At 31.1% G+C, this 139924-nt stretch overlaps 2 protein-coding genes and 1 long non-coding RNA gene across 10 annotated transcripts; 1 reads left to right on the top strand and 2 right to left on the bottom strand.

Annotated features, from left to right (window-relative positions):
* Positions 1-415: 415 nt before the first annotated feature.
* LOC134715980 (immunoglobulin superfamily DCC subclass member 3-like) lies at positions 416-42618 on the bottom strand. Of its 8 annotated transcripts, XM_063578605.1 has the most exons (11): positions 42597-42618; positions 39990-40165; positions 27221-27428; positions 14783-14907; positions 10205-10415; positions 8963-8989; positions 6757-6780; positions 5924-5974; positions 3699-3998; positions 3091-3114; positions 416-795 (listed from the first exon to the last, which is right to left on the bottom strand). In XM_063578605.1, exons 3-11 carry the CDS (start codon positions 27294-27296, stop codon positions 653-655), a joined length of 981 nt encoding a protein of 326 aa, XP_063434675.1. In that variant the 5' UTR covers positions 27297-27428; positions 39990-40165; positions 42597-42618; the 3' UTR covers positions 416-652. The 8 variants fall into 8 exon arrangements, with proteins under 8 accessions (XP_063434675.1, XP_063434677.1, XP_063434674.1 ...); XM_063578607.1 differs by lacking the exons at positions 39990-40165; positions 42597-42618 and adding an exon at positions 35440-35575; XM_063578604.1 differs by lacking the exons at positions 39990-40165; positions 42597-42618 and adding an exon at positions 28490-28898.
* A 41909-nt stretch (positions 42619-84527) lies between these two features.
* LOC134715982 (uncharacterized) lies at positions 84528-130164 on the top strand. Its single transcript, XR_010106822.1, has 3 exons — positions 84528-84607; positions 127820-127994; positions 130023-130164. It is a non-coding gene; the product is annotated as an uncharacterized LOC134715982 (long non-coding RNA).
* Positions 130165-136337: 6173 nt separating this feature from the next.
* On the bottom strand, positions 136338-139456 carry LOC134714189 (uncharacterized). Its single transcript, XM_063575429.1, has 3 exons — positions 138924-139456; positions 137907-138066; positions 136338-136520 (listed from the first exon to the last, which is right to left on the bottom strand). Exons 1-3 carry the CDS (start codon positions 139297-139299, stop codon positions 136397-136399), a joined length of 660 nt encoding a protein of 219 aa, XP_063431499.1. The 5' UTR covers positions 139300-139456; the 3' UTR covers positions 136338-136396.
* Between the last annotated feature and the right edge of the window lie 468 nt (positions 139457-139924).

Here is a 139924-nt window from a genome sequence, read left to right as displayed (position 1 = left end):
ACCAGAAATAATAGTGGAAAGTTCGAAGATTAAATTATGGTTTCAAGATCAAAGTACAATAGAACTGTTGCAAATTACTACCTGAGTTCACCGTTTTAGACAGTAACCATCATATTTCTTAAGTATACGAATTCGATACAAAAGACAGTTATTAAGATTATTAAAAATTTCGATTGCTTTTTTCTTACATTTGAATAGATTGAAATATTAACCCACTTTAAAAGCACTTTCGTTATAAAATAGAACAGGGTATCTAAGTAAAAAAATAAGAAAGCATAGATCTGTGGAGTAGTAAACATAATAAACCCTTAGCGTTTGTTATTATATATTTTTGTACATGTGCGACCATCTATGTATGAATGAACTGATATGATTGGTACTATCTTTCAATTATTCATCTTGTCAAAACATGTCCATCTTCTTTATCTGTTTGAACACACACTTTGGAAACTCTCATTTTATTACCTAAGTCTCTCCGTTCCCGTACCGAACTACAAACTTTAAAACATACAATTTTATAAAGCGATGAATAAGAATTTTACTATATACATCTTACAAAGACAAACGTCTCAATCGTAAAAACACTATTTTGATAAATTATATTACATATCACACTGGATTAAAACCTATGTATAGAAGTACCCGTAAAGTGCTACCGGTTATGTGCGAGTATTGTCACTAATAATAATAAACAGTTTGACATTAAATAGTGTACACGTCTGTTCACACTTGACGCGCTGTTACCCGGGTTATCCAAATGAGATGAATTCACAACAGTCTTTTTATCTTGAAAACCTGAAAAATAATATCTTTTTAAAGTTTAAGAATGTATACTAACATTAAAAAAGTAATATAAACTGATGATATAGATTTTATATAATTTATACTTGTTATACCTTCTGTTCTATCCTCATATATTTTCTTTCCACATTTTGACGAGGCGTTCAGATGCCGGAATACGGTTACTCATATCATTCCATTTTGAGTTTCACTTATTATTGCAGTCCGAGCAGAAACCTTTAATTGTTGACTTCTGTGTCATTTGTTCTCTTGTGGGAAGTTGTCTGATTGACAATCAAACCACAATTCTTATTGTCAAATTAGCTTAAACATACTTGGTATGATTCTGATCATGATTATCCATGACATAAACTTTGAATGATAAAATTATAATGGCGAATAATAGTTTTCTGTCATGTTTTGTTTCCGTTTAGTGTTTGCCATAAGTCAGGTCTTAAATTGTTCTTTTGGATTATGTGATATTTTAACTTAATGGTAATAGTTATCAAAGGTACCAGAATTATAATTTAGTACGCCAAACGCGCGTTTCGTCTTCAAAAGACTCATCAGTGACGCTCATTTCAAAACAATGTAAAGCCAAACATGTTTTTACATAAATAAGGTCTTATCGAGGCATTTTAAAGCTGACTATGCGGTATGGGCTTTGCTCATTGTTGAAGGCCGTACGGTGACCTATAGTTGTTAATGTTTGTGTCATTTTGGTCTTTTGTGGATAGTTGTCTCTTTGGCAATCATACCACATCTACAAAGTTAGAGAGCATTGAGGATAAAAAAAAATCATAAAAAGTTGCGCCAAAAACGGCTAAGCTAATTATAATCTATTCCTGGGATAAGAAAATCATTAATTTTTCTTAAGTTTTGTAAACAGGAAATTTATATAAATGACCACATAATTGATATTTATCTCAACAGCGAAGTGCTGACTAAATATGAAAATAAGGAGTTATGATTGTTCAACATTGCAATCTGAACAGTGACCTGTCACTGCTTATATCTTTTGAATGCTTATAGTCGTCTCATGGGCTACCATAATTTATTTTCATAACTGAATATCACATTTAAATAGACGATAATACCGTGTTTACATTTTTCATAATCAAATTATTTTTCAGTTTCTAAATGGGGAAAAAAATATTGTCTGAAGCTAGAAATAATAGACCATAATAGAGTCGTTAGGTTTTAGCTACCACATGATCGTACTATTTGCGAATATTATTTTCTTTTAAATTATGCATCACTATAGTGCCTAACAAGATTTTGTGAGGTAGACGAAATTGACTTTAAAACGATCGTATTGACTTTTGATGTGCAGAAATAGGCAGATCGGACATATTTTGACTTTAACTACTTACTTCTTAAGTTTGGGATTAATTGTAATCAACAAATTCCAATGAGACTGAAAAATGCTTTTTTTTATTATAATAAATAATAATTTTACCTGCCGTAGTCGTGCGTAAAATATATTTCGGTATTTCTCTTACGAAAATGACTTGTTTAATGAAAAACGTATTATTTGTAAACTTTCTCTTTACTCTTCGCAATAGGCTTTTAAAAAATAATCTTTCAACTGTTTATTCCGAAAATTTTGTGGAAATCGAATAAGTGGTAATTCTTACCTTTCATACCTGAACTTGCATTGATAAAACATAATATTGACTCGTCCAGTGTCCAATTTGAAGGTCATTTTAGTTACCGTACACATTCATGCACGTTCTAATTAATCAATAGTCATGTATGAAAAGCATAAACAAGTTTGAAGGTAAACTAATAACAACTTAATCCAATCAAATTGCCTACGATTCAAAAACAATGACCAGTCCACATCATAAAAATGTATAGGGGTAAACTGGGTAGGAAGAAAATGTCAGATATTTTAAGTTCATTATTTTGCAATAACGAGTAAAAATTTGCTAACCAATAGATTTGTTATAATTTCATAAACATGTCGTTATGTATTGGTATAGTTTTTGGATCTTTCATTAGCGTATTTAAGGCTGTAGAAAGTTTGGCCTTCAAAAGTCAACATAATCATTAACTTTATACAGAAAATTCGCCTTTTTAAAACATTGAATGCTTCACAAATAATACGCGACAACAAAGCAAAATCATTTCTTAAAACACTGCAAAAGAAATAATTCTGATTGATGCAGTGGTATTGTCATAAATTGCACTGGAGTGAACAGTGGTACATCAAACGTCGAATTCCCTCACACAATGTTATCACACACTATAACAAGTTCACAAAATACGTTTTACTTTCTTGATAAGTACGAGTCAAAAGATACTCACCACGTTTGTCATGACTTGAATCAGCTGAAATAATAATAAAATGTTATGTAAGATACAAACATATGTATTTAAATGATCTAAAATAATATACCAGACGCATCCCATATGTATGTTCTACAACTACGTAAGTCGCGTGAAAAGTTACAGTTAATTTTCGCCATCTTTTCCCCCTACAATGTTTCTAGAAAAATGTGTGTGTACACATATAGTACACATATTCAAATGTTATAACGGAACAATCATAATTAAGAATGAAGACTAGTCTTAACCCTTTCGATAAAGTCAAGAGCAAATATTACAGGCTTTTATATCATAAGCATTTAGATCTACATTATGTCCAATGCTTTAAGTTTAAGGATGAACTACAAGCATGTAACTTTCAAATATCATTCATGAAATGGTGATACAAAATAACTAGGCCTTCTTATTTCTATTAGAATTAATGTCATTGTTATCAAACACTTTGTAGTACATTGTTGTTGAGCACTTTTTGTGGCATAAATTATAAACTTGCCTGCTGTATTACTATACTATTAAATGTTACAAACATACTGTAAGGTCAATCAAAATCTAAATATTAAACTTTTTCAAGTATAACATTTACTTACTTAACTTACCATTTAGGACGACAACATGGTGACTATCAACATCTTTTTTCGAACTCCGACAGATATATACTCCAGTGTCCTTCATCGAACTCTTAGCTATTTCTAACACACTATAAAGTTTTTTTGTTTCACTGTGTCTAAATTCTGTAATGAGTACACCAGCATCTATGTTTTGCTGTAATTTTAATCCATTATGAAACCAATCCATATGCTCTGGAGTCATTGAATCACCAGTTGCATTACATGTTATGCGGATAGGTTCACCTTTCTCAGTGAAATTTGGCCCTGATATATGTATTGCTGAAAGAAAGAATAAGTTAATTAATCAGGGAACCAAAGATTTAACTTGCAGATATTTATTGTAGAAGTAATATTGTTCATTGGGCCATACGTGCATGTTTCTGATGGTCATTTCTTTAAAAAAAAGCCTTAATGGAGCAAAAACAAATTATTATATTGCTTTTTAGATCTTTATAATTCTTGTGGCTGTACATTATGAATTTGATTTGTTTTCCTTCTTCTCATTTATTTTCTATTTGATATTTTCGTGTTTTTAAAGGGATGATTATTTTATAAGTTTTAACAATATCAAAAGTACAAAGGAATTATTCAAGAAAAAATTATATATATATGCAACAAACGTGCTTAGTGGTTTATGTGATTAAAAATTTGAATGCAAATGCGTTTTCTTAAAACACTCATCGTGTTAGAATGAGAAGATGAGATTAAAGACACAAGGGTGCCACTTTATTAAAGAAACGCACAAGCCACAATACATGTTCAAATCACATAGCATTTTACTTAAAGCTGTTTAGTTTTGTGTATGATTGCTTGTGTGTTTGTGTGTAAGTTTGTTTTAAACGTTAGAAACTTAAAACAAACACATTTGATTACGGACTTTTGTTTTGGACTGTTTTAGGAGTTCGTTATTTTTTTCATTCCTTTTTCGACTAGCCTCAAAACCAGCGTTTAACCCACCATTTTTCTAAAAATGTCCTGAAACTAAGCCGAAACAATTGCAGTTGTTATCTAATAGTTCGTTTCTGTGTGTGTTGCATTGTCGTTTGTTTTTTGTTCACTTCAGTGTTTCTATGGTTTTGTTTTTTTTCTCTTATGTTGATGTTTTCCCCCGGTTTTAGTTTGTAGCTGTGGTTTGTTTTCTCTCCATCGATTTATGATTTTCCATCAGCGGTAAACTACTATTGCCTTTATTTGATACTATAACAAAACTAGTTCGGATTCAACTCGTATGACTTTAAATCTAAACCTAATGGTTTGTGTTTTGTGTATAGCAATACTTCCCATGCAGTGAAATCAGTTAACAATTACGACATGCTGTTAATATTGCAAAAAGACAGACAAACATGAAAGTTATGTGCAAGCTTATTGACCTTTATAATCTTAATACTAGTATTATTCATAATTAAATTGGAATAAGTTGCCTCTAAATTTCCGTTTCATAAATTAACTTATTATACCACAACATGGTACCTAATTTGAAGAAAGCTAACATTTGAAATTAGTTCTTGTTTTTTTTAATAATTAAATATAGGGTTAGTCTAGTACCAAGCCGCTATTTGACAAAATTCAGAAGGACTTTTAATGTCCATTATGTAAGTAGATTTTAATTCGTTTACATTGTTTTCCAAGCGAGGGATTAACAATGGACATATCATTAAATAAAACTCGGTTAAGGCTTCTCTGCACTAAATAGCATGTCAATAATTACATTGTAAGATCTCTTATAAAGAGGAAACAGGGGTATTTTCGAAAACTATGTTGAATTTAAATATACATTACAAGTTTTCATTCTGAATGTGTATTTAAATCTTATACCGCTACCCTGAAAGTGCGATAAACAAGCTTCAATCAATTTTTTTTATAGTACAGACTGTGTCAAAGAGACAACAACCCGAACATAGAACAGACAACAGCAAAAGGTCACCAACAGTTCTACTATAGATTCCGATATCTAACAGAATTATGCCCCATAAAGAAATGGAAGAATTTTTTTTACTTATTTATTATACATGTTTATGTTATTTCGAAGGGGCAAAATATATGGACTTTTTAACTTTCTTTTTTACCATTAAGGCTTCAAGATCACCATGTAATACTAGTTGCTATTGTGTTTCATTTAACAATATAAAAAAGAAAGAAAAAATTGCAGTAAAATAACAAGTGTCACATTAAATTTAAAAACAAGATACATGGTTTAACTATACCCGATTGATTCCGTGGGCTTTTAGTAAAACTGCTATTTGGAAAAACAGTAGCTGCATAAAATATAAAAAGATACGTTTACGGCTTGAACAAGAATTATTGATTTAAAAAGTTGATGTCTGTGGAAGACATATCCAGTCTATGTTTATAACGATTGTTGATTTGTGTGACAGAATATCTGGGGAAAGTTTATATAACAATCTATATTAATGATAAAGAATAATTGCTACTTGATTTTTATTTCTTGTCTTTTTTTATTGGCTTCTTAAAGTAAGAAAAGTAACCTTGATAACGCAACGATACTGATTCACAAATTAAAAACATTTCAGATTAGATGATAGATATAACAAATGCACCAGTGTAAGTATTTTTTATTGTATAATTACAATAGCGTCTCCAAGTGAAATGGGCTTCTTAAAAACCTGTTTTGTCCGTTTGCCCACACATGATACCTGCATTTCCTCTTTAACCATAAATTATTGATTTAAGAAAACTTTTGGAAGACATAATATAAACAATAGCAATTTGCACATCCTATAAAATTTGGTCAATTTGAATGATATTTGGAGTTGCACATAATAATGAATATACTTTGCCATTATAATACTGATAAAAAAGCGAGTAAACAAATGTTTACAGAAAAGCTTTGCATATACATGTAGCTATTCTATTTTCTATTTTCTATTAGACTATCATGGTTAGAAGTGCTTCTGTTTTGAGTTAAGAGTTAAGAAGGTAAATACTTCAGTGGTACATATATGAGCGAAAATTCACGCCAAAGATGTTTGCAAAGTTAGTAAATATAAATGTTTTCGATAAGTAAGTGAGTGTGTACCTGGACGAAATATTGTCTTCTTCTCTGAAATAAATATGTATATTTATTGTATCATTTGCGGGTTAAAGTTTTAACTACTAGTAGCGCTAAATTATAAAGGCACTACCATTAACAGTGACATAAAGAAAATGCATATTGTTGTCACGTTACACGAAGGAATATTAACTAGGTCACAATATAATAATGTTGCACGATTTTATCAGTGTAATATGATATGATGTATACAGCAACAACATTTCTTCTCATTTTGCGCAAAATCTTTGGAGGTAGTTCTTTCCATTCATTTTATGTGTTTGAGCTTTTGATTTTTTTTTAATATTGTCTTTTTGATAAGAAAATCGTAATGTACAAACAATGCAATATACTTAAGTTCACAATAGTTTAACTTTGTACCATGCCATTTGTAAGCTTTATCATATAGACAAGTCGTTAAACTCTTCAAAAAAATTAACAGATAAAAAGAATACAATAATGATAAAATTAGTTTGAGATATGCTGGCGCAACACTTTAAAATAAACTAGGAAACAAATCCACAAAGAATCACTTCAAACATTTCTTAAAGTGATGCGACTCTTCCTGCCTTCAATTTTATAGCTTGATTTGACATATCTATTTAGCTTGACAGTAATTTGATTTTATTCAACTTACTACGATTTAAAATGGCTGTTACTTTAAAATTTGATAAAAAAAAATCAACGACATAAATTTAACTGCACCAGATGTGCTTATTGTTTTTAGTTTGATGCATAAAAACATATGGAACTGAATCTCTCGTGTTGCCATGTTTTTTTCTATTTTTAATAAATACAAAACCTATTTACAGTTTACCCGACAACGAGGGCAAAGTAGATTGTGCAAATATAAATAAGTATGTAATATTTGATTATTGATTTAAAAATACTCATTTGGAAGGTATTCTCCCCAAGAATGACAAGTTAAAATAATTTTAATTTTGATTGTACAAGACAACCAGAGGAATATTTAGTTATTTATATGTGTTAAAAGTATATTTTCTGTACTTAAAAAGAATAAAAAAGTAAAATTTGAATTTTCCCAAACGCAACGAAAGAAAATGGCAATAAGGTGTTTTCAAAATAATAAGGCGGTTTTATTTATTTCAAATCATCAATTTAGTTAGTTTTTATGGAATTTTCCTCGAGTGCCTTGTGTACATAACCACCCAGTATATTGGACACATTTGAAAGTTAATGTATTTTCATGAGAGAGTAAAGATAACTAAAAATGCAAATTATTTGACTGATTAAAGGATTTATCTTAAACCAAAGGTTATATAAAATTCTATCATATACTTTAAAAGTGGTCTTAAAATACTAACAGTATAATCAAATCAGTTAATGTTATATTTAAATAAGGTTAACTTTAATACTACATTTGAAACGGGGCTGTCTTTCTCTTTAACATATGTTTGTATTTGATAGCAAAATTAATAGTCAACTCTTTTTATTGTACCTAGATTTGACCTAATCCTACATGTAAGGTTTGAAATTTACTATTTACGCACTAAATATGTAAAAATGTAATGATGAATTGTACAAATGTAAACATACGTAATGTAAAAAGGCATAAAAACAATAGTTAAATCAGTTTTCAAATTTTGATTGAAAATGTGTATAATATAGATGACATTAGAATTGATGTTCTTTTGGTGTCAATCATATAATATATTGATTATATTTTTTATGGTGTATCATATGTCATTTTATAATTGACAATAATATTCCAGCACTATAATGCATTGATCTCAGTTTTTCTTAAACCAGACATTCAACGTTTCAAAAAACCAACCTGCGGTCATTAAAATGTAGACATACGAATTCAGTTAATCAATAGGTTAAGTTAGAAATAAAATTAACGGTAACAATTTTCTTGCACCAGATGCGCATTTTGACAATACATGTCTCTTCAGTGATGCTCGTGGCCAAAACATTTGAAATCCAAAGTTTATATAAAAGATGAAGAGCTATAATCCAAAAGGTCCAAAGAAAGATATACCAATGTTCATTACATTTATATATTTGTAATGCATTGATACATGCACTTGAAATACAGAGCTGTCTTACTAAAAGCATCATACATGTAGATATGCAGGTTTGTATTAAATGAGAATCTGTTTTAACATACAAACTAAACAAGCCTTTTATTCACGACAATTAACATCGAATTAAAAAAGACATATTAAATTACCTTTTGTTTCTTCCACTGGAGGAGGATCTGAAAATAAAAGTTTTTTAAGATGAATTATAAATTATATATCACACGAGTTATAGGCCTAATCTTTACGGTAGCACCGACCAACTAAAACACTTAACATGTTCTATTAATGCCAAAATAAAAGTGAGTTTTAGAAATAAAATATTTTTGTAAAGGATTTTAGCAGTTCTGGTTAAAAGAAGTTGTTTTATGTAGTTGTTTGCTAATGTTGATTTATATTTAGGTGTCTTGGAGATTTATGTTAAGTATATGCAGAAAACTTTTCTTGTATTGACTCTTAGATACATTTAGCAACACACGGTCTTAATAAAATTGTTCTGTTTATCATGAACATTTTTATTAACAGATTTTGACAAAAGCAGCAAAAATAGTTTGCTTTGGTTAAATATGTACACCAATGCAAAATGATTTATGAGAAGAAGAATTCATATAACTACTTAACATTATATCATCCCCCCTTTCATCAAAAGGAAGACATAAATATAACCGCAGGGAATGTTTGCAGCTATCCAGAAAACCAGCTAAAAGTACTTATGTGCTAATATAAAAACAACACGTACTTCACGTCTGACGTACTAAATTATAATCTTGGTACCTTTGATTACTATTTATAACCACTGGGTCGATGCCACTGCTGGTGGACGTTTCGTCGCCGAGGGTATCATCAACCCAGTAGTCAACATTTCGGTGTTGACATGAATATCAATAATGTGGTCATTTTATAATTTTGCTGTTTACAAAACTTTGTAATTTTCGAAAAACTAAGGATTTTCTTATCGCAGGCAAAGATTACCTTAGTCGTATTTGGCACAACTTTTTGGATCTTCATTGCTCTTCAACCTTGTACTTGTTTGGCTTTATAAATATTTTGATATGAGTGTCGTCACTGATGAGTCTTATGTAGACGAAACGCGCGTCTTGCGTACTAAATTACAATCCTGGTACCTTTGATAAATATCTACATGCTTTCCTTGGTACTGTATTCCGGAGTAGATTACATACCGAAAGTCCGAAATTTGAAAGCAACACAAAATACTGTACCAAGGAGAGGATGTATTAACTAGCCGTAGTTTTTGTCCCCCTTTAATTAACTGGCTCAAATTTCAAATGAGTGTTCATGCATTACCAAAAGATATTTGTTTCACTGGGCATTAAAAACAAGATAGGTTGTAAAAGTAACTGTTCAAACGAGAATAATCATAAGTAAATTATTACCTGTGACAGAAAGCCTTATTCTTCTCACCAAGTCTTCTTTTGTGCTAATTTGACAATCGTACAGACCGGCGTGTGCTTTAGTGACATCTTTGATAACCAAATTCCATTTATAACCTTTGTCAGAATGGTCTACACTGTGTCGTTCGTCAGTTGTAAACACAAACTCGCCTATGGTTAAAGCATGCTTTTGGTCAACTCTCTTCCAGATAACCTATAAGCAATACAAGTTGTTTTTTTCATGAGAATCAAACAGTATATGCATTTTTATTTAATTCTCTTTATTCTGAAATTTATATCATTTTTAATATTTTTTTAAATAAAAGTTTAATCGTTGGTAATATCGGTAGAAGATCTCATGTTTGGTGATGATCCTATTAAACGCGCACGCCTGTTTTAAATTCTATCAAACGATTCATAAATTGATATGTTCAAATCAGTATTTGGTTAAGGAAAAAGAACGAAAATATAGAATATTCGAAACTTGATGCAGACTCGATATAAATATATAAATGAGGAATCATGGAGATCGATACCACGCCATTAAAACCAGCCAGATGATAAAAGGCCATCAAATAAAGACACCAATAGTATACCGCTGTTTAATAGGCTAAGCAAAACCAAATACAAACTTAAACCGAGGGAAACACATCAGCTTTAAAAGAAAAACAACGGAACGAGAACAAACACCGTAACTACAACACAAACAAACGGTAACACACATAGACACAGACTGTTTGATACAACTGGCATGTTCCAAGCAGCTTAGTTCAGGACCTTAAATTGATTAGATCCAATAATAAAAAGCCATGCAAAGTTGAAAATACCTTATAAGGTTCATTATTAAAAGACTAACAAGAATATGGAAAACAACACCATTTAATTGATGGGATCCAAAAACAAAAAGACAAGCGAGATGGAAAATGGACATTAAATTGACGGGACCTAATGATAAAAAAGATCATCAAGATTTGAAAGAACCATTAAATGGATAGGATTCAATAATTTAAAAAAAACCAGCAAGCTGGGAAAGACCATGCAATGGATGGGATTCAAAAGTAAAGATCGGGAATAATAACAAAATGCCATTAAATGGTTAATATTCAAAAATAAAACGACCAGGAAGATAGCAAAAGCCGTGCTATTGCCGGGTCCAATAATTAAAAGAACCAGCTGGATTGGAAAAGGTCACCAAGTCTAACCAAGACATGAATAATTAGGGAAATTAAACTGTGACATCCCGTAACGGTTTAAACGTTCAATATGTTTATTTTAATATACCATACCGTTTCCGTGTTATTCAAAAGATATAAGTGCATGATGAATGTCACCCAATAGTACTTTAAATTTTCTTCTAAATAACAATATTAATCAAACCTAGATTTCACCAATTTTCATAAATCGACCTCAACATTTGTCATCTATTAATAAATTGATATGAAGGAGACCGCTAATTATTCAAAATATTTATTTTTAATAAATATTTGAAAGTACATACAACTTTTTCAAACTGATTTGTGACAAAATTTTGTGTTCATAAAAACTATCAACTAAACAGCACTGCATGTGTATGGTGAAAGTTAGTTAGTATTAGGTAGGAAACATAAGCATATTTAACATAAATATGTTCAAATCTTTAAAATTTATGTTTGGGGAAATAATCAAACATCAGTGTCCCGGGCTAAATTAGTCAGAGTATATTTTTTTTGGTTTAAAATATATAAACAGTATTTCTACTTTTACAGATAAGTATTCTAAGAGTATCGTTAGCTTAGACGTCAACTGACATGATTTTGTAACATTTTGTTCTTAAACTCTTCAGTGATGTATTATGAATTGGATTCAAAACAGAGGATCCAACAACCTCAAGCAAGTTGGCATATATTTAAGTTCTTTTTATGTTCTTTTTATTCAGGTAGCTCTTCGCGTGTTTCAGTATTTATACATTCATGGCTTTCAATCTTTTTGGTTTTAGCCTTTCTGATGAAGATAACATTGCATATTGGTTTCAGTTGTTATTCCCGATTATCTGGCAGCAATATTTCTATAATTTAGTTCTGACAACAATACTGCATAGTTATCGCAACTTCTAGATTTTGTAAGAGTTCATATGTTCATAGCTTTTCATATTTGCATTACCATGAAAAAGTATGTCGCAACGATAATCTTCAATTTATCTTACAAATACAAATTTCGAAAATATGTTTGACCTCAAACTACAAAATGAAAAGGATTAAATAGTTGAATAGGATAAAGTAACAGATTCAGTCATTTATTTAACAAACTTACACTGTTATGTTTGAAACAACTGGCGTTTGTGTTTTGCAACATATTTGTCAGACACTGATACTGATAGATGACCTATGTAAACAAGCTATTCTCTATCAGACGTCACATCGCATTCAATACAACAAACAATCTATTATTTGGACAATATGCAATTAGACAAAAGTAATCAGATGATGTTTACATAGGTAAATACACCATATGTAAATGATTTTCGTAGTTCAACATTGATTGTCATATGTTATCACTACAATATTTCTGATTCTGTACACGTCCCTTCTTTCTCGTTGTTTACTTTCGGTTTATGAAAACCGTATGCAGTCAATTTACAAATACAAAATGATGGTAGTCGCTTTAGGTAACCACCTCGGTCGGCATAAAGGACAATCAAGATTGTATAAATATAAGCAACAGTGCACTTTACCGATGTTCGTATCTCATAAATCGGTGCAGAAGACAAAGCAAGACAACAGACAAAACTAAGGGAATCTTATGATCTCAAAAGGGAACAAGACCAGGGTGAACGACTTCCGCAATGCATGTATGGCTTATATCAGAAGGTAACAATTTATTTCCTACATCCATAAGCTATTAATAAAAAAACCTTTCATATGGTCAGAATTTCAAGTTCGGTTTACAAACATGCGTTCCAAATTAAATTATACCTTATCGATACAAAGTAACATTACGAATATTACTGCAACAAACGACTGACTGATATTCTGACTCCGTGTGGACCTGTCTTCGTTCTTACTTCTTAAATCTACATGCTTAGTAAAGACGCAGTAAATACCAACTGTAAAGTCTTTGACCTCGATATGGAACGAATCCACGACTTCGGCCACATCCGAGGCTTGCACGCTACAATCATCGAGGCGTTTGGATTAAACTTATACCTTAATAATAAGCCAAATATAAGGTATAGAAAAGTTATGTGAGTGTCTAAAATCAAGTCTTTCCCACTAACTTGCTTTATAATGTGTAATTTCTCTTGCTTGATTAATGAGAATTTTCAACTAGATGATCTAAAAGTTCTACTTAAAACTCTTGCAATTGATAAGTTGAAGAAATATATAGTCATGTAATGAATTGTTATTGCAAGCTCTTCGGATATTTTTTTTCGATTTATCTCAATAATTCTATTTCTTATCCAGGTTTATGTTGTAAGATAAGGTCAGAGATTTAATAAGCTGGTTAAGACGGCATATTGATTGTAATAAAATTCTTGAAGATTTTCACATCTTACATGATTTCTGAGGCAATTGATCAAGTGTATACATTATATTTATTTTATAGAAAATTTCAGCTCTGTATGAAAACAGAGGGAGACGATACCAAAAACAATTATAAAACTTAAGCCAAAGGAAAGCAGACAGTAGTACCAGTAATCATTAAACAGAAAATACAAGGTTGATAGAATAAGTGATAAATTGTCTGCGCAGCTTCTAGCAACCACTTGCGACATTGCACTGTACGTCGCGACCTACTTATGTCATAACCTTACTTAACATCAGAAGTGTCATATGTTCATGTAAATAACGAAGAAGTACAAGGTAGGTATATGGATCTACAACTATTAATTAAGCAAAAACTATAACATGATATAATGACAGGATGTCAAAGCATATCCACAAGGAACCGTAACACAACTGTAACGTACTGGTGTCGGTTTTACTACAGCCAACGGAAACTATTAATTAGCTTAAAAATAATATTTAACGAACGTATTAATGCATTTATCTAAATACCAGACGTAATGAGAATGATTGAAATGTACCGCAGACCATCAAGGAAAATAAACTATTAACTTGCATTTACATAAGACCAATTACATTTCGACACATTAAAACTGAAGCAGTCATAGTCATGTGACAGTTAAAATATGTGCATACATGCGTTATTACAATATACCATGCAAACAATGTTGTCAATAATCTATGTCTTTGTACGTTGATGGAGAAATGGGAACAATTACTCATAACATTATTCGTGCATTTAGCATATGCCAAATCATAACTGATGATAACCATTCCAATGTTTCTCTTGCGATGCATACATGTACATAGCTAATTGGATTGCTGTTTGGTCAAGATATGTAATAATTACATTAGAATATGTACCGACTGTTTGGGTAATCAATTACAGTGGTATGCCAGGAATACAACATTTGATTCTCCCACGATAATTGGATCTATTCAGCAAGATACATATTTTATATAGGTATCATCATATCTACTAATGATGGCATACATGTGTAATTTTTATCTTTAGTGCAATTAAATGCAAAATACCAACCTTTTTAGTTCCGAGATTAACAATTGAACACGGTAACACAGCTGTTTTACCAACGTAAACAGTTATATTTGTCCTGGTTTCTTTAAATGAAGGTAATATATAACCATTCCATCCAGCAGCCGAAACTGAAATAAAATTACGAAAAGTGAAAACAAAATGGAAACGCAAAATATTATTTACAAGACAAATATTACAGATACCAGGGTTAAATTTTGTACACTAGACGCGCGTTTCGTCAACAGGAAACTCGTCAGTGATGTTCGAATAAAAAACTCCAACAGAGCCAAATAAAGTACAAAGATGAAGAGCATCGAAGACCAAATATTTCAAAAAGGCAATGAGACAACTATTCACCAAGACGATGAAATCAAATAAGACAAAATTATAATCGAAATTGACAAATGGCTAATAGCTTTTGAATAAAAAAAAAGAACCCGGTGAAGGTATATCTAGGTAGATTAATAACTGAAAGTACCCGTATGAGGTCACCATAATTACATTTTGAAAACGTTCAAATGTAACACAATATTATCTCACTGCATACGAACGCTTCTTTCAACGAATCTGCAAGGTACATGAATTTCCTTTTTGTATTTACTTGGAAGTCTGACTTTAAAAGGGTAAGTGACATGTTTTACCAAAGAAAGGTGCAGATGATCATGTGTACATCAGGATAAGCTCCAGATTTGTTATACAATAGAAAAGATGCAATCTCGTTGAAGGGGGAGTACAGTTATTTATTTGTCTGATCAATCGGTCCAATAACCGACTTTGAATTATACTGAGAGTTAACATATGTACAGTAATGAATACCCTTTAAACAGAATTTCAAGATACTGATAAACGCTTACTTATATTTATAGGGTTTGTGTTTATATGATCTGTTATCAAACCCCCATCTCCTAGATATTGCCTTTGTCGCCCATTTTATACCATAAGTTATGTTTATAATAAAATCCCCAAACATGAAATCAAAACTGTTTGTCCCAGTTTCAAACGTTTCAGTTATTATTTTTTTCGCTACAAGCAGTTACTAGTAATCATCAATATTCACAACTGTCTTTATTAACGTTATTTCAGACCACTGATGCCATGTGTTCTAGAAATCTTTGTGGTCTCTTTTAAAAGACATATCAATAGACATCAGCTAGGGACGCCAGTTTAATGGGGTATTGCATTAAAGCAGATAAGAAAGAATAGTGAAATTATACCTGTTTTCAATATAAACGCGGTATCATTAATTGTAATCAAATGGTTTCTTCCAATCTATTTTGATACTTCATTTATTTTCTCGATAATTAAGAGAAGGATTTTCCATAAACTTATAGATTGATCTGCAAATGAACTGCATATCTGAATAACAGTCATCTATAACCTCCATAAAGACATTTTTATTACTCAAAAGAGCTTTTTTTTTCTTTTTAATATGAAATTATATAATCATTAACTCAGTTACAGGTCGCCGTTAGATTAATGTTGGGAAAGAATAGCATACTTCCGTTGTATAGGAATAGGATGACAAACTCGGACATGACAGATGGGAATTATTCTCATGACTAATACAAAAATGGAAAAATGTTGTAGAACAATAATTATTAAATCTAATAATTGCGTAATGATATATTTCTTAATTGAAAACGGTTTCGCTGCAGACACTGCAAGTGCCTGTTTAGCTAGGTGACACGATTCATAAAGACATTATTACACGCTAATACATGTTGCATGATAATCGGATCTAAACAAATGATACGGCGTTTTCAGTGCTATTTCTATAGCATGCAATGTTTTAATAGCTGAATTAAAGTAGATATGGTATAACCGTTGACGAAATAGTATTTCAGTTTTCCAAAACTAATTATTCTCGTTGAATTTCCGACCATATGTTGGACCAAAGGTTTTAATGAAAAACAAATGCTTTAAAATTTCTTTTTTTTTCTTCTCCAAAACACACGGCAAAAAAACCCATCTCGAAATCAACAAGTGGTCTTCAACAAAAGACATGTCTATATGGATTTCACATATACGTCAAAAGATTGCGATTATTTCAGAATTCCAAAAATAACAAAACAAATATATGTAAAATAATTACACAAAGACAGCTTCATATGAGGTTTCTGACTTGGACAGGCTCATAAACTCTTTAAGGGGATTAAACCAGAGTTGTACCTTTCACCCTCCTAATAGTGAGTATATATATGGGAATAAAACTACATGCATGCAAAGAAATTTTGAGGCATGAGTTTTTTATGTATAGTAGTGATTTGGTTCAGTTTGAAAAGGAAAAAAGTTTGTATGTCTGAAGCTGTGAAACTGAATTATAGAACCCTATAACATAAAACTCCATATTTAAAGTGAGTGACGATAGACTTTCTATAATGTTGGTATAATTTTCCAAAAAGTAGTACACTAACCTGTAAAATTCTTTTTTCTTATATCATACATGTGTAGGAGCGATTTTTTTAATTTGCGTTTTTTGTCGAAAACAAATGCACTATGAAATAACTGTGTTCTCGGGTCTATTTCGGAAACAAAATCTATTTGCCACTTTATATTTACAGCATAGTATCCTCCAAAACTAATTGTTCTACATGTAGTTGAATTTGCGACCGATGTTAGACCAAAGTTTTAAATGAAAGACGAATACTTTGAATTTTCTGGTTTTTTCTCTCAAATAAATCCGTCCTTAAAAAGATTCGAAAACCAAAGAAACTTTTACGTACCGGAAAAGTCAGACATTGAAAAGGTTAAGAGCATCAGGTAACCTTACCAATTGACATCTACCGAGAAAGTTATCACATTTTATCTATGCTACGGTAAAATATTATGCCCTATCAATCTGTTTTGATTTTTTAATAGTTAGAAGATATTTGAAGTAGAACATCTTATTTTTTTATATTTAGATGAAATGTCTTGATAAAAAATGAAAGCGATTAATGATATACGCGTCGTATATTGAAGAAATGCAATCTTTGATGATGGTTCCAGATATATTTGAAAGTAAATCTTTTTGTATTTCCAAGCTGATGTTAACTAAGTGCAAAGAATGAACGATAATGTATCTGTCTGTGTGCAATTTATCAATAGGAGTACGCATTTGTGTCATAATGGGAGTATATAAGAATATGTTTCATTTTAAAGCGATATCTGAAAATAATCAAATCTAAAATAAGTTTCTTTAAATTACCTCCGTGATCCCATAAATATAAAATTCCCCAGCTGCATGCTTGTAACTTTAAGTTCTAACAAACATAAGACTGAGAATTTGAAGGTTCAAACTGCTTTTAAAGACCTTTCCGATAAGTTGTACTTTTTTATTTCTACGCCTTGACAGATTTCACCATTATTAGTTGTTCAAAGACACTAAATTAAAGTTCCATTTAAAAACCAGATAGACTAATCATCGTAAGTGTGTCGATTTTTATAGGCAAAATACAAAACCTAGCATGCGTTTAATGGCTCTTATATATATAGCATAATTATACTCGTTCTAAATATGAATGAAATAAGTGCCACTGGATTCTAAATATGAATGAAATAAGAGCCACTGGATTCTAAATATGAATGAAATAAGTGCCACTGGATTCTATATATGAATGAAATAAGTGCCACTGGACTTTGAGTATTGTAAATAAACACAATCGGAATCGCAAAAACAATAAATGCTTCGTCGACAGTGTAAAATAGAAGTAAAAGATACCAGCGGTAAGTTCAAACTCATAAGTCGACAATAAGGTGACAACGCCTTGGCTAAAAGGAAAGAGATAAACAATAGTACTGTACACAACACACAACATAGAAAAAACTAAAAAAATGGACAACCAAAACCCCATGAACAACTTGGGATGATCTCAGGTGCTCTGGAAGGGCAACGTCACGTACTCAACATGTACTTGTCCTGCGACTCCGACGTTATAATCGGTACAGCGAGTCACAGCGATGAATAAGATCTAGACATCTTTGTGTATATTACCATAAATATGTCAAATGTATAAAAGCGATCTCAACTTTGTGGGATCTATCAAAAAGTTAAAATGTTTTGTGTAAAACAAAATGTCATCAAGAGTATAAATATCGTAACTTTATCTAAAAGACAATAAAACAACAAAGTTTTAAACAAGAATGTGTCCATTATCGTCCATAGTAAACTATAATTTTCTATGTTCAGTGGACAGTGAAAATGAGGTAAAACCTCTAATTTAGCATTTAAATTAGAAAGATCATAGCATAGGGAACATATTTACTGGATTGGACACTAACTTAATCAAAAACGACCTCGACAAAAACTTAAACCTGAAGCGGGACAGAAAGACAGACAGATGGACGGACGGACGGACGAACGGTACGACGGACGAATGGACGGTACGACGAGTGGACGTAAAGACGAACGGACGCAAAGACCAGAAAACGTATAATGCCCATGAATGGGTCATAAAAATCCTCGTAAATTGTTATTACTTTTGAAGAAATACATACATCACTAGAAATGGTTGAGAATTTTTTTTTTTTAATTTCCCGAAAAGAAATAAAATACACAAATTGCAGAGATTAATGTGGTTCTTAAAAAGCACCATCACGCTATATTTCAATCGGTCTAATGGTCATATCGACTTATATAGTCTTAATTTTATTCGTAATAATTTATAATCAATATCCGGCGAAAACAGAATAGCAACTTTCAGATATTGTAATTTGTTACTGTCAAAACTAATTTTGCCATCTATTATGATTCATTTTCAAATGAGCTTAATTTTGTTAATAAATCGAATTTAGATAAATCAGGTTCAAACTCTGGACCTCTTCTATCAATAATTTCATAGCCGATTACATTGTTGATCAAAAATGTTCACTTTATTGCAGCCAATTACCCAAAATATCAAAGTAACGGAACACTAAAACATACAATAATATTTGTCTTGTAGATGGAACAGCTGCATCGCAATCTCATTTATCATACGGAACAGTTCAAAATAGGGCTGTATATCAAATTAATAATATTATATTGGCATATAAGGGTGTAAATAAAATGAAAATTGACAGGTTTGATATCATTCTTCAGCTGTCATTTCGGTATGTGCTTCCATCGCAATCTTTGATTTCCATTAAGGATATGAAAACATACGTTAAAGATATTGGAAGAAACGGATTGACGATGAAATGTATTCATAAGAAACTGACATTTCCAAATACATTTCAATAATGTGTTTCTTAATTAGTTTCTTGAAACATAGGCTTGAAATGCAATCGTCAAAATTAAACTGCTGCAGGCAACATTATATCGAAAAAATCTCATAACTTTTTCTTTCAGAGAGGATGTAAAATTCTAAAGTATAATTCAAACAATGATTAGTATGAAATTAGAAAATGATTTAGCCACAGGGTTCATAGTTATTCTATTGAACAATATTAAAAACAAAGACGTAATATGCGTTTCATATATGGAAGTGTTTAACGACCTTGACTGGCCTTTCAGCCCTCGCACGGTCGGTACATGCGTTTCATCTGAGAGGACTTGTCTTTTTAAATAAAGATAAGAACCGCAATATCTTTTTTCATCTATGGTAAGAATCAGAAGCTGCTGATTTCTTATGGTAGAAATAATTCACAAATTACACTTTTAAGAGATAGGGTAAATGAGATGTGTCGCACTTACGCCTACATCAAAGGTTAGTAGAAGTAGCATCTAATCTGTACATTTAGTAGTTCCATGTCTTTTACAGTACTAATTAGCACTTCAAACGCCTGTCTTGTCAACTTACGCCAATCTGACAAGATATATGTCACTCATGTCGTTATCTTAGTATGTCAATTTCGGGACAAATCATCTCAAGTACATTTTAGATTTGTACCTTTAGAAATAGGATAGTAAATACCAAAGGTCTATCGTATAGTAAGTACAGGTGACGCGGAAGTAATATTCTTTGATCTTTTTTGTCTATTCTAGACCGTCAAAAACAGGGAAAAAAACTTCTCATGGATTATCTACCAGGCTTCTTGGTTCAAGCAAGTGACAGAAAGGCTATCGTCGTGATTAATCTTCTGGTCGATGTCAAAAAAAGTTATGGAATAGTTTATAATCTTGTAACTTGCCAAAACATATTGATAAATAAAACTCCCGGGTATATGTAAGCGCTCGATGGTGTATTTCATAGTAAGCACTTTTGATAAATTGTCATTGTTTAACGTCAAGTGGCTAATTTTTCATGTATGTTCATGCCGAGGATACATATAAAATATATATAATAGGTAGGTAGTGTGGAATGTTTGACTGTCGGTGGACTAACGGGATATGGATATGATGGGTAAGGGCATGATACTCTTCTTGTGCGATATCAGATTTATTGTCGCCATTCGAAACGGAAGTTGCATGGTGTCAGTTTATATCACGTAATGTCAAACTGACGCATTTTACACGAGATTCGTACCCATACAACTATAGATGTAGATTGGGGTGGCTTTACACATCTATACTTAGATCATGGAAGTATGATATTGTCAATATAAAACTTCCATGCTTAGACAGAGAAAAAACGATAAATTTCATTAATTTGTTATTTCACATTGTTGACTTAGAGCCTTCAAATGTGTCACTGTATTCTCTTTTTCTTGCATGGAAAGGGTATAATTATTATATTCAATATAATTATTTTTTCAATAAATATTTTCATTGAGTTAACGTTCTTCATTGACAACTTTGTTTTTATCGAAACTGTACAGTATATATAAACTACGATGAATCTCATTTGTAAAAGTTCAGTTAAACGATTTGGTTGCATAGATTTTTTGCATGAAGTACTAAGTATTTTTTATTGATGGTTTTTATCATGAAATGTTTAAATATCGTTATTGTTTTATAACACGATGAAATCATATTTACATATTGAAGTACATGTAATCATGTATTGTGTGAATGACTTGAACATCGATCTAATATTTGAAGGCTCCTATTGTGATGTTATCTAATCTTTTGAAACAACTATCCTCTTTAAGTACATGCTGTTTACTTTTGCATTTATAGAACTTTGACATCTCCGACGGTTTCTAATTTCATCGCCCTAGATCTATCGATTATTTCAAAATTGACTTATTCTTCAATTACAGTCACAGTAGGAAACCTCTAGAGAGCGGTTTACAGATGATGTTCGGGAAACCCCAATTCATAGCTAAATGTTTAGATTACAAAAATATTTAATAAATTAAAGTAAAGTTTTATTGGTTCAGTGATAAAGACAAAATAGGGTGATTGATCTTATTACGTGTGGACATCCAGTCATCCCACCTGGTTTGGTTAGATGATAAGAGATGACAGACTGATAATCTGCAACATGAGCCCTCCACCTAGTCAAATATTGGTATTTAATACATATCATTAATGCTTTATTTGCTTGTTAAAATGGATTAAGTCGAACTTTATGTGCTTAATGACTTTTGAAATTACAGTAAAGTATTTTGTAAAAGGTTGAGCTTATATTAAATTATTTTCGAATTATGGTAGTTATTTTAAATGATATGGTATTATGTTTTTATGGCTGATTATGGTTTGTCATTCTTTGTCGTGTGACTAACCGTTTGGTCTGAATCATTTCAACTCCAGATATTAAGAACAAATAGTTTAATGTTTGATATTAATCAAAGTCTTAGGTGCACATTTTTTTCTGAAATTAATACTGTCAGTGGTATTTACGTAGTAAACATTTTTTTTTAAGGTTGCACAATCACTGACTTAATCAAAACCTCTGAACTTCCTTTTTTTTTTTTAATCACTTCTGAAAAAACATAAACAAACAACAAACACGCATGCTTTGTGATAATAGTATGTAAAATTCAAACAATGTGCAAAAAGTTTAATGTTTTTATTAAATATATCATTCAATCATTATAATGTCAACTTCAGACCAATAAATCATTTCTTTAATTCAAATTGAAAGTTATTACGCACATAATTTGAAAAGACAGTGGAAATTTATTTTCTTTACATATGTACAAAGGTATATTAGAGATATAATTTAACAGTAACGACAACGATATTTGCATGTTTCAAAAATGTATAGGTGTGTCCTCTTTGTTGACAACAACTGAGAAAGAGAACTAAAATGTTGAATCAGGCGCATGTATATTTCACAACAATTATCTATCAATCAACTGTTGTTTTACATTTTCTGGTAATCACGTTTTATTTTGAATTATTTGTCATACTAGTAAATCTGTCTGAAGTTTATAGAGATATACATCAAAGCGCAGTCTGTATGATACACTGAAAGCAGTTTTGACCAACAGAACTGAGGGTACTAAGATAGCCCCTATAGAATCTAGAAAACTATTCTTATAGAAACTACTCTTATAGAATCTAGAAAACTACTCTTATAGAATCTAGAAATCAGGCATTGTCAAAGTTTTCAAAGGATTTTGTATTGTGACAACCGCGAAAGTTTCGGACTTGAGTAAAACAAAATATTTAATGGCAGTGAGCGAAAAAAAAAGACTTGTATGCTACATTTTTTTTAATTGATATAGACTAAATATTTATTCAATTGTTTCCTGCCTATTCGAACAAAAAAACACAACGTAGGTTGGTATGTAAAAATTATTTAATATTCCACATAGATTACAGAAAAATGATTTAGATTTTAAATGTGCTTAACCAAAATGTCCATAAGCATGACTGTGTAAAGTGGACTTGTAACTTTATAGTGGGTAGGAGAGAAAAACCAACAGTATATTTTACCTCTGGCCTATAATAACTTCGGGAACTGACAACTTTCACAGATGTAACCGTCTCCAATAAAGTGACTAGCTATAAACTTATATAAATCCGACAAAGATAGATGTCCAGCTATAGATGTAAATGGATTAGGAAGTCTCTAAGTAATAATGATAAATAGTAGTTGTCATCACCTATTATAGTCTCTATAAGTCAATTGATTTGTCCACCATCCACTCTATTAAATTAACACCTAGATAGATTTACTGTAGTACTTACTTATTTTATATCCAGAGTACGCTATAGATTTACTGTAGTGCTTACTTATTTTATATCTAGAGTACGCTATAGATTTACTGTAGTACTTACTTATTTTATATCTAGAGTACGCTATATATTTACTGTAGAACTTACTTATTTTATATCTAGAGTACGCTTGACTTTTTTTTACGTGTGGTCGGAATAATATTATTTTGCTATATAACCAAAGTAGTATCGAATATTTGATAATGAAGTGAAAGAACGCGTCAACAAAACTCTTTCCTGGCAGAAGATATAATCAGCTAAATTATACTTAAGTCGTGTCAGTCATAAATATTCAGTTTTATCGATGTTTGCTTTGCTTTTATCAACAACTAAAAACATAATTTCTTCAAAAAAATATATAACTTATCACATGTGGGAATAATGATAAATCTATCTACAGATTCGTATATCAATATTCATATTTCGTCAGTCCGTTGGTACTTGATCATATAAGTTCTCGAACACCTCTTGAAAGATAAAGATATTAACAGATTAACTGAATTTAAGGATTATTGTAATCTTTCAGATTATCCTGCTATATACAATTGATATTAGCAAGAAGGTTATATGAGATAACCTCCTTGGTATTAATATATCGAAGAAATATCGAGTCAAAATCAAAATATTTAATACTTCCATGATACAAGTATATAAGGCATATCAACATGTACAATGTTTTTGAAAGAAAGCTAGATTTAGTTTTGATAAGTTAACGCCTTTTCCTCAATATTTTTTATTTGAATTGATAAATATTGAATTGGCAGTGGATTGAACTATATAAAACATAATTTATGTCTTAATTAAAAATCAACAGCATTAAGCTTATATAGTCCTTAAACGGACATGGTAAACAAATAGCCATTATTTATGTATAAAATATTACAGTTAAAATAGTTAATCCTATTTTGTAAGAATAAGGTCATGCTATTACAATCGATTATTACAAAAATAAGGAGATTTGATCATGTTGATATGATTGCCAATGCGACCAATAGCCACCAAAGTTTTACATTATGTTGTTTATTTTATCGCGTTTTTTTTTCAATATTGAAGGTCGTATACTATCATGTATACATGTAGGTGACCCATATTTCTATGTCATTTGGTCTCTTGTGGTGATTTGTTTTATTGACAATCAAACCACATCTTCTCATTTTTATAAAAATAAACAATAATATCCTTTATTATAAAAAAAAAAAACATCTTAAAATATTGATAAAAAAAAATATTTTTTTTACAAATGGAATATTTTAATCTGTTTGCTTTCCTATTTATGATTGAAAGTCGTTTACTTTTTGTCCATGACAGTGGTTATTGTTTCTTTCACCCTCAAGATGTAAACTTGCGTACAATGAATTGGTGTGTTCGAAAGAAGACCAGTCAGATAAAGAAGAGGCAGTTTGACTGCATGCGGGTGGAAAATCACGGAACTTTTAGTTAGACCAGAATTTTGGCCTCGCGTCATTCAACCTATAACTTCCACTCTTTGGATATTTAAGCCAGTATTTTGTCATGCAGTCAAAGACATAATGATATATTAAAACAAATCTGTCGTTTGGTCTTTCGGTCTATGCATGGAAGTAATATTGAATATAATACTTCCATGGTCTATGGTATTCCTTATTTTATATATTTAGTGACTGTTTTGTTCTGATTATATATTTGAAGTTTTGGTTTTTAATGGAAGATTATTTACGACATACGGCTGCAGTTGAAAGAGATTTAAAATATTAAAAGACTTTCATCGAATTCGTGTATTATAAATATATACATATATTATGATATATGATACATTAACATGTACATGTACATGAAAATAATGAAAAGGATATCTTTTTAACACAATAAGTTTATAGAATAAAGGCTTCGTCATTAAAACGTTCATCTCTGTACGTATAAAAGATAATTAGGATAATGGTTCTGTTACCATTTTATTGTTAAGGATGAAAATAATTTTGTCGTTAAAAGTAATTGTATTGAAAATGTTTTATCTTCTTGCGTCAGGCGAATTCGGATGGAAACTTTGGTATTTAGATAGAACCAAAGATACCGTTTTGATTATTGATGCCGAGAAAAAGAATTAGAAAAATATCGATACGTACAGCGTTGTTGAAAAATATGCCAAATGGCTTTTTTAATGAATAATGATGCGGTCAATGAAGTTAATAAAAATGAATAATAGGAGATGTAGTTTAAACGCCAATAAAAAATCAAAGCACAAATAGACCACTGCAGAGGTCGACAAACTTCTTTTATTGATGGACAAGGGTACCTCCAATATATCAACTCTAAATGGCCCTTAGTCTAGACAAGCTGTAAATGACAAATACAAAGACTACGTAGAATCATGGTAGAATCAAGTCTGACAACGTCATAAAATTTCTTCGTAGTTAAAACAACTTCTGGAAACGAAGGTAATCCCTAACATGGTATTATATGGATATAATCTAAAAAAATCTGTCGTTACCATCTAAATCCGCAGACTATTTATCCAAGTATAAAAATGGTTCCAAAAAAAAATTCGGTATTACACACCACAAAATTTTACAACACTATACCGTATCGGCATAGAAAGCTTACATTTACTGAAAACAACTATTCTTTATATGGTAATATAGAAAATACACCGTATTACATGCTCTCTTACAGTTTCGAATAGTGTAAAATAAGACGATCCTTTTGTTTTGTTCTTCATCCCCTGGATAAGTTAAACAATTCTCCCCTAGGCGTTTGCTCTTTCGCCATGACGTTAGGAAAAGTGTACATGTATGGAGTATGAAAAATCTAAATGGCTTATGTAATTGTGAACGAAATTCAAGCAAACACATTCTAAGCAAAAATTAACTATAATCAATACTTTTAAGTATTAATAAATAGTTTTCTTGTATACATGTATGCAGTCAAGTCAGTGAAACCCAATGCCCGAACATCTTTTTTTCGTGGACAATAAACTTTCGTTTACGTTATCGGCACTCATTGTATTTGTCTAAAAGGATATGCCAATACCAGTCTTGAGAATGAATTTCCCTCGCTATACGGCTCGCGAAATTTAACATTCTCTCGACTGGAATTTTTCGCAAATATCCCTCCTTACCATGTTATATCTGTTTATAATAGTTTGCTGTCGTCAGAATTACATTTAAAAATAAAAAGTTTAAAACTTGATGTAAATTGTATGTTACTCCTATACCTTTTTCAGTATTCATTGAGTTTTATTTACACATTTAATGCAATGTAGATAATTAAGCGGATATTTCGCTAAACATATATGCTTTCGTAAGTATGTTCTATACCAAACAACTTTCCAAGTAGATTAAAGTCTAAATAATCGCTTAAGACTTTTATGCAAAGATTGTCGAGGAAGAGATAATAATTACTCAACTCTTTAAGATTCAATTCATGATTTCGACAAATTATGTAATATTTATACTTACCAGAGAAAACAAATGTAAACAATATCGACAGGAGGTAGTTCTTTATCCAACTCTTATATTCAACACGTTTCTTCATTTTTTTAAATCACATTTTGTAAAATGTTTGAATCGTATTTTGTGTCATTTCACTTAAAACTAATTTCCATGTTTAGTAATCCTTTGGAATATCACAGAAAACAGTTTAGCACCGACTCTCTAGAGGTTATATCTGAAAATAACAAAAGTAACAAGTTAATTCAAATTCAATGTATTTTTAACAGATTCGCCTTTCCCTGTTCTGTAATGAAATGAATATAAATTTGCCGATAAACCATATATAGCATAAATAGTTATCGCCTTCTTCATATTCGCAACACTGCACCTACGAAATAGTATTTTTTGAAATAAAGATAAATTCAGTTATATTCAAATTTAAAGATGAGAAAATGATGAATTTTGTATTGATTTCTTAATCATTTTATTACCTTCATTTTAGAGACGTCAGTCCAGTCTCATTACAGTTTAAACGTAAAATGTTAATCGAAGGCAGAATTCTATTAATTACCTCGCTGTAATTATCGATACAATGCTTTATAGGTGCAGATCGAAGCCTAAGGTATAATACGCCCCATCAACGCTATTCAATGCAGTAACCGAAGATACAGAACGCAATGGGCGGTCAGGTTGTGATCAAAGGTCTACACGTAACACAATGTAAACGATTCTCTCTATGCTTACACAAGGGGGCCAGAGGTTACAGAAAAGCTTCCGTTAGATAGAAAATTAAACACAAAATAAAAGTCTTTCTTTGTTATTCTAATACCTGTCAATAAAACGTATCGGTTCATTTAAGTATAACTTTGGATTAATTTAAACAAGTGAGTTTACACAGTGTTCCTTGTTCAATATTGCGTAAGTCCACAACTAAACAAATTGATTTTTTCTATGAAAAAATATACAACCGTAGGATCGATTTGAAAATGGACTTTGTGAGTATTTTTCATTGATATTTGAAAAAAATATTTTAATTCTTTCAGAGAATTTTGTCTACTCAAAGGTTTGCAATTAGTAATGATTTTGATATTTAATTAAATTTAAACTTTAATAGAAATAATACAAATTATTTAACACGTATTTTTTATGTCTCATTCGTAAGCCGATTTCCTCGTCCTATTTCCATATTAAACAGAACTCGTATTACATTAGAAATTAATTACACCATTTTGGTGTAAATACAGAATGATATGCAATTTTCTATCAATTTTACTATTAACATATGATAATACTTACAATAAAAAGCTAAAAATGTTATATTAAATGTCACTTAGATAATATCCCTTATCACTATGACCTTAGTCCTGTATGAATGAAATCATAATCCTCATGGAATGTAGTTTATACTTTTTACAATTAATCTCTCCTATATACCATTTTCCTGCTCAAGAGGCCGTGAAATAAAAATCCCGCTCACTCCTAATCGCAATCGACAATCAAATACAATCCGAATAATATTATTACTAATATTTAGATCAAACACTACGCAATAATTCGAACAAATATCATAACTATAAATCACAATTGACTTTCAATTTGATGGATTTGCATCAAATATGTTTATTTTTTATTCTATCTTAACCACATATAATCGTTGTACAAACATTACCACAGAACATCTGTAGATGAATGCATGGAATAGGTATACCACTAATAATCTTCAAAAATCTTCTGTATTCATATACGATCTATTTGTGATATAAACAAAATTAGCACTGATTTTCCAAGATGCGAATTTAATATTATTTCACTCCAGTGATTTTCTTGAACATCAAATTGATGAAATGTACTTCTCAAACGAAATCTCATGTTGATGATAAAATTTACATAACTTTGCACAAAAAATATCTCATCGCGGTTATTATATTATGATATTTTATGAACAATTGACAGAATTAACGAATTAAGCTTAATTGATTATTAAATATATAGACTGCATGATGTTTTTTTCCAATAAAAATAATATTCCTACATTTGATTGGTATCACTACGATTCAATTGTTTTTTTCAGTATGTCACAGTTTGCTTTAAAAAAACGCGATGTGTCTGTGGCCATCGAGAAGCTTTTGTCGACTTCCAACAACGTGAACATACTTCTATTAACCCCACATCTGTTTTATATAAACATAAACTTTGTTTATTATTTACAATACGTTAAACGACAAAAAAGCTTTTTGTTCATTTTAGTTGCATTAGATGGTTTATCAAACAAACTTTTATTTTAAGTCCCTTTTATTATATTTATTTAACCACAGACCTTTGAGATTAACAAACACTATTTGGTTACTGAGTAAAGTGCGAAAGACAAATTAGTATTTAATATTTGATTAACACATACATTTGACGAGAGAAAACATTAAATCAAAACTTAAATAGCGAATCCACAAAAATGTACGTAGGTCATACCTATTTAAATTTACTACGTGCTTGTCATATATGTTATATTTTAAACTTAAACGTGATAATAAAAGTTTGTTATTTTCTGCAAACATAATTCAATTCTTAATCGCTACATCAAAGTAAAATGTAAGAATTTAAAATAATAAACGTTAAATGTAAGTAATTCAATTAGAATCATATTCAAAACAGTGTGGTCCTGGTCATTGATTGACGACCTAAATTATCCCATTGACTGGGACAGATTAGGTGAACGTTTGTCGGTAACAATCACTGCTCACTATGCACTTGTTAAAGACACTGAATCTGTGGGGTCACCAAAGGTTCTCAACACCTTAAAAAAGCAATTCGAAAAACGAATCCGGAATAATACGATGTGTTGATTAATATAAATAATATTAATCAAAACATAAAGGTTATTCCTGAATAATTTTTCGAATTATTTATTATTAAAGGCGTTAAGAACCTTTGGTGACCCCACAGTTTAAATTCTATAATAAGTAAGAAGTGAGCAATGGTCGATACAGACAACCGTTCACCTAATCTGTCCATGTCAATGGGATAATTTAGGTCGTCAAGCAATGACCAGGACCTTACTGTTTTGAATATGATTCTATACCAGATATACCAACCAATATGTGATACACCCATGGGAATGTTAGATCGATTGGGTGTATTTAATATACACCACGATATTATGGTTTATGAAAATAGAATGATTAATACAATTGCGAATGTGGGTGTCTTTCGGCAATTCGACCTTCATTTCGGGGTAAAGAAGCGACAACAAAGAGACATTCCAACCTCTTCAATAGAAGAGAAACTATCAACACCATGGAAAAACAAAAGAAAAGACGAACAATTCCACCATAAGACCTACAAAGTAAACTTACTTCTGATCAACGCATACACAATTCAGCAATAGGAGTGATCTTCAAAAAACTAAAATATTCTGCTCCTTAACTTGAAGTGATGCCTGTCATGTGCAAATTCGGGAATGAATCTCACTCTTACCAAACATGATGACATCATAGTGCAGTTTCTAATGTAGACCTGTAGTATTTCGTCCATATATAACAATTATAACATTTAAACAATTTCTTTTATGTGTATGTCGATAACTTCAACATTTCTGTATACGACAATCAATTTATTAATTTGTGTGTGTGGATAAAAAAAATTATCATTTCCAGTCATTTAACTGCCTTGAATGACTTTCATGGGGTTAATAAAAGCAAAATTGTTCGCTGAAATTCCACGTTCAAAAGTGTACATACAGTATAGATAACATAAGTTTACCACAATCATGGAATATTTATCAAAGGTACCAGGATTATATTTTAGTACGCCAGACGCGCGTTTCGTATACATAAGACTCATCAGTGACGCTCATATTAATTTTTTATAAGCCAAAACAAGTACAAAATTGAAGAGCATTGAGGATCCAAAATTCCAAAAAGTTGTGCCAAATACGGCTACGGTAATCTATGCCTGGAATAAGAAAATCCTTAGTTTTTCGAAAAATTCAAAGTTTTGTAAACAGGAAATTTATAAAAATGACCACAATATTAATATTCATGCCAACATCGAAGTGTTGACTACTGGGCTGGTGATACCCTTGGGGACGAAACGTCCAAAGAGTGAGTTACGGATACCAATAGCATGTTTATAGTTTATACTTCTTTCTGGTGTGGTTTTGTGTAAATTTTTAATAGTAGGTGTTTAACCATAACTTGGATAGAAAAAAAAGACATTATTTTAATAGCAAGGTGCTATAACGATTGCTTGAAAATATACCTATGTCGACGGATTATTTATCTGTTATATTGGTCATTGCATTTAAATGGTCCTAAGGTTTTCAAGGTTTCTTGTCCTATGGTTTGAGTATAGTGGATATTATTCAACCAGCACGATTGCCTTACGTTGGAGTTTCATAATTACAGATGAACGGATTAATCCGACGCTAAAATTGATTATAATATCTTGTAAAACTGTTCGTTAGTGGTTTTTAAATTTTTCGGTAAAATTTCCTGCACCACCATGACCAACATCTTTGAAATACTAAATATAAACATCTCGCTATACAGTGCAAATACAACATTTCGTGACCTTCATCAATTTCGCATGTTAAACAGCTCTTCTCGTAAAACAGTAATTTTGTGTAATTGAATAAAATTGAGAATGGAAATGGGGAATGTGTCAAAGAGACAACAACCCGACCAAATAAAAAACAACAGCAGAAGGTCACCAACATGTATGGGTGTATGGGTTCCCGCAAAGTTGACCGGTTAACGCGAAAAAACGTTAATACCATCATCGCGTGTATATCGTACATTGACCCATAGAATTATCATATTGACCATATTACTTCCTTGATTGATCCAAAGAACATAGAATTGACAAAGCTCTTAGTTTTAATCTCACTTTGATAGAATCTTACATACAGCATGCAAGACAGTCATATTTACTAATTATATGTTGTGAATTTAAACGCTCTGCGTTACTACTTGTTGCTTAGCAAAACCGTAACAGTGTTTGATGATAGTGGATCCATACTGTTTCCCCATATTAATGACCAATACTTAAACGTAAATGACATTGATAAGATAACTCAATTGGTGGTCATTAAATCTCCCTAACGTCAAAGGAACCAACTTAATATTCACTCAACTACATGCCCATTCTCCACTGTCTGGTATTTTCTATGGTAACACATGGTAATAGTGCACAAGAGGGCTATGAAATAAGAAATGTCAAATCCTCAATATTAGAGACAGTAACTCATCTATAGTATCTTAATTCCATTAATTCGTTTATACGAATATAGTTACATTGAATTGGATTTGTAAGTATTGATAAATGGGTATTGTACCATCCCAGCTAGACGCTTTTATTAAAGGAATTGAATCAATTAAATACGGCCCCTATTTATCATTGTAAACAGAATTTCATTTTCCTATTATTTGTGTTTGTTGATTTATAAAGTGTTTTGTGATAAATGAGGGAAGATTTATTACGATTACAAGTGTTGTGATGAGTACTATAATTTGGACCTATAGTCTAGCCTTAGATTATTGAAACATTTCTCATACACCGTTAATGACGGGTCAGACATGAAATAGCTTTCTCCAAAACAAGTCTTTCCTCTGAAAATAATAAATATAGTGAAATAAAGCTTAATTAACGCGTTTCTAACAGTAATGTTCGGTATTTGTGTCAGAGGCACGTTCCGTTAAAAGTGTTGTAGATATATCTATGTAACAGAGAATGTCGCTGGCACTAATACGATAAAAGTTTGCGACACATTTTTTGTTTTAAGATTAGGAAAACTTATTCTTGATCATCCTTAAAATCTGTGTCATATTCTTCCGACTACAGTGGCAGTACTATCAAGATTTCGCTTTACAATACATATTTTTATTCAACGTCATACAAAACCGTTCCAACTAAATCCCCATTTTTGAACCTCACAAAAAAGGCCAAAAACGTGATAGTTTTAACACGTTTTTATCCTGAAATTGGCTGATGTATTGCCAAATAAATTTTAATGTCAAACAATCCTAATATTTTTAAATTTAAAAACTAAAAGTTTCCATGGTACTTTAAGTAAACATCCTTTGGGTATTAAAGCGTATTACATTATTTGCATCTGGCATTATTCATTGCATGAACAAAATAGTGCAGTCTTTGTATAATTTGCCAATTATATGCTGAGAATAATTACTTACAATAATCTTTGCGGCATGGAAGAAATAATTTGGATGCTGTTAAAATCTCTATATGCAAAATTAACTCGATTAACCCTACTGTTTTGTAATATTGTAAGAACGTTTAACTAGGTGCCAGGAAGTTATGCAATGGCACAACAACAAAGCTAAACCCGTGACGAAATTATAATTTTCATTCAATCCTGTTTTATTTCAACTTTTATTAAATTTCTATTAAATCATTTGGACATTTTTCAATTGAATATTCTGTGGAACTGACATAAAGATATTTTTGTTTTATATTTACGTTATCAAATACATAGATTATTATGTGAGTATTATATATTCTGATACAAAATCATGCAGATCAACAAATTTTGCCATGACAATTTGATTGTTAAAAAAAAACCAAACACAAGTTACGACAATACGGGAATAACAGAAAAAAGCAAATTTATTTTTGCCACTTACTTATGCCATTATAGTTCTTTTAAAAAACGTATCAACAGCCCAGTTGTACTTCGGTATTGACATGCAAGTACAGGAATTGTGATATTGAAAGTTGCGCAAAATTTGGGTATTAATATCTAAAATTTCAAAATGAATATTGTCGAAATGCACAACTTGTGCAGTAAAAATAAGTATCTTTACTTTTATAACTATTACTGGGCCAATACCTCACTGCTGGACGGCGGTTAAGTCCACCAGCCCAGTAGCCAGTACTTCGATAATGGCATAAAACCAGACGATACTACATGTATTAAATGAAGATGTTGTATATTTGTTAATTCGTTTTTGAAACCATAGATGTAATACCCATATGCATAGCTATGGGTATTACATCTATGTTGAAACTAAGATAAAAAGAAAAAACCGGCATGTAAAATGTATCTACAAGACTAGATCTACAAATAAGATGAAAGTATTGAAATCATTGGTGGGTTCATTCAGAGATATATTATATACCTTTAGCTCATTGTAGCAGTTATTGCCCTTAAACGACATTTTTTATATGTTTGCTTTGGTGACTCTTTTTTTCAAACTTAAATAGAGAAATAGAAATTCAAATTGCAAAATGATCAGCAAGGCAAAATTTACAAATAGTTTACACTTTACATGATCCAGTTGAGCGAGAGGATCGAGTTGATAATGCAAATGTATCAAAACTGGTCCGCCATTCCATATATATTTTCGCACCTAAGTGTGGCGATATGTCACGGAACACAACAGGGGTCCAGTTTACAAATGAGTCCGCTCTTAAATTTTTGGATCAGTTTTAGATTTTCAAATTTGGTCTGTATCATCATGAGAGAAATTTTTAATGTCGAAATGTGCATCTTGTGCAGTAAAACTGGTACAGTTAATGTTATTATTGTTAATGTAATATTTCCAGATGTATTAGTGGTGATTTGTTCGCTAATTATATTATAGATTAACTTGATAATGCTGAATTATTGTACCAGTAAATTACTTATTTGTATTAACTTTATTCGCCATGTGTTTATTCGAATCACACTACTTTATGAATGTTAGCAGGACTTTTATAAACTTATTATAGCACAGCATGGTCCGTGTCAAATCAGTGCCAATTTAAATCAGTAAAGAATTATTGAGAGTAATGTGGACAGGGCAATAGAAATATTGATAATTATATGGACAGGGCAATACGTTTTCTTTTTTGTGTGTAAATTTTACCCGAGGGAGTTGCAACCTTAGTTACTGTTATCTTAGTCATTAACTAACAATTAACCATCATAACCTATTCCAGTCCCATGTAATTATAGGTCATTTACTCACTAGTGACGTGATGACACGGCTCCATATGATGTAAAATTTACGACTTTCCATTTACATTATAAAGGTTTGTAGCGAAATTTATCTTCGATAATCTCTATATTGACTGATTATAAAACCCAATACATTGTAAATTTATCTTCGATAATCTCTGTATTGACTGTGATTATAAAACCCAATACATTGTAGACAAAATATCCATCAACGACAATAAAACAATCTACAAAACAATGTTCAATAAAAAAAAACATTCCAAACTTATCTTGATAATACATCTCAAATTCTTACCTCAGACTTAATGGAAGTTGTTTTTTGTTTTCCATAAATAAAACTGATAATTGATTAAACTATATCAAAACATTGTAAAGAAATTCATTATTCCCATAAAACTCAATTGATTATCACATTAGCAGGTTTACAGTGACAAAACATAAACGGCTATACTCAAGAGACTGTCGATCAATGGTATGCTACATAAGTCAGAAACCTAGTCATTCTAATAGCAATGCTCTGCCATTCAGAGAATGAGTTAAGTTATTAATTGTTACCAATGAGGCAAACAGAACATAGTCTTATAGCTTTAGCTTAAAACATCAAAGTTTCGTAATGCATTCAACAGGTAGATGTTATGCAGCATTTCCGTGGGGCAGATCTATGGAGAGAGTTTTTTGCTGAATGTCATCAGGAAAAGACATACTGATGCGTTACAAATGTTGAAAATGGAAATACAATGCCGAGGTAAAAACTGAGACATCATAAAGATGTTTTCATGGAAACAACATTACCATCCATTACGCTAATACTTCCGGAAAGGTTTAGAATTTAATGATTTCGTTTTAATAAATTTTAGTATTTATTCAGCCCTGCTCGTGTTTAGTTTTTGTATTACAAACACAATTTGTCAGGTTTAACCTAAATTCCAATGGCACATTTCAAATGTATGCAATTGTATTTTAAAGAGATTAAATTATCAATGGTGATATAGTTGTTAACTACTGTGTCGTTTGGTTCCTTGTGGAGAGTTATCTCAATGGCAATCCTAAGCCACATTTTCTTATTTTTAACGTTATTTTCCGATCAAGTTTAAAAATGTGAATACATTTCTGTTGGATAAATGATCATGATATATTTCGTGAACTCAATTCAAATATGCTTCATTCGTGTAAATCTTTGGTATTTATATAAGATGCTAATCAGACAGATCAATATTGATAGCTTTGAATTTGAATTTCAGCTTGAAAAAAAACCTGCAGAAATTGCATGATTTGAAATCTTGACAGTATACTATTCACATGAGCAAACATAAAGGTTAGTTGATAGCTATACGCAAAGATTGTTTACTGCATTATTTTATGTAGTTTATGAACATTTCAATATGGAATTAATTGTCATTCTGGGTATATAGCCAAGTCTTTGCTCATATTCATTTTGTCAAAAAACTTTTTTTTCAAATGGTAAGTTTTGGCTATTTTCATCATGTTTCATTACGTCACAGTAACATCAGAAGTTACATACTCCACTTTAATATACAGATTATTTTAAAGTGTTCCCGTATGAAAAAAATCTGACAATGTTTTAAGGCTTCCCTTATTTTTAGACCTAAAATTATGCCTCTAATCAAAGTCCGCCTTCTCAGTTATTTCTTCACGCAATCCTTGTTAAAGCAATAGTAGCCGATAGAATTACTAGGTTTCTATTAATTCCCACTCTGTTTAGTTTTTATTTTAAATGATTAATTAAATCATTGTTGAAATTTAAGATTCCACCAGCCAATCATACAAATATAATTTGTAAAGTGTAAGTGAATCCTTCGCAATACATTCTACATTTTGATGAAAAGTTAATTTGACAACTTGCATCACAGATTTATAAAATCCAATCTTCTGCAAAAAATTACATAACCTAGAAAACAACTCAATATGGGAATGAAATTTACATCATTATGTGATTTGGCAAAGTCATTTTTTATCCTGTTTTTATCATTACAACAAGTTTAACGGAATATTGAAATTCATCTTCCCCAGGGAGTTTCAATCATTTTCGTTACCGAAATAGTTCAATCTGCTTTATCACCTATAATTTTCTGCATAGTTACAGACACTTTCTAACATTACTGATCGTTTTCACACTGAGTTTAATTTTTCTCCTAACCATGCTTGATAACCATGTCGTTCTCTTATGTCGGTTATTATTTTATCCTTGGGAAACAATGGTTTTTAGAAAAGCCATTACTATTACATTTGAAATGATAGTAGCTGTTCAAATCCACTTTTGTCAGTTTTCCTATCGCGAAGGATGGTGGTTTTCCATTCGTTTGATGTGTTTGAACTTTTGATTTTGCCATTCGATTTGGGACTTTCCATTTTGAATTTTCCTCGGAGTTCAGTGTTTTTGCGTTTTTACTTTTCACCGAGCACTCCGGCTTCCTCCACCAATAAAATTGGCCACCACGAAATAGCCCCAAATATGTCGTTAAAAATCAAAGTGGCTTTGAAACACAAAAAGTCAATCAAATCTTATTGTTGCGATAATCACCAAATTGCATTATTTGCATTGATTAAAACATCGCAATGATTTTTACTGTGTTTGCTAATTTTTTATCAAGTAACTTTTGCATGCAAAGACTAACTGCACATTTATTCATGGCTCAAAATCACAACACACACCGAACTTCATCTCAAATTCGAACCAAAATTTCCAACCTCACTTGAAGATTAAAAAGTCCCTTAGAACCCGGTTGGGTGAACTTATATATTTGCTATACTATTTGGACAGACTACCCCGTATACAGTAGATTGACACAAACGGGGGGACATGATTGACAACAAATAACAGAATTCAAGACGATGAAATCTTTCAAATACTTTAATAACAATATAATCGTAGAATCAATAAACACACATTTATACAATCAAATTCAATATGTTTTAAGAAAAGACTTGACAGAAGTTCATTTCAGTAGGCCAAACAATTTAGATGGACTGCATAAATGTATACCTGTTACAATTTAGATAGACTGCATATATGTATTATACGTGTAACAATTTTGATAAACAAACCGAAAGGGTAACCAATTAAATAGAAGTTATCTAAGGAATAGATACGCCATACATGGTGTTACTGTAAAGAGATGAACACTCGTTTCCTAACATTAACTGATTCCTATCGGCCATGCGTCTAGACAGTTTCATGTTAGATGCATACATAAACCGTTAATTTTGTAGAAATACCGAATGGACAAGTACTAGCCGATGGCATATATGAACTACTTATTTATCAATAGGAATTATTTTTCAGATACGAAGAGGCGAATACTTAAAGTTTTGAGCATCGTTGATGCCTCAACAATTTAATATGTTAAGACATCTCTTATGTATATATTGACCTCGTTATTTGAAGGTTGTCGACTTGTGTATAATTGAATAAACTTGGTCATCTAATTGAAGTATTTGACAACTGTGAAAACAAGAGGAGTGTAACAATGAATCTGGGTCTCATGATTGCTGGAACCTAACACACTGAATGTACAAAACAAGTTTAAAAATTTAATTGCAGTATGGAATTATAAAAAGCCTCCGTCGTAGGAATAATTTGACTTGCTGTTGGACATAACGATAATATTATACACTATACTGACATATATAAAAAATTTCCCAATTGTCGATGTTGTAAAATAAGTAATGTAACCAAATTAAACAGTCTCAAAGCAGTCCTATGGATCTGCTAATTTTGTCTTGCATCATAGTATTCTTCTTAAAAATCTGTATACAGTTTGTACATAAATCATCATTTGGAAAACAAAGGTTTTTACATGATTCTGTAGTTTGTTTGATAGACATTGACAAGGATTGCCAGTTTGCCTGATCGAATCATAGACAAGGATTGCAAGTTTGCCTGATCGAATCGTTGACAAGGATTGCCAGTTTGCCTGACAAAGGCTGGTGGTTCGCTTTTGATATTCAGGTTTCTAACATCAAGAACTGGCGCCCATGATTGCTCACAGTGGTGTTTTACCACAACAATTAATCATTCACGCATGATGATTATAAGCTCGTTTGGAGAATTTTATCCTATTCTACTTTTATGAACTTAGTTACGTTGTTTAAATTACAAAGCACGAATCTGTATTGTCTTACTTTTTTTTAAATACAGATAATGATAAAGCAAGATAATAAATAAAACAAACGACTGGAGAAGATGTGTGCAAAGAAATCATGCAGGATATGATAATCTACAGTAATTACCAAGTACAATGTAATTATGAAATTCGTCTGAATTTGGCCGATTCCGTACCCTGGATAGAAGGAGAGTAGCGGATTCTACAGAGGATTGCCGAATGATTATTGAGACACTGAGAGAATACAGAACAATTTAGGATCCATAGAAATGTATTCGTCTCCTCTATATCAATCATTATTCATTTGTAAGTGGATCCTGTACACGTATGTTCCCGTAATTTGTAGTCAGTAAAATAGTACATGTATATGCCATATGTATACACATTGTATAAGCTACAACTCCAAGCTCCGATAAAAAAAAATTGTTTAAAAGTGTGTATGCACTGCCGAAACGTCAAACAGCTGTAAATAGGGTGAAATTATCACTTCGTATACCTCCGTAAACTCTGTAAGTATGTAGCAAAACATACACTATCAACAGAAATATCATATATGTTTACTGTTGACGTGAATTCTTTCCGTTGTCACAATAACAAGGTAAAACAGAAAAAACTATGTTCGACTCAAAACATACCGACGAAATATTGAATTAACATTACATGTGCTACACCATATGTGCAGAACGAATTTCTGTATAAATAAATAAAACTTATAACCTACCTTTATAAATACTTTATCTATGGCGGTCTCCACAGTGTAAAGAAATATACTTTTGATGTGACATAAAATCCGGTAGATGACTGTCCTAAATGCGTGTTAAATCCTCATAAAACCATTCGGATTCAAACACCACATTAAGGTTACATGGAGTAATTTGTTGTAACTTTTATATTAACCTGAAACAAAATTAGAAAATCTTGTATAGTTCACCTTTATCGCTTTGTTTTCCAATATAGTTCCAAGGATGTTTCTACTGAATTAGCTTTACTGGACCAAACGCAATAGTTTTGTAAGGGTCTAGACGAGTACGAAACTTATCTATTTGAAACACGATACTTTTTTTTCAAAATGAGATAAAAATAGTTTTACAACGACTATATGTATAATATCTAATCGAACATGTTGCGCAATCATAACTACATGTTCACATACCGTAAGTCGTTATTCTAATCAAGTACAATGTATATATACAAAACCTTAATCACTAATATTTTCGAACATTTCTTTATTAGATTTATGTTGGGAGACACATGTGTATTTTAAAAGACATTTTATACCATGACAATTCATACCCTCTGGTATTAGGACAGATGCATGCTTAAGTTAACTGCTTTTTCCAAACCATCCTTTGCCTTTATAAAAAGTATTTTTAATTACAAAGGAGTCAGATATGAAATCCTCACACAAATAGGTGACCTTATATACTAAAATAAATGCGATCTTGTACATAAAGCTTCAAAGTTTCCCTTTTTTTGTCATGTGGCATTCCAAGTGTTTAGGTCTTATACAGCATTGGTTTTTAAAAGTGTGGATTGGGCTTTGCTGATGAAGGTAAATCCGGATTTAACGTTTCGAACGAACGAAATTTATATTTTTTTAAATTATTTATTTTAGTATGATGCATATATCGTAAAAAGGCTTTCGGTGCACTGGAAAATAAAAAGCTAGCACTAGACATCAATCCCAAATTCCGCCAAAGAGGGAGTGTTCTACCACTGAATACTTTAAAATGTTGTGACTTAATTTTTTATAACAGTTTGTAATTGAAATAACAGATACCACACATACAGCTAGGTGTATATCATATCTTGAAATACAGCTACAGATTAGTAGCAACGTCTCATTGAGAACTCAAATTTACAACATAATAGATGATTTCAGTGTTCCCTTACGCTATTTGATGTTTAATGTAGCAAAATACCATGAGCGCCTGTTGAAATGAATACTTCTCAGTTGATAGGAATTTTTAGATAGCGCCGTTTCAAATCAGGATTCCGCATATCCAGATGTTCTTCAAGCGAAGTCATTTTCATTGCGTGACTAACTGCTATGGACTTTCGCCATTTGTCGTACCCATTTCATATCGATTGATCTGTGATCAATGCTTCTTTCAGCATTATTGTGTAATTTGATGTTTTTATTGGTTGATGTATCCAAAGTGAGCGGAGAGAACCACTGACCTTCGGAAGGAAAACTAATCGATAACAATTTGAGTCAAGCATATATGCAACTTGCGGTGTTCAAACCCACAGTGAACAATTATACTTAGACCACCTCCCCCTCCACAGTAACAAAACACATATAATCAAACCGAAATATAATGACAACCTAAATGATGAGATTAAAGACATATTATACGTATTATAAATAATTTCGAATCATAAAATTTCCATTTTGTTAGATTTGATAGCTCACAATTAGAAAGTTATATAAATTAAATCTAGCCGAAACTTTAAACTTTCATTAGTCAATTTTTCAGGCAAACAAAATGAGTACAAAGTAAGATTACAAGATGGTAGGAAAGGAAATCACCGTCGAAACAGTGGTTAACTGATGTTCAAAACTAGTCAATCCATGATGAATACATACCAAGAAAAAACTGGAAGGGAAATTCAGTGTCATGAATTTCAAATGAACTGAGATACTTTAAGTTATTCTTTAAGTGGTTTTTTTTTATTGTTGTTTGGTTGTCATTTTCCTGTTTCCATTATATATTTAATTTCTTGGACTTGATAATTGGATAATGATTTCATCCTCGTCTCATATGCAATGTTAGTAAATATCTCTAGATTACTATATTGCAATGATCTAAATGAAGGCATTCTTAGGACTAAGGCATGCAAAAAAGCAACAGATACCGGCATACCACTGAAACCTAACGGCATGCGTACTCACAGTGCGAATGGCGCTGTATCTGATACTCGGTCAATACGATCTTCTATTCATCAAGAAGCATATTCATCATTACGCAAAGTGTAAACCATTGACATCATTACATTTTATCAAAAATGAAGAAAAAAACATTTTTGAAAAAAATTTTAATAGAATGAATTACCGGCTTCGTGTTGATGTTGCCAATCTCATTGCATTAACATAACTTGTCCGAGCCTTGTGGAACCTTCTACGTCATAACAAAAAAGGGTTTGACGTCAAGGATCAAAAATCTATCTTTAGCCTTTTCGATAAATTGGCCAACATTTTACCTTTGTGTGTAAACAGTTATTGGTTTTTTTTAAAGTTTAAAAATGTGATGCAAAACTGAAAAGGAAAATACAACTTTACATAAGACTGCAAAAATGAAAATAAAACAGTAATATGGTTACTTACTGTTAGTTGCTATGAAGATATGAATATCGACCTTAGGCTGATAGCAAAATACTACTTTTGATCCCTACAAAAAATATTTCATTGAACCTTGCAACTTCATAATCTCTCCTGTAAGGTGAAATACTTGTGTTGAGTGGAAGGATTAAAAGTTTCAATAGATGACATCTGTTTTGTATGGATTTTAGCTGTCTGTTTACATGATTAATGGACAAAGAATCGCTCTCGTCCTTATTTGTCATAACGTAAAATTAACACCAAACTGGAGGGTTAGAATAATCTTGATTGACGGATTTTTGCTTAAAGGAAATACGGTCGTAGAAACACCTTGACTATTTCAATAATTGTAATGTAAACTATCGAACAAACGATCATTTATTTCACATATAAAACCCACACGGAAATCATAACTATTATATCGTCATCAAAATCGTAGGCTATGCACCTGCAATTCAAAATTGGAAAAAGGTGCAAAGCAGGACATTTTGGATCAGGTACATTTATTATTAATAAGATAAAACTCGCGCACACGTCTCCATACCTACATCACTATACGAAAAACTATATATATATATATATAGATCAAATATATGGGATAATTGATACGAAGAACTATAGAAATTCATAAAGAAGGATCTGACGTTAGCCGTTTTCTCAAATGCTTTCTACAAGGTACAATATATATTAAGTGAGTGATGATATGATTTGGAGTTCTTACACCAAAGGGCTTTGACATATAAATATCAATGTAATGAGGTTGCTAAAAATGAAAGTTTGTTTTGTAAAAGAAAAATAAAGATTTATCGGGCACGAATGTTATTCCCCAAGGGTATCATCAGCTGAGCTATTAGTGCTTCGTACTTTTTGTTCATTCACTATCAGAAATAGTATCATTTGAGTGATAGCCATCCACCATTTAGGCAAATACGATTAAAACTATTCACATTTATACATAGGAAGCCGATTGGCTATCGTATACCATCTACTGTATCACTTTAGCCTTTCAACAATGTGGCGGTGAGTCGAACACAGCCCGTGGCAGTTCTAAATACCCCTTTTTATAAGATTCTATAGATTCAAACATAGTAACCGATTGAATGATGTTCGAATTTCGTGCACTCTAAAACACAAATGTATATAACCACCGAGATATTTGTACCTTGGTGCAGTCCTTCACTCGGAAGTAACCTAAAAAAGGCAGATTACAAAACCTGATAAAATACATCTGTGTGATTTTATTTTTAAGTCCATGCTAACCTACTATTTCTGAATGAGCATGATTTTAATGTAATAGTATACGCTATGAATCACTTAATTAGCATTTATTGCATTTTCTCAGTGATCGACCACAATTATGTAATTTGTCAAGGTATCAAATACACAAATATCATTTAATTGTTTAATTGTGACAGTTTTTGTTTAAGACATAACTTGAATGATTGACATGGGCACGCACAAGGAATCCCACGGGAATAATATATAATGTGTACTATCGAATTAGCATTGTGTTATCAAGTAAACCTGAAAAACATATGATCTCAATCAGTTTTTAATGTCTAAACATGAAGAGTTCATGTAAAGTTTAGCTTAATGAACCATTTCGAGCACAAATATGAAGCATTATAAAGTATAGTTAAACTGCATCAAGAAGTCGCTACAGTAGAACGATTCTATGCGCAATTTTACTAATTTTTGCATAGTCTTCTCTAGTAGCAAAATACAAATTTGAAAAGAAAGACATTCGATGAAGATGATTCGGCCTCTTTGCTTCAAATAGCTTGACATATGTCTCATGATCGCAGTTGTAGAAACTATAGAAGCGGCCAGGGTCATTGGATGCGCTAGTATACATTTGAAACTCAATGATCAAATCAAAACCATCAGTCTTAATAGTTTTAAAGGAACTAGGATTATAATTTATTACGCCACACGCACGTTTCGTCTACACAAGACTCATCAGTGACGCTCAGATCTAAATAGTTGTAAAGCCAAACAAGTACAAAGTTGAAAAGCATTGAGGACTCAAATCAAGGTCAATTAAACACAAGCTATCCATACTTATTTTCTAAAGTTTCAATCTAAACTGTAAAACTTTACTCCTATGTTCTATTCTTAGTGAGACCAGTAAAGTGTATTTGTCGGCGGTATGAACAAATAAAGGCAACAGTATAACACTGCTGTTCCAAACTCGTAAATCTATGGACAAAAAACAAAATCAGGGTAACAAACTAAAACCGAGGGTAACGCATTAAATATAAGAGGAGAACAACGACACAACATTAAAATGTAACACACACAGAAACGGACTAAGCATTAGACAAAATCCGACGAGAACAACAAATATAACATCAAAACCAAATACATGAATTTGGGATAGAACAGTACCGTGACACGTCTTATAGTAATGTGAATTCACAATCAAATATAAGAGAAAACAAACGACACAACGAAAACACAACGTTAAAATGTTGCACACACAGAAACGAACTATGATATAACAATGGCCATATTCCTGACTTGGAACAGGATATTTTTAAAGAAAAAAATCGTGGGTTGAACCTGGTTTCGTGGCATGCCAAACCTTGCACTTTAATGGTAATGTTAAATATAACATTACAATGCCAACTTATATTACAGGACTACAATACAAGTAAATAGGAGAACGTATTCGACAAAAAAAAACACATGAATAATAGATAACAAAAGACATCAGGTTTAAAATTCAATACGCCAAACACGCGCCTCGTCCACACAAGACTTACCAGTGACGCCCAGATATAAAAGTTCGGAAGGAAAAAATAAAAGTACAAAGTTGTACAGCACTGAGGATCAAAAGTTGAAAAAGGTTGTGCCAAATACGGCTATGGTTTACTGCTTGGGATAGGAACATCCTTTTTATTTAGAACAGTTTATGCTATTGCAAACAGTAACTTTTATCAAATGAATATAAAAGATATACATGATAAAACTGAAGTATTTACAGAAAACAAAACCCGGATACATAATACAAAGACCAACACAGAAAATAGACACACCCGTCTTAGTCCTGGCCTCAATGCAAAAATACAGCTTTAAAATTAGTCATCATATACATTGTACCAAAGAGGTTCTATAACCTCATTGACTGTTCTTACTAATGCAGTGGTTTCAGAAAGAAAAAGATTTTTTTTCTTCACAAAAACAGCAGCCAATTTCAGCCATTCCTACCAGTTTTCTCAAGCAAAACCCTCCGATATTGGACATAACTATTGCGAAATGATATCAACAAACGCATGCATTGCTATAGTGAAATGACATTTCGCAAGATAAAAGAATAAATGACTCAGATGCTAAATAGTCGATGCATGATAGCAACCAAATCTATGTCAGCACTTATAAATGGCTTCATATCAAATCATTGAAATTATAAAAATTTCTACAACTATAAATGTCAAATGGTACTACAGAATAACCATATAGTAATTACATCACAACTTAAAGGTCGTAGCTCATAACACGTATCCTTAAAAATAAAACAATTTATCATTTAAACTGATGATTGCACATATAATACGGCATTATTTTTTATTTATAAGGTGTTTTAAAATAGCTAAATTTGATCCACTGATAAGGGATAAAATCAAATAAATCATTTGAGTTTTGATCAAAAGATGTGAATATTTTAGTATGAAGTTGCACTTAATTAATAACTATTTAATTTAGAAGGCATTCCTTTAGTAGTATATTAGTGAAGCAAATATTTATCGAAACATTTATCTGTAGTCCTCATATTTCATAATTTAATTTTAAATCGATAGATTGTATGTTAAATTCTAATGGGAGAACTATTTGAATTTGTGTTCTAGCAATTGATTTCAGAATTATAAGTTAGGATGAAAAAAGGTAATGACATTTTTTTAACCTACCTGGTTTTGTATGGAAATAAAACATTGACATATTTGAAATATTGTATTTTGAATACTAAATATTGACTGGAATCAAATGTTTACAAATACTTGTCAAACCCTGGTCCGTAATAAATGTGTTCTAATACTCCAATCGTTTTATTTTTAAAATCTTTATCTTTCAGATAATTTCACCTATAAAAAGAGACATTTTTTACCAGGGAATGGTATTTTGTAATCGTATGACAGTATGAGTCAGTCTTAGTCTTTCATTTGAATTGATCTGGTCTTAAAACATACTCTCGATCTCCGGTACTCATGGCGAGACCACCGAGACGATTCGAGAAAGAATTACACAAACTAACGTACAATATATTCGCGAGCTTTTATTATCTTGATTCATCGTAATACATTAAATCATAAAATAACTTCATTTCTGTTATTTCTTTATTATAAAATGTACATAAATAACTTGATTTAGTGTATACTATAAATATATATTAAATAATCAAACGAAACATAAGATTTATGCATTGTAATACACAAAGGTTTGTTTCACAAACAGCCATTTTATGTGCAAGTTTCCATTCATTTGTGTCTTTGTTCCTATTTAATTATATTTATTTCCAATTTTGTAACGTTTATAGTAATATATATTACGAGATACAATAAAATAGAAAATTAAACCTCATTTTAAGTAAATATAAAAAGTAAATTCACAAAAATACTGAACTGAAAATTCAAAAAGGTAAGTCCCTATCAAATGGCAATATCAAAAGCTCAAACACATCAAACGAATACAAACCAATTGTCGTATTCCTGACTTCCTACAGTCATTTTCTTATGTAGAAAACGGGGGATTAAACCTGGTTTTATAGTTAGCTAAACCTGTCACTTGCATGACCGTCCCATCAAATTCCAAATATGTTGACAACAAGTTAAACAGACATGAAAGGTAAAGATATAAAAATAAGGGTACACTAGTCAGCATTGTGTTATAATCTATAAAGCAAACACATATGTTACAAATAAGCACAAAAAGACATATGGACATGCGACAAAAGCAAAACGACTTTTTAAGCAATTTGATCACAGTTTATATTGAATTAAAATAGGGTTTTAATAAAACCGTATATAAATATTTGTATATTGAAGGTATATAAACTAACTAGAGATATGTTTCATCTTCTAGATGCACGTGAGTTTTTTTAAGATTATAGGTATCCATATGAACACTTAGAACAAGTGGCCCCACATGCCAACACATTGGTAAACAATTCAAAAGAGGAAACCTACCCACTAGCTTATACTACAACAATATGTACAATAACAATGAAGAAAATATAAATATGACAGACAGCATACTTTAACATGTTTGTGAATACCTCACCCTCATCCTAAACACTGTTTGGCGGAATAATAACACAACATATGGAAACACTGTTAAATAAATGACTATTTCCCAAATCGGTCTAAAAGTACAAGAACATACAGTTACATGATAAAACAATACAAAGTACAGAACAATAAATAGTACTTGCGGTTACTTTTAAAACAATCCACTCCAAATTCTAACTAATAAAATAAATAAACCCTGTTCTCTAAGTCAATATATCAATCGGAATACTTGCAAAGGATTTTGTGTTTAAATTTCATAAAGTAATCTGATAAAAGCACGACCATGTGCAATGTCAAACTATAGGTATATATGGGATAAAGGACCATTAGAGTTAACCCGGGTATCAAAACTGTCTTAGTTATGTATAAACTACCAAAGATGAAATAAATATATGAACCGATAAAGACGATACTAGTATTCAAATAAAGCCATATAAATAACATCACTGTAAACATGAAACATTATGATGCGATCAATTCTGCTTGTTTCCAAACTGCATGGCTAGGGAAATGACATTACATAAACTGCTTGAAAAAAATATTTAGGTACATAATGTACAACAAGTTATCCACGAAACCTCTTTCAATATTAATAACATCCCTTTTATCAGCAATCAAAGACGGACTTCGACGTTATTGTGGGAGCGGCATGAATCAAATGCAAATACTTAAGTGTACATACTAAAAAATATAACTCTTCTACCATTTTCACAAGTATTCCCCATTTCAAATTAAAAGACAAATGGAAATAATTGATCCTGCTTTTTATTATGAGATCAATATACTTTGTGAATATGTGGCGATTCAAACAAAACATGTCCCGAAACTTGCATTATTTTGATAACTATTAGCATCATTAAGATATTTGATTAACAAAATGTGCTACGTTTGTAGGATATCATTTTGAACAACTTAATCGGCAATGTCATCGGAACTTATTGTTCCCCTATTCTTTCCGACATGTTTCTATTCAAATGAGGATGACTTCATACAGGTGCTTCTTATAAAGAATGAAATAATCTTGCATTATCTGTTAACTTCACGTTCCGCTTTATATTGACGATGTCCTCTCGTTAAATAATTCGAAGTTTGATGACAAAGTTAAACGCATTTCTCCTATCGAATTTTAAATAAAGGATACAACAAATAGGTCAAGTCTGCATCAGGTACTGGTTTACATCTAATGATAAACAATGAAGATCGATTGCAAACAAAAAATTATATGGCTACATAGAAATGTAAAGTTCACAATAGGGGTGCTGAAATCAACTCTTGTTTTGGAAATTTTTGTTTCAACTGCACCTCATTGTCATTTTCTAGATGTTAGTCAAAATATGAGAATATGAGACTTGGCTGTATCTATCGTTTTCTTTATATCTCAAGTTCGATGGAATAGATCCGTTGAATATAATCACCAAATTCTAAATTATAAGACGAGGGAACATCATCTTTTTAGCGAAAATTGTAGTTACAGAATACTTCTAGATTTTTGGTTCCTGTGGGAATGCCGATTGTTTGTTTGAAAAAGCGTTGTCCAAAAGTAACAGAAAGTAAAACCACAAAAAATAATGAAGTCCGTGAAATACTCAAAACGGAAAGTACTTAATCAATTGGCAAAATCAAAGCTCAAACACATCAAACGAATGGTTATCAACTGTCATATTCCTGACTTGGTACATGCATTTTATTACGTAGAAAAAAATGGTGAATTAAATCTGGTTTGAAAGCAAGCTAAACCTCTCACTTTTATGACAATCGCATCAATTTTCATTATATTGACAACGATATATGAACAAACAACTACTTACTAAAGGCAGCAGTAGTATACTACTGTTCGAAAAAAAGGTGAACATGTCAAGCAGTCAACATTATGTCATAATCCTAATCACTAACGGCTTAGAAAATTTCAAAGTCCCTTGAATTGTATTTTTCACAAATAAACCTCCGTAACATGATATATCTGTCAAACTGAACTATGTCACATGTAAAGTCTGGTAAGGGTTTAGAGGCCAAATCAGTTAACTGATGTCCAAATCTCAAAATTGATTAAGATGATACATGTCAATGTAATAAATTTCAACAGAGGCAACGAATAAAATCCAAACAGTAGCTAGACCGGGTACGTCGACAGGGTAAGCGTCTTCTTTGTCATGTATCACTCAGGTAAAATGTTAACATCGGGAATAGAGAGCATTATCGGTACAATTACAGATCAACCGACTTTACTGGTAATCAATGACCGCGAAAACTTATTCGTTTTGAAGCCGAGTTGTGTTGCTTTCAGTTAATCTTCTTCATAACTCTGCTAGTCTAAGAACAGGTTTTGTGTGCAACACAATTTACGGTTATAGAAGTCCGGATAGTGTGAACATGTACGAATGTAACTTATTTTTGTAAACGGCATACGATGGCGGTTTAATACCACCAAATTATATTGCGTCAAATCCAGTTGCATACGAAGAAATGGTAAAAAAGGGTATTTTGGGAACTTGAGGTTACATAGTTACTATATCTCGTACACGGGGAATAAAGAATAAAAATGTCATTGGTCAACTTCCTGTAATGAATATTTCGTATATGCAATGAAATGTTATATGAAATATTGTCTATAGTACAGACAGAAGAAAACTTTACTAATACAAAGGTTTTTATTATTTGAAATAAATATAAATTCTGCACCCTTTTTTGAAAAACTTAACAAAGACTAATAGGGGAAAATTAAAGAGGGTAAAATTTATTGCACCTGGAATGCAGGAATATAATGTGTAACTATTATTTCTTTTCAAGCGCATGAACAAATAGCTACTACATGATTTAAAATAAATTGATGTAAAAATAAAAGAGTAGGTTCGGTAAGGACCGATTTTTGCCTAAAATTTAAGTTTCATCTGACAAAAGATTTTGACCACTTTTTTAACACGTAAGTGTCTATGTCATATGATTCAATTAATTTATGTGCAAGATTTTAACTTCTTTAGTCATTAAAAACGATCCGATTTAAGCTCAAATATGAAAAATCTACCAAATATGCGAAAAAATGGCACTTTTTAGATGGTTTTTGTCAAAAATGAAAGTGGCCGCATACGTGTTCATCCTCAATCTTTACATATGTTATGTAGTATTATCAAATACAACTTACATTTCAATATTTTGGATGAACACGAATGCGGCCACTTTCGTTTTACCCGGAAACCGTCTAAATTTTAACTAAAACGCTGTAGTTGTGAAGATTTCAGTAATTTAGCACGACTTCATGGTGCTAGTACCCAATATATGAGCATTGCATTGTCAAAAACAGCCCATATTTATGTAGGAGAACCATTCTACTATCCAAAAACTAAGAAAAAAATTAAATTTTAACAATTTTGTAAAACTGCTATATTTTGGGGCCAAAAAGAGGTCTTACTGAACCTACTCCTTTAAATTTTAGTATTATCTCTCAAAAGATTTCAACTGGGTAGTATAATATGAAGGCACTGTAGCTATTTGCAAGATATTTTCTATACATTCAACGAAACAATTATTGTAATAGATAACTCAAGCGCTCCTTGTGTTCGAGTAATAAACTTACATTGAAATAAAGATAAAGAACGCTTAATAATCATGAAAAAATATGTTAAACAAAGTACATTCCTGGCGCAATCAGTTTACAATTTCTATAAGGGCCTTACAACTTTATTTAATATTATATGAACAACATATATGACACTTATACCAATCAACAGTAACAAAATAAAAGACTCAAATGTTGACTCTTCTTCTTATGCATGCTACTAAAACAAAACGTACATGACTACAAACTTACAAATCATTGATGGAAAAGTTATAATGTTACGTTTTTATAGTCCATCAAAACATTGTTCATTTATACCCAGTCATTATAGATTACTTTTTAACAGTTAATAATGGGCCCCGAGTTTATGATTATCCCTTAAGGGTCTTCTACACTTTTTTCATTAGAACATATTTTGTTTAAAAATTAAACGTCTTTACAAAACTTGAAAAGAAAAAAAGACCAAGAAATAGAGTGTTACATTTTTATTTTGTACAACTCTGCTCTCTGCTCATACAACGATTAGACAGAAACGTGTACGTGTTTTTGTACTTATGAATGTTATGCATATGTTTGTGTCATATTTCGGTATTTTAATACATCCTTGCCAAACAAGTAATTCTGTATCTTTTCAAATAACTGTTTTTAAAAATGTAAGCTAGACATTTTATTTTCGTACACAATTATGTAAAGTATGACATCTTTCATGTACTGACGTCACAGAGATGTTACAACGAGTTACAATCTTTACTTGATGATTCGCCCACTAACGAATGAAATTATAGAAAAAAATTAGTCTGTTTTATAATTAAAATATTGTCTACAAAGAGGTTGTTGCGGATGAATTATTTTGTTCAGCACGGATATTGCCCATATTTGATTTACCATCTGTATACGACATGCAAGCAAGCTACTTTATCATCTAAAGCTATATCAGTTACTGCACGTAACATTTGTGCTCTTTCTTGCGAAAGAAATGTTGTATCAACTCGAATATTCTGACCTATCTGACTTGTTCCGCTCCGATTCAGTTTTGCATGGGCATGGTTTAACACAATCAACAGACATTTATAATGTCCTTATTGGCACAAGTGATACTGCACATAAAATGTTTGCTTCAAATTAAACAATTATTTACGGATTTCTTAACTCAAAATTCATTTTTCATGTTTCATGTTTCTTCTCATGGGTGGATCCAGGTGGACTATATATTTTTTTAAAAAGATAAATGCGTTGATGAGGAAGTATGGTTAGAACCCCCTATATCCCTAATTGGATCCGCCCCTTCTGTTAAAAGAGGGACGAACGTTACCAAAGGGACAGTCAAACTCATGATGTTCGTAAATTCATGCAATAGTAGTTTTAAAGTTCATGGACAGTATAAGCATAACTAAAAAAAGATATTTCTACATGCAGTATAAATTTTAATAGATTTCCTTCATTAAAGTCTTTGTTAGCTTTAAGAATATTAAAGGTCACTGGAAATTGTTAAAACAATTTAATGTTCATGCACAGTTTAGATCTTATAGAAAGCCTTATTAAATCGGGTGATTGAATAATGATTAACATATCTAATATTTTTGTTGTTACGAATATCGTTTGCACATTTAACTAACAGTCTTGATCAAAAACAGTTTTAAAGAACACATTCATGCAAATATAACACGTAGTCACTACAACATAAATTTGTTGGTAGCTGATTACAAATTAAAATAAAACAAGATAACCGTTAAGGTTTAGTAATGACTCCGTGTTTTAATTTCGTAATGTATCGGATTAAGTCTGTTTGCGTAGCCAGTTACCAACTATTCAAACATTTTCGTTTATCTTTTTAAATGCATTATTTTCATTAAAACGCCACTGTAAATGTATATCCTCATTTATATAATTTACTCGTTGCTAAGTGTTAACTTCAATATTGCAAAATTATTTTTCGTTTTCTGTTTATTGTACGTCACCACATGTCTATCAGATGCATGGTAAAAATCTAAAAGTGCAAATAGGAATCGAATAAAATCAATTTAAGCTTTCATGTTTTATTCACTTAGAGAATTAAATTGCATAATATAGTATGGAAAGACATGTAAGCACTAGCGTTGATCTTTTACTGAAAATTGAAAACTATAATGTTAATCGTCAATCATTTTGTAGGCACGGAAAATCCTTTCATGAACATAAATGAACTTTTTTATAATTTAAATAGTCTTTCATCACAGATATGACTTTTCAGGTTCTTTTCCCATGATATATTGATACAAGTACTTAAACATTCCAGACGCAATTATTTAATAATAGTTGTACATATTCAAACTCAACATTCGAAGACAGTCAAATTGGCAACAGTCTATAATACCTAGCTTGCTTTACTAAAGACTGAGCAATACGAACTCCACTAAACAGGTGTTAAACTTTATGCAAAAGTGATGCAACTTCAATAAATTGAAATTGCCGACACATATGTGTGCTTAAATTATGAAAAAAGTCTTGATTAAATTATAACGTTTGTATCTTTGTCTTCGGAGATATAATAATTATTTGAATATAGAAATATATGTATTGTGATCCCTTTTCATCTTTCACCGGCTTTAAAACCAATGTTGAACAGTAGGATGTAAAAACGTTCAACAACGTCCGTTCGGAATAGGGACATTTTTTCGATACGTCGTGTAGGAAAATTACTCCATTCTCTGGACGTGAAAGAAGTTAAGCCACTACTTCACCTCTTTTAGTAAGGGAATGTTTTCTGCAATGCTTTATTATTAGCATCATCCAGTTGCAATATAACCTTCCTTTCTAGTGTCAGTCTAAATTCCAACAATTAATTTCGGTTTGCCAACTTTGCCAAACCTACTTTTGAATGATCTAGCTATATACCCAAGTTTAATCTACCGTTTTCTACCAAACAATATGACAGTTCAAACTCAGGAATCTAACAGTTTTTGTCCATTCGTTTGATCTGTATGAATTTTTGTTTTTTTTCCATTTGTTAAGGGACTTTCCGTTTGAATTTTCCTCGGAATTCTATATTTTTGTGATTTTACTTCTTTCACTCCAGTTTCCTTGTTGTTTCTTTGTTTTTCGCTTGTAGTTGATGTGTTTCGCTGGGAGTTTTATTTGTATTCCGGATTTGGTTTTTCACAGTCGATTTATAAATGTACATCGGTATACTACTGTTGCCTCTATTTAAGTATGAATATTTAATTTACCGTGATTATTTTAATATGAAAGTCTCATAAATGACAGACTTGTATACATAATACTTATTTGTATACATGTCAAATATTGCTTTTGAATGTATAACAGTCTGGTTACTCATTTATTACCCAATGCTTCTTTCTAAAAGTTAAAAGAAAAAAAGAACAATTATAGCGCAATAGCTCCAAATACCATTTTCCATTCATTTATAATATGCGAAAATATATATGTTTATATGACTGACGTTTGTTCTGTTTTATGAAAAAATTAAAGAAGAAAAAAAAAGGTTTGCCTTTTTTTGTTTTCTGACAACATAACTTTTCAATTGATGATAAGCTTATTTAGATGATGACACCTCTCATAATGCTTTACATAATGATAGTTATTGCGACTTCTTAATTCCTTACAATTAATTTATGCCAAAACATTACCAGATTCACAGCAGGTAGCTAATCTATCTCTCACATATCCAATTAGAAATTTATATTCATATAGGCGGTTATTTTGCTAATTGGCTATAAACATTATCCTGTGGTTTTCAACTTAGAATGTAAAATTGAGTTTCAGAATTCAATGTTAAAATGATATTAATCAACAAACTCTAAGCGTTTACACCTTTTGTAAGATAATGACAGCAGAAATAAATTGATGCTTTTATATTCTGTGAGGAGTTGCAACATCCATCCTAAATTTTTAATTAACAGAACATGATGATTGTTTATCAGTTCTTGTATCATCAACATATCTATAGCGGCTCTTTTACAATCAAGTACAGCCGGTATGTTTTAAATAAAATACGAAAAATTGTATTAATGATTGAAATTCAAAATGGTGCTGCATTTCTATAGTTGTTGTGTGAACAGCAATTTAAACAGCAATATAGAAACAATAAAAATTATGTGCAACTTAATTAACCGTAACAATAAGAATCCAAAAGTTTAACGTGTTTGAGCTTATTATTTGACCATTTGATTACGGACTTTCCGTTTTTATTTTTCCTTGCAGTTCGGTATTATGTTCCACTTTTATTACATGATATACGCATTTCGACAATTTATGTCTCTTCAGTAATGCACGGGGCAAATCATTTTGAAAACACAAACTGTATACAAACGTTTAAGAGCTGGTCAAAAAGGGCATTAGGTTATGACAAAATAGAAATGAAACAGAGCTTGATATAAGGAAGCTATATTCTTTAATCTAAAATGATTTTTACTATGTATAACAGAAAACACACCAACAGTATTTAATACGAACTACCTTAAATTTTAAAAATAAATCTAAGCATTCGAGCAAGAGGCTGAATACCCTGTTAAAGTAAAACCAAGTAGTCAGACAGACAACAAGATAAAAGAACCAGTACAAATAATGCATTTGTTCTGTTTATACAGAACAAATACTTGAATCAAAGATGACAAGGCATAATTCAGATAGCAAAGTCAATTTTCAATGTCCATTTATATACTTAACTTTGTTTTTTTAAAATGATAGGAAATTGGCCCTTTATTCTTTTCAATACAAATCCATTTTCTACCCATTCCAACTATTTTTGGCAATTACAGCTGTTTTAACCTGTTGTTATAGCAAATTATACTGGCACGTTTAATCTAATTTTTCAGTCGGAAATTGGTCATGAAAGTCCTGTCAATATCTCAGAACAAACATTTGAAATTGCTGAGTTTCTCTTCATCCTAATTTCGTCCAATTAATATCTGGTTGGTATTGTCAATAATCAATTTATATTTCATTATTTCACGCAGTTGCATGAGCACTTTACAGTCTATTTCCCAAAAATAGCAGAACTCGTGTAAAAATATCATCCATTGCAAGAGTTTAAATATAAAAAAATATTTTGTAATTTATAGATCATCAAATCTTTTAATGAGATTCTCCACACATAAAAAAACAACAAAAAACAAACATTTAAAAAAAATGTATTTAAATAATTTTGTTTTTCAATCATATTACATTTAATATGCATTAGTTCATTAAAAGAGAAAATGAATTTACAATGAAACAATGAAACAGTCATTTTTATTTAATGTAACCAATGTCTAGACAAAATCAGGATTAGTGAAATTTCCAATCCAGTAAACACAGCAATCCCTTAGAAACTCATTTGAATCATTTCAAATTATAGGTAAAATGTTCTTGTTGTCTGTGAACCGCTTTTGATTGAAACGACAATATCCTACCGCACACGGGCCTCTATAAAATTAATTTCAATTTGATCATTTAAAACACACAAATATTCAGATCAGGAGTTGATGATGATATAAAGTTTCATACAATGACTTATGTAATTCATGTTGTAGTACAGATCCTCGATACTGAGAATTAATGTAAAAACCGATACAATAATATAGGTACTTGTATAATTTATATTTCAATAACTGTACATTTATTCAAATATTCGGGTACATATGCACACGGTCGTGTTTCGCATTTACAAGTACCACAAGTCGTGCATGTGGAACTTTTACCTCAAGTTAAATTGCAAATAAACTAATTGTTTTTCATAATAAGTATGAAGAATAGTATAGAGAATAGAAACGGGAGTGTGTCCAAGAGACAACAACCGGACCAAAGAACAAAAGAAACAACCGAAGGCCACCAATGTGTCTTCAATACAGCGATAAAATCCCTCACTATAAGGCTGTTTCGGCTGCCCCTAAACAAAAAAGTGTACTAGTTCAGTGATAATTGAGGCCAGAAGAATAAAATACTTAAGTATTTAAGGTTTGTAAGTTTTATGTAACTCATATATTCTTAGTGTAATAATTTTGATCGAAGAAAAAAAAAGCATCTTACCTGTTTTATGGCTTGAAGAAATCTCGCCTCGAAAAGATATTTTTTCTAGACAATAATATCACACAGGTGTTCGAAGTGGTCTATCAAAGTCACATCAGTTTTTGAATCACCCGTTTATCACATTCCCAATTAAAACATAACATATACCATGATATATATTTATAAACAGAGGTGTATATCATGTTGGATAACACTTTTCTACAAAGTTGATAAGAGAATCAACACTAGAGATTCAAAACTGAACATTAAATATCAACCCTACTCAATGGTAATGAGACTTACTATTTTCATTCTTAATTATACGCCTTTTTGCATTTGCTGTTTCAGTTAATTATTTTCTTATACAAGATATTGTATTATTTCTCTGTGTGAGAATACTGATGTATGAGCATCACCCTGTCTGCCAATGTTATATGATATTGAGAACTTCATGAGACCTTGTCACGCCAGATTCCAAAATATTTCGAGTAGATTTTCCTATTCAAATGATTATTTTCCTGCATTGGAAGCGGAAGAAAACACTTTTTATTTTTGGGCTGAATATATTTTTATTTCATGTTATCCCTTAATCGTGCAATTTAATATTTTAAATCGTTTACTTTCTCAATACATGATAATAATAAGCGACAACGAGCGAAAAGGAACGCAATACATACAAAAATGTACCTGTCAATTCAAAGATTCGTGGTACTTTTTATAAAAAATCAGAACATGACATGATTATATATGATTAAATTTCCCAAATCAGACGACAATATGTAAACATCTTAATATATCAATTTGATATGGAATAATGTCTTATCTGCTGTTGACTATAATAATAAGCATTCAACAAAACACGTTCAAAATTCCATGCATTTGAACCGCTTTTACTGGATTTATCTTCATCAGAACCATTTTGAATTTTAATCATGAATAATTCGATACGCTAACAGCTAGATAATTAAAAGTCAAGGATGTGTGAGAACCTGAACAGTTGAATGTTAGGGCCAAATTGGACCTACAAAACTAACTCCATCAACGGTATGCTTTGTCCAAGGGAGCTGAAACTACAGTTTTCTTAGTCTTTTAAATTTATCAACGTACATTTTAACAATTTGGATTTTCAATGCTCTTCAACTTTGTACTTATTTGGTTTTATAAATATTTTGATATGAGCGTCACTGATGAGTCTTATGTAGACGAAACGCGCGTCTGGCGTACTAAATTATAATCATGATACCTTTGATAACTATTAACAAGTTTTGTTTTAAATTATGTCAGTAACGAAGTACTGACCACTGAGGTTTTGGTACCCCTGATAGTCCTTCAGCAGAGGTATCGAATTTGTACTGTTAATGATTAAAATAAAACGTTATATAGTCATGAGTTTGAGGCGCTTTTCTATTATATCTTCATGATGAACGCTCAAAGACAAATAAAAACAAAGAATTATTTTAAAGAACCCAAACAGTTTAAAAACCTTTCCGTCAATGTGGACCTATTTTTAGCCAAATACATTTATGGTTAACCTGAGGGAGTGGAAACCTTAGTTTCTACATAATATCAATGTTTTTTAAAAGACAATCATAAATAGAAAGGTTGGTTATAAATCCTGTACTGATTCCTGTGCTGATGATACCTTTGGTAACTTAGAGGTGATGATTATTGATATAATGAAGGACGAACTAGAGATGCTTGTTTTATTTTCTATATCAACCATGCATACTAATATAAACAAGCACAAGTAAATTGTTCCAGTCCAACATTGTTTAGTATTAAAACTGGAATCATTAATATTATTGTGCTTACCACATCATCGAAAAAAAACTATCATGAAATTTAAAAGTGAAAACAACAGATGACTTTTGTTTATACCATTTGTAAATAAAATTGAATTGTTTAAAATGTGGTGAACTATATGAGTGGTTTTGTCAACCTCATTTGGCAGTAAAACGCACCGCGTGATGTATACAGCAAACTACCATACATTTTTAAAAAGTATTACCATCCAAATACAAATAAAAAATCGAAGAAAAATATCTTCATAAATCACATATCTATTAATGTGTGAAATATGTATTACTGATGAAGTTGAAATTTGGCATTGATGTTTCAATTTAACAGTTTTCGATTGATTTCTACCAATTGTTTCTGATCGGCACTTACCAGCGTTCTAGTATTTCCTCTATCCTTGAATCATGGTGTCATATATTTCCTGAAGCTTTGACAAGGGTGTTTCAATCCTAATGACCTCATTTGTAAGTTTTCGAAATGATAATTAAAATTAGACTAAGAAGGAGTCAAACTCATAAATCGAATATAAACTGACAACGCCATGGCTAAAAATGAAAAATAAAAACAGTCAAACAATTGTACACATGACACAACATTTAAAACTAAAGAATAAGCAACACGAACCCCCCAAAAAACTAGTGGAGATCTCAAGTGCTCTGGAAGGGGAAGCAGATCCTGCTCCACAATTGGCACCCCTCGTGTTGCTCATGTTATAACAAATCCGGTGAAAAGTATAATTCGGTAAGTCAAATTCATGAGAGGGAAGGGGATTGTGGTTACGACGTAAGGAACATATCTTATAGCGTCTGTGAAATGGTTATTCCATAACGGTCAACCAACTCGTGATGGCGTCCGTAAAATTTACTAAGTGATGATTTCAACTTCACCATTTGGATCTCTTTGTTAAATAGCCTTCTTGTAAGCAGCAACCTTCTGTGATCGGGAATGTCGTATCAATTGGGAGACATTTGCGCCGTAAGCAGGTGCTGATGGAATGTTGCTTCTTAGAAATTGAAAGTTCACAATTGGAAAGCTGAAATCGTCTCTTTTTTCGTAAAGTTTTGTTTTCAACACACCCTAATTGTCAATTTCTAGATGTAAGTCAAAATATGAGGCCGACTAAATTGTATCTGTCGTATCTCTAGTTCGATAGAATATATGCATACAACATAGTCACCGACTTTTGAATTATTAGAGAGCATCATCTATATAGTGTAAAATAAAGTTAAAGGATATTGCTAACTTCTTATCTTTCTTTCTAAGACGTTTCTGTATGAAGTCAGTCTCACAGTAATGAATAAACAAGTTGGCAAGTAGAGGGACACACTTTGTTCCAATTGGAATGCCGACAGTCTGTTGAAAAACACGTCCTCCAAATGTTACAATAAAAGTGAGAATGGAAATGGGGAATGTGTCAAAGAGACAACAACCTACCCAAATAAAAAAAAAACAACAGCAGAAGGTCACCAACAGGTCTTCAATGCAGCGAGAAATTCCCGCACCCGGAGGCGTCCCTCATCTGGCCCCTAAACAAATATATACTAGTTCAGTGATAATGAACGCCATACTAATTTCCAAATTGTACACAAGAAACTAAAATTAATATAATACCAGACTAACAAAGGCCAGATGATCCTGACTTGGGACAGGCGCAAAAATGCGGCGGGTTAAACAAGTTTGTAAGATCTCAACCCTCCCCCTATACCTCTAACCAATGTAGAAAAGTAAACGCATAACAATACGCACATCAAAATTCAGTTCAAGAGAAGTCCGAGTCTGATGTCAGAAGATGTAACCAAAGAAAATAAACAAAATGACAATAATACATAAATAATAAAAACAGACTACTAGCAGTTAACTGACATGCCAGCTCCAGACTTCAATTAAACTAAAAAATATGTTTTTAATCAAGAAAACAAGAAGCATCTAGATAATGTCAGATTCAGAGAGGTTTTTGCCTGAATCAGAGTGATCCTTTACAAAGTAGGATGTACCCATCCCTAAAACAAGATACTTTTTATGAAACAAAGCAATACCAACTCTTTGAACTTGTCTTTTAGTTTGGAATGAGGAATACTTGTGTAAAGTGTAGAAAAGTAAACTGTTTAAATTCTATTGCACGATCTTCAATTAAACCTTCAACTGAATAAGGTTTGCACATGTGAATATTCAGATATGAAAAAGAAACGATTCATGATTTGAAAAGTTTATCAAGGGAATCACCATGAAAACCAACAAAAAATCATTCTTATACAGGTCAAAAGAGTGCTTTACATATTTTTCAATCTATCACATAAATAAAAAGAAATTGCAAGTTCTTATCTTTAGATTTGTATTATATTGGCTTTACATTTATGTTAATATCGGGTCATACAACAAATGCATTCCTCAGAGGTCATCTCGGTGATTTTTAATATGACGTCTTGTCTGGAAAGCTGATACTTTAATTCAGAGCGCATTACGTTATGCGCATTTGGTGATTACAATTTATTTTATGTTTGCGCACAGCTTTTGATTAAAATGCATATAATTATCATCAGTGAATTTTACTCGCAAATGCACTAGCAATGCGCGAAAATTTAATGCCCCGTTAAAAGAGTCCATGTATTGTTGGTTGTTTCTTGAAGATGTTTTCTAATTAAGGTGAAAATATATATATATGTTATAAATCAAATATGATAATTTGAATCAAATCGATGAGCACGAATTTGACAGCTAATGTCCCTCTAAAGTACATGTTTCAAACATTTCAAATTACGTAATGCATCGATCAAATTAGTAAAAAAAAGTAAAATTGTTCACACCTGTTATGAGATTTTTGAAAGATTCGTGCAAGATCTGACAAATATAAGTTGTTAACAGAATTTATCAAAAATGAATATGATATATTTTTAGAAAACTAATCAGTAGACGTGCTGAAATTAAATCAAATAATGCATAATACTTAATAGTATCGCTAAACAAATAAACAAGTATGACGAGAGTATCAAAACCTAAAAATCACAAAAAAATAATGAACTCCGAAAACAATTCAAAAAGGAAAATCCCTTATCAATTGTCAAAAATCAAAATGTCAAACACATCAAACGAATGGATAACAACTGGCATATTGCTGACTTGGTACAGGCATTCTATCATGAAGAAAACGATCAATAAAACCTGGTTTCAAAGCTAGCTAAGTCTCTCACTTGTATGACAGTCGTAGTATATACCTTTTTATTAACAATGATGTGTGAACAAAACAAACAGACACAAAAAGTAATAATGTCAAAAATGAGAGTGCAGCAGTTAACACAATTACGTTTCAATGTTCAATCACACTTTTCATGCGTAAATAAAGTTTATGGATTTCAAAAAGAATGTGTTCTACACTATACTGTAATTCACCGAAACAGTTGTAAACATAGCTTAATAAACTCCATCTTATTCAAAATATACATCGGAACTTGTGAAATTGTTTTTTTTTTAAGTTTTAAAGTTTCATTATACAAAAACATACAGTTTGGAAGTATACAAACAGATATGTACATATTAGGAAACTTTCAATATCAAATATAAATTGAGTAAATAAGTCATCGAAATAATGGACAGCAGTTGACAATGTTCTAAGCAGAAAACTTATAATGCAGCGGCAAGATCTCCAACATTAAAGGACACGAGAATGGAACAGAAATAGTTGCCAAAGAGGCAACAATTCGACCAAAAACAATCAAAGTCCGCCCGGGCTTTCAACACAGCGAGAAATTCTGCACACAGAGGCGGGATTTAAATTACCCTTAAACAATAATGAAATTATATACTATTTCAACAAAACCACGAATGAGCTCGTTTACTTTGGAAGGGTTGTTAATCCAATAGCGCTATGGGTCATGTTGGTAATGAAAAGTTTAAAGAGTGTTATATTATTGCATTGTGTTTTACACCAGCAAACAAATTTACACGTTTTTTTTTCATGAGGAGTTGAATGTTGCTGTGGGGTGATTGTGAACCATTCAATATTCGGTAATACCTGCTATCTTTTGTTGTTTGCAACATGCTTGTATCAATTAAAGTAAAGAACCCAAAATTAATAATTTGAATACACAAACATTTTAAGGGGTTTGGAAATTAGAACTCATTTAATTTTGCAGAAGTACATTTTTGTGTATTATGAAAACAATGACTTACATTCTACAAAAAAATAAAAAAATGTCTACTAACATTCGTTTTGAAGTATATAAAAATATCGTTTTTTCAATGTCAGAACTAGTACTGTAAGAATAACCTTCCTCTGTCAAACAACGGGCTATAAAGCAAAGAAAAGACAATCTAAGCCTCAGTATATATAAACAAAAAAGAAACAAAATAAGTGTTGAAGGTCGATTTTGCCTGCAGGTTTTCCAACATTTAGTTAATCAATGAGTAGAAAGGAAAATTGTCTATAAATGTCTTAAATGAGTTAAGTGTTACATTATACGTAGAAATACACTATATTCTATCGAGGAATGTCATAATTCTAGACCCATAAAATTTTAAAGAAGATAAACGGGCTTCAATAAAAGATATATTGACGAAATGACGATATGCATATACAGGCAAACACATGTTTTTTTTTGTATTCAAATGTGTCACATGGGTTTGAGAAGAAAGATAAAACAGTGAAGGATTGATACACGTGAAACTATTAACCTATAAAGCAAGCAAATTATTGTCCGGTTGTTATGATTGTTTTTTACTCTCTGCCATATTTGTATTTCGTGACATTTTGCAGTTGAATTAAGATCATCTATTTTCTTTTGTTGATAGATTCATATTTTTTCAAATCGAACCTATTAATTTTTGACATTGGCTTAACTTATGGTTGATAAAAATTACTGTAACTGTTCATATCTTTGTTCGTTGTTGTCTCACTTGCAATCACACAAAATCTCTTTATTTTTGTACAAAGAAATTTTTCATTTTCTATTTGTATTTTATCTTTATTCCAAACAATTTACTATATAATATAACTTATTGATATAGATTGAAAAGATGTTTTTATTTTTTTTATTTGATTGCTGCTGCAAGATTAACGATATTTTTTCAAGCTTCAACTTCTTCAATGACTGCATGTTGAGTACATGGAATATGCATTATCATACATAAAGAAATACAGATAACATGAACTCGATTTACGAAACCATTTACAAAACATGAGACATTCGTTGGCTCATTCTTGAAGATCGGTTAAGGTTTTGGTTTTAAAAATTCGGATTAGAAATATCATGAACTCAGAACAAAATGAACCACACAATGTGCATGTATAAGTATTGGATGATAGTTAACTTAAAGGGCAACATCACTAAAAATACATCGATGCCCTAAGAAATGTTCTTTGTCGTTTGTGTATGGCTAGCTGCTACATGAAAGCAATTTTGGTAATGTCTAATCATTAGGTTGTCGATAATTTTAAAATTCAAAACATCCGCAAATCAAGTTCCTTTATAATAAGTTAGTTTAAATTGTTCTCATATTTTGTTTTAACGATTCTTTCATTTTAGAAATAATTTACATTTGGGAATGTCTTGCAGTGTGCAAATGTAACAAATAAAAAAATGAAATATAAATAAAACTTTAATTGGTAAGACAAACCAATGTCTTACTAGCATGTGTAAGAAGAGTTAGGATCACTTTAAATGCATGGAATGTACGTATCATCCATCGTGAATTTCATATTCGCTACTTATATCTTTTCAAATGGTATAAATAAGTACAAAGCATGCTATTTTCCTGTTGATACTGATAAATCACATGAACAAAAGTAATGTAGTGAGCTTTGCGTGTTTCACACCTCACACTAATTGCAAATGTTTTACAATATAAAGTTGCTATGTGTAATTAACATTGTTTTCGTGTCTATTTTACGAATGTGGAAACAGTTAATGTGTATCTTACATTGCACAGATACCTGCTTTACGTATGAAAATATGCATTTCTATGCCAAGGTGAGAATAATACACTTATTGCAGCTAAACGGAATTTATTCCAGGAAGCTGGCCTACTCATTGGACACATAATTTATAATACTTAGTAACGTAGACATGTAAATTCTGACCGAATTTCAATGATTAATTTCATAAAAAAAAAAATTCGCATTTCGAATAATTCATACTTTAGAAAACAGTTCATATAAAAATAACACTGCTATTGATATATAGTATGTCAACACCGAAGCGCTGACTGCTGAACTGTTGATATCCTCGGAGACGAAACGTCCACCAGCAGTGGCGTAGACCCAGTGGTGTATATAGTAATCAAATGTACAGGTTTATAATTAAATACGCCAGACCCACGTGTCATCTACATAACTCATCTATGACACTCAGATCAAAATTGTTAGAAAGCCAAACAAGTATTAAGTTGAAGAATATTGAGGACAAAACAAATTCAAAAGTGAGCCAAATACGGCTAAGATAATATATGCCTGGATAAGAAAATCCTTACTATTTCGAATAATACATACTTTTGCTAACAGATAATTTATAAAAATAACCATATAGCTGATAGTCATGTCAACCCCGAAGTGCTGACTAGTGGGATGATGATACCCTTTAGAACGAAACGTCCACTAACAGTGGAATCGCCCCTGTGTTGTAAATAATTATCAACGGTAACAGGCTTATAATTCAATACGCCAAACGCGCGTTGTATCTACTTAAGACTCATCAGAGATGCTCAGACACAAAAAAGGATATAAAAAGGCCTTGTGGATTCGTGCCTTCTAAGTCAGATGTAGACCAGTGTTTACGCTACGATGAGTACGAATACATGGCTGAAACATTCAGCATGTAAGAGAACGTAAAATGTATAGTGCGTATTAAGAAAATTTATGCTCAGTGTTTCACAGGTAAAAGTGTTTTGCTCATGTCAAAGAACCTATGTTTTCAGCTGCAATCAAAGTGAATGCCGGCTATCATCAGTCAAATAACTCTAAGGTCCTGAAGAATTATTTAAAAGGAATAGCGTTAGCTTGATTGGTCTCGTTCAAGAGTTGTTATTTGTTCGAGACTATTTTGGGATTATTAAAGAAAGAGTACTCATATTGTGTTGTGTTATTATATATTTCAGCTTGTTCATTTAAAATTGAACCAACTGTAACATCGTCGCATTTGCATTTTGGAATTTGTGATTATGAAACAACTTAGATGTTGTCTCATCCCAAACGCCAGTTGACTAGAATCGAAATGCATGTGAATATAAAAGGATTCAGTCAATTTCATTCCAAACAAACGCACGAGACTCAGTATATTCTTTTAACACAAGCTTATACTATATAAGTAAACTCCAATAGATTGATCTGATCGTTCTATATTGAATTTATAAGCTGGTTATTGTAATTGATCTTACTAGTTTTGAACTGTTGTTTATTAATGTTATTTATGTGAAAACTATTTGTTCTCGGTAAAGTAATCTGAATCCATCTTAATATCATCGTTTACCTTAACTACAAGATGAACAGTGTCATGGGATTTAAGGCAATTAAACAGACGTGTTTATAGTAATTCCGCTTGACTTTCTTTATGTTTTCCACAAAATATTCCCCTACTTTTTTTTCAAGGCAAAATCTTTTATGACACCTGTCTATATACTAAGAACAAACATACGTACAATATCTTTGTTTTTAGTGACTAGAAGAAATAAATATAATAACTTTAAGAATTACATTTACCGGTTATGGACAACCAATTTTGCAGGACTTATGTGTCTTATTAAAAAATTTTAGAATGTGCAAGTCATTACTACCACACACACAATAAACTATACAGTAGGTATTGTAAAAAAAAATCTATCAAATTTACAGCTATGTTCAGTAATTTTTTTTTTTTTTTTTTTTAAACAAATTACTTACCCTGGCTGCAAATGTGTTATCGTTTGCACGATGAGAGGACCCCATATGAACTAAGGAGCTTTACTCTTACTTAGAAATTAAGTAAGCTGAATACCGTATTGATACACTTATAAAATCTCCAAGAATGCTCCTTTCTACGAATAGCATAGTTATCTTTGTGGTGACTTATGTTGATGTTTTTTTATTTTTTTATTTGTATGTTGTATTGTGTTGTTTGTTTTCTCTTTTTATATATATAAATACATAACGGGAAATGCACTTAAAAGCACATGCGTTATGCTTTTTTCTTTTTAACTATATCAACGATACATCAAAAGTAATCATAATAACAAATCACACATTTAGTGTATTTGACACCTTGTAATTCAGGAATCTCAGTGTGGAGGCGTTTTTCAAGGCTGTAAAAATGAAATTTTCTGTTTACCATTGATATAACGCAGTTTGATAATTTATTTTTTATTTCATTTGAAGATGAGATTATAAATACAATTATTAATTCTGTAGTAAAAGCTTTCAATAAAATTGTATTTGTGTAGATGCTGTTTAGATTTTTTCATTTATCAGCAATGATTAATACTAAACGCCAAACTTCGCATTAGGCTTTTAAATTTATTTTTATCCCTATAAACGAAATGTTTGAAAATCTGTTTAAAATTGCATTCCAAATATTATCCTCTAATTAATCATGATATATACATCTGTATTAGCTAACAGAAATATTTCGACGTCAATAAATGGAATTTTGGTTTAAAAATTGTCGTAATAACCCGTTTTGAATAATTCTATCATAATGTCATTTCCATTGATATTCTAATCTAGATTACTTAATAAATGTTGTATTGTGAGAACAAGGGCAATGGCCATATGTTGGTCATTTACAAAATGTTTTACTGAGAAAAAGTGCGTACATTTAGATAATCATTATCTTCTTTTCAAATATGAATGCAGATTTCTGTTTTTATACAAATACATGAACTTATCCAAATAAAATTAAGAATGGACATCGGGAATGTTTCAAAGAGACACCACCAAAGAGCGGAAAACAGCCGAAGGCCACCAATGGGTCTTCAACACAAGCGAGAAAATCGCATGGACCTCCAACAGGAAATCTTACACTCTTTGTCGATATAAATTGAATTCGAATTCAGCTCGCGACGATGCAGCGTTCAAGCTCGTATCAAATAGGTGGTCAGGCATTAATCACGCAAGATAAAGTTTGTATACCACTTTAAACCGCTAAACTCTGGTGAAAATGAGCACAACATTGTTGAATTTTTTTTTAAGTTTCCTGTGCTTAAAAGTACTCATTTCTATCACTGCTGCAATAGCAATGCGTAGTACATGTACATTTGTACATAAACTACATTTTGTTTTTGTTTTAAGAGATCTATGTGAATCACAATTTCTTGCGAGTGGAAGTTAATTGATTCTTTTTTTATAATAAAAATTAATGTTGAACCAATTCTTAATTTTTTATTTTTTTTTATATATACAATGTATATATCTGCACTCTTATGAATTGTTTGAAAGTTTTGTTGAATTACACGTACAATCATTGATGCTGCGTTTTATTGATAACTTGAAATAACCACGTTAAATCTGTCTGGCAATGAAGATGAATGAAGTATTTATGTGATATAATTATTATCATCAATTTCTACTGATTTTCAAAAGCAGGGGTCTAAGCTTCCTGCTGCATTTTCACATAAAACGATAAAATGTCCTTGGTATCACAATTACACCCACTGTATGCAATCGACAGCATTAAATAATGAATTTCAAGTCTTAAGAACAAGAAGATTCGACAAAGCAATCATCGGTATTACAAAAGGTCTTTTATACTTAAAGCGGAATTCTTAAGAAAGCAAACAAAGTTCTGGCTATATTAAATTTTTCACTTGATTACGTCAATAGTGGTATATTTGGTTTTGAACGTTCTAATTAAAGATATTTTCTCGGTTCTATCATTGTAATGATGACGTATAGTAACGATTTGAAGGGTTTCACAGAGGTGAATAACAAACAAATATCTCTTTGAAGGGTAATAATTCTCGTTTAGAATGTTTCTTTTTTACAAGAATAGCTAGTGACGATAGACTTAATGAAGCTGAAAATTACAAGATCATTAATGTTAAGGATATTCTTATGTCTTTGAATCTCAAATTTCAGCCTTTCATGAAAAGCGTCAAATGTATTTTCATTATTGACAGTAGAACTTAAGTAGAAAAACAGAACACACAACATGCATCTGAATACAAAGCATGCTAATGAATTATTTACTTTATAAATATGCTAAAAGACTATCTTGATTCTGTATACATAAAAACTTCAAATGCGATAATTTTTTAGTAAAAACACATATCATCATGTACTTTTACTGTATAGCCTTGTATTTTAGTAGAGGTCGGTCATTTAGAGACGTATCAACCTTATCATATACGTTGACGTATCCGCATCTGCAGATATACCAAAAAAACAGTATATGATCCCGAGCTTTAATTTTATGTACTTTCAATAATGAAAATGGGCAGAAATTTACAAAACAATAAGGCAATGTCGAGTTTTTGTTGAATATTTAACCCTACTTTTAAAGATAATATATATTCCGGATAGTTGGAACAGTTAACAGGCATGATAGGAGTAAATACGGTAAAATCGTTTGTTTGTGTATGAACTTGTGCTCACGTAGAACACCAAATTGATATTTGACAAATAGAGTGATACTCAGTACTTTCTATTACCTTTTATGATAAATCGCAAATGAACAATATTCAAAGTTCCATACATATATATAAGTAGATACATTTAATATTTTTTTTTGTGTTTATTTATATTAGATCATGAAATATTTTTTAACTAGAATGTTAAAGGATTGCGTACGATATTCATGTACCTGCCCTACATTGGCTCCTTTTTAAGGGCATGTAAAAGTAGTTGATAAAACACCTTATTTTAAAAAATTTCAAAACACCGCTATCACAAATATTGAAAGTATGTTTGATTGTTTCGAAGAGATTCTAATTAGGTTTTTTAAATGAGGTATGGTCTAATTAATAAGCTCGGGATCACATAATATTTGTTTATGTATCTGCAGATGCGGATACGTCAACGTATACGATACGGTTGATACGTTTGTAAATGACCGACCTCTAATTGGGTGAACTATCCTGGCTGACCATGTAATCAGTTAACCCATTTACCATGTGACCATAAACGAAGATCGATTATCCATGTTAAAATCGGAACACGTCAGTATGATACAGTTATTCAGGCTTCACTGGAGATGTCATACGATATTCGCGGGGTCTTCACATAACAAATGGTCTCTTATCCCCGGTTTAGTATTTTTCTCGAGTTTTGATTGGCTTATAACCGTCGAAAAAAGACACATATCCCCGAGTGTTGCTGACCAATATACCCTATTAATCGCTATCGATTAACTCTGGAAAATCACGCGCGATTTCTTCAGTTTCGTGGTTATTGCAACTGGAAATTGAATTCCGTAGATTTTCCATTTGTTAACCACTAATGATTATAACCACATACAATATGTTCATGTTCCCTACACGTAGCTTTGATCCAATCGTATTCCTAGAACAATATAGGAGGTAAGATAATAATAGCTCATAGTCCCTGGCAAGGTGCTATGTTCCATTTACCTGACGGCTTTGATGATATGAAACACTGATAGGGTTTTATGAGCCAATTTTGTCTGTAAAGATCAAGTACAAATACCATATAATATTCTCAAGCAAGTTCACTAACCTTGTGATATTAGTGTTCTCACTCGTCTAGTGTTTCAATCGAAAATAGTTTTAGGTATCTATAAAAATAAACAGTGCTTATTAATAAAGGGACAAGGATAGACTATTTAGAAATTAATACTTGCATTTGCGGCTGTACACATTGTATCAAAAAAATAAAAAATAAACCCTGCAAAATGAATATGAGTTATTCCAGGTTGACTATGAATTTGTTACTGTAGATTATATCATGCGATAAATAAATAACAATAAGGGGATGAGATATGCTTGCCAATGAGACAACTATCCACCAAAAATCAAATGAAATGGATGAAAGCTAAATAATGGTCGGCTATACATATATACATATCAAAAAGCCCCGTAATGAAAATATGAAACAATTCAATTGAAAAATTAACTGCCTAAATAATAACAAATCAATTTACGAAAAACAAAAATGAAAGACACGAACGAACGAACGACAACCACTGTACAATAGGTTCCGGACGTGGTTGCTTATAAAATGTGGCGGGGTTAAACTAGTTTGCTTGCGCGAAACCATCCCTCTAATTTTGGACAGTGGTGAGGACAGTACAACATAAGAACAGTTGGTTTCGTACATTATATTGATAGTTTACGTATCAGTTCATCTTTGCCTCTCGTAAAAATCCCTTTTTTGTTTGTTAAATGAAAAGATTAGATATAACATCAGAATATATTCAATTTCAACAAACCAATAAAGTTGTGTTTTATATTGTCTAGTGAGATAACGTGTTTTGTTTACCAAAAAAACCAGACATGAGTAGATAATTTCTTAATGACATAATTTGATTACTAAAGAAAACTACTCATATGTTGAAAGCTATCTAGAATCTCGCTACACAATATTACACAGAATACAATTGAACCACAGATACGAACGCTTCTTCGTTTCTAGTTGTGATTGCATCTGCATGAAGCAAATAAACCTGAACTGTTATGGCAGAAAGGATGTACTTTCTAAATAATACGAACACTCGTATCTGATCAAACGACTAAGTTGTGCTGTTTTATTTAAATATTTTAGATGCTGTATCACAACAAAGCGTATTCTAATTAGACAGAAGTGGCGCCAAGTGCGAACTTGTTGCTTGATAGTAGCACGAAATTTGCTTTTTTACAAAATACCTGTCATTTTTTATCATTCTCAAGATTAAAAATATATACTGTAACATATGCTGTACATCAGATACTTCCTCATGAAAATTACAATTAATCTCGATAATAAAAGATTAAGTTTTGATCTTCTGTCGTTTTTTTTTAAATTCAGGAACAGAAGTGTCCCGTTGCATGCAATCGGATGGAGGCCATGGGGAAGCCGGAACATATCAGAATGGAAAATTTACAAACAAATGTTTTTCCTCTGTCAAGTGTAAACTATAATTACCTCCAGTTTAACCTGAATTAATTCCTGCTTAATTTTACAGGGTCCTCCACGGGTTAGTTGGCCGACTATCTGTGACAGATGACCAAGGAATTGGTCTTATTATAGTATTCATTGATACATTCCTCGATTGTGACAACCCACAAAGAAACTAACCTCCGAATTTGTACTTTCCACGAGCAACACGACGGATGCCACATCTGAAACAGGATCTGCATACCCTTCCTGAGCATCAAGGATCACCCCTCCTCATTTGTGGTGGTATTCATGTTGCTCTGTCTTGCTTTTTTTATTTATTGTTTAAAAAACTGTTACTTACATTTTTTTTTTTTTTTTTGCCATGATTTTGTCGGTCTCTATTCGACTATTTGGTCCTTCCTTTTGTATCTTTCGTTAAACAATTATGAAAAAACACTTATGATTTTTAAAATTTGTGATTTAATTTTATTCTTTTATCCTTAAAAACAATTACCCCCTTCTTCAAGTTGAAATGAACACCAGTGAGTCTTTCGTACGTCTTGAACTGCTTGTACATGTAGAATGGGCATTACAATTGGGCCGTTTTACAACTCAATAAACCATGTTAGTATTTCCCTCTTTCTACAGCTTACTCCTCATTGATGAAAAGTTGTTGCGGTGGATATAAGTTTTTTCATAATTTTATAAATGGAGCTTATCTTCATCTTCCCCGAAATGTTTTTACCTAATCTCTTTAATGTTTGGCAGTTTAACAATATAACGTACAGTTAATGACATAAGCGGCCATAACAATAAAAACAAAAAACTTCGCCTGATATCTGCATCTCATATTTCTACCCCACATCACGAACACTGTTATTTTATTTATAATGTTGCTGTTCAGAATGTTAGTATTTTTATATGTCTGAGATCATGAGATTAGTAATAGAAGTCGTTTAAACCAGATAGACGTTAAAAGCTGTATGATAGATTTTGTCCGAATTTGTTTGAAAGTCTATGTTGCTGGATATACAATGTAGTGTCAAGAAATATGAGTATCAATATTTAACATTTTAAAAACTAATGATTATATTTTAAAACTAATGATTATATTTTAAAACTAATGAATATATTTTAAATTAATGATTATGTTTTAAAACTAATGATTATATTCTTAGCTAATTATAATAATATCATACATAAACTGATAACAAACATGTATATATATATATATATGTCTAAACTTAAACTGTGTTTCATACATTTGGACGGTGGTGAACAATAAACTTAAGAAAAATAGTTGGAGGGGGCATCAATGACTAAAAAAACTATATATGTATATATTTAGACCCTTCTACAACGAAATTTGTTTTACATGCACAGGTATAAAAATTGCGGTTTTTATCCAACGCAATCATAGGTTTGAACGTAGATTTCAATTTAGACTCGTTTATATTTTTCGTTTGGGCTTGTATCATATTTTCCCTCCGGTTTATATGATCCGTTAATTGATTTCTGTTTAGTATTAAATTTATATTAAGATCCATAGTGTTACATCTTGTGATCAAATGCGTTTTATTTAAATATACTTTTTCATTTTTTTGGTCTTTTGGAAAATGTTTGTGCCGTATTTAGACCCTTCTACAACGAAATTTGTTTTACATGCACATGTATAAAAATTGCGACTTTTATCCAACGCAGTCATACGTTTGAACGTAGTATATATATACATGTATATATTTATGAGTTCTTAGATTGGTTTGAATGCTTGTTAACTCATACCGACTTGAAACAAAGCTAAAAATTAAAAATAGTGATAATGGAAACTAACTAAAGGATAAGAGCAACAAAGATTTAACAAATAAGCAATACATTTAACATAAGGGCGATAGAGGTTCATATACTAAGTCCTTCTTAGAACATTAGGTTAAAGTGTAGTATGTTAAAGACCCCTACTACTACATAGCTGATTATTGTTATAGTATGTCTATCTACATTCAACATGCGTTCATTTCAATTACCTTTGTGTACCTTAATCTCAAATTTAAAAGATCTGAAGTAATGAGTTAAAATATTCACTAAACAATTGAGAGAAAGCATCATCAAAATCAAACGAATCCTAAAGATAATATGCATCATCAACTCTCGCGATATCAAACACCCAAAGAAATATGAAAGTGCAGTTAAGTGAAGTATTTGTTTCATTTATCGATGCATTCCATGACAAAGTTCCATAAATCCTTTAAGAAAACTGTTTTATATTAACCTCATGGCAATTATTTTATCATTTTCGTTTAAGATTTCGAAACAGGCAATCATTGCAGACTATATCGGTTATATAAATAGTAGGCCGAAGACATAATAACAGGCTATTAAACTCGTTTGCCACTTACAGAAAGCTCTATTGTCTGGAATACTAAATATATGCCATATTTTAGAATACGTTATATTTTATATTATAGTTCAAAATTGATTAGTAGAATCCCCTTTTCCTCCCCAAAGTGAAATGGAAGAAAATGAAACAGAAAATTTGGTTATTCAATTGATTACAAGCATGTGTTATGAGTTTACCCAACCCCCTTTTCCTCCATGGACACAGATACGATTGGTTTCTCTAGTCTCCATCATACTATATTCTTGCAACTTTAAGTATATTTTAGACTGTAAAAGTATGGATCTTTGGTATTATTTAATTCTTTAGTTGTGAAAATGTATTAATAGCTATACAAGAAAGCATTTTTGTTGTTCACAGGCTGTGGCGCTTGTTTTAACCTAGTAAATAAAGATGACAAACTGCATAAAACCGATCTTTTATTTAGTTTTCAAATTAATGTTTCTATTCATGTGTTTCAACGTATTTAACGTTATATAATTGTAAATCTTGTCTTTTCCATTTGTTTCTTAATTTTATGAATTTCCTTGCAATATGAGTCGATTAGTAAAAATCAATTATAAGCCATAAATGACATCAACGATCCTCGAAACACCGTGAACAACACGACGGATGCCACTAGTTTAGTACATTATAAAAATAATAAGATGACAGTAGTGTAATTACTGTAACAACAAACGAACAACACAGTAGTTCATCTTTGAATTTTTGTGTTGTTTTCTGTGAAAAATAAAATTACCAAAATACCAAACTCCAAAAATAAATCAAAACTAATGTCCTTTAACAAGTTAATTATTGTTTGGTTTCGTCTTTCCTGGACCTTTTTTTTTCTCTCCAAATGAGCTTTTGTTGGTGTTTCCTCTGTAATTGACCACGGTGTTGTAAATTATCAATTAACTGTTGTTTGTGTTTCGTCTTAACTTACTTTATCGAATACACTGTTGTTTATATTTTGTTTTTAATTGCTCATGTTGTTGTTTGTTTAACATAGTCCGTGGTATTGTATTGTTAATTTGGCTACTTCTGACTTTTGTTTTATAATTTTCTAAACAATTCATTAAATGTCAAGAATAGTTAATTATTCCAATGCGTAATGCATGAAAACATGCAATTTATATAGTCAGTTATAGAATTCATATGTGCGTCATTGAGTTGCTTAACCTTTCTGTTATATATCTGTCAGAACATTTAAACTAAATAAATATCAGCAAATTATGTAATACCACTGACTGAAAATTCACAACCAACGAATTATAAAAGTTTTAGCATTGAACATAAATGTAAATTTACTGAATGTACTCCTAGTTGTTTAAGTACGTAGCATATACAATTTGCACATCTTACAATTTATCAGACTCGATCGAAATATTTCAGAAGAAAAACGTACACAGTTATTAGCCTTATGTTTAGCATAAAAAGGAAACCTGAAGTATTATAACAACTCTTATGTTCATACAGTTTGCATACCCATAATTTTACTAGAGGACTGGTTTGTTTTAATTCAAACTAATGTCATCCTCACGAGTGTTTTAAGGTAGATCAGAAGTATATATTTTTTGAGACAGGATTTTTTTATAATTTGCCAAAATGAAGATTTTACTATGCTCTTTTCAAAAGTTTATTAAAAAGTATGGGTCACCGTGCTATTGTTCAAGCTATGAGGCATTGAAATTTGCCAAAATTTGGTTACTTTGTTCATGAAAAAACAGATTAGTGTGCAGAAAAAACATTCTATGAGATAGAATTTTGAAATAAATTGTGAAAAGAAAGGTTTCATAATATGTTTTAAGAAAATAAAAAGAAAACATGGTGTCACCGAACTTGTTTTCTTTCTACAAGTAAAAATAAAAAAATTCCCTATTAGACCAGTATAAATTTTGTACTAAAAGAGTAATCTCCCCTTAAATGCCTAATTTGAAAAAAAATATTTTAAAACCAAAAAAAAATGATATTTGTTAAAATATTTCGTATTAAACGATTAATTAACAAGTTTTCTTAAAAAGAAAAAAAAGTCTAACCATGGAAATGCAAATCTGTCTCCAAATTTGCAGATTTAGGCAAACACCTAGACCGATTTTGTACTGTGATTGTACAATCCAAGATGGCGGTATACCATGAATCTACCTAAAGTGGTTTTATCATGCTTGTTTCGACATTTTTATTTTAGTAATTACCTTCAACAAAATGTTGTTTTTTTTTTAATTTGAAATGCAATTGAATAAAAAAGAAATCGTTTGACAACAGTATAAACAATTAAGCTATGAACGAAAATGCTATTCACAAAGTGATTGTAAGCATTATTTGCGGTATACAGAAATGAAACTTGTCAAGGTATTATATTTTACGTCCCAATTCCTTAGTTCTGTATACCGCAAATAATACTTGCAATCACTATAACAGTACATATTACATAAGAACATTCATTTATAATAACGTTTTCTTAAAGAATGATTATAAACAATAAACATCTTGTTACTATATGTTGGACATAAATAAACTATTACAAAACCCATCGAATATCCATATGCAAGTTTATTTGCAATATAATTAAACAGATGCTCCTTACATTGAAAAATAGGTGAGCTTATGATAAGTATTAACTTAAGTACCCAGCAGATCTTATTTTATGGAGAAGTAAAAATGTTAAAACAACGAATTAATAAGAAAGAAATAAAACTACTTTCCATGAACTGTGATTACAAAATAATCTGAATTTCATAGTGTGCAATATTCATGCAGTAATAAGATAAAACACTTATCTCTTTGATACGGAAATATGAGAATGTTACGCGCTCCAGCTGAAAGTATATGGTATTTATAGGACCTACTTGCATTTTCTATCAATATTCTAAATGAGTAGTTTCAAGGTCAATTTAAGCTGATTTTATTTCATGCAAAGGTTATTTTTTCAAATCTATATTCTTTCGTGATTCTTTTCACAGTATTAGATGCAAAACTTAATTTAAGAAATGTACATAATATCTTCAATTTTTCACTTATTCTTACAACATTTGTATAAACTTCAAGATTATAAAAAACCGTTTTTTTTTTTTTTTTCTAAAGTGAACATTGATTGGTTAAATATTTCTCAGTGTGTTTGAATTTGTTTGATAGCCTTTTGGTCATGACTGTTTGTCTCTAATATTTAATTAACTGTGCATTTGTATTCAGATATCGCAGATCAAATTTATTCGTTCTTTGTGTAATCATACGTTTTTTGATTGAGTTAAGTCTGCTAATTGATATTTTATCGTATGTTTTTATATGTTGTGATGTTATGCTATTGTTTCAGAAAAAGGGAGAAGGTTTGGGCCCATTAAAACGTTTAATCCCGCTGCAAATGTTTGCACCTGTCCTAAGTCAGGAATCTGATGTACAGTAGTTGTCGTTTGTTTATGTAATATATACGTGTTTCTCGTTTCTCGTTTTGTTTATATAGATTAGACCGTTGGTTTTCCAGTTTGAATGGTTTTACACTAGTAATTTTGGGGCCCTTTATAGCTTGTTGTTCGGTGTGAGCCAAGGCTCCGTGTTGAAGGCCGTACTTTAACCTATAATGGTTTAATTTTTAAATTGTTATTTGGATGGAGAGTTGTCTCATTGGCACTCACACCACATCTTCCTATATCTATCAGTTTCCGCATTTGTCATCAAGTGACCAAATAATAAATGATTTCTTAACACTCAATTCAAACATATTAAGGTATCATTGTAAAATTGAACCACATGCAATTAAATCGTTGTAAGTAATGATGTCCTATGGTACAATAATATTTTAAAGAGATCACAGCTTAACCTTTGTAATAAAGCATCGAAACTGTCATCAATTGCAACGTATTTTAATGAATTTTACAAGTGAGAATATATTTGCTATATCAATGTATGAAATGTCCATGCGAAGAACAAATTTGCACTCGAACTATATTTGAACCCTTCTCACTTTTACTGTTGTTTTGTTTTAATTATTCGTGCTGGGAATGTATACAGTATATATATTTTTTAAGTTGTCACGTTAGTATTTAATTCCCAGGAGCTAGAGTGCTTTTTTGTTTATTCTATTTAAATCAATGTAGCTAAACACCAAAATACAGCATCTACTGAAAATGTATTCCAAGGCTGAGGGAAAAATCAGGTGAAGAATAAAAATGAAATAATTCTACATACAGGTGGAAATTTCTGAAAGTACTTTTATTTAATTTAACTGATTATGTAGGATCTAAGTCAGTGTTACAAAGTGGTGAATCTTTTTTAAAAGGCTATCATTACCACTATGGGTAAGGAAATCCTACCTGGTCACCTTTATGGATAATGTTAAATCGGAAGAAACAAATCTGTTATTACAATATATGACCGAAATATATTGTATTGAAGCTTCAATGCCATGCATTACTATGCTACTCCTTTCAAATAAACCAAATTTTAATTTCCGCAAAGTAAGGAAAAATGAACAGAAGATTAAGATATTTAGGAAATAATTCATGCAAGCTATTTAACCTTATTCCAGTTTTGACATTGGTAGTCACAGTCACAAGTTTTAGCATTGGTATACTACTGTTGTCTTTATTTAATATATAGAACATTACAGTACAAAGAGAAAGTATACCGATAGTTCTATACATAACAAGTTGATTCTTGTTCATTCTGCATGTTGCTTTTATGGCTCGAATGTGTCAATGTTGTCCATAAAAGCCTTATCTGTAGCATATAAACTTTCCAGGTTAAATATATATTTTTTCCAATACAATTAATTTCCTTTAAGAACAGTAAAATCCAATTAGGATAAAAAAAAAATCTCAACCCATCAGCTTTTGAGTAAAATTGTGAAATAAAATGAAGAAAAAATTTGTAAACAGTGTCTTATCTTTCATGAAAATAAACTCGTTAAAAGAATCATGTCAAGAACAATAAACCATGATATTGTTTTATTCAAATAAATGGTAATGATGAAATTAATTTATAATTGTATAGTTTTGTTCCCTTTTAAACCCACTTAAGATAGTAATGACTGTTAATGACCTGAGAAGTTGAAAAGAATCATTTTATGTCGTGAACATAATTGGGTTTATCGGCATCGTTTCAGTGGTGAATAACGACGACGGACGTACAATGTAGAAGGTGAGTGCCCCTTTTTGATCGCCAAACATATCTAAAGTTTGTCACTATCTATATGGTTTTGTAGAATCAAAACGCCAAATATTTTCTTAAGAATCAGCAACTGCAGTTTACCGATTATTTAATGCAAACTATATTGCAATGGTTGTAGCATTTAGAAATTCAATGTAATTTAGGCGAATATTTTCATAAAAGTGTTATTCAGAACTTCACATGGACATGTATGCTATTCATTGGTCGTAATGACTGCCCATATAGCTACATACAAACTGTAATCATCTATTGCCAATTCCAGTAAAACAATCTTATTATATTATAATAAAAGAAACCTTCTTATTCGTTGCAGCAAGTATATCTTTGCAATTTATTTTATAAAAGGAACATTTGATTTGATCAGAAAACCTTTGAGTGACAAAGATATAACATGTAGTGAAGAAGTTTTAAACAAACCCTCAAAGATAAAAAAAAAAAGAAAAAAAGCGACAATTCCATGGCTAAATAAATAAAAAGGGAAGAAAATGAAAAATAATAGCCTGTACACAAGACACAACATATAAAACAATAGGCTAAGCAACACGAACCCCAACAAACATCCTCCACATGTTATTACAAAACCTGTAAATAATATAATTCGGTAGGTCACATTAGAGAAAAGGGAACAGGATTGTAGTTACGACACGGGGAACATATCCGATATTATCTGTAAAACAGATATTCCATAACAAATAACAAATATTATGTTCGAATATTCACTTAATTAATTTATCAATGTATTTCAATCTACATTTGAAACCACATATCTTGATAATTCCGCAATATCTGAGATCCCCACGCGTTTTGTGGAGTTCATGTTACTAAATCTTAATAGAAAGTGGTTTTATTTTTACTCTTTTATGATCACTTTTACAATGTAGTTTCTAGTCAAATTACTTATGAGATTTGAATTATCATATGGTATGTTTAGCCTCTATTTTATTTAATTAAGCATCAAAAGATTGCTTATCAAAATTGTTCAGTTTATACATTTTGTTTTGCACTAGGACGAAATGTGTATACAATGACCTGACGATATTTTGATCTTTTGATCCTTATTCCTCATAGTTTTTGTCTCTCTGTTTTAATTTGTGTGTTTTTTTTAAATGTATACGAAATAGCAGGTGGTTCTATTTTATCATAATAGGGAGGTTTGCATTTTTGAACCGCACAGTCATTAAACAAACTACATTAGTTGATTTTACCTTGGTTACTATATTTGATAATACGACAATGCAAGCTAAGAAAGAAATAGACCTTTGCCAAAACAGAATTAGAACTCATTATAGATATCAGGCTTAATATACGACACGAACGATACTGGCTTAGTCTAAAAAAGACACATCAATGGCGCAGAATCAAAAGAGGTGGAATGTCAAAAGCAAACCGAGATTGCAGAGGTTTGAAAACTGAAATTTCAAATGTATATAGTCTAAATCTTGCTAAGCCAATCTTTGCATAGTATAAATTCTCTTAAATTTTCCGAATATATTGACACTTTATAACCTACACAGTAAATTAACAGACTGTTTCATAGAATGAGTGATATTGTGCTTCAATCCTTGGGATGAAAAAGTTCGCCAGTAATGATATTTATCGAAAAATATGCAATTATCAAAGGTATCAAGTTTATATTAATTAGTACAGCAACTTCTCGTATATCACCTTGTTTATGACGTTGACAATGTGTTTCCGTACAGTTTTATTTATGACGTCAATTAAACATGCAGGTTCGCGGAAATTTAACGTCGTCCGCTTCAAATTAAGAAATGATGTTTTTTACCCAAAATACTTCATTTAGAACAGTTTCAAGCGCTGCAGTATATAAAGAATAACCATACATTGTCTCGAAATACCAATGTTATTTGTACTCGGCTCGAAACAGGTAGAAATGCTCGGCACAGCCTCGCTTTCTACCTGTTTCTAAGCCTTGTACAAATAACATTGATATTTTGAGACAATGTATGGTTATTCTATATGTATGACTCCTTCAAAAACTATTCAATGTAAAATTATATTTAGAATATTTAGAAGTATTTTCTTTTATAGCACTCTATTTCATTCAAACAAAATAATAGTAGTGCAATATCATTACACTTCATTTCTAAACAATTATGATAATAGTAGCATATATATAATTCATAACTCAGATTAATTTTCATAATTGAATATAAACTTTATTTACAATTTTCAAAATTTATATCTACATGAATAATGACTGTATTGAAATTAATCGACAAAAATATCTTTTTATTATACCTAGATAATAAGAGCTGAATGAAATGAAATGCTAAGTACTTGCAAGTATGCATTGTAATAGGTTTTTCGGTGTTTTGCTAAAATTGGAAAAGCGTGCTGATATAATTAAGATTTTGTTATTTCAACGAAAATAAATACATATCACAGTATTATGATAAACTGAAATATTATCTTGAGAAAATTATTGTTAAGCCTAATTGTTTGCTCATGAGACCCTTATTCTGAAATTTACAAACAAGTAAATGTTTCAGAGCCTTTAACAAAACAATACTTTTTTTGTGATGTTATCTCTTTAACATTTCACAGTTCAGCGAATTTGTTTCCTTTTTCATATTTCTTACCAAACTTATATAATACAAAAGATATATTAGCTATAGTATATAATTCATCTTTGTAGATGATGTGTATTAGTTTATAACCCGGATTTGTTTTTTGTCTCAATCGATTTATGACTTTTGAATACCGATTTATTACTGTTCCCTCTATATTTAAATCTTGCAGATGAATACGGAGCCTTGGCTCACACCGAACAACAAGCTATAAAGGGCCCCAAAATTACTAGTGTAAAATATCAAACTTGAAACCCAACGGTATAATTTATATAAAAAACGAGAACCGAAGAAACGACAACTACTGTACACCAGATTCCTGACTTAGGAGGGGTGCAAACATTTGCAGAGGGATTGAACGTTTTAATGGTACCAAACCTTTTTCCCTATTTTACAAAATATCATAACATCACAGCATAGAAAAACACACGATAAAATATCAATTGGCAGGCTGGACTCAAATAAAAAAAAAAGGTAAATTAATACGCTTTGAACGAATACACTGACTAGTTGTTTTCCTCCCCGTAGAATGGCAAGTGTTAATGGTAGATGCCTCACAAAATTGTCGATTGGTAAATAAAACCTGAAAAATTGTTATAATCTAAACAGAAAAGATAAAAATGCATTTTTTTAGTAATTATTTATAAATAATAAATTTGAATACATTTTAAAAGATGAATACCGTAAGAATTGGAAAGACCCACAAGGATGTTTGCACGATCAAAGAAAAAAGATAAAATGATTTCATTAATTTCAACGCTATTACATAATGGAGAAAAACGAAGTGATTAAAAAGAAGTAAAAGTTATAATTTTCATTCTAAATATAGAACTCTAATGTCTTTAAATCAAAACTAGCTTGAAAACTAGAATCGGTGAACATTTTGTCTCTGATCACATAGTTCTACATAGGCCTACATTTACTGTTTTACCGATGGACGACTATATAAAGGGTATCTTTTTTTTCTCTTTAAAACATTTATTATTATCTTCTGATCGGATATTAAATAAAATTGTTGACACAAACTATGACTGTTATTAACAAAACCTTTAGGAATATTGAGTTCTCAAAAGTATTAATCTTGGTACTACGTTGTGTGTTTATATAACTCTTTTTTTTTTTTTTTTAGCGTCACTGCTGAGTCTTTCGTAAACAAAACAATCGTCTTGTTTATAAACTACCAATCATTGTAGCTATGATGAGATTATTGTGAGAAAGTAAAAAAATCGTTTAGATTTCCTCCTGCAAACATTTCTAGTTTGTCGGCTTGTAAGACGGTGGTACACGCTGTGGTAATCTTTTCGTTTGCCTACTTTCTGTTTGTACCTTTTGATATATTTAAATAATTCTAAGATGTATTATTCTCCTCCTATTAAAACAGAGCAAATGAGTTTGTACCACGCGTGAAAAACTTACAAGAAATTTAATACAATAACGGATGTTCGTGTATAGTTTGAATGAGTAGTTTATTCAAAATGACAAGATATCGAAATAAGTTGTATGCTTCGTTTTAAAATTTATTTGCATCAGTTGAGCTAATATTCAAAGATTAAGAAAAAAAGTAGAAAAAAATACCGTATATAGTTTTAAAGATTTTTGTGGAAACTTTCTCCCTTTCATCAGAAGAACCTTTACGTAAATTTTGATAAATGTTTACAAAGACATGTGTGAATGTTGCTAATAGCCTGTCAAAATGGTGCGGAAATAATTATGGCTGTTTATTTCAGAGAACTCAACGGTGAGAAACAATTCACAGACAACTGATTCTATTAGTTTTACGAAATTGAAAGCGATTCAAGTCAGAAAGTGCAACCTCCTTTACCTAACATCATTCTCCGATAAAAGAAGAGAAAATTAATGTTATTCCACGGATTGACTTTCAACTATTTTTGTTAACCGAATCACTTACTTATAAAGGACGAATATATGTGTGATCACATGTTTACACCTCTAAACTGTTCTCAATAGCGTCCTTTTAATAATTGGTCCATACTGATTGACATTGTGTTGAGAACTGTTTTTTGCAAGATAACATAAATTATAATGAAGAACAAAATGACAAACGTTAACTATTACAACCCTACTTTAGTACACACAATCTTGATGTGCATCTGCCAAGATGCGTATAAATTGTACATGTATAAAGATGCATGTAAACTCTATGTTGCCACGTCTTGTATGCCTGTTAATGTGTTCCATTTTTTTTTACAAACAGGACAAGTCCAGTCCGCGATCATTTCGTTATATGGTTCACTACTGACACCCTGGAAATATATAGAAGGTTAGTAAAATCCATTCGGAATTCGGCCTATGGCAGTTTTTATTCATCATTGTTTGTAGCAAGATGTAGGACGTGGGTATATTTGTCCGTCAAATACACTCATTATAATTTTTGTATCAAGCTCGAAATATGCGTATTATATTTTTTTTTTAAATCTCGCTATTTTTGTTAGGCGCACATTGTACATCGTATCAATGCCTATTAATTCCTCCCTGTGTTGGTATGTAATTTTTTTTTATTAGCGCACAGCACAAAGGAACAAGTCCTTCGAAATGTTGTAATTTGTAGATTATTAATGGTAACTATTAATGTGATTTGTAGCTGAAAATGGAAGGCTTGATACCTTTGACAACTATTTACACCATTAGGTTGATGCCACTATTGGTGTACGTTCGTCCCCGAGGGTATCACCAGCCCAGTAGTCAACACTTTGGTGTTGACATGAATATCAATAGTGTGGTCATTTTTATAAATTTCATGTAAACAAAATTTAGAATTTTTAAAAAAACTAAGGATTTTTTTTATCCCAGGCATAATGTTACCTTCACCGTATTTGGCATAACTTTTTGAAATTTTGGATCCTCATTGCTCTTCAACTTTGTACTTGTTTTGGTTTATAACTATTTTGATATGGGCGTCACTAATGAGTCTAATGTAGACGAAACCCGCGTCTGGCGTTCTAAATTATAATCCTGGTACCGTTGATAACTTTTGAACATTATTGGTTCATTGTTAGCTTAGAATTCTCTAGGATTTAGTTGGGAAAACGCGAAAACATCAATGGCACATATTGTAAAAAATCGAGTTCGTGTAGCTTTAGAATCTGATTAAAAACCGATTTATTGGAAATCATTTCCCATCGCCAACTTTTTGCGTCATACTCATCACATCGTACTTGTTGAGTCATATTTTCAAAATTTTTGTCTTTGCAACAACAAAACAAATCACATTTTACAAGGAAAACAGAAATACCAAGTTATAGAATAACATTTTATATTATCTCCCAGCTGAATTTATATTCATTTTTACAAAGTATTGCAACATTCATTGCCAATTTTTTTAGGAAATCGGTCAAATTAGCGCTGTCAGCATTTTTTTTACACTGTTTATGTTTCACTTTCTCTTGGTTAACATCAATTACAATTGATTGTTTTATCAATCGTTAAATTGAAATTTTAAAGAATGAACTATACGTTTAAGGGAACGTAAGATGTCCTCATGATAAGATTTAATTATGTTATGTAACTTAGAACCTTTATTGACATTTGATCTTGTTGCTATTTGGTGCAATTTCAAGTTATAAAAGGAAATTGAGGAAGTACAAGACAACGGTTAATTATTATTTGCCTTTATATACCGTAATATATAGATGTCATTATAAATACTTGTGCATCTTTTTTGTTCTCTCTACTTTTGTTTGGAACACAATTATTATATAACAGAGAAAACTAAAACAACATTAAATCAACTGTTATATCTGGAATAAATGTATCTTTTCTAATTTAACTTCCGTGTATAGTATTTCGAGCTAATGATGAATAATGGTTCACAAAAATAGAATATATATTTGGTCAGTATTTTGCATCACATCTATTGTTTGGGGACATAAACGTAGTTGATAGAAGCACTATATATGTGACTCACATGTATCAGTCAGAATTTCAACCTTGCTTAAACAAAAACGCATTAGTCAAGGAAAGTTACACGTTATAACTTCAGAAGGATCACTCTTAAACCTTTGAAATCACTGGATGCCTAAATACGCAAAATTGCATGGAGTTATATGATTAAGCAGGGACCCTAAAGTAGTAGCCAAATTCAATTTGATTCAATTTTGCCCGAAAGATTGGAACTTTGCATATTTTTTAATTCTTAAGTAACATTAACGTTTACTTTCACTACCTCTTTTGTGCGTTTCGACAATTCAGCCTGCTTAGTGGGGCCTAAATAACTGAAATTCCAAAACATAATACAAATGTTGAAGAACTTATAAAACCTAAAAAAAAAAAGGTCTATATTTAACAAGGGTAAGTGTTTGAAAAGTATTTTACAAATCATGTTGAAACCAAAGCAGTTTGACGAACAACCCGCCAGCAGCGATAATACATAAGACAATTTCAATATTATGAACCACAAAGAAATCAAAAGTTAATAGTTTGTGAAACAACTCAGGTAAAAGATTAGACAAGAATTCAAAAAATAACAATTTGTTGAATATCAATAATTGTTTACTTAAAAGCAGGAAAAAGGGATCGGTTAACTAAATATTGGTTTCAATTCTTCAATAGTTCAATATGTTTGATAATATATATATATATATATATATATTGAAACATTAATTTGAGTAACTATCAATGAATCACTTGAAATCCTAATGGTTCATTGGTTGCAGCATACATTTTACTCTAAACATCAATTCACTGAGTAGAGAGGTTTTCTAATTATTTTCGATAAAGCAGCTAATATGAACGTCTAAATGAAGGACATGTGCATATAACAATAGTGTTGATAGGGGCATTAGCTGTAAAATGTATGTTTTCCGACAAACTCAAATTTTCATAATGATTTATAACAAGTCATACTTAAATGTAAGTCTTAATTAAAGAATGTATCGTTTGCACAATTAAATGCATGGAATCGATAATATGCTTCATTTATCTGTTTGTTAATGTGTCATTTAGTCTTTCAATTCAGCATTTTGTGCGCATGTTAGTCTAGATACCATCTATTTAGCCATCGATATGAACTCCGAAGACTGACAAATGTCATATATTCCGATATTAACATAAATATAAATAGGTAGTGAACACGTGCAATTAAATTTCTCTATGTCTGTTTGATTTTGTATCATATGTAAATTATCGTTTTACATGTATAAATATGACCTTTTTTGTGGATCGAATCAGTTAAATAAATGGTTAACTTTTCCTCTTAGTAGCTGAATACTCCTAGAACATGATATTTAGGATAATATGCATATAGGTTAAATGAAGTTAAATCATAGATTTTTATGTTTGGGCTTATTTTGACAAAGAAGGATTAAACAGGCTGCTTAAAAGCGAAGTATTATATCCAAAATCGGCTTTTTTTATACTCGAAACACAAAGAATTGTATTTCAAATCGTGTTTTAATCGAAGCCGTCGCATATTTAGAAGAGAAATTTATAAAATGTGCAAAACATATAATTTGGTTTTAAGTTTTATTATCTGTTAATTTTTGAACCTTTAAACAAGCATTAATTTAACATAAATGAGAGTAAAACATCATCATGGAGATTGAAAGAAAGATCTCTTAAAGTATAAGGAAAAAAGTATATTTGATTTGATATTCTTGTAATACCTCATTAAAACTTTATGGACGCCTGGTAACATGATAGATTTTTATGCTATTCACTTAGCTTGTATATTTTTACTTATATTACAAGTTGTAGTTTCTAACAACTAATTTATTTTTTTTATCTTAAAGAAACATACTGCTTTATTAAGTTAGAGTAAAAAAAACAAAGAATTATCAGATAATAGTAATAACTACAGTACCGCAAGAAATTAAAAACTACTAGTACATGAAAAGTAATTTTTTTGACTGTTATATAATATGATGTTATTCTCTTATTCCAATAAATATCCTTGGATGTAAGTGCGTGATATCACAATTATAATTGCAGAGTTAGTTGTGAACTTGGGACATTTCTTTTGTCAGCTAGGAAATCCTGTTCACATTCAAATAAAACATGGTGTGCACGTGCATAACGTCACAATTTGAATTAAACCGTCATTTGTATCTTGGAAGACGCTGGAGATCCTAATGGAACTTTCTATTAGTCTCTTCCGTTAAGAATTTACAGGAAATAATATCAAAAGTCTACATGAATTTGTTCAACTTTTTATAGTGCTTTTTCAAATTAAACTTGAGGCCTTTCCCCGTGACTGGTACGTCAGGTTTGAAGAACAAAAAACTCAAAATTTTATATCAGAATTAAAATTCATTTGCATCTCAACATTGCTAGCAACACAAAGTAGTAAATGATACTTTAAAAATGTGTATTAATCTCTGATTTGAATATGTAGGAAAATGAAGTATTTTTGATAAAATGCTATTAGAACACACTCAATACTCATGCTATTTGGGTTTTTGTTTTAATTCGTATTGAAAAACTTGCACTGTTACATGAAGAGCAATGTTATAATTGCATGTGAAGCCGGTTGATATTGACAAGAATCTGTTTGTAAACACGAGACCAAAAGTGGCATTCCCTTATGTTTCACCCAGTGCATGTTAGCTTGTGCAGGCCTAAGATCAAGACAAACACAAAATATATTTCTGTAAATCTTTTCAAAAAGGACATTTTGGTTATATTTGAGCAAAAGTCTTATAAATGTCCTAAATACATCAAAAGTTTACATGGAGCTGATACATGCTAAATAAAGAGGACACCAGGGAACAAACAATTGAGAAAAAAAACCAATAGTTATCACTTAATAATCAGTTAACATTATTTTGGCTCTTCCTATTTTCATTGTTCGGTCATATTAGCGCTGTCAGCATTTTTTCGAATATTTGTGTTTCACTTCCTCTCGATTTACATCAATTATATTTGATTGGTATTTCGATCGTCAATTTAAAGTTTAAAAGATTGATTTGTACGTATAAGGGAACGTTATATGTTCTTATGATAAGATTTAATTATGTTATGTAACTGAGAACCTTTATAGTTATTTGATCTTGTTGCTATTTGGTGCAATTTCTAGTAATAAAGGGAAATAAAGGAAGTACAAGACAACGGTTAATTATTATTTGCCTTTATATACCGTAATATATAAATGTCATTATAAATACTTGTGCATCTTTTTTGTACTCTCTTATGTTTATGGAACACAATTTTTTTTATATAATAGAGAAAACTAAAACAACAAAAAACCAACTGTCTCTGGATCAAAGCTATCCTTTCCAATTCAACTTCCGTGTTCCGTGTTCCGTGTTCCATACTATTTTGATACATTAATTTGAGTAGCTCTCAATATATTATTTGAGATCCTACTTCTTAGAATATTCAATAGTTATTAAACAGTTAAAAATTATTGGCTGCAGCATACTTAAAAAATCAATTAATAAAGTAGAGAGGTTTTCTAAATATTTTCGATAAAGCAGCTAATATGAAGGAAAACGAACGTCTTAATGAGTGCATGTAAAATTAGTGTTGATTTGAGTCACATTTCATGATAAGGGCATTAGCTATAAAATGTATGTTTCCGGATTGACTCAAATTATCATAATAATTTACAACATACTTAATCCATTTTTAGACGGTGACGTTCCCTTGTCACAATCTTACGGTGTTTACATATCTCAACTTGTACGATTCTCTGGTGTATGTAACAATGTTTAAGATTTTAACGAGAGAAATTTATGTATTTCAGAAAAATTATTACACCAGGGTTTTCGATATCACAAACTAGTCAAAACATTTACTAAATTTTATCATCGGTATAAGGACATCATTCGTAAATATAGCTCAGCATGCAGACTTCTTATACATTTAGGTATTTCACATCCAATTTGTTATGGAAATATTCTTTAAAAAGCACAAAATTGTCAGTATTCACCTCAGAAACTAACAAAATCTTTGAATAGACTTATCAAGAAGGGATATAGTTACGATACTGTTGGTAATTAAAGATTGCATATTTTGGCGCTAATATTGATTCACTTATAGGGTCGTTGTTGGAATGACACGGGTTATGTTCTTCTCATATATGTTATGATGGTATGATACTAAATCCCTAACTGGAAGGATTGTGCCTGATGTTCACATGATGAAATCATAATCTTTCAGTCAGTTTTATTGAAGTCTGGAGCTGGCATGTCAGTTAACTGCTAGTAGTCTGATGTTATTTATGTATTATTGTCATTTTGTTTCTTTTCTTTGGTTACATCTTCTGACATCAGAACTGAATTTTAATGTGCGTATTGTTATGCGTTTACTTTTCTACATTGGCTAGAGGTAAAGAGGGAGGGCTGAAATCTCATAAACATGTTTTACCCCGCCGTATTTTTGCGCCTGTCCCAAGTCAGGAGCCTCTGGCCTTTATTAGTCTTGTATTATTTTAATTTTGGTTTCTTGTTTACAATTTGGAAATTAGTATGGCGTTCATTATCACTGAACTAGTATATATTTGTTTAGGGGCCAGGTGAGGGACACCTCCGGGTGCGGGAATTTCTCGCTGCATTGAAGACCTATTGGTGACCTTCTGCTGTTGTTTTTTTCTTTGGTCGGGTTGTTGTCTCTTTGACACATTCCCCATTTCCATTCTCAATTTAATTAAACGTATATCTCAATTATAAAATGTCTCGTATGCACAGTTAATGCATGCAATCGATAATATATGTCATTCATTTGTTTATCAATGTGTCATTTGGTCTCTTGCGGAGAGTTGTCTCATTGACAATCAAAATATATCTTTTCTTTATATTCAGCATTTCGTGTGTATTTTAGTCTATCTGTTTAACCATTGATATGATCTTTGAAATCTAACGAATGTCATATAATCCTATATAAACATAATTATAAATAGACAGCGAACACATGCAATTGAATTTATCTAGGTCTGTTTAAGTTTTCTTCATATGTAAATCATCGTTTGACATGAATAAATGATCAGTCAAACATATGGTTCACCTTTTTTTCACAATTTCAATGTTGACATTCTTTCCTCTAAGTAGCTGAACACGGCTCATACACGATATCTAAGGTGGCATGAAAACAGGTTTATAGCTGACTATGCGGTATGGGCTTTGCTCATTGTTGTGAAGACCGTACGGAGACCTATAGTTGTTAATTTTTGTGTCATTTTGGTCTTTTGTGGATAGTTGTCTCATTGGCAACCATACCATATCTTCTTTGTATATTAATAAAGTTAGATTATTGCCTTTTGTGTTAGGGCTTATTTTCACAAATTAGGGTCTAAAAGGCTGGTCAAAAATTAAGTATTCTTTCAAAAATCTGCTTTTGTTTATACTCGAAACACAACGAATCGTTTTTTAAATGTTTGTTTTAATCGAAGCCATCGAATATTTCAAAAAGAGAAATTTATCAAATGTGCAAAATATATGATTTTGTATTTAGTTTTTTTTTCTGTGAATTTGTTAACCTTTTACATGCATTAATTTTAAATAAATGTGAGTAAAAATATACATCACTGGCATCGAAAGAAACGTTTTTTAAGGTCTATTTAAAGTATAAAAAAAAGTATATTGGATTTGATATTCTTGTAATACCCTCAATCGTCTCATTAAAACTTGTAATTTGAGAGGTTTTTATGCTATTCACTTAGCTTGTATATATTTACTTTTCACTGCAAGTTAAAGTTAGCGTTTCTAACAACCAATTTGTTTTTTATCTTGAAGAATCATCCTGCTTAATTGAATTGGAGTAAAATCAAGGCATAGTTAGATAAAAGTAATAATCTACAGTACCGCAAGAAATTAAAAACTACTAGTACATGAAAAGTAAATATTTTTTACTGTTATTGAAATATAATATTCTTCTCTTATTGCATTAAAAATCATAGGGTGGGCATGCAAGACATCACAATTTAAAATGTAACGTCAGTTGTTTTATTACCGAGGGACATTTCTTTTGTCAGTTAGGAAAATTATGTTCTTATTCCAATAAAACATGGTGTGCACGTGCATAACGTCACAATTTCGATTGAACAGTCAGTTGTATTTGGAAGACGCCGGAGAACAAAATTGAAACTTCTGGTAGTGTCTTCCGCTAAGACCCTACATAAAATGATATCAAAAGTCTACATGTATTTGTGCACCTTTTAAAAGTGCTTCGTCAAATCAAAATGACTGTCTTTCGGCTTAAATTATAAGACTGGTTCGAAAAACGAAATTCCGAAATTTATAATAGAATCGAAATTGTTTTGCATCTTCACATAGCAAGCACCAAAGAGTTATAAATTAAATGATGCTTTGAAGTTTGTATTATTTCTTGAATTGACCATGTAGGATGATGAAGTCTTTTAAATCAAATATATTTTTGGCACACTCAAGCTATTTAGGATATTTTAATTAGTAATGAAAAACCATACACTGTAACATGCATAGCAATGTTATAATTACATTGAAAGCCAGTTGAGATAGACTATAATCCGTTATTGAGCATAACCCTAGAGATGTGATTTCCTTGTGTTCTGCCCGATTGCATGTTAGTTTGTGAAGGCCTTAGGTCAGGGCAAAAACAAAATTTCTTTTTAAACATCTGTTCAAAAAAGAAATTTTAGTTAATATTTGAACATTAGTCTTATAAATGACCTAAATGTATCAAAAGTTTACATGGAGCTTTCACCTGATAAATAAAGACGAGACCAGGAATCAACAAACAATTGGATATTACAATATCATCCCACAGATAATAATCAGTTGATATTTGTTTTACTTCCATGCAGGATTTTAAGATTTGACCTAAAGCCAACCCAATCTTACTGTTTATCTCTAAAAGAGATCATGTTCTGATCAATTTCAGATACATGTGCGTCTGCTTATATTGTTGCATATTAGTATATGCCGAACATACAGTATTATTTTTAAAACCACTTGTGTGAAACTATAGCGTTTTCGTAGAGAGATGTTAATAATACCTTTTCAATAGATCCAACAGAAAGTAGAAAAGAGAAACACGATGGTAGCGTTAAGATTAATACAAGTGTTGAATATTTTTCAACAGGAATATAATAATGTAGGACAATAACATTTTGATAAGACAATTGAAATACAATATTGATATGGCCTACCTTCCTCGAATCAGATCTATCTTCAGAAGTGATCAAACAGGTGGTAACGAATAGTCTATTAAAGTCACATAATTTTCAAATCATCCGTTCATCACATATCAATCTACAGAGAACAAGATAAAGAGTAAAAACCGGAATAACGCATCATGTTGTATAACGCTTTTCTACAGAATAGATAACATTTCTTTAAGAATGAATATTTATAGAAATTATACATAACTCTGACATATTCAATAAAATACACGAGATTCTTTATAGATATTCTGTGTTAGAAATGTTATAATGAGTATCGTCTCACAAGTACATTTTTTTTTAAATCCTTGATTTCATCGAAAATTCAAACAGGTTTCTTACATTAAAAGAGTGATGAAAGATACACGAGGGACATTCAAACTTATAAATCAAAACAAACTGATAAAACCATGACTTTAAAATATACTTATTCACCGCTAGGAGAGAATAATATTTGTGTTCTTTTGTTCAGTTATGAAACACGAGTTATGATCGAGTGTCAACGATTTCAATTTTTGAATCCAGAAACGGACTCGGTGCCCAGTGCGCTAAGGATTATAGAATTTTACACCGGTGATTTCCATTGGAATGGAGTGGATTTTATAAGAAGGAAGAGATGATTGATAGATATAAAAAATCATGAAACACGCAAATTGAGTGACATAAAATGTGCTTATTCATTGGAAAGTGGTATTTGACGAACATTTAAGTTTATGGAAAAATAAATATAAAACTTGATTTGATTTTGATTTGTTTAAATAAATAAATGAGTAATGACACACAGTTGAATGGCTGTGCAAATTTCATTTCACGTATGAAGAGTCTTGGTTGAAATCTGCCTTGAAACACTAACTCTTTGGCTGTAACAAATTATATAGAAATATGATAACTTACTTTCAATAGAATCCTTTAACAAAGATAATTGCAGGATAGCAGATGTAAAATTTTAATATATATGAACTCTTTATGTGAAGCTTCACGGTTCTGATTTTGAATACTCAATATAAGTACCCATTTTGTCACCTTCACTTATAAAAGCCTTAACATAATCATCGCCTAATTTGAACTTTTTACATACCAGCCAAAAATCTGACCAAGATGAATCGAATATCGGAGACAAATACTGAAAAATTGAAATATGGAGAATTTATTAAAGACTCTAAATCATTTCACAGATTGACATTAGAAAATGACACCCAGCGAAGGGGTCAGTCCATTTTTTCTAGCGTTAATATCACCTTTTGGAGTGGAATTTTTGGCTACATTTAAATTAACCAACGTTTCAATCAGGTTAATCCTGAAATTTTATCGCGACAAAATAGAGTGTGGTAAAGTGGCAGCTTTGATTTACACTTAACTGCACAAATCTTAATCTGCCATTGCTATTGTAAACTTCCGAAATTTTTCTACAATATTGACAACCAAGACGTCTGTATAATAGGGTTGGCAGACAAACAAGAGAGAAGAATAGAAGACAATTGAGCAGAAAACAAATAATTCAGACGAGAATGTTACGTACTTAAGACAATGCATTTTAATGATTTTTTATGGATCTGTTCGACGTTTAGGTTTTTGATGTAAGTTTTATAACGCCAGTAATGCGTCTTTGAAACATAATTATGTTGAAGTGGGTTTTTTTAAACAAAAAAGTTTAGTATTCTTTAATATCCACTAATATAACACGGTAAATCTTTAACCACTTATTTCATGAGTAGTTTGAAATTTTAGTAAATTTAGAAGTGATTTTTGTAATAATTTCCTGACAATGCTCTGTAAAAAAAAATGTGTGTAAAGGCAAACAACATCCAGCCTATTACATTGAACAACGAAGAACTAGAGATAGTAGACAGATTCACATACCAAGGATCGGTCATAGATACCAACGATAATGCAACAGCCGACATAAGGAATAGAATTAAAAAAGCAAGAGCAGCATCATATAAGCTAAGAAAAATATGGACATCAAACCAATACAGAAGAAACACCCAAATGGAAATTTATAAAAGCAATGTAATATCAGTGTTGCTATATAGGTCAGAATGTTGGAAGATAAGCAAGAGAGATGAAGATAGACTTAACACCTTCAACACCAGGCACTTGCGTAGAATCTTTAAGATATTTTGGCCAACTATGATATCCAACGCAGAACTGCTACAAATAGCCAACATGTGCAGCATAACCAACACCATTAAGATCAGGAGATGGAGTTGGATAGGTCATATCCTGAGAATGGACCCATGGAATGATTGTAGAATCGCCTTGACATGGACACCACCAGTAAAAAGAAATGTAGGAAGATCAACAGAAACTTGGAGACGAATGTTAGATAAGGAAAGAACAGAATTTGGATGGAGAACATGGGGAAAAGCACAAAAAGCAGCAGCAGTCTGACTCAGATGGATGGCTTCCTTTCGCGCCTATGTGACACATGGCGCTAACGGGAGTTGTAAGTTGTTGTAAGCTCTGTAAAAGGATGTTAACAGATTTAAGTAAGGGTTTTTTTAATGATAGTTTTGACATTAATTTGACATAATTATAAATATTGACAATAATTGTACCAAAACATCTGTTCCTTAATCCATGTTATGTCGCCAATCTATTATCATTTGACAATTAACAATTAATGATATATTATTACAGTGCCAAACGGCTAGTTGTGCTTATCATTTGAAAGCATTATTTTACAAACTTCTTGAGGGTCAATTACATATAAGTGAATATTTCCTTATGTTCCTCGTTTTAAAACAATTGCGAACGTTTAGTTTGAAATCATCAGGTATTCTGATCGACAGAAAAACACTGTGTAACGTGACCTTTAATTTTATTTATAAATGATACATGATTTTAATATGAGCTTCAGCATACAATCTTTACGTTAAGATTTTGAACACCTGCGAATTGATGTGAAGCAGAAATGATTGATTTTAAATACGCAAAACCAATGTTAAAATTTTAAACGTCATAGATTAAGTACACAAAACATGCTGTTAACTATAAGTAATCAAATAAAAAGTTATGTAATTTGCTGTTAACTGTACAAATGTTAACTATGTTTTATATGTGCACGAGACAATTATCACGGATATAGCATAGACAGCGGATATGCCTATCATCTTCCATGTATAAACTATAAATGGTTTACTTTTTTAAATTGTTATTTGGTTGGAGAGTTATCTCATTGGCACTCACACCACATCTTTCTATAACTATAAACGACAGGATAAATATAAGTGCATCCCTGCTGACTGATTTGTTTTTTGTATTCGTGTGTTACAGTGTTCCTACAGAGCCATTCTGTATCTGTATCTGTATTTCCCACTTGTGAAATTAGGATGGGTACGTCACAGATTCCTTTCGGCTATTATGTGACGGGTTGGTCTGCGCACAATTAGTCGCGCTTGCTGAGGAGTGCTGATTTAGACTCCTCGGTAGTAGTGGCGCACACTACTGAGTCTTCCAGATGGTTCCAGTTTATTGCAGTGCGCACAAAAATAGAGTTCTTGTATTGTTCTGTCTTACTGGTTGGAACTATGACCGCACGTTTGTTGTTACGGACTTGGTGGTCTATAATGTTTTTTGTAACAAAGTTATTATATGTTGTTGCTTTGATTTGTCTCTTTGGTCTATGAAATTTAATTAAATCGTCGGGAGGAAGCGCTGGTATCTTCCCCTCAACCACTTTGAAAAAGAAGACCAGTCGTTGTTGTTGGCGTCTTGATTGTAATGACGGGAGCTGAAGTTCTTTTAGCATTTTTATCATACATCCTTCCTCTCTTGATTTGTAGTCTTTGGTAATGAATCTTGCACCTCTCTTTTGTATGGATTCTAGTTTGTCAATGTCTTTTTGGGTATATGGGTCCCAAATAATTGATCCATACTCCATAATTGATCGTATGAGAGCTATATATGCTGTTTTACGGCATTCCATAGGACAGTGTTGTAGGTTCCTTCTAAGGAAGCCTACAGTAGAACTGGCTTTGTTACATGTATTTGTTATTTGTTCTTTCCATTTAAGATCTTCTTGTATTTGGAGTCCTAGGTATGGGTTGGATGACACTTGTTCAAGAGTGTGGTTATTAAGGTTGTTAAAACGCTAACTTGTACTTTTCAGGCTAAGCATATAACATTTTTTGGCGTTGAAGCGCATACCCCAGTCGTCGGCCCATTTTTCTAGTGATTTGAGATCCTCTTGTATTTTGTTATGGTCATTTTGGTTTTTGATTTCCCGGTAGAGCAAACAGTCGTCTGCAAATAGTCGTACTGATGAGTTTACTGCCTCTGGGAGATCATTTATGTGACACAGGAAGGATGGTTCCTAGTACCGTTCCTTGGGGGACTCCGGATTCAACTGAAGCATTTCTTGAGTTTTCTCCATCAAGTTGGACTCGCATTTTTCTTTCGGTTAGGAATGAAGTTAGCCATTTGTGGATATTTCCTCTAATTCCATATTGGTCTATTTTGTGCAAGAGTCTATCATGAGGTACTGTGTCAAACGCTTTTGAAAAATCCAGAATCGCAATATCTACTTGGTTTCCTTTATCGTAGGATTGTAGCATATCATGGATTGTAATGGCAAGTTGGGTCTCACAGGAATATCCAGATCTAAAGCCGTGGTTTTAGTGATGTTAATACATTATGCTTTTCTAGATGTTTAAGTATATGACGGCATATGATGTGCTCAAGAAGTTTACATGGTACTGATGTCAATGAGACTGGCCTGTAGTTTTCGGCCGCATGTTGGTCTCCTTTCTTAAATATGCTAGAGATGTTTGCATTTCTCCAATCCTCTGGTAGTGTACCACTGTCTAGTGAGAGCTGGAATATGAGTGTTATTATTGGTGCCAGATGTTCGGCGCATTGTTTTGTTTCTATAAGCTTTTTTCACAATAGTCCATGAGAGGTTTGTACAATATAATAAAAACGTACGTCACATGCTCTTCAAAATAATGTCATCGGTAACGCCACAGTTTAAGAAGCAAAAGACTTTAAAAGTCTCCTGGTTTTTCTAAGAAGTAAATCATAAAAGAACGGAACCATTATATTGTTACATATGTTTACATCATATAAACGTATAAATGCAATAATCCAAATACTACACATTTCTCTATTAGACTGGTACTATTAACTACAGATGTAAAAATTAATAACTTCCTTTATGTTTCATAGTACTATTAGTGGGTCCTTGTGTGATACATAAAACATAAGAATATATATGTTATTGGTATATAAAAGAGCGTTAAACCAAAGTGAATGCAATACACACTTCCGTCCGAGAGTGGTTTATACAGAACTGGAGTAAATATGACGACTCTTAAAGCATATTATTCATAGATCAGTTGAATCAAAACGTTATCGAGCCTTCTTTTTCTTGACTTTATATGTATATATATCCCATCGTAATTTTATCTTTAGTTTTTCCTGATTGTAATTAAACATGTTTGAAATCATTGGAAGTGTTTAGAAAGTAAAATTGAGAATGGAAATGGGTAATGTGTCAAAGAGACAAAAACAACAACCCGACCATGATAGTTTTTTTTCATATGCACATGTTAGATGCATAATTTTGTATACAACATGCAGCTTTGTTATGATTCACCTGAAACAATTATATCAAGTATTTTATATTGAATGCATATTTTATGCAATTAATGGACTTTGTTGATTTTCTAACATGCTATTCCAGATGTCTTTGTTATGTCAGGAAATAACAATTTTGTGAAAGGAAAAAGATTTAAAATTCTATTAAAGCAATATTCAATTTTGTATTAACCTGCCATGTTATGATTCACAGCTAACAACTATTGCTTTAGTTTGATATTGAATGCATATTTTATGCAATTGGTGTTTTTTGTTTAGTTTTCACTTTAACATGATAATCAAAGTTTCTTTAATAAAGCCTGCAATGACAGTTTTTACAAAGGAAAGAGTTAAAATTCTCCTAATCTTTATCCATGAGTATTTTACCCTAATGAATTTCCGTTCAATGTCTAGTACTTTTTTTTTAAAACAAATCTGTTAGAGTCTTCAAAATTGAAAGATGGAATCTATATATGCATATCATTATTAATTTATTTAAATACATTTAAATAGACCAAAAGACAAACAACAGTCTACTGAACACACAATAGATAACATAAGACTGAGCAACACGAACCAATCGAACGTGTGATCTCAAGTGAAAAGTCAAATCACAAAAATACTGAAATCCTAGGAAAATTTAATCGAGAAGTCCCTTATCAAACGAGTTTGAGCACGTGGTAACCACACATTGTAATATATTCGTCAACCTCTGTGCAACAAACGTTTCATAGCATTAAACAAACACGATATGGGTTCTTTTTTTTAATGAATGGCATTTATAAAAATTAAAAATATAGTGCAATGAGCAACAATTGAGATAGTTTAATAACATTCTGAATTAAATTGGTCCTTAATAGAGAAAGTGCATTGTGCAATTCAAAATAGAATAAAAATAGAAGATTTCCATATGAAGTTTCTTTGAATTGCATGTTGAATTAACAGGATTCTAAAACATTTTGCTATTCTACAAAAAAAAATGTGGGAGTGAGTTTCAAATATAATGAGAGAAAAGAGATATTTAAGGAAAAGAAGACATTAACTGCTTTTTTATTCGACCTGTATCATTAATAAAATTAACGGAACAAATTATTCTGCTCCAGATTAGCTTTTTGACGTCACCTTCGTGTTAAAGATGATGAGATTGTTGTTACTACAAATTGTAATATATTCGTCATCATCTTTGCAACATTTTTTTTTTTATTATTACAGTAAGCAAAAAGATATGACGTCCGTACAATTTTAATGGGATCCTCTGTGCACATTTTTTTATAGCAATAACCCAACACGATATGGTGTCCGTACAAGTTTTAAAGCGATTGCTTCAATTTAACGTTGAAATTATGTTCACTAAGCGTTTGACAGATTATGCATAACTATTCCATGATATCCACATAGTGAACATCTTATTTAATATTATATGATCAACTCCTTTAACATTTCATTCTGATATATGTGTTCGATGACAGCGTATACAAAGGTACATTAATTCATTACGACATGCTCATGATTTTTCATCACATACCAAATTTTTTAGTCGTCTTTGTACCGCAGTTTTTTTAAATCGACCTCTATGGCTTTTCACTAAGGTTCAAACGGGGTCAAACCATTATTTTGTGCAACTTGTGTATTATTATACTCATTTAATACAAAAATGTATGCAAAACATGCAAATGACAAAAATACTCTTTTTAAAACTGTTGTTAAAAGCACCATAAGGTTCCGAGACAATATCGACTCTATATAATAGCGTGCATAATGTAGAATGTTCCATACATTATATAGTTTGACTGTCCCTTTTGTATCTTTCGTCCCTCTTTTATATGATCTGCATCAATATAAAAATGCAAACTTTTTTTTTGCACATTTGAATAAGAAAATAGAATTCCTTGTCAGTAAATGATTTAACGATGCCACTGCTGGTGGACGTTTCGTCTCCGAGGGTATCACCAGCCCAGTAGTCAACACTTTGGTTTTGACATGAATATCAATAATGTGGTCATTTTTATAAATTTCCTGTATACAAATCTTTGAAATTTTTGAAAAACTAAGGTTTTTCTTATCCAAGGCATAGATTACCATAGCCGTATTTGGTACAACTTTTTGGAATTTTGGATCCTCAATGCTCTTTAACTTTGTACTTGTTTGGATTAATAAATATTTTTGATTTGAGCGTTACTGATGAGTCTTATGTAGACGAAACGCGTGTCTGGCGTACTAAATTATGATCCTGGTACCTTTGATAACTATTTACACCACTGGGTCGATGCCTCTGCTGGTGGACGTTTCGTTCCCGAGGGTGTCACCAGCCTAGTTGTCAACACTTCGGTGTTGACATGAATATCAATAATGTGGTCATTTTTATAAATTTCCTGTATACAAAATTTTGAAATTTTTGAAAAAACTAAGGATTTTCTTATCCCAGGCATAGATTACCTTAGCCGTATTTGGTACAACTTTTTGGAATTTTGGATCTTCAATGCTCTTCAACTTTGTACTTGTTTGGATTTATAAATATTTTTGATTTGAGCGTCACTGATGAGTCTTATGTAGACGAAACGCGTGTCTGGTGTACTAAATTATAATCCTGGTACCTTTGATAACTATTTATACCTAATTTAAAGACGATTAAATATTATAGACATGTTTGCATCACCTTGGTATTCCTATAGGCAACCAAAGTAATTTGTGTTTGCTTTCCAATGCTGTCATGTTCTCCTATATGAACCTAATCGAGGTTCAATTGTCTTAACATTTTTTATAGTAGGTTTAGATAAATCTTCTACCAAAGACCTATCTTATCTAGACACTTATTTCTACTTCGCCAAAATATTTTTAAACAACTAACACTTTGTAGTAGGCAAAATTAACTACATAAATATATAAAAAAAGCAGTTATTTATAAACAAGTAAAAGTAGGAAACGGTCATTTTGATATAAACTATTAAAAGACTGGACAATAGATTATCACGTCATTTCAGTTTTTTGTTAGTTTGTAGATTCTGCCAAATGTTGTGGTATTATCAGTAACCTAAAGACCATTTACTTGCAGTCGATTAAGATCTATACAGCCGAATTTCAGACTGTTCAGGTGATGTTATTTACCTGTGAAAATCAATAACATATTGAATTGTTTAAAAGAGTCTGAATTGACTGCAAGAGCAATGTCTGAAAAGTGCTGAAATTACCTCAGTCGTCAATTAATCTAAATATTATCTGAAAGAATGCACATAATTAAATAATTTATTGATCGGTCTTTTTAGATGATATTGAGATTGAATGACCAGTTTGGGACTTAAATTGGTTCGTGTTCAATTCTCATCAAACCCCCAGATTGATACAATATAACAAAGAAGATGTGGTATGATTGCCAAAAAGATAACTCTCAACAAGAAACCAAAATGACACAGAATTTTACAACTTTAGGTCACCGTACGGCCTACAATCATGAACAAATCCCATACCGCATAAAAAGTCCCGAAATGACAATGTAAAACAATCCAAACGAGAAAACTAACAGCCTTACGTAATCAATATGAAACCCAATCCGGGAAATTTACATTTGTCAGATTTACTCTAGCATACAGTATGAATTCTTTATTTAGGCAAATAGTATTTATTTATTAGTCATTGGTCAATTATTTCGAAATACTAAGGATTTTCTTATACTTGTATAATGGTTATTTTTTAAGATTCCGTTTTCGGTAACCCAGTTAGAAAATATTATTTCAGGTCACTATCAAAAGCATTGCATGCTTACTTGAATTAAAGTTTCTGAAAAGAAATGAAAAGTATAAAAATGATTTATTCTTAAGATGGAAAGAGTTCAATGTGCATCAATTAAATTTAGTCAAATACCATTCTGACTTTAATTGGTCCCTAATAAAGAAAGTGCATTGTTTTATTCTAATATCAAATACAAATAGAATATTCCCATGTGAAGTTTCTTTGAATTGCATGTTAAATTAACAAGATTCCAAAACATTTTGCTATTCTACAAAACGATTAAAGTGGGTGTGCGTTTAAAATATAACGAGAGAAGTGGGATATTTGAAGTAAGGAAGACATTACATGCTTCTCTAATTGACCTTTTGCATTAATAATATTTACGCAACAAATGTTTCTGCACCAGATGAGGCTTTTGACGATAAATGTCTCTTCACTGATTCTCGAGGCAACAATATACGTTATATATTAATGTATAAGAATATTTTGGGTTTTTGTTCTCATTTAAAACGGGAAAATGAGTATAATTGTTTGTTAGTAAATGAGTATATTTATTTATCTTCATCAAAACAGTGCCAAATGCATTAAATGCTTTCAAATGTGACATTTTGTTTCTAATATTTCTTTCGAAGCGACCAGTGCTTGGGACTTAACGGCATGACTGAGACTTTGAGTACAGCAATAACAATATTGTTGTAACAGACGTAAACGATCATTGTATTTATGTAAACGAAAGAAATCATGAGAACTCTACTACAGAGTAGCATCCTAGATTTATTAGCTTGAGACATTACCAATAATTAAAATATTAATTATTCTTCTTCTGTAACTACTTGAGAAATTGGACGTTATGCACTTTTGAAATTTAAGGTATTATAAGTTTATTGATGTAATTTGAATTGAAATGATCTTTTTGTCAGTGATTAAAGATAATTAGGTGCGAAAATCGTTAATAGCAAAAACTTTAATTGGTGCAAAGTGCTTAAACGATGACATAGCAATGCAATAATTTATTTTCAAAACACGAGTGATCAAAGAACAAAAATTAATTGGTATCCTGGAAAGTTTTTGTCAGTGGAAATCATTAGGCAAATAATGTGAGCTTCATTGAAGTGGTATGCGCCTTATTACCACTATTTCAAAAACACGAGGAAATACGTTTGTATGGCTTTACGATTTCGTTTAGTTTTCCTTGTTGTTCATTCTTCCTATTTATATCACTATGTCTCGATAAGAACTGTTAAATGGATAGCGTGTAAATACAAGTTGTATCAATAACTTTATATGACAGTTTCGACAATGCCGTTTCACTGTGTTAGATTGTGTGATACTTGTTAAAGCTTAATATCAAGTTTTATATGTATTTTGTGGTATATTATATTTCTTAACCCAGTATTGTTTTTATTCGATTAAAGATTTTTATTGGCTCATTGTTATCTTCTTCCTCTTTTCACATGTTCATAAGATTATAAAATTATAACACACTGTTGACTACTATCTCAGTCTATGTTTAACATTTTTACCTATTATCTGTTCACTAGTATATGTTTGTTATGATCCAACATTGCTTTCAATAGAGTCTGACTTTCATACAAGTGAGCGGTTTATCTAGCCATACAACAAGGTTTAATCAACCATGTTTTACAAATGAAATTGCCTGTATCAAGTCAAAAATATTATAGCTATAATCCATTCGTTGTATGTGTTTGATTTTGCCATTTTCCTAGAGACTTTCGGGTTGGAACTTTCCTCGGAGTTCAGTATTTTAGATTATTTACAATTTTTAAATATGTATAAAAAATGTACGTATTCGTATTTATAAACCTGTTTGTAAAATATGCTGGATAAAAAAAAGAGCAATCCTAGATGTAACTAAATCCCCTGCAATGTAAACGATCAGCAATTTTTCAATAATCATTTTTTTCTGTATATAGAAACAATACTAAAAGGAAAAGAGAAGTCATGCAAGACACGGTTGAAATCACATTACGACATATGTATCGCGTTTCATTCAGTTGAAGCCATAATAATAATTGAATTTCCAGGATGCAGAACATATTTGATTTACTAACTGATCGTGCTATTTGATGAGATGTCATCAGTAACCTTGAAACAATAACAATATTTATGTCATCTTTATTGTGGCAATGATGGAAGGTTCTAATTTGATATCAAAGATTTAAATTTGATGAGAGCAAATTAACAACAAATTACAGATGATGATTCATGAAAATTAAGTAAATAAATATTTTAAATGCGACACAATCAGGAATTTATTAGATTTCATGTAAAAAAAAATACACTTAGAAGCAGAATTTCATTGCTGTCAAGTTGATATTGTCTGAAAAAAATATAAAATGTTACATCACCAGGCTAATAATGCATCGTGAATAGATCCTTGTATCTAGTTATACATGGTATTTCTAGATACTCGATTTATTTGGATAATGTTGTTGAGAACTTGAACCGTATGTGTTTTTCAAACAGTATTGAGTACAAATTATTATGACACAAGCATACTTGACGTTAAAAATTCGTCAAATAAATTAGAGCGAAAACCACTATACATGTATATCATTGTGCAAGCATCTGCATTGTAATACCTACTTTTGACGCAAGTACATAAAAAAAAGCGCCTTATAATGTATGCTTATCATTCCACGTAAGAACCAGCACAGACTAAAACCAGTATTAACTTTAACGACTTTATATAACATTTATCAAACCGGTTGTGCTACTTGACCTGTGGACTTTGTACGAAATGGGCATTGATTAGTTTAAGTAGGTTATTTTGATTCTGCCCGATCTGTAGCACACCACATAAGATAGGCCCCAGAAGTCTTAAATTTGCATTTTTTTATAATCTGTTTTTTCACTGGCGCAAGCTTGTTATAAAATTTTATTCATATGTTTGTTACAACTTTCAGACTATGTTTACGATACTTTATCTAATGAAGCTAAACTTTAAAAAATATTACCTTACTTAAACAACATATACTAAATCATAAGTTTGATTTCATGATTATTTTTAGTTTCTAAAAAGACTATTATACCACACAAGATGTTATGCTAAATTGAATACTGTATCGTCTTTATAGTTTCCTATCTTATTGCATTGCACCGGATAGTTTCTCGATTATTAACTTATTTTGATAAGGGTGAACGTGATCGAGAGTTTCAATGTTAATAACTATGCAGGTTTATTTTCCATGTGTGTCGACTGGAGTAGACTGAAGGGGACCAAACATCTGACGTTAAAAACATGAGAACTGTATAAATCTCCATTATTATTGCGAAAATTGTGTAATTGCAATAGCAAATACTCAATTAGTAATTATGCTGTTGCTATATTGTAAGTTACTTTATGATTGATTTAATAACTGAATTTTATATTGGTTATCAATGAAAAAATATATTTTCTTTTTATCTTAAACAGAGATCTTTTCAGATTCTTTATAATTTGTTTTTAATTTGCTTTAGTACTGATACATGGAAAAGTCTTAAATGGAAAAAACACTCTCAAGTTGTAAATATGATCTTCTCTATTCGATGCAATGAAAATGATTGCACTATTCAATATTTCTATTTTTCTGATGTCAAAAAGTATGCGTTTTTCAAAAATTGACACAGCGAGGAAAAGAGTAAAATATTTTACAAAATGGTACAAAAACATTACAATGTCTAAACAGCTATGTAGCGCAGTAAATGGCTAATATACTTTTTTTTTTATCTATTATGTATTTTACATCATTTATTGACCTATCCTGTCTTATACGAACGTGCTGGATGTAAGTAACCTATTATTAAGACTAAAACATTACAATCGCGTGATCTCCGATACACGCGTCATAATGGATACATCTGGTCAATACAGCATTTAATTGTCATCGAGATGTAACGTAAATGCTGTATAATCACTAGTTTATATTTCTTTGTCATAAAAAGAACACAAGCCAATAGTTATTGTTTCAAAGGGTAATTAATTGTACATTTATGTAGCTATCTGAAGCTTTTATACAAATAGAAAAAGTAGGTCAGTTTCCTTTGAATCTATTCAGAAGCATTCTGAAAAGGTCATTTATTATTAAGTGAAATTAACGGAGTCATTTGACTGTTATTTCACTGCGGATATCATCAGCTTAGTAGGCAGTGCTTCGGTATTGAAATAATAATCAATAGACGGTTTTTTTTAATCCCTGTATCAAATCACGAAACTATGACCCTAAGGCAACATGAACTTTAAAAAACTTATTTTGGTCACATATTTCCTAAGGTGTTGACGAATCGTAAAGGAGTTCCCGCTAAAAATAAATCCAAACAAGCGTGTTCAACACACGAACACATTGTTTTTACTGTTTCCGTCACAATAGAAAAATCGACGAACAAATAAAGGCAGTAGTATATCGCTGTTCAAAAGTCAAAAACAGGGTTACATACCACAACAGCGAAATAAACATCAACTAACACAGGATAAATAAAAGCAATAGTAGTATACCGCTGTTCAAAACTCATAAATCCATGGACAAAAAACAAAATCGGGGTAACAAACTAAAACTAAGTGACACGCATTAAATATAAGAGGAGAACAACGACACAACATTAAAATGTAACACACACAAAAACGGACTAAGCATTAGACAAAATCCTATGAGAATAAGAAATATAACATCAAAACCAAATACATGAATTTGTGATAGACAAGTACCGTGACACGTCTTTTAGTAATGTGAATTCACACTCAAAAATAAGAGAAAACAAACGGAACAACGGAAACACAACGTTAAAATGTAACACACACAGAAACGAACTATAATATAACAATGGCCATATTCCTGACTTGGTACAGGACAATTTTCAAGGCAAAAATGGTGGGTTGAACCTAGTTTTGTGGCATGCCAAACCTCCCTCTTTTATGGCCATGTGATAACAACGAAACAACAGAAACTCTCAAGTTCAACAAAAGCAAACGACAACAAATATCAACACGAACTATTAGATAACAACTGCCGTATTCCCGACTTATTACATGACATTTTAAGAGAAAATAGTGTGTTGAACCTGGTTTTATGGTTAGCCAAACCACCCACTAGAATATGCAATGTTAAGTCAACTAGCTAAAATTGCAACACTATATGACAGGAAAACAGCTCAATATAATGCACAAATAAATAGTATAATAGTCGTTTCAAAATGTACAAGCAACAGAATAACTATGAACATCTCATATTAACGACAGCGAAGGACAAAAATAACCACAGTGACGCATTTATAATCCTAAATAATCTTGAAATTCATACATGTCATAAATTATATTCATAAATCAGGAGACAAGTTTCCATCACCTCAGACCAATCGACCAACAGAGTAAATATAGTGCTGGAGTACATTTTCTTTCAATTGACAAAACTACAATTGTTATTTGTCCTACAATCACAATCATTCTATTTAGTGTACTTAAAACATTGAATTAATATCAACAATTCTAAGATATATTTACTCCATACAGTAGCATAGCAAATTACTTTAATCTATATAATTCTATTAGCTGAATTGTTATAATAAATATCAAATGCGTTTAATTATTACTAAAAAAACTGAAATAGTCTATCTTGTACGGCGTAATTGTCATTCCTTACAACATACAGTACAAGGTCTTCTATATACCAAAATTTTTAGAGAATCTTTTACATCACGGAGTGTGAGTTCCTTATTTGAAGCTTTTCTTTTAATCAATTCCATTAAACTACACTGTCTTATCATCACATTAAAAGACCAATCGATTAGTGTTTAAAAAGAATTAGTCTCTATCAAGTATTTTTGTAATGTCTTTAATGGATTGGATCTTTCTTAGAATCGGTTCTATTCGTTTGATGTACATTTTTCGATAAATCTTTTTTCAGGACCACTCAAAGCCAAAATGTGAAGAGTGCAAGATGTTTAAATTCAACAAATGATAATGTTTTAGAATTGCATTCGAAACTTCAGTCGAGAAAGTAATTTTATGCAAAAATAAATACTTAAAAGAGAACAATTAGTTTTATATAAGAGCCAAACGGCTTAAACAATTGTTTGAAGCGCGGTACGGTGTCTTTCATTAATCGTTATGCTAACAGCTAAGTATTTACGAGCCACTTGAGGCTTTATTTCATCAGCATTTACACACACACAAATACCTATTACGGCATATCCTGTAGAATTGATTATGTATTATCTTTGTCGCTAATTTATCTATGATTGGTTTATTTCAGAAGTAGTAAAATGAGCATCACATGCCATTCAAACCAAGCCTTAAAGCATTTGTTGAGTGATTTATACTTTTCACGATGTCATTAATGTTATTTTCTGAGTTTACATCTGCTTTTTAAAACGTGTTTCATTGATAATCACTGCTAGGGACATGGTTAACGTTTTTTGTTTGAGTAAATTTGATGTTTTAAAGAAAATATGTAAAAAGTAAAATCACAAAAATACTCAGAGGAAAATCAATTTGGAAAGTCCATAATCACATGGCAAAATCAAAAAACAAAACGCATCAAAAACGAATGGACAAGAACTGTCATATTCCTGACTTGGTACAGGCATTTTCAAATGTCGAAAAATGTTTCATTCAAGACGTTGATCTGATAGATAACATTTATAATAACCGTAGAAATTATTTTAAGACATCTTGTGCATAATCTGTAAAAATGTTAAAAAAAAATAGTGGTTTTTATACAATATTTCAAAGAAAAAATGCGTAGACACCGTATGAAGGAAAATGTCTGTTTTTGTCCCTAACTTACTGTTTTACCTTTATATATTGACTACAAGCATGGAATGGAATCTTCAATCTTTGAACGTATAGTAAAGTTTTGTATATTGACTATAGACTTGAGTTATCGAATTTAAGGCATATGAAAATTAGTTGTGAATGTTGTGTTTTACAACAGTACAATTATTAACAGGTTTAAAAAATCAATATCTGCAATATAAACACAGGACATCTAATGCAATGACCACGACATATGTAACGATATAAAAACAAATCTGAAGCGCCTAAAACTTCTCAAAATAAAACAGAGCTACCGTTGATTTTGTTTAATCTAAATTTTAAAACAAAATGATTACATGATTTGTGTTGACAATTGTTTGTCCTGATTAAGTCGGTAAGAAAGTAAATTTCTTAAGGTGATCTTAAAGTGTAAAAACTCGGGAGCAGGATGTTTTCCTTTATATATATCTGTATATGTCACTAAATGTATATTATACGGTAAATGTATCAGAAAACCAATAAAATATGTACATTTCAGGATCTGTTTAAGGTCAAGTTACAGTGAATGGGCTATGTCACAGATTTTAATAAACTTGTGAAGACAACTTTGGATGGATAAACTTCAACTATAAACGAAGAAATAATGCATTTATCTCATTTATCATTTGAAATATTTTTGATTAAATTCTTACAAAATGGGTTACATTTGTATAGAAATCACATAACATCGGCGAAAACCTTCACCCATATTGAAAGAATCCAATCTGTAATATTTAAGATAATAAAAGAGATCAATGCATTATTTTTAGAATTTTCAGTTGTAGTTCAACAATCTAAGGTTGCATGCAAAATTTTAGAAATGTCTGCGACATAGATCATATATTGTACCTTGACCATAAGTACAACACTATAAAACGAAGTGTAACACTTGTTTTTTCCCAAAGGAATAATATATTAACAAAATAAAACTCATCAGGTTTCGTAATCGCTATAACAGCAATCTAAAACAAAATTGCAATTAATTTATTGCGCAATTATGGTATTTAAATTAAGAAATAAAGGTCAATTGGAAATGTTTATTACAAAGTTATTGTAATTACTTAAGCTATGGTAAGCTATTGACTGTCCCTTTGGTATCTGTCGTCCCTCTTCTATGGTACCAATTACGATAAATAAAGTCCGTTTCATAACTTATGACTGATGATTCATGGTTTTTTTTCTATTAGGTAGGTTAAAACATTGTTATACAACCTATGCTAATCTTAATTGTTTGTCTTTGTGTGATTGGTTTTTTTTTGTGTGTTTGTGAACCTGAAATTATTCACACTGAACCTAAAAGCCAGCCACCAATTTTGAATACAGGAATATCTTAATATGTGATTTAATAATAAACAAAGGGTAACATCTTTATTCGCAGATACCCTTGCAAATGTGGCGAGTCATCATGTTTGTGTGTGATGTACAGATAGTCCGTGACGTTTGGTCAGATTTGGACTTCAGATCTGAAACCTCGTTTGGAGAGAGTGCTGTACTCTCTGCACGGTTAGACCACTCGTAAAAAACTTATGAGGGGTATGTTGTGGGCATGTTACAAGTAAAGATTTTCGTCCCTTTTCAATATATCCTCTGTATCCATTGGCAACCAAATTGCTTGGCCTTCATCTCCATCAGTTTTCTGTTACACGAACTACATATTTATTATTGATCTCTTAAAGTCAATTTCGGAAATATTGCCTGTCTACGTACAGAATACACATATTTATCAATTTATTATTTAGCACAGTTTTGTTTTGTTTATAAAACAGCTTGGTCACTTGTCAATGATCTTAAATTAAGAGTATCATGATTTTTAATTAACACAGAACGGAGAGTTGTCTTTTTCATTTTATATTCAGAAGAGAGAGTAGACAATTATTACAATACTGTGTATATTAATGTTGTGGAGTAAATTTTCAATTACGAAATGAGGAGGACTATTGAGATGTCGAATTAATTAAGGGTCAAACTAATTAAGTGCATAATTATTTGGGTGTATTTTGTGTATAGGAATAATTTTTTTTTAGATGAACCGTATACCACAAAATTGGTATTTCTTTAGCCTTTGGTTTTCGATTTATCTTTTTTTCACAAAAAAACTTTGTTTGCACAACGCATTTTCATCTTAAATACTGAATTTTATCCTCAACCTGTTTGAAGTTAGAACCTGTTTTTGGTTTCCACGGATCATTATTGAACATAACATTTTCGGATGGTTTTTAAAGCTCCTCTGACTATAGTTTTTACATTTACATTATTTTAATTATATAAAAAAAAAAAAGAAAACTTATTGAAAAGTGTAATTATTATTTCGTATAATATTGAGCATTAACAAGTTTTTCTGTAAGAATAATCCATGTATTCACTGGTTTGAAATCGTTAGTTATAGAAGGTTAGTAATTAAACGCGAATTGTTGAGTAAGCTCAATTAAGGGTTAACAGACCTCATATACTAATTATTAACATCCCTGATGAACTACTCATTATGAAATTGCGTCGTTCAATATATATATTAAACATCATTTATATGGACCATAAATTGTAATTAAGTCGTATTTGTAAGGCCAAAATTGAGAAGCAGTGGTCGTATGGGAATCAATACGTGCTTCTTGCACTAATCAGGTCCCACTCATTAGTTAATTGCCACTTAAGAGATAATTTCAATGTTATAACTTTATTTGTTTGTCGTTACTGAAAGTGTATAGAAAACAAGTTTAGAATATGTGACCTCTAGTTCCTACTCATTTATTAAGTTTGACTCAATAAACTCTATAAAAAATGTGTGCGTGTTTTAAATCGCGAGTAGTAATTTTAGTAAAACATGAGTTTTTACCATTTGAACAAGTATTGTAACAAAAACCTGAAAAAAAAGTTAGACGCTTCAAACTGTAGCTAAATTTTGACAATTCTTGTCCATCCTATAGCATATAACTAAAACACAGAATGGAAATGCGGAATGTGTCAAAGAGACAACAAACCGAACAAGGAGTCGTCAACACAAATGTTTACTAGTTCAGTGAAAACGAAAGTCATCCTGAACTCGTCTTAACAACCAAGATTAAAATTGTATACGCCAGGCAAACGTTTCGTCTTCTCATACACATCGATGACACCCGAACTTAGAATATATAATAATTGCAGTACAATGAAGATACTTGTTTAACAGTTAACTCTCACTCTCAAGATGCAATTTTGGATAAACAATAAGCAATGGTTCTGTTTAGGAATTTTCAATCAGCCACAATTTTATGATTTATTTTTGACTGGATTGAAATTAAAGTATCAGTCTAACTATATCAGCAATGTACACATGAGTTGTCTAATAAATATTATTTATTATGGTAAAAAAGAAAATAGAATGCACTCTAGGAATAAAGACCGGAATCAAACAAAAAAGAAATGGTGTGCAAAATGTTAAACAGCACTTCAACTTTGTACACGAACTATGTGTTTATGAACCATACATAAGACCATACAAATTTATATATTTCATACGTTGTATGGCTGATGTTAGTTCTATACATAAAGGTGTATAGAATATTGAATTTTATAGAAATTATTAATCTAAATAATCTTCAGTCAATGACAACTGGAAGAACAAATACTCAAGAGGGAATTGCAATGTGCGCTGGATTTAAAAAAACTAAATTACACAATGCCATCTATTTTCTTGTTAGAAGCTTACGTATCGTTAGCAGATTTAACGTAGTTTAAAACAAAATAATTTAACCATTAAAGGTAGTATAAAATAATTCACGAGTTTACGAACAAATGACTGATTGCAGCTGTAGTTTCATCTTTTGATCATCTTAATTCCTATAGTTTCTAAAAAGATTACTGGCCATACGAACGGAATGTATGGATACTATTAAGGCTTTATCTATTATAATAGCCGACCGTGCAAGGGCTGTATAGACAGTCAAGGTCGTTAAAAATCTTCATTATCATGAACTGATTAAACTTTAAAAGGTTATTTAAATCCTTGATAAAAAATCCATCAAGAACCGATCATGTTGTTATAATTATAATTAATCTTTAATAGGGAACGTTATTAGATAATTCCACTAGAGTTGCAAGCGGTAGCTATATTATAACATGCACAAACAATGCAAAAATTAGCAATTAAAATCATAAAATTTAACTTAGATGGAGAAACAAAAAATATTTCAAAAGCTTTTTTTCTACTTTCTAAACCTCATACGCATTCATTCATCCAAATGTCAGCAGGATTCTTGAAATCACGTAATTACAAAGCAAAATAAAAGACAATTTCGATTATTTTCTCGGTGAGATATTGTCACTGGGGTTTAAATATAGAACACATTGAAAGGATAGATGAACATAATGTATAAGCTGTGTCATCGTGGGTTATGAGTTTTAATATTTTGAAGTATAATTGTACTAGGCATTTATCTCACATATAAGGTGTTAATGACCAGATGTTAGCTACGAATACAAGACTAGAGATCAGTGCATTTTCTTGAAAAAATACCATGTCTTTTAGCGCGGGTATTTGTGTCAAAGACATGCGATGCAAAAGCACTTCAAACATTTCTCAGCACTGCCACCATTTTCATCGGCAACTGCCTCTACTGTTCTAATGAATATGATGGCTGTGTATTATTTGTTCCTTTTGGTGATAAAGTCTCGTGTTTTTGTAAGTGTCTTTTTACTGCCCCATTTAAATTAATTTTGGAAGTGATATTGCTATTTTGTTTACATTTCATCCGATTCCCTCAGCGTATGGAGTATATGTGTCTCAATTGATACGTTACTCTAGAGCTAGCTCTAATGACGTTGATTTTGTTAAAGGAGGAAAACTGCTTTCTCAAATAAAATTGAGAATGGAAATGGGAAATGTGTCAAAGAGACAACAACCCGGCCAAATAAAAAAACAACAGCAGAAGTTCACCAACAGGTCTTCAATGTAGCGAGAAATTCTCGCACCCGGGAAAGTTTGTTTGCTAAGACAGGGCTATGAATCAAACAAATTAAGGTCATCACTCAAGAAATTTTACGGTTGCCATCATGAGCTGGTTTGCCATTATGACAAAAGTGAGTCAGAAATGATATCGAATATTCTTTCTCAGTCATAATCACCTTCCATCATTACCGGACTGAACAAAGAAATAACACGACGGGTGCCGTAAACGGTGCAGGAAATGCTTACTCTTCCGGAGCACCTGATTTCACTCCCGGGTTTTAGTGAAATTCGTGTTGTTTCTTAATTATTATTTATAATTGTTGATGTTAATTTCCTTTGGTTTTTTGTGCCTTTGTTTACTCCTTGGTTTTGATTGTTATAGTCTTTATATTTTGCCTTGTTTTGAATCTAATATATCTGGGTTTATTTTGTTTTATTTAAACGTCGGTAACCTACTATTTCTTCAATTCAAAGGGTTATTAATCGTCAAACGTATGATGAAATTACAAATTTGACTTACATTCTTTTTTAAGTTGTTACTTCCAAATTACGTAGAGCCTAAAAGAAGGAGTTGAAAAGTGCATGGGCTTGATAAAATGCATCAGCATGTTATGTCTATGTACAACTACACACTACATTTTACTATCGAGATGACCTTTTGTCGACGGTCATGTTACCGGATACAATAACGAACTAAATTCATACTGGTGACTCCAAATTTTTTAAAGTTGACATTATTTTTCTTTTTATCTCATGTGCGTCACTAACAAAGATTCAAAACAATTAGTCGCATAAATACGGATTAATATGAAGTGTAATTATTGACCTTCATATCAATAATACACGAGAGATATTTTGATCTTATATGGGCGTAAGTATGCAAAATGGACTTCAAATAGGAAAATCATATCAATATTCGTTTTTACAAACACTTATTGGATAGTAATGTTTGGTCTTAATCATAACTTATGCCCCTATTATTTATAGGATACATTTTTTTTACATAATTATATTGATGTATGTCAAAACATCAAAACAACTGTGTGCTTTTAATTGGATTGATCAAGTAACACACTATTCCAAATTATTGCTTCTCCTTAATATGATGCATTCGCACCTTTAAAGTTCGTACAATAATCCTCATTTGGGGAGCTTTTTCCCACGCATCAGACACACACAAAAATCTATCAATTTGTTTCCAGTGAATGTTATAATATAAAACGAATAGCGAATAGGCAGTTTAGAAAATCCATTGAATCATGAATTACTGAACTATTGTTTTTAAATGGAAATTGCGGAAAATGCAGCTTCCCGCACGAGGTTATGATTGAAAATGATGACTATAACCAACATCAAACTATTGATGAATTGAAAGATTTATTGAAACTTTTTTTGCATTTTCATGACTTGTCACAGGTAGCAAGATACGCTACAGTCTAGATAAAACATACCACGCTCTTTTTAAAGTTCATGTCTCAGTTTTTGTTTGACTTTGATTTGTATCTTCTTACTGAAGTTTTAGATTTAAGACATTGGTAAACTCAAATTAAGTATGTCTGTTAGGAAATTTTGTTGTGTTGTACGTAATTAACAAATTTGTAACCAAAGGAAAACATATCAATATAAGCAGGTGTAGTGTAAGTTGTGTAGGCAAGAAACCCATTTGACATCAAATTTGTTACTTTGGTAATCATCTTCGTCAAATATTAAACAGACATTACATCATTTTTTTCTTATTCTAAATCATTTACACGTGCAACGTATCACAGACATATAGCACAGGAGTTGCAATTAATTATTGAATGAACATTGTAAATGATGATAGTATTCGCTTTGATTTGTCACATTCATTAGAAAAAAAGCATTTGGTTGATTTCATTCTCGTCAATTTAAAGTATATTACTTAACAATATTTTTGTGGTGAAATTCTTGTAACCACAACTGTTATACATACCTAAGATATACAGATAGTAAATGGTAATGGTACATATTTGAAGCAACTTAGGGGATTTTCTTTCTCTAACGTTTTTTAACATAATAAACTGATTTGGTTTTAAAATATATTGTTCATTCCAGAGCCACTAATGGGTCTTGTTTAGTAGACTTAAAACGCGTTTGGCGGGTTAAATATAAACTTGCTTTCTTTAATGAGTTGTTTCCCTTCTTACCTTTATCCACTTGCCGTTTGGGGAAGCAATTATATATTAATTTATCGTCTTACGTCATAACTGAACTGTTTGCTTTTGAAAGAAATTGGTGATTTTGGAAGATCTATGAAAGGCTGCAAAATTTGATACAATTTGTCTTCATTCATAAAAGTATTACATCAGCTGCATTCCTTTGAGAAATAGTTTGTGTTGTCGATGACAGCTATTATTCTCACCACATTAATATTGCCTAACAATTTGATACAATAGAAGTTTCAAAATGTGTAATATTTCGCTTAATATTTCGTGTTTGTACCTGTTATATTTGAAACCATTTCATTTTTGGAATAACATCCAATAAAAGATGCATATATTGAACATTAAAGGATCGACAGAATCCTATTTTGAGGCTTGTAATTAAGAAAGTGTATACAGTAAAGTGTTCTCTTTTCAAGTAAGGACATCTTTTTTCCCTCTAACAGCACCCTTTTCGTTTTGTTTAGTCTCGAAACTTTTAATGTTAAGAAATAACTATAAAAATCCTCAATGACGTCTAATATTTCAAATTTCATTTTCTGACAAAAAGAATTATACATTAATCAATACTTTTACCAAATTATACCAGGTTTAGGTTTTGACTTTTTGGCCATAAATTGAATTGTTTTGTAGGAATTTTACAAATCTTTGTTTGAAGTAGTTATTTGTAAAATTGAATCCAAGTTTAATGTATGTCAATTTTACTGTACAGAACTGGATTACAAAAACGTAAATATAAGACACTAAATGGTGAATAAATTCTATAGAGTTAATTTTAAATTCAAATGTTTTGTCAAACTTAGTAGTTCTTATATTTTTTTATAGTTATTTTATTCAGTCATTTTGTCAGAGAAAAAATCTGAAAACACATTCAATGTTCAGTTACATGTCTGTTAATATTTCTTAACAAAGGTTTTACGATAACTTGTCCGAACGTTTTTTCAAAAAACGCATACAGTTTATGTCTGATCCATGCACTTATGTTTGGATATATCAAGATTCCTTGATATTTTATCACAATAAATCATTACATGAAGACACTTTGGTGGCGCCATAGTTGCACTTCTGATGTTTACGACCTGATTATACCACAAAATGTGTTATCTTTAAAGCATCTGTCATTTCCAATCTATTCTACTATATATAAAATATCTTTTTATATCCAACTTGTTGAAGGCACTATTTAAAGGAACTATACTTTTGATAATCAAGTGTATTCCCGAGGTATTGTCAGTCTTCTAAAGCTGCATAACAAAAGCAGTATTCAAAATGTTGACCTACTATGTAGCTTCCTACTCTAGAGGAGATGGCAAGCAGAAGTTTTAAAACGTTACATGATTATAGATATAAGAAGATGTGGTATGAGTGCCAATGAGAAAATTTTCCATCCAAGTCACAATTTGTAAACAAACAATGACTAGTGTTAAATTATTAACACAGGAAAACCAGCGGTCTAATCTATATAAAGAACGAGAAACACTTATTAACCACATCAAGAAACGACATCAGACATCAGGTTTCTGACTTGAGACAGATGCAAACAAATGCAGCGGGTTAAGACGTGTTATTTGTACCAACCTTCACCCTAACATTAAACAATAGGCATTTTTGACAAAGTAACGGAGGGTTCATGTAATTTCATGTGTCATAATGGTGGTTTGTGCATGGTATCTAATATAGTGCGCTGTATAGCCCAACATCATCGTCATCAGGACTCTACTTTCTGAAATTGAGGCGTCAGTGGCTTCGTCCCTTCTCCAGTCAGTTGAAACAGTTCGATTCGGTTTATAAATGATAAACAACTCGTGAAGGTTGGTGTTGGACTTCGGTTTCCAAAGGCTTTTTGCAACGTATGACGCCGAAAGGAGTCTTTTATGAAATATGAAGCCTATTTCTCAACTCATTCACCCTTGGCTGAACAAATTTCCAAACCAAACGGAGACTTCATAAGATTTTATGATTGTATATTATATTAGAATTTTAAAGACTAAAAAAATACTTGAAATTCTTTTCATGTATCATCATGTTTTCACCTAAATTTTCTAACTATACAATTATAAAAAACATTATTAAATGCTTTTTCATTCATTGGATGCTAGTCTTTTACAACTTACCACTTTATCCAATATCTTTGAGCATTCACAAAGAAGCAACACACACCAATTTAAATTGCAAATTTGACACAACTAACTAGACATAAATATTGGGCATAAGAACAACATGACTTGCGAACTGACAGCTTGCACTTTTCCCAGAGAGAGGTACCTCACTGTAAATTTTATGGTTAGATGTCACGACTATCTCTCATACGTACATCCTAAAGACGGATTCATTGACATTACTACCATAATTGTGTCTAGTATCTATTTTTGTTATAAAAAACTAAAATGGAAGTCCCATTTAGACACTGATTATGATATACACAGACAAATGTAGACATAATGATAGTTGTAATTGACAGTTGGATTCTTTAAATACTTTCAGTCCAATGTAAAAGTCTAACTTACGACGAAAGTCCTAGTCGGGATTGTCATTTTTACATCAATAGTACTGATTGTTTATGTCTTATTCTATTATTGTACATTTTGTTCACAGTTGATGACACACTATTGCACGCTTAAGCGCGACCATTGTATACATATTACAGTTGACAGCGTACAGTATATAAAGGAAACTGAAAAAGTTAAAGAGAGGAGTCAGATCAAAAAATTTTCAAATCATATTTTTGAAGGATTCAGCTGTTATCAGATTTACACATGTTCAGGTGTTTTGGGTTTGTTTTTTTTTAATGATGACTGCAAATAATGTTAGATGTTTTAAATAAACAAATTATTTTTTTCGATAGAAAATACAATAACCTACTTAAAAAGGGACGAAAGATATCAGAGGGACAGTCAACATGTACCAATTATTAATATTGAAAATGAAAACAAGGAATGTGTCAAAGAGACAACTACTCGACCAACAACTCAACCAGACTAGAAAACAGCCGAATGCCAATAATTGGTCTCCAACACAGCAAGCAAATCGTGCCCCCGTTGGCAGGCATTAGCTCGCATATAAACAAACATTTGTAATAGTTCAACTAAGGTGGACGTCACACAAAAGGTGTAATACAACCAAATCATAGTACTTCACATCCTGTTGCATACGAAAATAGGTTGAATATAAAACTCCCTTCAATTTGACAGTTAAAGGTAATGAATCCGACATCTCATTGCAGTAAAAGATTTCTGGGTCATTAACAGTTGTCTTGGGTATTTCAAAGCATCATTATTTTGTTTTTTGTGGTTTCTATAAAATATTTTGTAAACTTGGGGTCACATGGTTACCAAATCTTGCACACGGTTTACAAAAGGGAACAATTTGATTGGCTAACTTCCAGTGGGATTTTTACTTATATGAAATGAAACGATATGTGAAATAATTTCTACTGTACTGGACAGATTAACACTTTAATCTTGCCAAGTATTTCTTTGCTTGAAACAAAGACAGATTCGTTTCGAAAAGTGCAAATTTAACAAAGGTTATAGGGGGAAATCATAGCTGGTGTTAGACCTAAAATCCAAAAAATATACATTTGTTATATTATTGAAAGCAGTACTACCCATTTACATCTGTATGAACATTTCTTTGATATTATGCACCCTTTTGTTTTCCTTATATATGGGTGTTCTATTAAAAAGTTACTGCGAGTATAACTGAAAAATAAATTAATCTTAATATCAGCTTAATATCAGCCTCAAAATATTAACATAAGATGGTAAAATACGAAAAGATTGGTAAAATGTCGTGTTTCGTAAATAAATACACATGTTAAGATTCTTGTTGATCGTCTGAACATCTTTAATGAAAGTACTTATAGTTTTAGAATGCCAGTTAAGAATTTCGTTTCATACCATATTGTCTCTGACTAATAATTTTCCTGACTGAAACGAATTCTCCAGTTAGAATTATGTTTAACCCTAATCAATATACAATTAATCTGCTGCAGCGGTTTTTCACGAACTCGTCACCTTTTTTCTACAAGTAATCCATTACTTGTCTTGACATACCACTTCAGCTTGTATGGCTCATCATAAACCATTTTAACCTTGTTTTCTGGACAATTTGATTTTCTATCTAATGTTTACTGATGTGAGATTATTCTCAAACATATCTTAATTATATAAAATACAACATTAGCACCGAGGCGAATGTGGAAAACTGTAAGTCCAATATGCATTAACAAACAAACAGATAGATAGACCATCTTGCAACCAAATGCAATGCTTAAAAAGTAACTGTGGTATTATTGCCTATGAGACAACTACCAAAAGACCAAAAGGGCTGAAAATGTAAAACTTTTTTTTTTACAGGATTACCACAAATAAGGCAACAGTGATATAACGCTGTTAAAAAGTCATCAATTGATTAAGAGAAAACAAATCAGAGTTACAAACTAAATCCAAGGAAAACAATCAACCATAAGAGGAAAACAATGAAACAACAGAAACAACAGAAACACTGAAGTGCACTAATGCAAAAACGTGAATGAAATGACTGTGGTACATGTAATCATGTATGAATTTATTGTCGTGATGCAATATACATGTAATTAGAACCAGCAACACCAAGAAATCAAAATCTACTATTATTGTCGAAGTTCAGCGAAGGAAAATAGGTATCTAAGAATAATAGCATGACAATAAAGATAAGCGTTCATCTTGATAATTTTACGGAACAAGACGTTACTTTTTATGATTAATATTATGTCATGATACATTCAATAATAAATAAATATATTTAAAAAAACAACATAGCTGGTTTGTAAAATGTAGATATACAAAATAATAATGACATTTATATTTTCACATGTAATCATACATTGACGCACAATGTGTACTCAAACAACGTGAAATATTTCAAACGTTATTTAAAGCATTTGTATTAATCATCATTATATTTCTCTTTCAAACGTATGAACGAACTTTTTTTTTTTAAATTATAAGTGAGTCTGATGTGTGTTGATGCGGCGTTAAATTGCTATCAATCAATTATGAGAATCGTGGATTTTCATCAAGATTGAAAGATCATAAAACTAATTTGAGTATTATTGTAAGATAGTCCAGCTCATGTCCGACACAGATAATTATTTAGGATGATATAATCGGTTGATCTCTATTAGGGTTTAATAATTTAGCATCACGTGTCCTAATTGCACTGTCGTTTATTCCATCACGTAAAATTGTATCGTCTTTATAGTATAATTCCATCGCTATCTTATCATCGGCTGCCATCATTTATAACATTCTGTTAAAGTACAATAACAAGTTCACACTTTTCTCACACCGACATTGTTTCATGTATATGACAGTTATGTGAAGCAATTATTAGACTATAGCTTATGTCCTTCATAATATTGAAATCCGTGTCCATTATATCATTGAACCAATAACAATTTATACGAATACAAATCTCTAAAACACATGTTTTATGTTTCAGCTGGAAATAAAATGTATACAATTTTAAAACGTTGCCCACTGAAATTTCTTTCAGGGCATGAGTGAGATCACATTTAACCATGATAACTTGTCAAAAAGTCATTGTTGAAATTGTAAACGTAATTGTCAACATTTGTATCATTTAAGAACATCCATAATTAAAATTAAAACTAATAATAAATAACCTTGTTATTAATTTCTTTTTCCTAACCACTTATATGGAAAAATATTCAAAATATTGCAGTTTTTAACAACATTTCGATATACATTTGGAGCATTTCATGTTCCGAACCCAATACAAAATTTCGCAGTATAAAAATTATTATCAAGTGATATATAAATCATCTATTAAGTTTTGTATAGGGTGACATCTCCTTATAATAAGCATTGGGATGAAATATAAACAAAATATTCCTCTCTACGACCGCAGTTTCTAGATGACGTTGGCAGTATAGCATTATTTCATGCAGAGATGAATATTATATCATTACTAGTACATGTTTTTAAGTAGATGGTAATGTGCTTGATACGAAACTGTAAGTCTCTTTGTCACTTAAAAAGTAACTGTTATCAATAAAACAGAAAATGTTGTTCAAACATTTTTTAAGAATAGAATCTATTCATATTTTGTTCATCGAAATTGACGTGGATTATTCAATCAAAGTGCAGATAAAGTGATGTTGGCAGTAACGTCTCTGTTGTCTGCAGAGATGAAAATACTTGCATTACTAGTTAATATGTTTGAATAGTTGACAATGGTCCTGATCCAAACTGTAAGTCCTTTTGTTACTGAGAAAAGTAATTTGTATCAATAAAACGAAGTTTTATATAGGATTTCCTTTAGTGAAAACATTTGAAGAAAATTTTGTGCAAATGTTTTAAAGGTAACAGAATCTTTTCATATTTTATTACCTTGAAATATACGGGATTATCAGATATAGTGCAGATAAGACATAATGCAATGTATTTATAACAAACAAACACACATATGGTAAAATTGGCGGGAAAAGCAGGGTGAGTTCCAGAAAAAGAAAATTACTATGTAATAAAATTATGATAATTATCATAAAATTAAAGAAATTGCCTTTCAAAATATTGTATCTTGACCTAGATCGGTGGGCAAACTTTACAAAGAAGCAGAGTGAATGTAGTTGTATCAATTCGAAATTAATTACCTAACTTAACTATGTCCAATCTTTAATATTCATGAAAAAAGGTCGTTCATCGCAAAGATCTTTTTGCTTCATTATCTAGGAGTCCTTTGTCTTGAACCTCTTTGATTGGTAATACACAGAATACAGTAAGTATACAATGCAGCCATTCAGAGAGCCAATTTTCTCTTTGTTTAATTAAACTTCCAGGTACTCAATAAAGATAACATATGATTTCGATCAAATTTTCTCGTTTAGAGTTCTCTTGGACCAGGTTTTTTGTAGTGACAACAGGGATGTATGTTAAGACGTATCATCATTGCATATTAAACTATATTGTAGATCCCAAGATAGCAATTAAAAATATATTATGCAATTAAAGTTAAGATGGGGAAGATTTGTGCTGGAATAATTTAATATTGAAACACAACACGACCCTTTATATTCATTTAAACGATTTTTGTAAACATATATACATATATTATAAGAATGGTTATTACTTTTCCGAGCCATTTGTGAATTGTAAATATTTTAAATCGTTATCTTCTTAGTTATAATTATCTAATGATATAGTTCCAATGAGTTATTAAAACACAGTCATATTCATGTATGATATTTGTATTACAGCTAGTTATATAGTAAAAGCAATTGCATTCTCTTTCGTTTAATCATTGTTACCGTGTGATGCGATTTCGCATAACTAGGTGGCTTTATCTGCTTATTTACTAAACAGTGAAATATACACTATTTAACGTAATGATTTCGAAAGAGAAAGATTTAAAATGTTTTGTTTAAAATTGAGAATGGAAATGGGGAATGTTTCAAAGAGACAACAACCCGACCAAAAGAAAAAACCAGCAGAAGGTCACCAACAGGTCTTCAATGTAGCTGGCCCCTAAACAAATATATACTAGTTCAGTGATAATGAACGCCATACTAATTTCAAAATTGTACACAAGAAACCAAAATTAAAATAATACAAGACTAACAAAGGCCAGAGGCTCCTGACTTGGGACAGGCGCAAAAATGCGGCGGGTTTAAACTTGTTTGTGAGATCTCAACCCTCCCCCTATACATCTAGCCAATGTAGTAAAGTAAACATTTCTGTTTGTATGTTTTGGACATTGACAATAGGTTTTATATTGGGAAACACGATTGGGATATTCGTAGACTATCTCACTTGTTTCCTTTTTTTTTTTTTTTTTTTATCTAACAAGCCTTTAAGTATACAGTTTCTTATCATACCTTTACTACATTCTGCATGCGCAATCTACACATGAGTATATATAATGATTTAAAGAAGACATTTGAAAGACATTTCAGCTATATTTCTTTCATGGAAAAACAAGTACGTTCCCATTTAACGGATGTTCAACTCAAAATAAAATTTATCCCAAAAATGATTTCATATCTCATTACATTTATCTTCTGTTTATATCTTTTTATAAATTGAATCTGCTTACATGTACACATTCATACATATAATATGTCAACTAACATTGCTATCATATTCGATTATACTTTAGAAGTATGATTTTCGCTATCCTTTAGTCAAGCAAGTTCTTTGTCAGATAAGAGATTGATGACTTACAAAAACAGATAAAAAGTTGCTTAAACTATAGTTAATAAAATTGATTCTTTTTTTATTTGGGCTATTTTCATAATTTATAAAAACTAAGTTTTTTTGTGTTCCTCTATTTTACAAACAAAAGTGACTTCTTTTGTTCTTAATGCATACATCTAAGTTAAATGTTATTATCAAACTAGAATCAAATTGAACTAAGCTTAATTTTCCTAAAGTACAGTATGTGCGTTTTAAGTAAAAGTAGAACAATGTTGGTCTAAAACGATTCAGTCTTTATTTTAAGCTTGTGGGCTTAATATCTATCACTTTTGTTAGTAGTCACAAACTTTCGTAGTAGATGATTCTTTATTTCAATATTTTTTGTCGAAATATTTTTATATTCATTTTTGTGTATGCATGACAAAATTCCATCACAATCTCTTACAATTTTCCATTGTCTGATTTTTGCTCAATCTGGAATAGGCTGTCTTTCAAAGAAGAGATAATATATAAATTTTGACAGAAGAAGAAACCGATAAACAAACCTGTCAAACAAAGAACTTTCATTGTGTCCCAGTTGGACAAATAATTGATTGTGTCTGTAACTCCTGTCACTTAATATCATATTGCCTTTCTTCTGGTGCCAAATTAGTTCCAACTGTATATTAAACATCTTGAATTTTCTTGAAATGGGGTTAGTAAAGGATAATGCGGAAGTCGCTTGAATGTAGATACTTGTCTATCTTAATATATAAGTTTTGTATCAAAAAGTAATGTTTTCAGAAATATTTAGCATTTTTTAGTGGTCATTTTAACAATTTATAAGAATTTCATATATCTACAAAGATTTCTATAACATATTTTATTTTTTAATAAAGACAAAATTAACCATTAAATTATATAATTCCTGCATTAAAGTACTAAAATGCATTATGAGTTTGTTCAAATTGATTGACGGTTAAAAAAAATGTGTTCTGATAATAAACACACAGTCCTGAATGATTAATTATTAGCAAATAAAACAACAAAAAAAGTCAATTCGAACCTAGCAAGCAGTTGTTTTTGTAAGTTTTGATGAGCATCATCCAAATTTGGAATATGGATGTTGTAGTTGAAAGGCAAAGTTTACTATTATACAAGTGTACATGGACTTTCTCGTAAAACAATCAAGTCCTTCATTTTATCAAATTTTCTTTGAAATGTAACGTTCAATGTCCACCTCTCGATTTATGTTTTTTGACTTCAGTACGTTGTTGGTACTGTCTTACTAGCGTACATTCTTACCCTATATCTCCTTTTAATCACGAGGAAGGTCAGTTATAATGATCGATCAAAGCAAAAGTCAATAATACAGTAGAAATTCTGATTCTGCTATTGTCATCATAAATACATAAAGAAAACTAATAACTTGGTTTTGTGGAATAAAAATATATATGAACTGTTCTGATGAAATGTAATGAATTGTTTACTCGAAGTAAGAAATATTATACCTACCAAATGAAAATTGCATATTGATCTGGCTTCTATTGTCAAGAATATCATAATTTGCTACTGCATGTAGTCTGGATGATTTTCGATTATTTGTTTCTTTTCCAATATTATTACTATCATTTACAGATAGATATATGCTATTGATTCTCTCCTACAATGCATTGTCACAATGAATGATGCAATAACAACTCTATAAAAAGGCACCTACTTAATAAATTCAAAATAGAAGCCTTAAATAAGAGAAGGCAACTTATTTCTATTAATATCATGTAGGTAGTTTGCTTATGTTCTGTCATAAATTGATGATAGTGAAATAAAGGGAATTCATGTAACGTAGTTCTGTATACATATCATGAGGCATGTTCTTTGTGTTCTATAATAAGTCTTAGAAATCATAATAGTTGAGCATGGTGAGATAACTTGTTCTTAGCTACCAAAAATATTCTTAGAAGGTGAATTAAGTTATTTCTATTTATATCATGTCGGCATGTTTCTTAAATTTATATCATACGTGTTAATCGATGATAGGTAAAACGAGAAGCGAAAAACACCAGAGGGACATTCAAACTCATCAGTTAAACTGAAATCGCCATGGCTAAAAAAAGAAAAAAAAGAAAAATCAGTCTTCATATCAGAAATGTCTTGTGTAAACTAAAGGGAAAAAAGGGACCGAGGATCAAATCTCGCGTCTATTTAGTAAATTTGTGTTGCTTTGCACACACCACCTTCAAATCAATACGCTTTTTATAGATTCTAATGTGAAGTCTTCTTTCTGTGTCTATTTTAAGTAATAGATAAAGATGGTACGCAAACTTTATACTTTCGATAATTACATAAGCTTTTTATAGATGATGTTCTCTCATTAAATAATTCAATATTTGGTGACTTTGTTGAACGTATCTATCCCATCGACATAAAGAATACTACAAATACAGTTAAAAGATATAGGAAGATGTGGTGTGAGTGCCAATGAGACAACTCTCAAATTCTGCCTCATATCTTGACTTAAATCTAGAAATTGACAATGGGTGTCGGTTGCAAATAAAATTTACGACAAAAGAGATTATAATGGCTTCCCAATTGTGAACTGTCCATTTCTGTGTAGAAAAATTCTGAGTATATAAATGTGTATCTCCCAATTGATACAATATTCACTGGCTTGTATTTCCTTCCATGATTTTTTTTATAGAGGGTTGCTGCTCACAAGGAAGCTATTAAACCAAGAGTTCCAAATGGTGCAGTTGAAAATGCAGTTTATTTTCGATCTATGAATTGGACTGTTCCTTTGGTATCTTTCGCCACTCCTAAACTATAAACGCGTTCACTTTGCATTTCTATAAATGCTTGAACATGTTTGATTGTTTGTTTTACATTGTTTCTTGTATTATTCATTCTCAAACTATTTTTTAGTACCGTTTTGATGACCGTTACTCATAACAAATGTCCAATATATAAAACGTCCTCCATAACTTGTATTTTAAACGTTCGTTAAAGGAATTGTCCTTTTTATTGTAGGGGTTTTTTGAACGAGTTTTGATAAAGAAAGTTGACATGAAAATAAAATGATGTGCAGGAGGAATGAATATAGGATAGGGCAACCCATCCAATTAAAAAACAAAACGAGAAATGGAGAGTATGATGAAGTATTTTTTCAATAAAGAATAAATAATAACACCTACAAGTGATTCAGGTATACACATTCTTATATTGTGGCATGGGCAATAATACAATATTATAATCTGTTATATATTAATATTTTTTAATAAGTGTTGTTAAGTCTAGCTGATTGCAAGTATCACAATAAAAAGTGTCTAAAACCACTTCATATCATATATGAAGGGATGTATGTTGTCTGGATTATTACACTGTCTGTAAATTGGAGGCAGCGAGACATGGTATCCATGACTTGATGATTATATAAAACAAAAACATATCTCATGTCAACTTCTTCGGGCAAAATTTACTTAAGATAGATTTGGTTATTTTTCAAATCTGTTTTGGTCATATAGCTGTTCAACTATTTTCAGTTTATATAATATAACATCTTTAGCTTTTAAATTTCGATTTTGACGTTCCCGTTGAAGCTTAGTCCAGAATAGCGCTCCGAAATATATTATCTGCATTGTGATTTATTTCAGTAGTAATGTTACATAAAAGTAATACTGTAAAACACGCGGTTGATAAACAGTAATTTGGTTATTACATTCAAGCGCATGTAGCTTTTTTTACGTACAAATTTATATCAAAACAATGTATGACTTAATTTTTAAATCATGTCAAAGTTATAACGTACTCAGGTGTTTTCAGTGTGCACACTTCTTTACATATAATACTGAGCTAGCTGGGTTTAGTACTAACAAATTGACAAAATATAGAGTACTAGTCTGATATAGAATATGATTGAGTTGTAACTTCAATATGCAACGACAGCTTGCTCTTAAAATACATTATGATTCTACAACTAAGTACTGTTAAACATTTATATATGTGTTTATTATAATATTTGTCACAATGCGCAAACATTATGGAAAAGGAAAACTTAAAGTCTCAAGCTTAATTTACATGCTTATACGTAAATATTTGGATCATTTATTAGCAAGTTAACGGAAAGTTCGTTTAACCTTCTAGTTGTCAAATAAGCATAATATGACCATTAAAAGAACATCAAGGTCATTGTGGATGGGAATGTATTCTGTATAACCCTATTCATTGGAATTTTAATTAGAAAGGAAGACATCAGAAAATAATTTCAAAATACTTTCAAAAAAACTAGCAACTTGTTAAATTACTGTCTTAGAATCAAGTAGCATTTAAATGGATTCATTTAAATTTCACGCAGCGTCATAGAAACGCGATCTTCGATCAATTAATAAAATTATTACTTGACACTATACAAGAAAATAGATGAACTCATCAAAATAGAAATGGAAACCACGTTCAATCTAAATATCACATGTACTATAATTCAACGTGAAATATCTGAAGGATGGTGGAATATTGAAAAATAGTTATTTAAAAAAAAAATTGTCGGAGTAATCTTTTCTGAAGGGACTCTCTTGCTTTTTTTGTTGTATGAATACTAAAATACATACATACATTCATGTCTGTGTCCTTTTGGTCTTTTGTTGATAGTTGGCAATCATACTACATCTTCTTTTTTATATATTCATACAATATAATACAAATAAGACATACTTCAAAAGTTCTTAATTTCTTACCAGATTAAATCCAAATGAACCACCATGAGGACTGAGCATGAGGACCAGTTAGTATGAATCGATATTTGACAGTGGTATTTAGCAACGTTCACCAAAAACAAATCCAAAGATAGAGATTTTAAAAATACCACTCTGAACGAACATTTGAAAAACATATACAGATTAAGATAAAATATAAATGGTTAATTACCTACCTATAGTTTTAAGCTGTAATAACTTTTAAGTAAAGCATTCTATAGTGAAAGTTATCCTTTCGGTTTAAAATCATATGGTGAACACACACCCAGACAATTATTTTTAAGATATTACTACATATGCTACAATGATATTTGCCAAAACTAGACATTCTGTATTAACCTATGTTTGTAAAGTCATTGATTATGTCTATGCCAATTTGTTTTTCTTTACAAGTGATACTGCATTGTCGGGAAAAAATATGGAATGTCAAAACGAGTTACAAAGTACTTCTTTTCTTATTACCAGGATAATGTTAATTTCAGACTACGATCTAACAAGACCAATCTCATTCTGTAAAAAATATATTGAATCGGTTTTTGCAGAAAGTTCAAGGCGGTTAAATGGGAATATGATTATGTCTTTGATGGTATTCAAGATATTAAGACATTTGACGACGACTTCAAAGCAGCCACTCGACTTAATTTTATTATAGGAACAACATTTGTTTAAAGTGTTACTGATGAGAAAATCGTCATTCAAGACGACGTTTAAACTGTGCATGTCATTTACATTTGCAGAACAAATTACTGAGTTTGCGCTCATAATAGTTTTACTAAAATGATGTCAAATAGAAGTCATAAGATTTAATTCTTCGAGAATATAAAACCAGTTAACTACAAGAAAATATTTTATAATACATGTTATAAGTTTAAGGATGTGAATAGAAATAAAAAATGAAATAAAGAATCAACTAAGAAACATGGTAATTTCACTTCAGCACAAGAAATTTACACTCTCGATCAAACAATCTTTTAAAATACCGTTGCAAAGATTGTTTGAATGTTGCTTGCTGTAGATCAAGTTGCAAATGTTTCTTACATAATCAGCTCATGTTTAAAGTTCTACAAAGTCGTTCATATAAAGGATAAACAGACGATTTAGTTAGAGTGCCACAAAACAACGTAATGTTGGACGATACATCATGAAAAGTTGATATTGTTTGGGTTTTAACATGCAGATGGTTTGACATGGTTCCTACACGAGGCATTTTTTTTTAGATTCGTATTCTGACAGCATGCATGAGGCATCATATTCGCACATATTGCAAAGCAACACGTACACACTATTTTCGTGAACTCTTCACGAGGAGACCAGCTGCCCATATTCGTATAATTTAAATACTAAAATAGTTTCATGATTTTAAATTATCAGTTCACATACCCAAACAAGGTTTGACGACACCATTTTCCCGGAAAAATCGGGATGCTGTTGATTTGGTCTCACGAATCAATCCATCAAAAGAATTGTTAACACTTTTTTAATATTAAAGTTGAAAAAAAAGAAGATGTGGTTTTATTGCCAATGAGACAACTATCCACAAAAGACCAAAATGACTCAAACATTACCAACTATAGATAACCGTACGGTCTTCAACAATGAGCCCATACCGCATTGTCAGCTATAAAAGGCCCCAATAAGACAATGTAAAACAATTCAAACGAAAAAACTAACGACCTTATTTATGTAAAATAAAATGAACGAAAAACAAATATGTAACACATAAACAAACGACAACCACTGAATAACAGGCTCCTGTGTGTTTCATGGATTTTAGTTTGCAACCCAGGTTTTGTTTTTCTCATTCGATTTATGAATTTGTAACAGCGGTATATTACTGTTGCCTTTATCTATAAATTTGAAATTTCTATATGGTCCAAACAGTGAAGCATTTACGATGTACATTAGATGATTTGATGTGATTTGTATACTTTTGTTTGTATTTAAGGTCGTCGATCAGCTTTTTGATATGACTATGTCCATTCGAATCTGTTTTAAGAATGTTGATGTCCCTTTGACATATTTTGCATTTCTTTCCTTTTTCTATTTCAGAAACAAATGTAATTGCAATAATTGTAATAACTAATGCCTTGCATTGTAACTTGTGCATGCGTCATGTTTAAATTCCATGTATAGTATGCAATAAAGCTATCAAATGATATAGCTAATCTAACAGTTAATGCTAATGTATTAATTTTGCCTTTGTTTGTTTTCTTGTATATTTAACATGTTTGAATTAAATTATATCATCAAAAGCTTCAATGTCAACCCCCGCTCATTGGTATCAGACTCTGGCATCAAACAACCAAGACATCATTCCTTTTTTATCGAGAGCACTTCGAGTAAAATATCTAACCAGATACATGTTATTACGTCCAGACTGATATGTTTGCTTGGTACTCCAATGACACCAATTCACATTTGTAAAGAAACAATCAATGAACATTACAAAATAAAGGTTCACTGACGTTTTACAAAAATGTACACTGACAGCGTCATTTTTAATGTTACTAGAACACACCCGTGATATCACGGGCCCATGACTGAATTAAAATATATTACTATGCGCAAGCCTTATGTTAGTATAAGTATTGTCATCTGATAAAGTCTTGCCGATTATAAGATACACAGTTTTTCTCTGCTTTCAAATCTTTTTGTTTGAACCCGTCGAACTGGAACTTATCAGTTATTGGTAATATTAATTATTTGGAAAACAAAAGGTCCTGGAATGGAGTATTTTTTAATCAACAGCATTGTCCTATATTAGTTATAAATAAAGTTGAAATCTTTGATTCGCTGTTTTACGTCATGCCCACTAACAAATTGAAAACTGTCCTTACACGCCTTATTTTTATTCCAGATTTTAAGTATTCGTATTGTTATTTAAGAAAGTCTTACTGATTAAAATACTACAATAGGTAACACTTTGACAATTTAGTGTCGTCAACCCTGTGATTATGACCCGTGTATATAGCATAATTATATTAATCCTGAATACACCGTTTGGTGGTGCGCCTGTCAGATGCGGAACGTACAGATAAGGTAATAGGTAACAGGTGAATATACTATTGGTATCGGTATCGGACTCGATCCGGAACTTCTTATTTATTGGCAATATTAATTACGTGGAAAACAAAAGGGTCTGGAGTAGTGTAATTTTTAATCTACACCTTTGTACTATATTAGTTATATATAAAGTTGAATTCTGTGATTCGTCGTTTTTACATGATGACGGCTGACAAATTGGACCTCGTAATTTTAGTATTATAGATGATCACGATCTTTAACATTTGATATGAGGAAATAACCAGATAGGAATAAAATATTGGTCCTCTGTTTGTTTCTTTCGATAAATTTTCTCATGAGAACTAACATTTGTTACAGGTTTGAGATGTCTTAGCTAAAATCATCCTAAGACAGCGTCGAGACGAGGTCTGAGATAGGTGTTTACTTATTTAATCACAAACGTAAGTGTATGAGTACATGTACATGACTATATATGGAATTGTTTTTGAATTTACAGAGGAAGATTGAAATATGTTGTTGAGGATAAAAATACAAGATTTTAGTAAATAGAAATATTTTGGCGATTACCATAATTCTGTGCATGCGTATTCTCCCACTGGTGTGGTGTCCATATTCTGGTCTTCTAAATGATGTTTTTCTTTGCATTGAAGTTAAGTGTTCTATATATCCATATTCTATATTCTATGTTTCTTAAATTATGAGGTCCCACTTGGTGTAATTTAAGTTGCTTTTATCAAGTCTTTTGATTTTTTCTAGTAAGTTTTATACTCCAGATAGCCTTTTACGTTTTGTTATTTAAAAAATCTTCTATTAAACTTAGAGAATTATCAAATCTTCTATTAAACTCAAAGAATTATCAGGGTATGACTTTTTGCCACCTTGGAGAGACCTTTTTTATAAAACTATGTTTGTCAATAAATTTGAGACATCGACTCTTCCAACAAAATGTTTATGTTCAAAGTTAGACAACTTAATTTGTATTCCAAAATTCTTACATTGTTCTTTTTCCAATTAATTTTTTTACCTCATGAATATGTTGTGTTTACTCTTGAACACATTTCTGTATACGACGAAGCTACGATAAAATTTAACGTCTTTCGTCTCTTTGAAGTTAAGCAAACGTCATCATGCAGGATTTGATCAACGGTTATTGGCAATCGTATTTAGATATTATCGTTTCAAAGTGACCAACATAGTCGCTATTGCAGTTTTTAATTTGATTTATAAAACGAATGTGTTTTTTTTTTTGTGGCTGATTTTAGCACAAAAGCGGTTGACAAATATAAATATATAGGTACGAGACGAGTTTTTTTTTATCATTATGTTTATATACCAACAACTAGCAGTTAATGCAACTTGCGTCTTCTGGTGAAATCTGGATATGATTGTATGGACGGCTAAAGAAGCTCAGCATCGTTCAAGAAGTCACTGACATACTTTGTAGTGTTCTGAGCTGTACAGAACTTTTACTACATTCAATGTCATAGTGGTAAACCTTGCTTTTTTCAATTTTAGACTTTGTAAAAATGCAAGTGAATTTGTCGATCAGTCTCAAACCATGTAATTATACTTTTAGGGGGCATTGAAATTTTATTGCCATTTTCAGTTCGAGCACCATGATCATGATTATTTTACTAGAAAAAGGGATGTTCTACTAGTATTACTTGTTTTACGAATCAGATATATAACTCGAGTTGAGGCATGGAAATCTGGATTGTACCGCCACAATCAGGATATGCGTCTTCGTTGCGTTTTGTATCATGATTTTCTGAAATGAAGGAATGCTGCTCACACGGAACATACTTGATTAAGGGTTTCAATGGTAAAGTTGAACTCAATACTTTTACATTTATAAGGACGCTATCCAGAGTTTATTGACCATTATTGAATATTTGTGTGACTGATAACCGCGGATACGTCTACTTTTCATCGATTTGTACTTGCATGAGGTGCACCAGAGTCTATTCCCAGTATTGGTGGGGTTCGAGTTGCACAGACTTTAACTTTGTTTTTCTATGCAATATTTAGATGATTTATCGTTTCGTCTTTTGCCATGCATGGTTTGTCAGTTTTTTCGAATAATGTATATGAGTTTTGAAAATCTCTTGGTATTTTTAGCCTATTTTGTAATAATATACATATGATACGAATCGACTTGGGAACATTTCTGCTATTGCTGAAGTCTGTTTAGTTTACATATACATGTTTCAGTTAATTGGGATGTTGTCTCATTGTTATTTTCAACACATCTTTTATGCTTTTAATTTTAACAACGCTTCATGGTTTTTTTTATGTTTTCCGTAATTTAATTATACATGCACATGATATTTGTCTGTTTGTCTTTTTACTTTTAGCCATGATATTGTCAGTTTATTTTCGATCTATGAGTTTGACTATCCCTCTTGTACCTTTCGTCCCTCTTTCATTAGTGTTCTATCTATCAATTCGGTCGGTGGTTTTATTTTTGAGCTTGCCATATTTTATTAAAAAACAAACATATGTCGATTGTTTTAATTTTTAATATCTTTATTCTTACTGACAATTAATTTGTTAATAAGAAAACAAAGGATATGATGTACCCACCCATGACACCGAATCAGCACATGCACAGCAACAAACACACAAAACGCAAAGGAACACAGTGAGGTCTTCATCACGCAGCAAAACAATAACAATCAACTCACTGCAATTTTAAATGGTACCTAGTACCGGTTTGTGTCGAATTCTTTGTAAACTTAGAAATAAAGTCACAAAAATACTCCGAGGAAAATTCAAAACGGAAAGTTCCTAATGAAATGACAAAATCAAAATCATCAATTGTTTTTATGATAAAACACATCAAACGAATTCCTTACTTGGTACAGGCGTTTTGAAATGTAGAAAATGGTAGATTAAACCAGTTTTTTTAGCGTTAAACCTCTCACTTGTATAACAGTGGCATTAAATTCCATTATATTTACAACTATGCATGAACAAAACAGACATTATTGGTAAACCTGTCTAAATAGAGGTACAGAAGTCACCACCGTGTCACAATCTCAATCAGAACAAAATCAAAGTTTTAATATTTAACACAGAAGCTGAAAAAAGCATACATCAAATTTAACAACCACGTTCATTGCTTACTTATTTTGGTATATAAAGGATTGAATTATTTGAAGTCCTGTGACTGAATGGCTAGACTCATATCAACTCTAGTGAAGAATCGCGTAGGTAGAAATATAAAATAATTCAGTTGTTCAGAGTATTTTTACAATTATAATAGAACAATAACATAACGGCATTATAATAGAACAATAACATAATACCATTATAATAGAACAATTACATAATGGCGGGATGTTTAAAAGTACAGAGCCACTTCATATGTACCAAAGAAACACAAAAAATCACACATACAAAGCACAACAGCAAAAATGAAAGAAAATACAAAAACCCATTGACGGGATACATAAGTACCGAGTCATGTCAAATGGATATTATCAAAAATAGACCAAACAGTAAAAGTAATATTAATAATAGAACAAAGACAAATAAAATAACAATATAGCACGTTATTAAGATGATAAACAAACAACGTCAGTACGCAGAATCTATACACCAAGATTATAATGATTTTTTTGTGAAGTTGATACGAAATATATAAGGTCTTGGTACCTTCCGATGTACTTTTTTAGAAAAAAAAAAGGACAGAATGTTCTTTGAAATATTCATGGATCATCAACTTTCTCGTCTCGTTTATCATAGATTCTGTTACTTAAATAACCGTGTATGACAAATTCAAATTATGAGTCTAAAATTGAAGAAATAGTTGTATTAAATAAATTATGATTTATATTAAGCAGCCTAAGCACACTTCTGTTTTCTCAAAACACTTCGTGTAAAACTGCCAACCGGGTGCAATTGATTTTGGAATCTCTGTCAGAACCTTTCCACCAGCACTCAGTAACTCACATCTATATAAAAAAAATACTGGTGTTTTAGTTTGGCATATCAATCACAGAAAAATCTGTCCTATTAAACGAACAAAAAAACATAAATCTGGCCAATCATTTTTTTTTTAAATGTTTTATTCTGACAATTTTTTATCGATAATCGGTATGGGACTTTCTCATTGTGAGAGGTATTACAGTGTCTTAAATTAACTGTTGTTTACGTCCTACTCCTTTGAATCTAGTAGATATTTGTCCCATAAACACTAGCATACCACTTGCTACCGATTTATTTGTATATCGACACTGATTGTAACTGGTTCAGCATAGCAAATTCACAATACAAAATGTACATTATCTAATATAGAAATTCAATCCATCCCATTAAAAGTTTCGAATTTGATTTGATACTACAACTGAGCATCGGGAACTCCAATTAATTAGTCAAAATAAAAAAAATGTAAAAAAAAATATTGTGTGTTAGATAACAAGACATATGACCTTATAAATATGAACCACCGGCAGTTCGGATAAGGGGCATCTACCAACATGGTTTATTCCGTAAAATTTTCTATGTGGCCATTAGAGAAATATCCTTATGATTGTTATATAATTTATTGTTTCCAGCTCGTCATCATTTCTGGTGTCAATTGAAGATATACGAAAACAGTGTTATACTCGTTTACCTATCTTAAGTCAGGTTAATAGTTTGTTCATTGCAAAAGGCCTTACAATGAGATATTATAATTCCTAACGTATATGGCATTGGTGTTACATGTAGCTGGTGGTAATTTGTCTTAATGGCAATCTTATCTATATATTTAGTTCAATAGAATAAAGAAATATACTGTGTACATCACTTTGTTTTGACTGTCCCTTTGGTATTTTTCATCCCTCTTTTATAATTTATAGATAGAACAATAGAATCTTCGCAACGTAGGCTTTTGTAAAACCTACTTTTCTGTGTTTTTGCATTTTAATCGAATTTTCAATAATATGTCAAATTATTGTCTATTGGCTCAATTATTCTAACTCTTATCAATCACCTTCAAACTTGTCAAATTTTATGATTTGTTCCATTGAATGTGTAATGTACAAGCTTAATATACTTACGTCATGAAAAATATTGAGCGGCTATGGAGATGAATATAAATTTTATGGATGTCAAAAGTTATACCAACAAACCTTAGAAATAATATTTATATGCATCCGGTCTCGTGCAAAGTTATTTACATTCCGTTCGTACCAGGCCAAGTTACTAGTTCTAAAATTTCTTTTTCCTCTCCTTCAAAAACAATAAAATGGTCTTCTCCTAACTACACTACACCGTGGTTGCTACCGTCAACAATGACAACTGATATCAAAGACATCGATTTTTGTTACCGTTGTTTTACATATTTTAGGACTAACCGTTTGCCTTGCGCTTGATAGTTAATTCCAATACACGTTTGTATCAGATCACATTTTGCAGAGCACCTTATAACGCTTCTTGCCTGGACTGAAACTACAATCTCTAAATTCGCTTTAGTATCATTACGCTGGCATTTATTATACTGCCCAGTAAACCGATCTGGAAAAAAAAATTAAACCCGTATTTGTTTCTGTCATTATTAAAACATTTGAAAAGGTTAGTAATATTTCCTAAAAATATTCTGAAAATTACAATCGTTCACTGTAATTGTACTAACATCAAAATACTTTGGGTATACGTCAACGAGACAGCGACCTGACGACCCAAATAACCAAATTAATTCTAGAAGTCTCTATAACCGAATACGCATGTGTCAATTAAATATGCCAAACTCTCATTCATCCCGAGGTGATTATTTAATTGAATAGAAATGTACATAGACATGCTGTTTTAAAACACCAAGTCTCCAAATATGTTCCTTCATCTAAATACCGAAAATGACAAAAATAACACACACCTTTTTTAATAGAGAAAAGATAGAAGAAAAATAATAAGTTCCGTCATAGCGTCGGTCTTCTTCAATTCTTAGAAACTTAAACACGCTATTTTCAGAGACAAAAATAAATGATCGTCTCCTGTTTAGTACAAAAAATGTATCTAATACCCAGTAACAAGTAATATTTCCATGTCAGGAGTCTATATTTCAGTGGTTGTTATAAGTTGCTATCTATTATATTTGGTTTTCGTTTATTATTTTGTCATAAATAAGGCCGTCGGTTTTTCGATTGAAAATTTAATTCGCAACGAAATACTAAAATCATCCGCTTCAGAAAGTATCTCCAGTGAACCCGTCAAACGTTAAGGAACTTTTGAATCTGGTTTATTTTTTAACCAGCATCACATTTTACCGGCCTTAAAGCAGTTTTACCTCTACTGAGTTATATGATTCATTAACAGCATTAAACACTTGTTAAAGGAAAATTCTAGGTAGTATCAAACATGAAACTGTTACTTACCAACTATTGTAATCGGTATTTTCCATTTTCCAGTTGAACCCCAAGCGTTCATTACACCTATCTCTCTTATTAAAAAGGGGTCATTGTCTTTATAACAGTATATTTCATCGATGCCATTTACTGTTACTCTTCCTAACTTTATTTTCCCTTCCTTCCAGCTGACCCAAAATGTACGATACTCATTACAATTAAGACGGTATCTTTCTTCATTTATAGTTTTGAAAACAGACTCATATCCATTCTGTTGTAAGGCCTTATCTTTTCGACGACTCACGGCCATTTTCCAATTACCATCATGATTGGAATCACCAGCAAGAAGAATCTGGTAAAATGGTTCAGAGGAAATCATACTTGAAGTGCTTGCTAGAACAACCATTGTATCACGGCATGCTTTAACATCAAAGAACAGTGATCTTATTTGAGAAACGTTCAGGCCATAATTGCTCAATTTTATTTGCGTAACAAAATCCAAATAATTAAGCGTACTGGCCGGATGGACTGGTCCTTGGTTTGGTGTGTCTATTTTTAGATCAATCTGCAACGACCCTGCAGATAAATTCCAAAGAGTTTGTAAAAGTTTATAATGGATATGTGTTATTTAAGAGTATAGCAGTGTCAAGCTTGGCAGTAAATTTAAAGACGAAAGTTAGGTATATGAAATCTTCTGTCAAAATATATTTTTTTAGTAAAGTTGTTCAATCTTTAATTTTCATTGTAGTGTTTGAAAAATATGTGTTTCTTAACGATAAAAAAAAATATATTTAATTTGTTTAAAGTTTAAACCTTAGAAAAATGAACGGAAATCAAAAGCCTTTCAAAGGCACATGGAGTTATCTGTCTTTGCATGCGATGCGTTTAGTACTTAAAATAGAACGTGATTTCTTTCTGTGAATAAAATTGATTTTGAGTATAATGTTAAAATAGTTTTAGCCCTTGCATAGTTATTTATACAAAAAGATTACATAAAGATAGTATTTCAAATATTTTGTGATCTACATGTA

Source organism: Mytilus trossulus, chromosome 4, assembly GCF_036588685.1.
Source record: "Mytilus trossulus isolate FHL-02 chromosome 4, PNRI_Mtr1.1.1.hap1, whole genome shotgun sequence".
NCBI classification, from domain to species: Eukaryota; Metazoa; Mollusca; class Bivalvia; order Mytilida; family Mytilidae; genus Mytilus; species Mytilus trossulus.
Note: the sequence above shows the minus strand (reverse complement) of the source record. Positions and strands in the feature narration are given on the sequence as shown.

Excerpts from the sequence above, each read along its gene's own strand:
- LOC134715980 (XM_063578605.1), bottom strand. The coding sequence starts at position 27,296 with ATGAAGAAACGTGTTGAATATAAGAGTTGGATAAAGAACTACCTCCTG. Across the intron at positions 14,908-27,220 it reads GTTTACATTTGTTTTCTCTG|TTTCGGCTGCTGGATGGAAT; the intron begins GTAAGTATAAAT and ends ATTTTATTTCAG. Across the intron at positions 3,999-5,923 it reads AAGCCCACGGAATCAATCGG|CAATACATATATCAGGGCCA; the intron begins GTATAGTTAAAC and ends TCTTTCTTTCAG.
- LOC134714189 (XM_063575429.1), bottom strand. The coding sequence starts at position 139,299 with ATGGTTGTTCTAGCAAGCACTTCAAGTATGATTTCCTCTGAACCATTT. Across the intron at positions 138,067-138,923 it reads AATACCGATTACAATAGTTG|ATCGGTTTACTGGGCAGTAT; the intron begins GTAAGTAACAGT and ends TTTTTTTTCCAG. Across the intron at positions 136,521-137,906 it reads TATCAAGCGCAAGGCAAACG|ATGTGAGTTACTGAGTGCTG; the intron begins GTTAGTCCTAAA and ends TTTTTTATATAG.